The sequence below is a fragment of the Dermochelys coriacea genome, chromosome 10, assembly GCF_009764565.3.
Source record: "Dermochelys coriacea isolate rDerCor1 chromosome 10, rDerCor1.pri.v4, whole genome shotgun sequence".
NCBI classification, from domain to species: Eukaryota; Metazoa; Chordata; order Testudines; family Dermochelyidae; genus Dermochelys; species Dermochelys coriacea.
Window position 1 is genome coordinate 32,978,892 of NC_050077.1, and position 143,705 is coordinate 33,122,596.

General features: G+C 49.3%; 2 protein-coding genes across 9 annotated transcripts in view; one reads left to right on the forward strand and one right to left on the reverse strand.

Annotated features, from left to right (window-relative positions):
* Window positions 1-1,373: 1,373 nt before the first annotated feature.
* Window positions 1,374-110,255, reverse strand: MGRN1 (mahogunin ring finger 1). 6 transcript variants are annotated; one of them, XM_043493187.1, is made up of 18 exons: window positions 109,898-110,103; window positions 89,783-89,901; window positions 88,184-88,272; window positions 73,893-74,039; window positions 66,179-66,296; window positions 48,122-48,188; window positions 46,164-46,196; window positions 44,450-44,502; window positions 32,610-32,657; window positions 24,373-24,441; window positions 21,296-21,455; window positions 12,830-12,939; window positions 10,152-10,375; window positions 9,256-9,379; window positions 8,421-8,466; window positions 6,398-6,505; window positions 5,277-5,288; window positions 3,961-4,099 (listed from the first exon to the last, which is right to left on the reverse strand). In XM_043493187.1, the coding sequence occupies exons 1-17, from the start codon at window positions 109,983-109,985 to the stop codon at window positions 5,281-5,283; spliced, it is 1,611 nt and encodes a 536-aa protein (XP_043349122.1). In that variant the 5' UTR covers window positions 109,986-110,103; the 3' UTR covers window positions 3,961-4,099; window positions 5,277-5,280. The 6 variants fall into 6 exon arrangements, with proteins under 6 accessions (XP_038274558.1, XP_038274560.1, XP_043349122.1 ...); XM_038418633.2 differs by having other exon boundaries at window positions 3,968-4,099; window positions 5,277-5,395; window positions 109,898-110,104; XM_038418635.2 differs by having other exon boundaries at window positions 3,969-4,099; window positions 5,277-5,321.
* A 30,393-nt stretch (window positions 110,256-140,648) lies between these two features.
* Window positions 140,649-143,705, forward strand: part of UBALD1 (UBA like domain containing 1) — a 17,002-nt gene continuing 13,945 nt past the window's right edge. Inside the window, exons 1-2 of one of the 3 annotated variants that reach the window (XM_043493663.1) lie at window positions 140,649-140,726; window positions 141,501-141,695. In XM_043493663.1, the coding sequence (XP_043349598.1) occupies window positions 141,576-141,695 (120 nt within the window). In that variant the 5' untranslated portion in view covers window positions 140,649-140,726; window positions 141,501-141,575. Of the gene's footprint in view, window positions 140,727-140,774; window positions 141,011-141,054; window positions 141,696-143,705 lie in introns of those variants that run through there. The other 2 variants (XM_043493662.1, XM_038420311.2) reach the window with 2 other exon arrangements.

Genomic DNA, 143,705 nt, shown 5'->3' on the forward strand with positions numbered 1-143,705 from the left:
TCAACTGAGTGAGAACACCCATGCAGATGAATACAGCCTGAAAGAAGGTGTCACCTGCTCCAGTCACCTCAGTGGGTATTCTCAGCCCTCCTTCCTGTGGGCCTATACCAGGCACTGAGCAGGCTCATTCTCAGCTCCCAACTATGATCTCAGAGCTGTGCACTGTGCCACACACCAAACATGCCCATTCTTAGCTTCCCACTTTCGCCGGGGCTCCTGGACACCAGGAAGAGAGCAATAGCTTTGGAAACATCTTGAGCCTGGCCCCTGGCCCCATTTCTCAGCGTCTCAGGGCAGGCCAGGGCTGTACCTTTTAGGGGAGAGGTGGTCAGGGCCTGAGTTTTGTCTCCTTCCTCTGCAACCCAAATAGTTATAAGAATCCAAAAATGATAAAAGCAGCTCGGGCCGAACCTTCTATCTCTGAAACCCCTCATCCCACCCCCAAATGCACCCCAGGCTCTGGCAATGAACAGGGATGGCCAAGCTGTCCACCGGCTCCAGCTTCCTTGGCTCCTGGTGAACAGCAACTGGGTCTGACAGTTGGGGGCAGGGAAGCCAGGCTGAGCTCCTAGCTCCAACATGGGGTGGGAGGGAAGGGGCCCCCCCCACTGGCTGTAATTGCTGTTTTCTGCACTGAGGCATGTAGTTAACCCTTTGACTCCTGGTGTCTCAGTTATCACCACTGTTAACGGCTAGGAGCAAGCTTAGGGGAGGCACGGCAGCAGCAGGGAGTGCCAGGAGAAGCTTGATGCCAGGGAGTGAGCAGGCACCGTGTCAGAGCTGAGGGGAACACCAGGGCACCTACTCCCAGTGCACAATCATGTTGGTGGGGTGGGTGGGTGCGTGCCACCAGCCTGGCAGCAGTGAGTCCAGGTGCTAGATGGAATGAGCCCTCCTGCTTGTGCAGCAGAGACGTCTCCCCACAGCCATGGATAGCTGGCCTGAGGGTGGGGATGGCCATGGCCTGAAGAAGCAGTCATGAGCTGCAGGGCCCCAGCAGCCCCCTGGGAACTGGAGCCTGCCTGCACCCAGCCAGACCCAGGCCTGGGGCTCTGCGATAGCTGCTTGGGGAGACAGGTGCTGTGCTCAGAGGGTGGGGCTGGCAGGACGGAAGACCCCTTAACACCTCTTCAGCCACAGCCTCACCAGACCTCTCTGGGGCCCGCTGTGCACATCCTGGGGGTCTGAGTGCCGTGGGGCTTGGCCTCTGCAGAGGAGTCGTGTCCACCCGGTGTCCTGCAGGGGGTCACCCGGTGACAGGGCAAACCCAGGCCCGAGTCTGGGCTCAGGCACCTGCCCCAGAATGCTTGCTCCCTCCCCCTGCATGGGGCGGGGGATGCACACACAGACTACAATAACAGCCAAACAGAGGCTATTGCTCCATGGATTTATTACTCTAAACAGAGGAACAAGGGAGGAGGCCCCAGAAATCCCTGCCGGGGGAGACAGGCAGCTGGCCCATCTCGCTGGGGGAGCAGCAGACAATGAAGGCATGGTGGCAAACGGAAGAAGCAGACGGCAGCGCCCAGCAGCCATGCACACAAACCTGCCCCTGGGAATGCGTCCTTGGGGCAGACCTCCCAGTAGGGACGAAGACTCCCGCAGGGTCCAGGCCAGCCCCCAGGGATGGGGTGAGGGGCTTGCCACAGCACAGAAAAGCAGTAACAAGGCACACGGCAAGGTCACCGCACTGAGCAACATCAATCAAGGCGGGCACAGGGGGGACCAACAAGGTCATGGGAGCTGGGGAAAGATAGGTGCCCAAACACCTCCTGCTCCAGGTCCCCGTGTGCAGCTGTGTGCAGAGTGCAGGTCTCCCTCAGCTCTGTAGGCTGCTAGCACCCCCATGCCCCGCTAGCCCCATCATAGAACCCTGCCAGGGAGCATGCAGCTGCAGGTCAGGACGAGGGGCAGAGAGATTCACGCCCCTGGAGATAGCGGTGATAGGAGCTGCCCTGCTGCCAAAGGGATGTCACCGAAGTCAGTGGCAAGGGCCGGGAGGTGCTTTTCACGGCATCTTCCTGTGCCATGGCCGTGCCTGCTCTCCGGGGGAGGAGCCGTAGCAGGCTCATTGGGAGACTTGCCCCCTCTGCTATCCCAATGCACACCCCATCTCCTCAGCAACGGACACCCGAGCCCAGGAGAGCCCAGGGCTGATCTTCTGCCTAATGAAGGCCTTACCAAGGTGGGGGCAGCTGGCTGCAACTCAAAGGGGCGATGGGTTAGGGGGTGGTTTTCTGCCATGGAGGCCTTTCCCATGCCCCAGCATGGCAGGAATCCCGTACCAAGGGGCAGGACAACCCTTGCCTGGGCTTCACTGCTGGTGGTGCTGCATGCTGAGCATGGAGCTGCTGGCTTTGGAGAGATGCTGGGCCTAAACCCACCCAGAGCCGAGCGTTGGACTCATCGGCCCTGCCCCAGCCAGCAGGAGAAACTGCTGGGCTGATCCTCCCGCACCTTTGGGCTCTGCAGCTGTAACAGGGCCTAGCACTACCAGGGCGCTGCTCCCCACTCTCTCCAGGCCAGGCTCCCTGCCCGGGCTCAGACACATCATGGTGGTGCAGGGGCTATGGGGAGATTCCAGGGGCTAGGACTTGGGCTGGGGAAGGGTTTCCCCAGAGCTAGGAGGAGCAGGTGGCAGGGCTTCACCGCAGCAGGGAAAGTGGGCAGAGTAGTAAAGGACAAAGAAACAGGCTCTTCTCCCTAAGGGCTCCCCTGAACAGTGTCACTCAGCAAGGCCCTGCTGGCCCTGTCCCTGCAGGTAGCCATATGGGTGCTGCTGGTAGCTGCCTGGCGGGGCAAAGCCCCCCTATCCGGCAGGACGCTTGTGCTTGTGTCTAAGGAGCTCAGAAAGCAGCCCCTGGAGCCCGTGGGCACTGACAGAGCAGGCTGCCCTAGAGCCGCTGGCAGGCTTTCGCCAGTGCTGTGAGCTAGGTAAGAGCCTGCCTGCAGCCATACATGGCATGCTGAGGGCCCAGGAACCAGGGCCTGGCAGGAAGGAGCAACACAGCAGGGCTGGACAGGTGCTAGGTCCACCCCGGTGCAGCAGTGACCAACTCCCCAAAAAGGACAGGCCGGAGGGAGCAGGGTAGCAGCTGGTGGCTGAACCCAAGAGCCCCCGTGCAGGATCAGGAAGGGGAGCGGTATCCCGTGTGCCCCAGGCTGGAGATTCGGCTGGATCTTCCCTGGGAAGCACTGAGCAGGAGCAGGCTCCCCGCAGAGTGGCTGTCCCTCCTGTGAGTGCAGCTGGGGCCCTCGTCCCTCTGCAGGGGAAGGCATGAGCCCGTCCACACTGCTCCTCCCACACGACGCTGCAGGGGAGCGAGCACCAGCTGCAAAGCAATCATGGGGCCACCAGCTGGACAGGCAGCAATGCCACACCCAGGGGATCATCGCCTGGGGACAGTGGCGCCAGGAGGAGAGGGAGTGCCACGTGAGCCTGGCTAGAGAGTGCCCTGGGCTGGGTGCTCCCAGGAAAAAGCAGAGCAGACCCTGGCCGGCCTGCAAGGAGCGACTGACCCCAAGACTATTTACAGGGGAGGGGCAGCGCAACCCTACAGCTGCGAACAGTCATGTTTACAAAATATACATGGGAGTGTCCTTCATTTGCACCCCACCCCTCACCAACTCCCTCCCGCCAGCTCCTCTGTGGGGGGAGGGAAAGGGGGCGGAGGGATTAGAACGGGAAGTACTTTAAACATCTTTAAAAAACCAACCTGTGCAAAAGTTGTGCCCGTTGGTGAGGGGAGCAGCCAGTCCCAAGAGGAAAGTGGGTGCCAGGGCCCCGGAGAGCCTGGCTCGAACCAGCTGCAGGGGGCAGCGCCTGCCTTCCTCTTGACCCATTTACAGACTCATTTAACACACCCGAGCCATGTTCAGAGTGTCATCTGGGGGCCCTGCTGGGCGTGGGCGGCTCCCAGCTCGCTCTGGGAGAGGAGAGCTTGTGTGTGTGGCTTGGGACGCAGTTGAGACCCCCGCAGGCCTGGGCGGAAGAAAAGGCTGTGCGCGTCCTCTGGGCAGAGCTGGGGCTGGTCGAAGAGGAGGGGCTGAGTGGGACTGTTGGCGCCATGGCTTGGAAGGGTCTTGGAGTCGGACGACCCTGAACGAGGGGAGAAAGAGAGAGAGAGAGAAAGAGAGAGATGTCACAGCCCAGGCAGACAGCTCACTCGCCTTGCAGTCCCTCCCTCCCTCTGATCAGCCTAGGGGGGAGCAGGTGGGTACAAGATGGGCTGAGCTTGGGGGAAATCAGCCAGCATGTGCGCACTGGAGGAGCCCTGTGGGCACAGGAGCTTTCTGGGTGGGGCTAGAGGGACTCAGGCTGCAAACAGGATGCTCCCCACAGTCCAGCATATGCCAGGTATGTCCCGCTCTCCTTTGCTCGGGAAGGCAACTGCCCTGTGCTGGCTCCCAGGACCGAGGGGCTGGATGGGGACCCAACAAGGATTTCCTCTCCAGTTTCTTGGCTTTGCTGACGAGTGTACAAGCCCCATGCCCTCTGCCACAGTTCAGCAGGACATGGATCCAGCGGGCTCCGGGGCCCAGATGGGAACCCCCACAGGTTTCAGGCTCTTGGCCCCCCAGTCTTTAGGGAACCCTGCAGAAGCAGATCAGATCAGATCTCCTTGTGTGTGTGAGAGAGGGGTTTCTGGACCAGTTCTGCACCTTGGCCACTCGTGCTAACAGGGCTGAGTTACCCACATGCTTATGGGGCTCCTGCAGGAGCATTCAGCGAGGGCCTGGGGGAGGGTGCTCAGCATGGCAGGGACCAGGCTCCTCTGTTCCTGTCACAGCAGCAGTGGCTGGAGGCACCATGCACTCCTAGTCGTGAGGAGCAGTGGGCTGAACTCACCTTGCTCTCTTGGGGAGAGGGACACTGGTGGCCTGCCGGGCCTGGCTAGCGCTGGGCAGAGGGGACTCAGGAATGCTGCCAGTTGCTGGGATCAGAGCTGACAGATCAGTTTGCAGACAATTCACAAAGGAGGCACAAGCTGAGCAGTCTGGAGAGAAAAGCCCTGGGAGCAGCTGAACTCTAGGATTTCAGGCCAGTTGGCTGAAATCCCATGCCCTGCACTGGGGCCTGTTACTGCCACCCTATGATGAGGGGAAACCATTGCAGCAATGTACCATCCTGGGCCGAGCTGGAAGGGCAGGGAGGGGAGAAGGGGCCAGCCTGGTACTGACACATTCAGCTAGTCTGCCCCCACCACAGCCCCACCCTGAAAGGAGTCCTGCCGCCCCATGCAATTCCCTGCACATAAGAGAATGAGACGACGTACCAGCTTACTCCTCTATCCCAATAGAGCAGGAATCTGGACCCAGTGCTGCCCAGGGCAGGTGCAGGGAGGCAGACAGAAGGAAGGAGACATTAGAGAGATGCTCAGAACAGACCGCGACTCTATGGGAGAGAACAGGCTGCAAGGACTACAGCTGACGGAGCTGCACTGGGAGCAGCTCAGCCACGAAGCCCCCAGAAGTGCAATCCCCTGCCCGCAGCACAGTGAGTGGGCCCCTCCCTCGCACAGGGCAGGCTGGTTCCAGGATGAGCCCAGTGTGCCGCGTGTGGATTGTGGTGACAGCAGGCACAATCCCCCTGCTGCCACAGCCCTTCCTGCACAGGCATCCTGGAGGAGGATACCCCTGCTCTAAGGGCAGCAGGGCTGCAGCCTGGGTCCTCCCCTACACAGCCAGCAATGCTCACTGCTCAGTGGCCCCAGCATGGCAGGCTCTGCCTCTCCCTCCCTAGGTCAGCAGTATGGAGACAAGGAGCAATAAAGCCAGGAGCCTGCACTCTTCTCTGGGTGTGCCCGGGATCTGCTGCCAGGTGGGCTCTTCCCCTTGGTGGGAGCTCACAGCTGGAGGGCCAGGGCCAGTAATCTGATGCGGCTGTCACTAGAGGAGGGAGACCAGGGGTTTTCAGCCCCCCCACCATGTTATGCCTCTACTCATGTGTTCATGAATCTTTGGTGAAGGGGGGAAAGAGAATCTCACCAACTTGCATGGGGCGGCCACTATCACACTTGCAATTGTGTTGCCCTCTAATGGTTGCAGCCCAAAGAGCAGAAAGGAGGAAAGGGGGTGGAAGCAGCAAGACAAAAGGGTGAGGGAGGAGGGGGACGGAAAAGGGAAATATAGGGCAAGTTACCTCTCTGGAGCCCCACTCACCCATGCCCCCGGGGGCAATAGTTAGCTCCATATGATCATGGCAAGTGGGTGCTTCAGGGGAGAGTTTTGCTCTCCACTGGAGATGAGCTGCCTGATGCTCCGACCCAGGCAAGCAAGTTGCAAGCAGGGTGGCTCAGCCTGCCGTGAATAGGCACAGCACAGACCCCTTGCCAAGCCGCGGCGGCACCACCCATCGCCAATCAGTGCCGTGCCAGCACAAGGGCTGGGCTGTTACCTGGCAGGTACACATCAACTGGGGGGTCGCTCTCCGACTGCGTAAGGCTCCTGTGCTCGCTGCAGCTGCTCTCCGGCAGGATGTCTTCCATGGAGGGCAGGCGGCTACCTGGAGTCAGCAGAGAGCTGGACAGCTTAGTCCCGAAGCAGCGATCAGGAGAGAGACGGAGGGGCCTGCGCTGCCTTCCCTCCCGAGGAGAGATCAGTGCTAACAAGGGCCCCCCACTGGCATGCGCATGGGGAGAACAGGTTCCTTCCCCACTGCCCCTTGCAAACGCTGCCAGGTGACAGGGCCAGCGACTGAAAAAGGCACCTCTCTTGTCTGCAGCCGAGACACTTGAAGACACATCAGGCCTAGGGAGCCCAGTGAAGTTGTTCAGTGCCTCCTGCCATTTCTCCTGACAGCCCTGCCCTGGGCACTGATCACAGCACCAGAGGGCGAATCCTAGTAGAGCACTGAGCCAGCCCCACGCATGCAGGAAACAGCCTGAATCTTACCCACAGAGCAGCACTGGAGCGGGGAGATGGCCACCTGGCAATGGGCAGGACGGAGAACCCACCCCTGGTGCTCTCCTCCCTCCCCACGTGGAAGCCATCTCCCACAGCGGATCAACAGGCATCTTATGTTTGAGGGTTTGTCTAGGGAATGAGATCTAGCCTTTCAAGTTGCAGTGAAATTTCCCATCAAGTGTTTGGGAATGGTGGGTGATGCCTGGCACAAAGGCCAACTGAGAGCCTCTGCCTCCCACCTGGCCCTCGGGCGCAGGCTGGGGAACATGGCGACAGCAGCAAAGGGGAGGGGAATACACACAGCCAGCCTGGCACTGCATTACTGATCTGCCCTGTCAGCCCACCCTGGGCAGAGCTCAGCTCCAGGGAGAGTCAGCTGGGAAGGAACGCACGAGAAATTTCAGTCACCGTTGCTTCCCTAGTTCCCAGCTGATGCGGTTTCCCCTTCAACTTCGGCCACTGTCCAAATGCAGTTTTTAAACACTCTCTTTGGAAGATCTGAGACATGAGAAGCACTGGAAGGAGTCACAGCGCACAGAGCTCTGCAGATCTTGATACTCCTTCACACAAAGACCCCTGTTGCACAAAATTCATGTTTCAATGAAGAATCATACCTGGGGCCCAGCAGTGATGGGTCAGGCGCTGTGTCCGTGCACAAGCACTAGGGGGCGCTCAGTCTCCAAGGAAATCCCATGGACAAAGCTCAGGCTTGTCTAGAGAGCTAGTGCATGGCAAACTGGGGTGTCAATCTGCAGCACAGCAGCTTGCCCCTGCGCTATCTGGCCATGTGGACCCTTCTACCACACGCAGAGCTCCCAAGCGCTCAATGCACACAGGGGAATGTTTATGTCTTGCCTTTGAGCTGGGAGGTAAGATTCCCAGCTCAGGTTAGCGTGTTAAAAACAGTGGTGTAACTGGGGCTGCATGGATGGCTGCTCAGACCAGCCACCTGTGTATGCACCTGGGATCCAGGCAAGTACGTATTCCAGCAGCTATCCCAAGCTGCGGCCCATGCTACCCCAGCTCCACTATTTTTTAGCGTGCTAGCTCAAGCAGAGATAGTGCAGGTATGTCTGCACAGGCTCGAAATCGCATCTCCCAGATTAAACGTGCACATACCCTGAGTGCATGGTCGAAGGATCCACGTGGCCAGTTGATACGCAGCAGGCTAGCGTGCTGCAGATTTACCCCCCAGCTTGCTGCCCAGACAGGCCCTCAGACTGGGGAATTTCAGTTGATTAGCCATTGTCAGACTCATGTTTCCAAGGGGAACTGGAAACCCCAAAGCCGGTCCCTGGCAGAGGGATTCCCACATTCAACAGAGATCAGTGACCCGGGCATGTGATCCCAGGCTGAGACCACGTCCAACCCCAAGGAGCACCTTCCAGAGGGATTAGAAGGATCCCTGCCATAAACTGAGAGAGCAGGGCCAAGAGGCTAGCAGGGGGTCACTTCCAGCCCCAAAGCCTCCACCCTCTAGACTAACTTATCTCATAGGTACAGGCAGGACGTACCTTGCTGCAGGGATGAGATCCCCTCGATTTCTTCAGCCACTATGCTCTGGAAAAAGAGAGAATAGAATGACCTCTGCAGGCTGGAACCCCTCCCCTCGGACTCAGTATATTGTACCGACGCGCTCAGCAGGGCTGTGCCCAGGATGGGGGGCAGCCTGTCTGATACCCTGATACAGGGTGCCCAGCATTATCAACACACTAGTACCGTAGTGGCCTGGGGAACGAGGGTGGCCACCTGTCCAGTCACACCACCCCCTGCTGAAACCCCTCCTGGAGGTTCCCAGGTATCAGATGCTGATTGTGGGTGCACTGGGCAGGCCCAGGTTGGGGGGTTCAGAGCTAGGAAGCTGCAAAGCCAACTGCAGCGATTGGAGCCAGAATTAACCTAGATCTCTCATTAAGGATGCCACCCAGGAACCCTTCTGAACCGGCAGGAGCATCCCATGTTAACGAAGCCCTTCAGGTGCCAGCCCCAAGGGGTTAGAAACACCCTCCTGGGCTGCAATTGTAATAGTTCCCATTGTGCACAGGGGTAGGGGTTGGCAGCATGGGAAACCCAAGGCATTGGGGGTGGGGGGGTCGAGAGCTGTGGAGTTAAGGGAGATGGGGAAGTGTTTGGGGCTCCCCGGGAGCAGACTCCGGGCTCCTTCCCACACGCACTAAAGGGTTTACCCTGAGCCCTGTTACTCAGGAAGATCGTGCCCGAAATGCACCTCCCCCCAGACTGGCACCCGTAGCCAGCCACCAGGCCACAGCCCAGAGAGTGGCCCTTCACTGGTGCAGGGCTCATGGGGCAGGGAGCGACCAGGGTTGAGCGCTTGGGATGGGGACTTACTCCGGGAGAGCTGTTCTTCCTCAGCACCAGCTCGGCCCCGCTCAGTGCTGGCTGGGAGTCCGAGTACTCAGATAGCTTCTCCTCATCCTCTTCATGGATCGGAGATGAAGGAGATCGTAAAGCACTGGGGGTAGGAGAAGAGTGACATTGCAGAGAGCCACAAAACACAGCAACTTGCATTCCCATAGCACCTCCCAGCCCCGGCAGGCACAGCACAGTGGAACAGCAGAAGCCAGGAGGTGCACAAGAGTGCAGGCAGGGGAACGTGTGATCAGGAACCTCCCTCTCATAGCAAGGGCCACAAGGGCATAAGCAGCTGCTTCGAGTGCTCAGATCCCTGGTGCGCGTCATTTGAGACGCATGCCAACAGTCACCTGCACAGAACCTGCTCAGCAGAGCAAAGGGCCACTTCAGGCCTGCTAGGATCTGAACATGGCACTCCCAGGAGTTTCAGCCCCTTCTTGCAATGCTTGTCAAGGCTCTGCTTCCGGACTGGGCCTCCACGTGTCAAGGGCAGGTTCACCTGCAGTCCAGGGCTTGGGGGGCACGATACCAGAAAATGCTCAAAGGAAGTGTGGGCATGGAACTGGGGGGGGCGGGACATGTGGGGTACGAGAGCACGGCTGCAAAACCAGGCTAAAAATCCGGGGCTGCCACTTCCCAGCCTCACACGGCACTAGGACAGCAGGTCGCTCTGTGACCAGGAGCCAGGAAAGCTACTCCCCAGCTCAGTGTGTTTATGGACAGCTGATGAGAGAAAGCGGGGGACCTCCTGTGATGCAGCCTACAGAGACAGATGGGAATGGTCGGTAGCTCCAAGCTCTCTAGGGGTATTTTAGAAGGCACGTGCAGGGAAGAGGCCCAGGGGGAGGGACGTTTCCAAAATTAGGGCTGACCTGTCTGGAGATTTGCTCCGCTTGCTCTTTTGAGGGCCGCTCTCCATGGCTCTGTCAATCCCGGCTAGTGGGCGGCTGGCCGGGGACAGTCCATCCACCACTCCGGTGTAGCTGATTTCCTCGTACAAAGGAGCGGAAGGGATGGATGGGGAGATGGAGCGGAGGCCATTCAATGCTTCCAGCAGCGAAATGGGCTCATATCCTGGAGGGATGTTGTCGGAGCTCTGCAGGTGAGGAAAACAGGGGTAACATTAGGCAACCCCACCAAGCTGGACCCAGTGCGAAACCGGGATCCCTGCTTTATTCTTTGCACAGTAAATCCTCTGCTCCTTTAATGGTTAATTTAAAGGGACACCACCCGCTTAAAGTTTTGTGCATGCATCTGTTTCAAACAACAGTCAAAATTCTATAAGGGAAAGATTAGAGAGAGCAATATCTTATGTGCTTGCTATTTGTCACTTTATTTCTTTTGCGCATCCAACAGCCCTTCCTGCTGTTTCCTCCACATAGGAAGTTTCCTTTGTCGTCTGTCTGGGTCTTTCACGTGACTCGGAAATTGGGGGCTGAGGGGACATGCAGTACATATTGACGGTGTCCTGTTAAAAGCAGTTAAACCAATGTCATTTGAATCCAATTATTAATCACCATCATCAGGGCAAATTGCACCTCAATTCTGCACCACAGTGCTCGTGTTTTGGGGCAGGCTGGTAAATTCCCAAAGGGAAGTTTTTATTGCCCTGAGGAGGAGTATAAAGAATATGCCCAGCTCAGCATCTCTGCCACTGACTGAGATGTTATAACCCGTTCACTTTGTGATGCCTTTCAGTGCCAACGTCTGCTCTGACAAAGCACAAGTGCCTTGTAGAGGTTGGTGCATGCATGCCGGAGGACATGGCAGCGAGGTACAGCACGCTGTGAGTTTAGGCAACTGGAGAGGCAGTGGGGAATAGTGAGCTAAGTGAGCAATGAAATACTTAATTGCATTGACACTAAAACTGCTCCTAGGTTCCAGGATTATTGCCCCATCAAGCTGAAGGGGGCATTGTGTACAGACACCAGCTCAGAGCTCCTGTTTCAGTAGGCAGCAGATGTGAGGAGACAGTAACAGATTGGTTTATATTGGGGACGTTTTCTTCGCAGTCATGAGGGGCAAGAACCAACCTTTTTATTTTTTGTTTTCTTTTTAAGCAAAAGCTCAGGAGTTGTAGCTCAGTTCTGAGGCGGGGGGAAGGATCCTGCAGTGAAGTCCACAGCCAGGGGCCACACAGGGCCCTGCGAATCAGTCACTGAAACTTGCATCTTTAAGCAATGGGCTCCCTCTCATTGGGCACTTCCCACCCAGCTGTCCCTGCAGCCTATTGCTCTGCCTACAGCACCACTGCAGGGTGCCCTGCGTGATCCTCGGAGGGCTGCATCTGCAGCTGCGGGCTGTGTCAAGCTTGTACAACAGCATCAGACAACAGCTCTCATCTTTAATGAAGAGCTGCGACCTGCAGAGAACACAGGTCCCAGTGCACCACGCTCCACCTTGAGCCAAGCCCCCAGGCTGCTTGGAGCAAGAGGAAGCAGGAGCCTCCCTGGTGTTGAAGATGAGGGTAGCTGCAGGCCTCATTGGATAGGTCTAGGGGATAACAATGGATCACTCCTCCCTCTCTTAGGTCCATCACTTGCATTTATACTTCAGCTGTGCTTTCCCCTCCTGCTTGCCAAGGTGCGGCCCCTGCCCAGTGGTGGTGATTGATTCGTTGCGCTGTACCGCAATTATGAACAAGTTCCAGGGTGCAAACACTCAACTAGAAGAGTTTTAGGAAGGTTTTTTTTAAGCAACTTCACAACCAAAGGTGTTTACTTTACACAAGGTGTGCAGGGGCTCTTTTGCTATCAGTTCTGCTTGCATCTGAGACTTGGTTTGACTCTGCTATTGTCAACCCCAACCTCTCTGAACCAAAGTTTTACAAAGAGAGCCCAAGCACGCCCTTCAAAGAGATCAGGGGCCAGTCAAATCCAGACAACCTCCCTCAAGCAATCCCATGGGTGGAACAGGAACTCGATAGAAGCTCTTTTGCCCAGACCTAGGAGTCTGGAGCAGGAAAACAAGTAAGAAAGGGTTTTGATCTCAGGGTTCCAGTACAGGACCAGGGCCAGGAATCCCTGTGTTCTGATACTGACTTCCTCTGGACTACAGGCAAGTCTCCCAAAATGTACCCATCTGTAAAACTAGGATAATGCTGCTTTCCTCCAGCACAGTGGGTGGGGGCGAGCGAACATTTGAAGGGGGCGAGTGCTATTAGAACGAATGGGAGCAGTGTCTGGGGTGAGGGCACTTTGGGCATTAGGAGGAAGCGAAGCTCAGCGTGTTAGCAAGCCCTCGCACGTGGAAGGTCTCACATGCTAGTGAGACTCCTGGTGGATTAATGACAGGTTTCAGAGTAGCAACCGTGTTAGTCTGTATCCGTAAAAAGAAAAGGAGGACTTGTGGCACCTTAGAGACTAACAAATTTATTAGAGCATAAGCTTTCATGAGCGACAGCTCACTTCATTGAAAGCTTATGCTCTGGTGATTAATGTGACCAACTCCACTCACTGTTTCCCTTGCACATTCCCTGTTGGGTAGGGAGACAGCACTTGCTTTGGGGGAACACAGGGCCAGAAGCCATACAGGGTTGAGAGTTACTTACAGAGTGCTCATCATGGTCCATGGTCTGGGCCAGGACAGGGCTGAACGAGACGGGCGACAGAGCCCCAGGCTTCTTCCTCACGGCTCGGATCTGCAGCAAGGCGCGGAAGGCTAGGAGGGAACATTGTACAGGTGACTAGATGGCCAAAGCAGCATGTCAGACAGCCCAGCTTGTGCCACAGCAACTCCACTAGGGACACAGCTCAGACACCCCGTTAGCAGACAGAATTCACCATGGTGAGACCCTGCACCCCAGAGACCAGGAGCTCCTGGGGGGAGCTGCCTCCAGATGACTGGCACCGATTTCAGGCTAAGGTCTCGTAGCTGAACACATGGAAGCCAAGTGCTGGTGCCCAGTCTTCTTAGCTCATCCGCTAGTGCAAGAAACTGGAGGGAGGGAGCAGTCTGGCAGCGGACAGAGCCCCTGGCCCCGAGCAGCATCTGTAGTGAATGAAAAGGCAGCTCTATTTATATGGAAATACAACCCCGTGCCCTTCTAGAAGTGCCCACTCTGATAACTAACCTGGAGGGCGCTGCTGCACGTGAGCAAGGCCCTACATCTGCTGCCAGTGCCAGCTGTGTCAGCCTGCCCCCAGCCAGCGACCCGCAGGGAGGAGAGGGGCTGATGCATGGTGGGAGGCCAGGAGTTGGTACACTGTGGCAATCCCCAATGCAGGCCCAGGGCAAAGATGCAGTCGCCAGGCTCAGGTACCTTGGAGCAGCACTGCAAAGGCCCTCAGACAGGCAGGGATCCCAGCCACGGCTCAGGAAGACTCCTTGGTGCATGGGGTGCTGCACTAGTGCAGGGAGGTGTGGGGATGGGGCCAGGCCTGGGGCTACTCCCTGAGAAGTGGGAAGGAGAAAGAAAAGCAGGCCAGGCCCTAACAAATTTGCAAGCAGAGTGCCAAGAAGACCGTCAGCAGCTCTCTGTGACTGCTCTGTAAGAACCGCGCCGGGGCGGGAGACACAGCTCCCTCTGCTGTTTCTCAGCCTCAGATTTGTTGCTCCAGGCCAGGGTGGGGGTGAGGAGTTGGCTACTGTGTTAATGTGGCATTAATTTTCTGGTAACAGGGGGAGTTAAACGATGACTTGTTAACACGCTAGGGCTAGGAGGCACATCAGATACGCTGAAATCCCCCAATGAACAAGACTCTGAGGTGGTCTGAAACGGGTCCCGGCCCATCCCATACAAAGGGACAAGGTGGTTAAACTCAGGCCTCCTTGTTTCATTGCACAGAATGTTTCATTCACAGGCTCACGTTGGCCTCCATGTCACTACCCTAGAGCAGCCTCTGTCCATGGTGCAGACAAATCAATGGGTTCTTTTGGGGGGAAAAAAATAGATTTTTTTTCTTCACTAGAAATCAAGGGTTGCTATTTAAATTACAAGGTTTTCTTTTTAAAAAGAAACTTGTTTAAAATGATATCTGAATTTAACACAAAATATGTTAAGGCCTAAACTTACTATAATTTTTTAAAACGTTTAATTAAAAAATAAATATACTGAATCCATGAGCCTCTATCAAAAACTGTGAGATAAAGGCTGCTTTATTGATGTAAAGAATCCAGGGAACACATCTAACTTTTGAGGTCAAGCTTTATAAATATGGCACATGAGGTAATGCACTGTATTAAGGGCTTATTTTATTTAATAAAAAATCAATTTTATGTGCTGTTGTGTGTGTTTAATTAAATTCTAGTTACCATCCTATTGCAGCTTAACACAAATTACGAGAAAAAAAGTTAATTAGCTAGTAAATAAGCAATATATTATTCACCATTTTCTAACATACTAAAAATATACAATTAATAAGAATTTCAAAAAATATTAAGCTATATAATTGCTTAAATAAATGTTTGTAGTTATAGTGTACTGTCCTAGGTAGCAAAAAGATGTTCTAAATCTAGTGTAAAGGCTCTATTTAGTTGTAAATCAACATGTTTAAATGGTTATATCAACCAACGACAAGGCACCTTTCTGTAGAAATAACTGAAGTACAGGTGGAAAAGTTGATTCAAATTGATTATTTCAATCAAGGCTGTCCAAGTGGCGATTTACATCAATTCACCCTGCCTCCATCTCATTTCTTGCCCCAACTCACTCTCTGGAAAGCTCTAATTTTGTCACTTTGCTCAGACTTAGGTTAAAGGGAGTCTATGAATACACCAGGCTTGCAACTGATGCAGCTTGCTTGTGCTTAAAGACAACCCAGAGATTAGTCAGTTTCCCTGTTGCACTCAGCTGCTAGCTGGGCAGCATGAAGCCAGAGGTTACGGGGAGTTTGAGCTGTGTTGGCTGTAACTTGGTTTAAATTCAGTTTCAGGACTAGACAAGAGCCTCTGATCAGGATGCTGCTGTGGACTTGGATGCTTGAGGCACTGCACACTATCCAGTTGTCTAGGTAAGGGACATGCTGGATACCTAGGCAGTGCAGGCAGGCCGATACAGGCGCCAGGCCAAAGGGGAGCACCGGGTGTTGACTGCATGTATCTCAAGCTATAACGTGAAGGTGCTTTTTGTGGCCTTGATGTATTACCAGGAGTATGTGTCCTGCACATTGAGGGCAGCATACCAATCTCCACTCTCCAGGGAAGGGTAATGGAAGTGAGGGTGACCATCTGGAAATTACAGGTTTCAGAGTAGCAGCCGTGTTAGTCTGTATTCGCAAAAAGAAAAGGAGTACTTGTGGCACCTTAGAGACTAACAAATTTATTAGAGCATAAGCTTTCGTGAGTAATGCATCCGATGAAGTGAGCTGTAGCTCACGAAAGCTTATGCTCTAATAAATTTGTTAGTCTCTAAGGTGCCACAAGTACTCCTTTTCCATCTGGAAATTGATTTTCTTAATAAAGCAGTTCAACTTCCTGGAAGTTTTGGGGAATTAGGAATAGAATCCCTCTGTGATGACAATGAACCTTTTCTATCACTCCCTATTGCAGAAGAGACTGTACTTCTTAGAGTAATACAGTCTTGTGAGATGGTCCCTGAAAAGGGACCGGGAAGGTGGGCTGGGGGGAGGGAGGTGAACTGGATAACACATTCCTCTTCACATTGCTGAGCACCCACTTATCTGACGTTATTTGAGTTCCAAGCATTGTAAAAGTACAATAGGCATCTTCCAAAAGCTGGGATACATGGAGAGACTGGTATGCTGTCAAAGTGACTGTTAAGAAGCTGTTGATGTCTAGTGAGAAGGGCCTGATGGAGACAAAGCCGTCTGGTGCCATTGAGAAGGCCTAGATTGTCTCTTAAGAGTCCTGAAATCTCTGCTGGAAATGTGATCTGTGAGGGCAGAGGTCTAAACTGTTTCCTCTTTGATTGGGGTGTACACCCCTATTGATCTCAGTTGTCCAGGAGTTTTTCCAGGGTGCACGTGACAATGTCAGTCTTTTGAGAGAACAATTCAGACCGCTTAAACGGCAAATCCCAGATTGCAGCTCCTCTGGAATTCCAGACACCTGGAGCCACGGGGAACATCTCATGGCAAGGACAGTGGCCACGGACCACAAAGCTGTATCAGTTGCATCAGTAGCTGCGTGGAGGGATATTTTTGCTGTAAGGTGCCCTTCAGAGCCATAAACTGTTCCCTAGGCTTCTCTGATAGTCTGGCTAAAGCTGTAAAATTAATACAATTATATTTGGACAGGAGAACTTGACTGTTAGCCACCGTCATCTGCAGAGTAACTGTAGAGTGAGCTTTCCTGACATAAATAGCCAGTCTCTTGAGCAATCTGTCTTTAAGCTTGGCTTTGAGATGAGACAGGTGGGAATGCTCATTGGCAGCCATAACCACCAGTGAGTTGGAGACACATCAGAGAGTGTGATAACTGATAACAATCAGAATCCATTTGAGGAGCTTGGTAGCAGCTTTCCAGTCTTTTGGCTGCAGGTGGAATAGAAACTGGGGTCTGCCCAAGGATTTTCTCTGGCCTCAAGCAGGGCTTCTTCAATGGGAAGGGCCATGTTTCCCATAGCAAGTGTTTGTGCAGCATCAAGGAGACTGCAGATTTTCTTGAACCAGCTTCACCTGCACTCCTAAAGAAGAGGCCACTCTTCTCATTAGGTCCTGGATGAACTTGAAGTCCTCTGGAGGTGACAGCCTTGTCGGGAGATGATGAAGTGCGTGGAGGGACATCCAGGGGTTACTTGAGTATCTCATCCTCCTCAATAGGGGACAGTCAGAGGAGCCTGGTGAAAGGCTTCTTGGACTGGATAAGGGGACCCCGGCTGGTCTGAGATTCTGAAGGAGGTCTCAGCTCCCTTGGAATGGGCCATGACCAGTATGACCAAGTGGGGGAACTCAACAGTTGGAGCCTCCCACAGTGGAGGGCACCATCTTAGGGCTTCCTTGAAAAAAGACAAGTCATAGTCCTTAGAATCTGTGCCCGCCATGATGTCTATGAGGTGATCTGAAAGGTCAGGATGGTAACAGAGTTCCGAGTCTGAAGGGGGAATGCGTTAACTCCCCAGAGAACAGAGGGAGCATTCCTGTTGGGGCTCATGGGGTCTTGAGAGAGATGGGCCCTGCAGTCCATATATAGCATTGGATAAGGAAGTTTGAATGCTGATGAGGTAAAGGGAGTTGGTAGTTTTGAAGCTGACTGTATCAGTGATGACAAAGGCTTCAGTTTTAATTATCACTCTGGGAAAGCTGACTTCATCGGTGGTCCCGGATATGTTGAAAATACTGGCAATGTCTACCACTCCAGATGTGTCTGTGTGGATGGTGCCAGGTGCGTCAACAGTAGACAGGGCCAGTGGTGCTGATAGTGCTGAGAATGCCGAAGACCCTGTGGTGCTCAATACTAAAGCGGGGTGTTGCAGTAATGGAAAGGCTGGTAAAAGGAGATACCCAAGATCTCTTGCAGACAGGAAGGCTAAAGGAGTCAGAGGCACTGACTCTACCATTGGTGGATCCAGCATTGCCAAGGTGGTCTGGATTGTCTGTACAGGTGAACAGGGGCCCAGTAAAGATAAAGGCATGGGACTCAATGGCCCTAGAGGAACTGGAGTCTGATGGAGCTGGTGAGTGCTTATGTTTAAGATGCCTCAAACTGGTACTGAAGGACTTACTGGAAGGCTTGCTCGGTGAAGACTAAGATTTCAAGCGCTTGTCAGCATCAGAATGCTTTTGGTGTTCTGAGGAGGCCGACAGTGAGAGGAAGAACACTGTTTTTCTCTTGACTTGCACTCCGAGATGCGGGCAGCTGGAGGGGCGTTCCATGTGGATTCAGAATCCATCGTCTCATGTGCGGGTTCAGTTCCAAGGCAAACCCAACGCCACAGTGACTTTTAGGCAGAAATCCCTCTGCTTTTTTCCTCTAGTGGGGGAGGAGGTACAAACTGGATATCTGTCCCTCACAATACCTTTTCCTAGTTAGAGTAAGCAGCTTTTGTGCCTGTCTATGCCAACGAACAGAGGAGGTGGTGGCGGACATGCCCCTTTCATGGCCTTAGCTCATTGCACAAGGAAAGTAGGAGTGCATGTGCCACCTAGTGGTCTGCTGGCAAAAGCCTTTGACTTGAACGCACTGAGCAGCCGTATGCCTGCACTGGAACATACATGTGCACAATCACTTGTTTTATCTAGTAGTTATTAAAAAAAAAACCAAAACAAAACAGCACTCACACACTTCAGCCTGTCCCCCCCAGTGTGTGTCTTCCCCCCAACCCAGTTCTTATCCTTCCCCCCACTTCTGTCTACTCCTGAGTCTCTACATTCCTCTACTGTCAACAAACAGACATGCTCTGCCAGCAGGTTTCATCTCCCTCTAGTGGCCAGTTCACAAGGAAGATAATAGCCTTCTATTACTACCAATTACTCAGCTCAAGTGGCAGAGGTCCCAAACTAGCTGGTGACCCATGTGAGGGTCAACATGGTTCCACATGAGGGCATCAGTTTTTTCAGTAAGCTTTTTTTAAAAAAGAAAATGATATAAAAGATTGTGTTAAAAAGAACGTTAAGATTGTACAGTGAAGCACTCCTAAGTTAGCCTTAAATCTGGCATTTCCTGTCTGTACAACCTTAATTTGCCCCCCTCCCCCTCTAATACATATGCATTATGATATAGTCTTTAGTTACATGATCAGATGCTGTTTTTTCCCCACAGGATCTTCTGAAAACCCAGTTATCTTTTTTAATGGTGATCTGGAAACAAATGGGGGTTTTATTTGTTTGCTTTTTTATGCATAAAGATTGCCTGAAAGGGTTTCTGTGATGTCTAGAACAGAGGAGTTTGATAGTGCTCTATGGTGCACACTACATTCTAGGTCTTAGAAGACTCCAGAAACCAGCAGTATATATGAAGCCAGGCTGTGTGCGTGTGCACGTATTTAGTTAACATGGTTATTTGGGACCCAACTGTGCATTTGTGGCTTCATCACATTATTTTTGTTATGTAAAGAGCAAAAGCATAAGAGTTTTCAATTTAAAAAGAGGTTACTTTTGAGGGGGGAGGGTTCTTTTTCTTGGAGTACTCTATGGATCCCTTTGATTCCCTGCTCTGTTCATTCCCTCCGAGGCACCTGGCATTGGCCACTGTCGGAAGACAGGATACTAGGCTAGATGGATCTTTGGTCTGACCCAGTATGGTCGTTCTTATGGAGGACTAGAGAACTAGGGTGATATCACCAGTATCAAGGAAGTGAAACTCAAGGAATGACAAGAAGAAATGATGTCTAGTACAACCATTTAAAAGTCTCTGTTGAAGATTTAAATATCTCCATCCTTTCAATTAAGGACCTATAAAGCTTCCCCCCCACCCCGCACTTCTCTGGTCTTTTCCCAGCAATTATTTCCCTCTCCCTCAGCTCCTCCATTATCCCTGACTCTCCCCCAGCCTTTGCACTGCTTCTGGGGGTGTGGGAAATATGGTTCTGTATTGCAGTTTAAATGAATTATTACTCAGAGTTCTGTATTAATATGCCTAGTAAGGAACTATTTGTCAAAAAACATTTCCTGAATCTTTTTGTTGTCTGTATTGTTACAGACATATTTGCTGACAGGTATTTTGAAATAAATGACCAAAAATAATTGAAACTGGTGTGATTATATTGTGTTATTTTGGCAAATAAAATATTCAGCATTTTGCAGAATTTTTATTTTTTTGTTACAGAATTTTTAACTTTTTGGCACAGAATTCCCCCAGGAGTAGTATTTGGTGCATTTATGAGCACCAGAGAGAACACCATCTTCTGAAGCAGTCGGGGACACTTAAATATTTATATTACAGTAGCTCCCAGAGGCCCCAAGCAGGATCAGCTTCCCAGTATGGTGGGCACTCCACAAATGCACACCAAGACAGGCCTTGTCCCAAAGATCTTACAGTCCAAAACAGTGAGCGGGGGACAGACTGGAGGGGATCCAGGATGGAGCAGGGGGAGAGGAACTTAAGGCAACAGCTATAAATACATGTTTGAGGAATTTGGAGGTGAAGGGTACTGGGGATATGAGGCGGTAATTGAAGAGGTAGGTGAGTATGGGATATGTTCAATACATCTGATACCATGGTTTGATTCCTGCTGATCACATGGCTTTCAGGTGGCCAACAAACAAGCAGGGAAAGCCAGCTGCTTCAGGCCCTTACAAATCATAACACTGAGCTGTTAAGTGCAAGGTTAGCCACCCAGCCCCAGAGACACTTAAACGAGCTTGCAATCAAATGAGCTTGCGTCCACAACAGGCCCTCCTGAGGCTCAGAAAAATGATCATGCCTGGAAGAGCTCATCAGAGCCAAGGCCCAACTTGCAACCCCCCAACCTGTCTGATTAGCTCCCAGCATGGGGACATGCTTGTGACCTAATCCAATTTGCCTTCCTATTCCTGGGAACTGCTGAAATATTAACAGGGCACTGAGCTGGAGACAGGGCTGCAGTTACTCTGCTTTGCGTCAGGCATTCATTTTTTGAATGAATAGGCCCTGAATTAGGGGATATGGAAAGGATTTAACACCTCCACGTGCCAGACGAAAAGCAGGCTGGTGGTAAAAGCCGAACAGACTACTCAATCGCAAGAACTCCATTCATTTAATAGAATGCCAGTGAGTTAGCATCGACCCTCTGGAGTAACGGGAGCCAGTTTGCTTCAGGAAAAACGGTGGTGCTTACATAAAAGACACGCCCTTTTCCTCTCCCAGATGGGGCTGCTAGCTTGACACACAGGTGAGTGGACTGAAAGGAAGATGAAGGTACATACTTCTGGGACACTGGGTGGAGGAAGCTAAGCAGGCTATAGTCCATCTAGACTTTGCCTCCCATTCTGGTTCCATTGGCTGAGCAGGAGGGGAGAGAATCAGACTACAGATTACTGCCCCACCCATAATCCCAGGGCACCGACCAGTCACTTATACTGCTGGTAGGTAAAGCCAACCCTGCCCAGAGAGGTTAGGGCTTTTGTACCCAAATGGGGAGACTGCAGCTACCCAATGGATGGCAGTGAGACCTGCACCCTCTCCTGAGTGTACTCACGCAGCCTGCAGATGGGGCAGTTGTTGGCCTGGTAGCGCAGGGTGTCTGCACAGGAATTGCACAAGCACAGGTGCCTGCAGGGCAGGATGAGGGTGTCTCTCAGGTCGGATAGGCACACCACGCACTCGTTGCTGTTGTCACTGTTCTCGTCATCGGAAGGCTGTTATGAGAGGAGAGGCAGTGCCACATGAATACAGGTGCTTTGCAGGGAAGGAAAGGGACACTGCAATCCAATGAGGTCCTTGCAGCTCAAATGTGAAATATGGCTCAAAAGGTAAAGAGGCTGCAATCCATACTCAAGAAGCTCAATCTATTTAACTTAAAGAGAAGGTTAAGGGGTGACTATCACAGTATACAAGTATCTACACGGGGAATGAATATTTGATAATGGGTTCTTCAGTCTAGCAGAGAAAGGTCTAACACTATACCTTTTAACCACTGCAACAATTTACCAAGGGTCATAGTGGATCACTAGCAACTTTTAAAACCGAGACTGGATGTTTAGAAAAACATTTGCTCTAGGAAGGATTTTGAAGCAGGTCTCTGGCCTGTGTTCTACAGAAGGATCATCCTAGATGATCACAATGCTCCTGTCCTGCCTTCTTGCCCTGCAACAGAACAGGCAACCAGCAGGGGAGCTGCTGAGCAGCAGGAGAGAAGGGGCAGCGGCTGCCCACAGCTCAAATTAGAGCCGGCCCTGGCCCCAGGGCAGATCTGGGCACCAGCCTAGTAAGCAGGAGCCTGGGGCGGCAAACAGGAAAGGGCAGTACTGCGGCGGCTTTTGGCGGCATGCCGGAGGCAGCTCCTCCACTTCCCTCTTCAGCGGCATTTTCCCTCGCTGCTTGGGGCGGCCAAAGAGGTAGAGCCGGCCCTGCCTGGGGCAGCGGTGGAGGGAGGTGGTGACACCTACCGTCTCCTCCTGCTGATTCACATACGTTAATTTCAAAGTCCTGGCTGCAGCTCAGGGAACATTGTCCATTCAGAATCCAACACTTGTGAACAGTCACCCTCCAGGGCCGCACTGCAGAGCCTCAAGGGCTTCTAAGTAGACCCAGGGACACAGGCCGCAACAGGGAGTTTGTGGCCTTGTTCAAAGTGAGATACCTAGGGTGGGAGAGGGAAGATCCCTCCATCCCCCTTGGTGTAACACTGCTGCACTCTGGGCTCGATTATACGGCTTTCATTAAACAAAGCCCTGCAACTTGCAGCTGACAGTCAAATGCAGCAGTCGCTACAAAGAGGAACTTGCTCCCAGTCACAGTAGCTCCCTCTGCTGAAGCCCGGGGGCGGGGGTGGGGTGGAGGAGGAGGAGGAGAGAGGAATCCTTCCAGTGCAGTGGACCCTGCTCCCCCCCATCAGCACCCCTTGCTGAAGCTGGAGCAGTCGCAATTGTTGGGGAAGGGCCCAACGATTAGTGACCTCAGTGATGTGCACAGACATGCTCGTCCATTCATGTGAGTTCCCTATGCTGACGTACGCCGGGATGCACGCTGCACCGTGGGGCGACCTAGACGTAAACAAGACAACACAGCATCTGCGCCTGCCAGATGAGTGAGCCAACCTGCTGATCACGCTAGCGAGCAGCTAGAAGCTGCCTGCGGACATCGTGTGAGCTCTTGATCTATTTCAGGACTCCTGCGTGTTGCGCAAGGAGGTTCTTCCTCTCCCCTTTTCACACTGGTTGCTCAGTGTACTGGAACTGAACGACAAACAGCCCGAAGTCATGCACTGACTGGGCTCTGTCTGAAAGAGCTGGGTCCGAGGGCTCATCAGAAGACAGCAGGAGTGCAAAGAGAAGTCTCTAAGGGGACCAGGTAATAGGATTTGAAAAGAGTTCCCTGCCTCCCCATGGCGCTACCTGGTGGAGTAGCCACAGAGAGGGGACAGATTGTTAGCACAGGACTGGGAAAAGGCTGGGGGAGAAGGGGTGGGGCTTCCCCTGTTCTGTTCCCTTCCTAACACCACTTCCTCCTGCAAGCGCAGCACTGGGGAATAGAGTACAGCACTCACAAAAGCAGTCAAATTTGTAGAGGCCAACACCTGGAACTCACCATGCTTCTCATCTGCAGAGCACTTCACAGATGAATACTCTCAGCCTCTCCCCCCTGCCCACTGAGCTGGGAAGGTCAGCATTACAGAGGGGTAAACTGAGGCTCAGAGAAGTTAAATGACTTGCCCAAGGCCATGCAATAAATAAGAACCCAGGATCAAATCCCAGGCTTGTCTTCTCAAGAAGGAGCTGATTAGGTTTGTAGTTGAAGCGTTTTCCATATAATCCCTTTGGCACTAGTGAGATTACTCAGAGTCAACTCCTCCACTGCTGCAGAGACATGTAGAGAACAACAGTCCATTCCAACACCTGGCCACGTCCAACGGATGCACTGCAATGGCAGACCTGGCACAAGGGGAACATTAACCCTGGCAATGAGGAGCCAACCTGCCCACACTAACAGCACAGCCACAGTAGCAAACCTCAGGGATGCAGAGAGCTCTCCTCAGCCGGCCCTGTGCTAACGGACGAGTCAGTCACAAGGAGTGATCTCAGGGGTGGGGTGCGGGTGGGATCAAGGACCCATTTACGGGGGAGGAAAAGGAAGACATTTCTGGGCTGGGAAGCAGCCTGTGCATGGCACCAGAGACAGAGCGTGCAGCAGCTGAGACTGGCACGGCTCTTCTCGTGATGGACCGTTATTGGTATGGGCTATGGAGAGAGGTGTCCACTGAAACCCAACAGCAGTTAGTGCCTCACTCCCTCTAGCTCCTTTGAACATCAGGCACAGAGCCCATCCTCAGGCTGCCAAACAAAATTTAAGGGGACAAATTCACCACTGACAGTGGCAACACAACAGAAGGGCCTGGACTGCCATAATTAGCAGTAAGGCAACATGGCCTATATCAATCCTGAACTGAGTGAGGGGCAGCAGCTCTGAGGAATCTCTGATCCCCCCGCCACCTCCGGTACATAAAGTATCAGCCCATAAACAAACTCCAAGGAGAAGCCAAGCCCAGCTGGCAGCACAGCCAGGCCCTGCATGTGGCTCAGCGCACAGAAGAAGGGGGTTTCTAGGCACCAGTACCTTTGTCTCCTGGTTGTTTTTATTCTCGATGCCATAGATCTCCTGAAGCAGATAACTCACCCGATCCACCTAGGGAAGAAAGCAACATCACTTAGCCTAGGAGTCACGGCTGCTCTATTTGCATTTATTCCGTTTTAGTCACTTCACCTGCAACAAGGGAGAGAATGGGCTGCCAGACCCACGCCTAGGGCAGGGGTGAGCAAACTTTTTGGCCTGAGGGCCACACCTGGGTAAGGAAATTGTATGCAGGACCATGAATACAGGGCTGGGGCAGGGGTGCAGGAGGGGGTGCGGTGTGCAGGAAGGGGCTCAGGGCAGGAGGCTGGGATGCAGGAGGGGTGTGGCAGGGGGCTAAGGGCAAAAGTTCCGGCCTGGCACCGCTTACCTCGAGCGGATCCGGGGTGGCAGTGGTGCGCAGGGGGCTAAGGCAGGCTCCCTACCTGCCCTGGCCCTGCGCCGCTCCTGGAAGCGGCCAGCATGTCCGGCAGTGGCTCCTGGGGGTAGGGTGGGGCAGGTGGCTCCACCACATGCTGCCCTAGTCTGTGGGTACCACCCCCAAAGCTCCCATTGGCCGCAGATCCCCATTCCTGGACAATGGGAGCTGTGGGGGGCAGTGCACGGAGGCCTCTGCCCCCGGCCCCACAGGAACATGGTACTGGCTGCTTCCGGTAGTGGTGTGGAGCCAGGGCAGGCAGGGATCCTGCCTTCGACCCATTGCGCCATGGGACTGGCAATCCCATGGGCTGGATTGAAAGCCCTAATGGGCCAGATCCGGCCCACAGGCCATAGTTTGCCCTCCCCTGGCCTAGAGGGTGTAGCACTGCCCATGCAGTGCTGAAGGGGAGCTGATCTACACAAACGTAGCAAAGAAGAGAGTCTGGATGAGCCACAGCCCAGCAGAACCCCTCCCTTCACCTTCACGCTGAGGAGGGGGCTTCAGACAGGGGCACCGGAAAAGGAGGGGCCCACGGGGCCATTACTACGGTATGTGCAAGTGACGTGAAGGGGGGAAGAGGAGCAAGTGGAGGCGGGGTGAGGGCAGGGCCTTTGGGGCAGGGCCATGGTTCCGGCGCCAGTGACCCCCTCCACTTTTAGGGAGCTTCCGTTACCCCAGCTTCAGAACTGGCTGAGGGGCAGGGACAGAACAGGGGTTACATCAAACACAACTGATAATACTGCACTTGGCTCATAGCAGGCCTGCAACAGGCGCCTGCAACTTCCGCTGGCTTCAATGGGCGCTGCACGACCTGGCCCCCCTCAGATCAGGCCCTTCTTGGTGGCTTAGCTTTAATCATGGATGGCCATGCTGAACTTCAGACCCCCCTGCTCAGTTCTGTATAGGAAAGGCTGGACAAACGCAGCAGCAAAAGACCTTGCTTCTGCACTGTGGCAGCCAAGTTTCCCCAGCACTTGTTACCAGCATGTGGTGTTCTGCTTGCAGATACCCACGAGTCAATAGAGCCGGAGAAATGGTTCTGTATGAGAAAGCTACTTCAGAGGGTCAGGCTCTTGGGAGAGCACTCCGTGAGCACAGTGAACTTACCTACAAAAGTGCTCAAGCCCTTGGGGTGTCTCCACTTTAGGACAGTACATGGATAATTACTGGGATGGCACGTGCAAGTGCAAAGAGGCGCAGCTGGCAAATCGTAAATGGGTAAATGGGTAAATGGGTATGGACTGTACTGCAGCTGCTATGTACCTTTGGCCTTGCCATGTGCCCAACGTAGTGCTCCTCCACATGAAAACCCATGGAGGAGCAGGATCAGCAGGTAGTGTGGTGATGCCTTGGCCTAGAGTGTGTGTGCATGTAATAACTAGGTCACAGGTTCAGTTCCCACTGCGGGAAGGCTTCTTAAGTTATGGTTTCCCACACTGGGGAGATGTGGCAGGGCGGGAGTCTGCCACTGCATCACGAGACAGCTGGGGTAAGAGGATCTTTTCTTCTCTGTTCCAGGAAAGGGTTGAGGGGGAGACACTGAAAACTGAAGAGTGGAAGAAGTGCTCAGTGTTCAGAGCAGACCGGAGATTTGCCAGTAGGTGCTTTTACAGAGGACGGCTGGGGCAGCCATGCTGGCAGGTGCAGTGCTAATCTCACCTGAGCCTTCTACGCATGGAAGCACCAAGGTAACGGACACAACCATTTATCACTGCACTTTGTTGCAGATGCTATACAGTGAGCTCCACCAAAAAGCAAATCTCTCCTGGATCCACCCTGTGAAAAGCCCAGGGAGTGGCGAAATAGTAGGGCGACCCTCAGTACTGCCCAGAGTGACATCCTGAAGATGGGACATGGAAATCTTTTACTGCATATCCCAAAACTTACCCTTTGCCACTACACTGCAAAGCCACCTGGAATCAGATGCTCGAACTCTCCCACCAGTCGGCCAGTTGAGTTTTGCACCTCCAGCCAAAACAAGAACTTGGTTGTTTGAAGGGCTGTGTCTGTGACTAAGAGCTTCAGTGCTGCAGGAAGCAGCACACACAGACGACACGGGCCAAAAGCCTAATTATATCCATCCTGCTTGCCAGTTTAAAATGCTCTGACTCATGAACCAGCAGCTTAATTCCAGTGTCTCCCCACTGAACTCAGCATGGAGCCTACATCCATGCTAGGGCTGCATTTCAAGGCAATGAGGTCAGTGGTTGGACTCTGGAGTGAAATCCTCCGCAGTGTCTCTCAGCTACAGGCTGGGGAGTTTAGAATTATTGTGTGGGAGCAGAGCATTTATAGCTGGACTTTTCAAAGAGGGCCTTGTTCCATCCTCTTAACTCCTTGGGTAATCAAGATGTGCAGAGGGGGTCAGCTCCGAGGGTGCCGACGGATGGCAGCGTGGGCACTGGAATCAAACCAGGGTGATGTGTTCCCTTTATTGAAAGGTCTCTAAAATAGAATGTAGGATCACACGCCAGTTAGAAATATACGAGGCCCAGTCGACTGGGAAATCCACCTCTCCACCGAGGTAGAATGCAACTCCTGCTAGAGAGACCTTTAGATATTAATTAGTGCACTACACCCCATCTATCCAAGAGAAACTCAGCTCAGATCATTAGCCAAAGGGCTTACAGCACTGGGCACCCAGAAGATCTCAGGGAGTAACAGGTGGTTACAGTGGTAGGGAGGGAAGGAAAGAAGTCTAATGATGGTATGAGAAAAGTTGACATTAATATACACACACACCTCACTCCACTACTTTTCAGCTCATTCTACACACACGGGGAGCAGACTAATCCATGTTAGTTTCTGCAGAAATCTGTGTTCTTGTAGGAACAGCTTACACATCTATTTTAAAAACCTGGGAACATTATGGGAGGGACTGTTTAGTTCCTAGATTTTATGAGCTGAGGAGGAAAAGACAATTAGGAAGGCAGAGAACTGTGTCAGCAAAGAGAGACAGACAAATACACACTATTTCACAGCAGGAGTGGGCTCCCATATTGTGGTAAGCTGAGAACTGTGCTGGCAGCCAGTTAAAAGGAAACAGCTCTCCATTTCAGCAGGCTAAAGTACTAAGGGAGAGCCGTGCACATGTAATGTAAGTCCGTGCAGTAACCAGCATTTATTTGAATAGATCATTGCCATGTGGGCCAATGCTTTACCATCAGCAAACTTGGCAAGAAGAACAAGCTGTTTTTGTGAGCTTGTGAATGCAACATTTCTTTCTGCTTTAAAAACACAAACAAAACCAACCCTGAAGAGGAGACACTGCTGATTTCACTGTGCTCTGCTCCTTCACAGCCACAGGGCAGCCTCCAAGATGGCATTCTGCTCTATAGTGCTTGGGAGTTCTCAAATTCAGAACAACGACCGTTGGGGATAATCCCTTTCTGGGCCTTACTTTACACATGTCAGTTAGTTTTCTGGGCTGAATTCTCTTGCTCCATATCTTAAACCTATTAATGGGAACTCCATGACCGGAGCGGAGACTGAGTTTTAATACAGCCAAAGGCAAAGGAAGACATCTAGCAAAGAGGAATGCAGGCTAGACCTTCTGAATGGGGGACTGTACTCTGGAAAGCAGGAACACTGAAAAGGATTTAGGGGTCAGAGCGGACAAGCAATTGAACATGAACACCCAGTGCGATGCTGTAGCAAAAAGAGCTAATGTGATCCTTGGATGCGTAGACAGGGGAGCAGTGAGTACAAGCAGGTGGTGATTTTAACTCTGTCTATGGCACTGGTGAGACCAATGCTGGAATACTGTGCGCAGTTCTGGTCTCTGTATTTTAAAAAGGATGTTGAAAAACTGGCCAGGGTGTACAATGATTTGAGAACTGAAAAAAATGCCTTACAGTGAGAGGCATACTGAGCTCAATCTGTTTTGTTTATCCAAAAGGAGACAGAGATGACTTTGTTACAGGATCTAAGTACCTTCATGGGGAGAAAATACCGGGTATTGAAGGCTTTTGAATCTAGCAGAGAACGGCAGAACAAGACCCAGTGGCTCAAAGCTGAAGTCTGACATATTCAATGAGAAATAAGGTACGTTTTTAAGAATGCAGGTGATAGACCTTTCGAACAAACGACCAAGGGAAATGGTGGATTCTCCATCTCCTGATGTCTTCAGATCAATGCCGACTGCCTTGCTGGAAGATATGCTTTAGCCAAACACAAGTTATTGGGCTCAATGCAGGGGTAAGTGGGTGGTGTTGGTGGCCTATGATACACAGGATGTCAGACTAGATGATCTAATGATCCTTTCTGGCTTTAAACTCTCTGAATCCCCAGTGGCCTAGAGAAGAGTATGAGCTATGGTGAACATCAGAAATTCATCCCTCTCTGTGGCCTACTGCAGATGAATGCTTTTCCCCACTGCTTGAGTTCTTAGATGAGTACGTTTACAGCAGCTTGAGCTGGAGAGAGCAACTCTTGCTGCGTAGATGTCCCACAGCAGGAGGCTTGAGACAGTTTTCACACTGCTTTGACTGTGGAAAGCTCTTTTAAGGACTCATCTACATTTGAAACTCTGCAACTGTGCTGCTGTAGACATTACCTAGATCAACAGAAGGGGTTCTCCCATCAGCGTAGGTAATCCACCTCCCCGACAGGGGATAGTGAGGTCGATGGAAGAACTATTCTGTTGACCAAGCGCTGTCTACACCATGGGATAGGTCGGCTTAACTATATCACTCAGGGGTGTGGATTTTCACACCCTGAGGGACGTAGCTGGGTCAACCTAACTTTAGTGTAGACCAGGCCGAAGTCAAGAAGATACCACTTTCAGCCCATCTTCCCCAGCAGTAATTGTCTAAGCCACTAACTCTCTGCTGGCTGCAGCTACAGAGGCAAAACAGACCAGCTCTGATATGGACGGTAGAGGAGACTTATTTGACAATAAGTTTCCAAGATCAGTTCCAGAGTCAAAAGTTTATTGAGAACAGCTGTTTCCAAGTAGCCATAGTCTAACTGCCTTTTGTTTTTGCAAAGTTTCCTGGCGTGGAGCCTATATTTTTCTGTACCCTATTTGCGCCCCTTTGTTGGCAACCTTTGGAGAGACACCAGGATTGAAATGAGTCAGACTGAGTTCCCCTCTCCCCCATACAGGTGGCCCTTCCAGGTTATGCAGCTGCTCCCCTTGCTGTGGTTCAACAGAAGTGTCAGGTTCCATATCCCATTCCAATTCCCTGAGTAACCCAGTTTCCACAGCAAGCCTTTTCCCTCCCCCCAAGTTTCAGCCTAAAGCAAAATTTGACATGGCTAGATTAGAGAAGGGCTATGATAGATTTCATCCTTTGTGCAAGTCTTGTAGAAGCAGGTGGGAGCCAACCCAGCCCAGAGACGATGCAGTTAGTGAATAAAGACAACAGTCCAGCCAGCTGCGTCAGATGCACCACAGTAATAACAGTATTTACTGAGAACAAATGACCAGTGCAGAAATTAGATCACTAGCCAAATCACTGGCTGTAGAAACAGGCAAGCAAACTGAGTTACTGTTTGCACAGTGCTGGGAAGATGTCCCATATTAAGTATTATGATTATCACAGATCAAAGACAGAGTCCACTATTAAAGACCAACCGGAACGGCAACTTATTAATGACATTCACATCAAACCAAGGCAACACATCTCACGTTTTAGGGGCTTTATCTCTTGCTGTTTTTTTCCACCAGAAAGCACTACCTAAAAGCTACAGAGAGGCATGGTTTTTAAACTTCCCCCACCCATCGAGTTCTATCAGCCCATCAGGACAAAGCACTCTAACAGGCAATGCTCTCTCTAAAGCAGATCAGAGAAAATGCAGCTTTATTCAAAAACTGAATATCCACATTAAAAGTAAGGCATACATCTGCCAGGGAAGTGCAAGCCCCAGCACCCAAAGTCTTAGGGAGAGCTGAGTAAGGTGCAAAGAAGAGGGAGACTTGATTAAGGTGAGGGGAAAGGAAGAGATAGGTAGTTGTACTGTGGGTGGACTGGAACAGGGGAGAGGAGAGAAACGGGTGGGTGCAGAAGTCTTTGTTCAGTGCTTAACACAATGGGGTCCTGGGCCATGATCTTAGCTCCTAGGCACAACTGCAATACACATCATAAAGGCAAGGTGGTCATCGGTCAGGGTGCCACAAAATGGATGAATTTGGTAGTGGGATAGAGAGGAAGGAATGAGTTTCCAAAATGCAGAGAACACAACATCAGGATTTAGGAAGGGCCTAGATGGGAAGAGAAAATGAAATCTCAGACTTGACATCAATACTGCAAGCTTTGGCCATGGGAAGGGAAGCAAGGCTGCCAATGGAGACGCAAGGGAGAAGGGGAAGAAGATCAGGCTGGGTTTTTGCCACGCTATTAATCCTATTGCTATGCTGCAAAGGAGTCTAACTGTAAATAACCTGCTGCTCTTTTTAAACTCCACATCACTGGTGCCTCCGGTCCTCAGCATGAGATCTGCTGGACTAATTCCTCCCTACTGAGCAGATCTGTTGAGATCACCAGCTCAATGTCACGGTAAACTCAGCCAAATTCCCATGAGGGGAGGGGCCACCTGTAAAAGCATCATATAACCAGTTAATAATAATCTTCCAACAAGGGCACACTCCTGGGCATGAGTGGAAACTGCAAATGCCCAGTCTGCTTCTGGATTGAATAGCCACTGCATTCACCACAGCTCGCTCTTCAGTCTTCTGTTACCTCAGCTGAACATCTGTGTGCTGCGTCTTCTTCAAGGCCCTGCACTGCCCCCAAGCCACCTCACCTTACTCCTGGCAGAGAGATAGCGTCAAACTTCTCCTCCAAAGTCTGAATTCCTTGGGAACCTCAGTGTCTTGTGAGTCTTCCAGCTCTCAGGATATTCCCTTCAACTCTGCTTGGAATTATATGATGGCTTCAGTGTCGCTCATTCTCGCAAGGCAACATCCATGCCAGCTCTCTCAAGTCCCTCTGCGCTGGCAGGAAGATGGACCAAGTGAGTTAACAGCTCTTCTATCTCTGCTTTCTTGCAGTTGCTTGCAGATTTCCTTTTAGCCGCTGGTGGACCAAGCACCCTCTATTTAGAGCTCCTTGGACTGCTCCCGTCACCCCAGCTGCTCCTAGAATATCACCAGCAAAAGACATTCCTTTCCTCAGCGAATAAGGAGACTTGACACATTGTGCAGGGAGAAAACAAGTACAGAAATTCCTGCAATTAGCTAAGGCACGCAGATGTGCAAGGAAAAGAGCTAACAGTTGTGAGGAGGTGGCTAACACTGGGGTGGCCAAAAAATGGTCCACCCAGTTAGACTTCTAGAGCCTCTCTCACAGAACAGAGCTGAAGAGGCAAAGGGTAGATTCTGAGCAAGTGGCGTTTGTGCTACCCAACACATCCAGCAATGATGCAATTCAGACAGATCTCAAACTGATGTTGATAGAGCTTAGTGAAGACATCAGGACGGTAGATATTTCGAAGGCACTTACCATTTTGATATGCCTAAATTGGATATGGAGATTCAGAAGCACAGAATGACAGATGTTGATCTAAACACAATGCACTACTCAAGCCAATACAAAAGGTGCTGCCCGTGACATTACAAATCCCACGGCGCAATGCTGGCACCTTTTGGTTGCACAGGCTCTACCTCCACAATAAAGAAGAGGAAGGCTCCAATCTGCTCCTTAATCTAGACAAATTAGGTGCAGCCCTTGGGCTTCTGACAATCTGCCAATGCAGCTGCCCGTTGGGCACAGGTGGGCATCTCTGGGATGGCAGCAAACATCTTTATCCAGCACATTTTTTTTTCTATAAATGATATAAACAGGGACCATATACTTACAATCTGCTTCTGTTTTAAAGGCTTCACAGAGAAGCTGCCATCCACATGCTGGTGGGGGGAAAAGACAGAGAGAGGTTAAACGGACTCTATGGAAATAGCCAAAGCAACAGTGCAAAGACACTCAATGCGCACTTAAGTGTGTCCACACAGGGAATGAGTGCAGAGCTGGTAGTGCACCCCAGGTTCTGAGAGTTTCTTCCCCATGTAGACAACCCTTCAATGCTGCACCAGGACTAGAAGGATAGCTCAAGGCGGGAGGGGTAGCTCAGTGATTTGAGCATTGGCCTGCTAAACCCAGGGTTGTCAGTTCAATCCTCGAGGGGGCCATATATGGATCTGGGGCAAAAATTGGGGATTGGTCCTGCTTTGAGCAGGGGGTTGGACTAGATGACCTCCTGAGGTCCCTTCCAACCCTGATATTCTATGATTCTAGTCCTTACTTTATCTATCTGAAAGTGTCACTTGAAGCATTACAGGACTAGGGGCCTCATTCCACAACAAGGCAGAGCTGTGGTTTTCCCAACATTTGCCAGGTGCACAGAGCTTGTGGCAGAGAGTTAAAACAGACTTACAGATGGTCACCATGTGCTCCTGTGACTGCAAATTTAGTTAGTGCTACCACGCTAATGGGCCACGCTTACTTAATCGACTGTAAAAGCTAGACCAGAAGAACAGCATCTACTACAGCTGCTCAGCACAAGACTCTTCAGCCACAGCTCAGCTCAATGCTCTGCAGAGCCCTTTGATTTTGTAATTGAGGCAATGTGCGCTCCAAAATTACCATCAGCAAGGGGGAAAAGAAAAGCCACAGCTTTTGCTTTGGGGAAGCAGCCATGCTGCAGAAAGGGCTGTTTGGGAGTTTGCCATCCAAGGCTTAAGTTACATTCACTGGGAGCACAAGCCAAAGGGTTGCTGTGAATCAGGAGGGGCCTCCTGATGGGATGGGGGAGACCAGTCTTATCTAGCACCTGGGTTATTTTAAGTGCAACATCTTACAGAGTGGGAAGGGAGTAAGAACATCTCCAGAGACATAGTGACAAGAGGAATAAAAACACTTTCCCTGAAGAGTTTCACACAGCTTGTGTGGTCTCCTTACAGACCTACAGGGAAGGAAGGAATCTAAGTAAACAGAACCATTTACACTGGCACTCCCCAAAGCAGTTCTGTATTGCAGGACAATGGAAGTATGTCAAACTGACTGGTAATATGTCAAGCACCATGCAATCCTGCTTTGGGGAAGCACTGCAGATAAGAGGCTGTAATTACCAGGAGGAGACGGCTCCCTCCACTGAAAAACAGAAGCCAATGGAACAACTATTAGATTTTTTTTTTTTTTAAACTGAAGTTGTTTGTACATTGGCCTCACGAACAAACCACACAGGCTACCCAAGGGGATGTGGCGAGACTGACTTTTCCTTTCAACCAAGATCCTGAAAACAAGTTCATCTGGGCTTCCAGTAGCAGGTCCTGGGCATCACCTGCATATTGATAACAGACCCAGCCACAGGAAGCTGTGAGGACCAAAAAGTCAGAATCCCTTCAAAATGCATCTACTGCCCTGCCCCCGCTGAGTGCTACCCCAGTGTAGGAGACTGTTCTTATGCGACTCCCGCACCAAAGCCAGGCGATCTGGAGAAACATCACGCTGGTGGGACCTTATCCAAAATGGGACATTTGCCCAGTCGGTTCTCTACCAGGTGATTTCCTGATTTCTGAAGCTGCCACTACACTGCTGCAGCTGCTATTGTAACATATGGAAACTAATTAAAGACAAAGGGAGCATCTGTCCCTGGGACTAGACTCTGACCAGCAATGGGGGTCTCTTAACAGAAGGCCTGCCTGTGCCTTTGGTGTCCCTGATCTCCCTAGAGGTTTGTCACAGACAGGGTTTGCTGGGACCCAGGAAGCAGCGCGAGTGGCTCTGGCAGGTTTTCCATGTGGTGTGCGTGCAACCATGTAGCTCCACCACAGCAAGACAGCGAGGTCTGACTACCCTACAGGGATGATACTGTTGTTTTGTGTTTGTACAAACTCTTAAGGCTTTCAGCTGGTAGAAAGAAGGACCCCATTTATGTCCTGGCATGAAGAGAAAGCAGCTAGTCTCAGCTAAAAATTCCTGCAAACTCAGTGTGTCTTACTTTGTAATTCAGACATTTTACTATGGTTTCTGTCCTGCTACTTATCAACACCAGAGCACAGTAGAGGCAGGCATCAAACATTTATTTGTGAGGCTACCACAGATTTCTAGCAACATCTTTCTCAATGCTCCGTTGAGGAGGTGCTCACCTCCCATCACCCCACCTCTGTTACTACCTCAGTACCCGGGTGTGCTAGATGGAAATGCAAACCCGTTGAATGAGTTTTGAAGCTAGGAGCTTTTAAAAAACCTGTTAAACAATTAACGGCTCTACAAGTACATCTCCAGATGCAAAAATGACAAGTGAGAGAATTGACGTGGGCTAGAAAGAAGAAGAATGGATGTAAATGGGCGAATGTACAAGGGGCATGAGGGGAACTTTGCTGGTGGCAGCAGCCAGAGCTGTAATTTTGTCATAAGGTCAGCTGGACAGAGAGATCAGGTAATCAAAGGAGCAACACCTACTATAATATGCCCTCTGCAACTTCACGTAACTATCAGGTTGAAGGTGTGGCCCAGACCAATGGCTCTCAACCTTTCCAGACTACGGTACCTCTTTCAGGAGTCTGATTTGTCTTGTGTACCCCAAGTTTCACCTCACTTAAAAACTACATGCATAGAAAATCAGACAAAAATATAAGTGTCCCAGCCCACTATTGCTGAAAAATTGCTAACTTTCTCATTTTTACCATATCATTATAAAATAAATCAATTGGAATATAAATATTGCACTTACATGTCAGTGGATATTATAAATAAGTCATTGTATGAAATTTTAGTTTGTGCTGACTTCACTAGTGCTTTTTATGTAGCTTGTAAAACTAGGCAAGTATCTAGATGAGTTGTTGTACCTCCTGGAAGACCTCTGCATACCCCTGGTTGAGAACCACTGGCCTAAAGAAAAGAGAGCAGGGCAGGGCTCACAGCCAGCCAGCCACGTAAGCAGAAAGTGCCCCTCTCTTTTTGAGATTTTAAACATGAAGATGCACAGCCCAAAGCATGGTGTTTTAAGGCCCTTGCATGACTATCTTGTCACTCTCTAAGACACAGATTTTCTCCAGCAGCAACAATGACAAACTGAATCCCACTTCTTGCTTTAGAAGTGTCTGAACAAAGCAGAGATGGGCAGACAAGAGGAATTCTAACAAAGTATACAAGAGAATACAAGTTTCCTAATAAAGCTATGTCTCAGCCTGTCAGCTAATGATGCTCTCAAAAGGCAATATTCAGATACTGAATTCTGCAACATTTACTTTTCACATTTACCAGCCAGAGAGCTAGGAAAGTGACTCCAAAAAGTCCGAATTCAGTCATACACACACACACACACACACACACACGCGAAGAGCACCATGCTGTAGAATCATCATCAGGAGCATACTACAGGGCCTACACACTAACAGTAAGGCATGACATTGGAGGGAAGGATGCATGGTGAGGACACAGACCTGGGAACCAGGAGAGCTGGCGTGATGTTGCATTCCATATGCTTTATGAAAATATGCTTGGAATGTGAATATCATGTATGGAATGTTTCAGAGAAGCAGCTGTGTTAGTCTGTATCCGCAAAAAGAAAAGGAGGACTTGTAGCACCTTGGAGACTAACAAATTTATTTGAGCATAAGCTTTCATGTGCTACAGTGGCTCCTCTAGGCCAGTGATTCTCAACCAGGGATATGCAGAGGTCACCCAGGAGGTACATCAACTCATCTAGATATTTGTATGGAATATGTTTCATGCAAAAAGTCTCTTGTAACGTATCATTACAAAGCTTATAATCTACTGAGTGTGTTCATCCTATTTGTATGAATGTATCATTCTTGTATCTAAAACTAGAAATATGAAGTATTACTCTGAAGTACTATTGTAACTATGCAAAGTGTGGGCCATTAATGGTGGCTTGAAATCTTGAGGCTCCCATTAACTAGGACAATTGGTTGTAAATGGCTGTTTACTTGTAAGCCTTCCTATATACATCGGTGCCAGACAGCGAGTAATGAAGTCTCACAGGACATGTGAACATGTCACGATACTGGAATCCATCTTAAATGTGGTGCTTTTCCATTTAGAGGGAAGGGTGGAAACCTAAAGAGAGACAAAGGATTCCCACTTTGTGCCAAAGATATAAAAGGGGGTGGAAAAGAACAAAGGGGTTGCCAGTCATGATAAATCCCCTAGTTACCACCTGAGCTGGAACTAACAAGAACTGTACCAGGGGAAAAGATTTGGCCCAGACTAAGAAGGAGTCTACTCTGTGAAAGAAGCTTATTGGAACATCTCTGAGGGTGAGATTTACCTGTATTCAGTTTCTTAAATGTATTAGGCTTAGACTTGCAGGTTTTGTTTTATTTTGCTTGGTAACTTACTTTGTTCTGTCTGTTATTTCTTGAAAACACTTAAATCCTATTTTTTATATTTAAAATCACTTTGTTTATTATTAAACCCAGAGTAAGTGATTCATACCTGGGGGAGCAAACAGCTGTGCATCTCTCTCTATCAGAGTTATAGAGGGTGGACAATTTATGCGTTTACCCCGTATAAACTTTATACAGAGTAAAATAGATTTGGGGTTTGGATCCCATTGGGAGCTGGGTCTCTGGGTGCTGGAGATAGGAAACCTGCTGAGCAGTTTTGGTTAAAGTCTGCAGCTTTGCGGCGGTGGTTCATACCCTGTGTTTGTATTGTAGTGGAGTAGCGTGTCTGGCTCAACAAGACAGGGTTCTGGAGTCCAAGCTGGCAGGGAAAACAGGCTCAGAGGTAGTTTCAGCAAGTCAGGTGACAGTCCCAAGGGAGTCTCTGTGACTGAACCCATCACAGCTGGGTCCTAGTCCTGGCTTTGCCACAGATCGTGTGTGACTGTAGGCAAGACATTCTCTGCCTCAGTTTCCCCCTTCATAAAATGGAACCAATTCCCACCTGCCACCATGAGGCTATGGGATGAGTTTTTGTGAAGCGTGCTGAGGTTCGTAGATGGAAAGGACTCTAAGCATTGGGGATCACTATCAACACTCTCTAAAGAGCAGCATTTGTGTGTGCTTTTAGCACCCTTTTCCTTGAATCATTAGCAGGATCATTAGCAGCAGTTTCCCAGAACCTCAAGACCACCATGCTGGCTCATCTCTCACTCTCCCCTTTCACTGAATTTTCTCCCCAATTAAGATGCATTTCAGAAGAGCCCAAACTCACCCCCTTGACCTTGGCCTAACAAGTTCTATAGCAGGTATTTCAGCTCACTGGGGTCTGGAGAATTCCAGGACAGCGCAGAAATCAGTGCTATAAAGGGACTGGACTCTCAACACAGGAAACAGAGCATGGATCCAACTTTGCAGGAGGCTCTCACAAGAAACATGGGGGAGGGGGAGAAAAACCAGGTCTGAAGCAAGAACAGCACAGGTAATGCTCTCTTTCTAGCCAATCAAACAGCTTTATTTATCACTTTATTGCTACCTAAAGGCTTGACAGGGGACTTCTAACTATACTGGTATAATCATACTGCGATAGCTGAACTGCTGTAGTTATATTGGAATAACTCTCCCATGTGGACATACCTATTCTGGAATGTTAGTGGCTTTTGTTTCAGTTTAGTTTAAACCCCTTCCAAAGCAACAAATTAAAACAAAAAAGGCACTCCTGCCAGAATAAGAGTGTCCACATAGGGAGTTATACTGGGATAGCTATAGTGGTTTAAATTCACACTCTACCTTCTACTGGAATAACTGTCCCATGTAGGCATGCTCTAAGAGTTTCATATGCTTTTAAAAAGAGGGGGAGGAAGGAACTGAGTGATGAAGACTGAAAATCAGGGTGTTAAACTTCATTTGTTGCAGATGACATTTGGAAATGGAAGTGGAAGCCTTGCAAAGAAGTCCATTGAAAAACAATTTACAGAGCATTTCTACCCTGAAAAGGGATGTGTTAAAACAGCCCCGCCTTACTCAATAAGCGTTCTCCCTGGGGGCATTCAGAGCCAGAACTCTTAACACCCTACAAGTGATTACTCCGTTTTACTACTATGAGTGCTCCAAAGCCAGCCCAGCTTTGAGAGGGGGAGCTGGAATCTAGTCTGGCTCTTGCACCACCCAAATTGTTATCTCAGTAGCATCCAGAAGTGAAAGTAAGCGGGTCCGGTCCAGTGTACCAGCAAGAGCCAGTATGCCATACCGGACCAGACTGGCTTCCCCAGGCTGGAGCTTTAAAGGGTCCAGGGCTCTCCGCAGTGGCCGGAGCCCTGGGCCCTTTAAAGCGCTGCCAGAGCCCTGCCACCACTAACCCAGGGGCTCCAGCCGCGGGGCTCGGTGGGCGCTTTAAAGGGCCCAGGGCTCCCCGCAGTGGCCGGAACCCCTGGCCCTTTAAAGTGTTGACCAAACCCCGCTGCTGGAGCCCCTCGGGTAGTGGCAGCAGAGCTCCGGCAGTGATTTAAAGGGCCTGGAGCTCTGCTGCGGTAGTGACGGCCAGAGCCTGGGGCCCTTTAAATTGTCCCTGAGCCCCGGGGATCCCAGCCGCCTCTGCAGCTGGTAGCTCTGGGGGTGATTTAAAGGCCCCAGGGCTCCCAGCCACAGCCGGAGCCCTGGGACCTTTAAATCTTGATTTAAAGGGCCCCGGTATTTAAAGGCCCTGCCTCTTCCAATTGAGGCCAAGCCTCTTCCTATCAAGGCCACGCCCCCTGCTCAGGACTCCGGAGTACCGGTAAATCCTTAAATTACTTTCACCCCGGTAGCATCCCATTGTAGAATAGTTGCTGATGAAAAGTGAGCCAGAGAGAGCATGGGGGAGTGTGCAGGGCTGGTAAGAAAGCCATCTCTTTACTTGCCAGCTGTGTAGATTTGATCTCGAGTCAGACACAATTAACATGATCAGAGCAGAACTGTATTTAACTGATCTAGCTGGCACGTCTAGAGTTAGAACAAGTTTACATGCAAAGGATGCTAGAGATGGGACTCCGAGGCACTGGGCTATTTTCCATTTCCTCTGTGTTCCCGGAGACACTCAAGGTGCAATTAGTCAGTTACAACCCAGAAAAGAAGCGGTTGATTGAGATATTTTGGGGACGGGAGAGGAGATTTATTGCAAGACACTTAATAGCCCTGGGAACCATCTAGCATATTGATAGGTTTGCACATATGCAAGCACACATCTGTTCACTGAGGGAGTCATAAAAAGGAAAGAACTGCATCATTAATATGAAACACACAAAAAGACTCAAGAGCCCCATTTTCCAGTCACACACTGAACTGCCAAGTCTACGCCTTTGACAGAGCTGTGAGGTCAGCAGACTACACACGTACTGCCGAGGTTACATGTTTGTTTTACCAATACATAAATAGCACATTACTGAAGCCTGCTGGTATGTCCGAGTTCTGCGACCACCCTTCTCCGCTTGCTCTGGTGACTCTGGCAGTAATAGGATCCTTAACAAACAAAGCTGCTTTGGATTAATGGCCTGCACTTCAAACAGCCCCAGATCTTTCTAAGGAGAGTAAATGTGCTTTAAGCAAACAAGGTGGGGAAGGGCATGGGTGGGGTGGAGGTTGTCTGGAAGGAGCAAGGCTGCGGCTGGCAGAGCAGAAAACAAGCAGCTTCCTGGTTGCTTGAAGCCTGTATTCCTTTCATGAGCAGTGTGTGAGGCTGCAAGGGACATTTTGCTGCTATGTTCCACCTATGCTTGGATTTGCCTTCCCTAGTCTGCCAAACATGGGTGGTGGGTGAACTGTGGGCTCGGGGAGGCTAGCCCTAGGCCTGCCCCTTCTGTCCAAGGCCCTGCAGCCTCCCATCCACCCAGGCCACATAAACGCCCCCAGTCCCGGAGCACCAGGTGGGTGGTGTGAGCACTGGCTCCAGCCACCCGGAGTTCCTGGCTGCAGGCTGGCCCCCACTAGCCCCAGCCTGGGGCCCCAGCCATGGGGGAAAAGCTGTAGAGTGCAAGGAAGCAGGAGGGGACCTGGGGGCAGAGCCACAAAGGGCTGTTTGGGAAGGCTCAACCTCCCCTGGCCTCTGATATCTGCCGCCCATGGGGCCAAAGTCTCAATGGTCACCGCACTTCACAAGCTCTCTGTTCAGACTGCAGTGGGATAGCTCAGCCTTGCGAGCAGAGCTTTGGAGCCATGACAGGATCATGGCAGGATGCTCTCTCCGGTTGCAAACATGCATCACAATCCCATCAAGCAAAGTCAAGGGACCATATCCCGATTCCATGGCTCCCTTTACACTTTCCTGCATCTTCCACCAAGACTCCTGGCTGCTTAGCTCTCTGGAGAAGGGTCCTAACTGCTCCCTCCATTTGCTCAGCAGTGGGCAGCACGCTCCGGAAATTGCCACTATATTTTGTGCCCAATGCTGGGCAGGACCCGAATGGTATCAGCCAGCAACGTGAATTCCATGCAAGGCCACTGAGAGTTCTGGCCTGCTGCATGAACAGTCTGAGGGAGGCCAAGGCTGCCTCTGGGGACATACACATTGCCCAGCGAATGGACTGACAAAGAACCCCTGTCTATAAAACCCCCTAATGTTAAAATTGTTCAGCTCCCACAGTCTGCCACTCACTACCAAGCCACCTGCTGGCATGGCACAGGCAACATTGCTCCTCAGTCTTCAAACAGGTAACCAGCTACTCCTCTTTACTGCACCCCCCACCCCCTTTCCAACCCTCCGCACTGCAACACCTCACACAGGGCCACGGATCAGGCCAACCCCGCCTCCACTGTGCTCCCAAAACACCAGGCAAAGAATAACCCTCCACGCTCGCCAGCAACCCCAGACACAGGGGGCCAAACAAACAGGGCTAGAAATCAAGGAAATAAAGCAGGTAACCTAGCCCCTCATAACATGGTCAGGGCATGGGAGGTTCCCCAGAGAAGAGGGTGTCCCTCCTGACTGTCCCAGGCCCAATAGGGGAGGGCTGGTCTGCATTTAGCCTTTAAGGTGACATTCAACAAGACACAGGAAACCAAGGGCCAGCTATGGGGGCAGGACGATGGGGGCCTATGGTTTAGGAGAAGGAGCCATGGGTGTGTTCCACCCCCAGTCCAGGATCAGCTGGGCCATCAGCCCCTCCACAGCATGAGGGGAACCCCATACAGTGATCACAGACTCCTTACCGCCCCGGGACTCCAGCCTCCATTCTACACTGGCTGGGCTGCGCTAAAGGCAGGGGCTGTGGTGCAATGCTCCCTGAAGCAGTCTGGCAGCCAAGTCTGGCAGGAAGCACTCAGGACCGCCCAGGAAAATCACCAATACCTAGGAGCAGGCTGCACCAAGGGTGGTGATGCCCAACTGGTGGGGAGTGAAGAGGAATGATGGAGCACTCTCAGTCCTTGTGCTCAAACATGGGGCACTCAAGAGGTCTGGGCACTGGACTGAGCTTAGCACCACTGATGCAATGGCCCAGGCAGCTTTAGGTGCTTTTGAGTTTTGCTGAGCACTTTGCTCTGCTCTCTGAATATTAGGGAGCCACTCATCTCCACCTGGCATAAGGTGCACTTGGCATGCTTCCCCTTCAGCCAAAACCGCATGGACGTCCACATTACAATAGCTGGAAATCTCAGTGCTCTACGCATCAGGTCAAAAGCACCCAGACTCCTTGGAATTACAGCCCTTGGAGCTTCTGAAGCAGAGAAAGTTCCAGGAAGGCTCAAAACCCCAAGATCCTTTCTGCCTTGCTTGGAGAGCGAGCAGCCCGTGGGCCACTTTGTCGGGGGGAGAAGATCATTGCTAAATTTCTGCTCCTCCCCACCGTGCGGCAACATGCCGCATGGGTACCAGCTGCTGCCTCTCTCCCAGAGTGAGCTGAGTGTCGATGTCACTGTGCATCCAGAGTGTTGGACTCTCTGGGACAGAAAGTGCTACTGAAATGGAAACTATCACAGCAGCAGTAACAATTTCTAACAGAATTATCATGCATCATGGAATGTTGCACCTTCCGGTATCAGTCACAGTGAGGTGCCAATTCTCACAGCTCAGGAGACAAACCTTGCTCCATCAGCCGGAGGCCCTGGGGAACAGATTTCTATAAGAAGTGTTTATTATAAAGGCTGGCCACATGGTGCTAGAATATGATGCCAGGAATGCAGAGCAAGGATCATTTGAGGACTCCAGCTCCATAGCCACAGGAGGCTGGGCACTATGCGAGAGTGGTGAGCTCGGTCTTCTCAAGCGGATAGTGGCGAGACAAACCCCATCCCCCTAACTGTCCTGCATACAAATTACTCTGGCAGTGGATTTGGTGCTAGCTACAGCCAAGAGGGCATGAAGGCAGCAACGAGGGGAATAACTAAGGGTCTTTGGCGATCAGGGAACGGTGAATGCTCTGGCTACAGACATTAATTCACCAGGCACCATGCAACATCACTCACTTTTGTCTCACATGGAACAAGGGCCTGATCCTTCCCATAATCTCATCATAGTCCCAAAGGGTCACCTAGAGAACCTCCCACCACAGGCAACAGCCTGGCTCTGACCATTGCAGGATTCAATAACTGCCTGGCTCTCTCCTAATTCACAGTATGGGCAGGGCCAGATATACTGGGAGAGAGCAAGTTTGCTCTTCCTGCTTCCAGCAGAATTTAGGGAAGGGGCAGGAGGGAATTCCCAGAGGAAGCGAGAGCTGCCCTTTTCCTTGTTCTAACGGTTCCCTAGCTGGCAGATGGCACCCCCAGCTGTGCTCTCTCCATCCACTGGAGTGCCTCCCCACTCCCCAAAGCAGATCGAAGAGAGACTTTTTATCCACCTCCAAGGTCAGCGAACACCATGTAAAATAACTTAGTTCCCAGAGCACCTTTCCAGCCAGGGGTTTTCTCCAGCACCGACTGATTAGCCCTCCTACTCCCTTGGAAGAAGTTATCCCCATCATATTACAGCTGGGAAAACTGGGGCAGAGAGGTTGTGCAACTTGCCCAGGGTCCCAGCAAGCCCTGAGCAGAACCAGGCTTAGACCTCAGGCATTGCAGACTCCCACACTTGGGGTACTAATCCACGGCTCGGAAAAAGAAAAGCAAACACGCTGCTCCCTCCGATCGCTCTCCCAGCCTCTCTCGCCTCACCCTTAAGTGCAGCTTGTACCACTAAACTCCCTGAACAACCTCTAGGTATTCTCACTAAGATGCCTTAACAGCTGCAGCATGGAGAAGCAGTAGCTGCACTGCTATCAGAATCTGCATGCCACAGGGGGAAGACAATACAAGGACCTATCCATACAGCAGAGTTCCCTGTAATATACCATGGTTTAGATTTGCCCTCTGGGTGGGAATAAGCTACTATTACCACGTTCCCAAACACTGTGAGAGCCCTGGTCTTCACATACGACATAGCGCCAGTTTGTAACAGGATTTGATCTCAGACCAAACAGTCATATAGCAGATCTGGTCCTGCAGATGAATCTTAAGGTTCTGATCATACTACCATGACAGCCTTCTTTTGTCTAAACACCACCACATTTAAACATCCTGGATGTTGGAATCATTCCAATCCCCAGGTGGCCAGGAGATGTTGCCTACAATTGGCTGGTTGACCGCCACAACTCTATGTACTGAATACACCTGCATGAGAGCTGATGTATGTTACATATGATGGTAGCGAATTATGGTAGCACCTGGGAGCCCCAGTCACGTGCAAACAGAACAAAAGACAGACATTCTGTACCATGGACACTTCCATCCACGTGGCTATGTGGACACACAGGAAAGGAAGCAGAATGGCAGGGCTCATTTACCTTTTCAAATGCAGCCAGGAGAACATGAGCATGGCCAGTAACTTCAACCACCACTGGAAAGAGAGAACAACATTGGTTAAAACCTTGAACAAGGTCAGCACCTCCAAGCCCAACACATGCAGAGGGAATAGAACGAGGGTTATGCTTCTCCCCGCCATTTTTCGGGGAGGGGGTCGGGAAAGGGGGGGAGAGAGAATTACATGGCTATTGCTCTGTGAGGCCAATCCCCTTATGGTTTGGAGCATGTTGGGGAGAAGGGGTTCAGCGTAAAGAATGAAACAGTCCAGGTTATTATGACTGGGAATCCAGCTGCTGCATACAGGTTGAATTCTATCCCATTTCCCCCTTTAATTGGCCCATGCTGCATTTTAATCCTTGTCTGCAGTGTCAACCGATCTCCCAGTTTATACTGTCCAGGAATTCAATTAGTGGCTTCTCCACATTAGCCTCTGGAGAATGGTAAACACTTGGACCCAGAGAACAGCCCTGTAGGGCCAAATGGCACCTCCATCCTGCAGACAGCCTGTGAATCATTGCCCACTCAGATCCATTTTACCAGCTGCATCTCTCGCAGCTGTTCTATGCAATCCAACTTCTCTTTACAGACACCAAAGCAGTGAGAGCGAAAAGCCTGCTGGGTTTCTTTTACTCCCTAAGCTTGTTACCTCGCAAAGAGAGACGTCAGGCTGGTTTATCTACAGTTGGCAAATCCTCAATGTTTATTGCCTTATTTTGCTCTAGTCCTAGGGATTTCCAATGCATTTATTAATTGTACCAGCAGTTTATCAAGTACAGACACAAACATCTTGGTTTCATTCTCTGGCCCCTTCTGTCCTTTTCCCCCAAAACAGATATCATGTTTGGCCCCTTCCCAATTGGGGGTGATCTCATTCTTCTAGGAGAGCTCAAAAGCAACTGATGAAGCTTCCAGCACTATACGCGTGGCTCCATCAACACTCAGGAGCCAGGCAAAGACAGTGTGTTTTAGGAGTCAGACTCGTACATGCAGAGCCTAGGATGAGAGTCTAGAGGAGTCACAAGGCAAGACAAGGGGGACAAAGGATATAACTGCCTTTGGTCCCACTCACATGACCACATGGCGACTAGCTAGGGATGCAGGGAAGGTTTTGAGTGACCTGCAGATTCTGCTGTCAGCTCCCAGGCTAGTAAGTGCAGAAGGAAATGACTCTGCTTCCAAAGGGAAGGGAGCTCAGTAGTTCCTTTGCAGCCCCAAAGTGCATAAACGACAAGGCGACCCATTCATTTGATTCTGGCTTAAAAAAGCAACATGGGGAGGAGAAACTATGGACTCTCTTGCCAAAAGTGACTGGTGACCCTTGGGGTCACACCGAGGTCTCACAGAGAGTCTTAGCAGATAAAGTATAGTTGGCAAAGATAACAGTGTGTGTATGGAGGGCCAGGGGGGCTGATCCCCTCCCTGCTGTCAGTGAGGGGGAAACAAGTTCCAGGGGATTTTTCTGCAAACAAGCCAGTATAAATTCTAATCTGAGCAATGGAATTAACTTCAGCTCTCTCATAAACCATTTTAAAGCCAAGTTAGAGATAGGAGAACCTAAACGGAAACTATGCCTGTTCATTCAGGAAGCTTGCATAGCCAGAACTGGACGGTCACATGCTGCACAGAAATCTCCCCTCCATTAAGGATTTTAAACTTAGAGCAGTTCCAGTTCCAGCCCAGTAGCTTTATACTCACAGTTCTGCACAGAAAGCAAGCATCTCCTGGCAGCTTTCGGACAAACAAAGCATTTTGCTGATTGCTCTTTTCATTTACCGTTCAATTTTATTTAATGCACATGCCTATAACTTACCAGGCGATCAGAACACCAACTACTAGCTCTTTCATTCATTAAAAGGAAAGAAAAAGGCACATCAAATTTTCTCAGATCCCTTTGAAGGGTCATATACTGTGTGCATTGATTTTTTTCCAGGAGGGGATTTAAAAGCCATTGCTTGTCTAGGTTATTAAGACAGATTTACAGAGTTTATTAAATCAAATGAGAGTGCATTATTGACTAAGAGACACTGCAGTATGCACACAGCTGTATGCTTGCTTCCTTTTTCCCCATCTCTTCTTGTTCTATTTATCAGGCCATGATAGGCATTTTTATATGTATGCAACATTGCAGTATACAAGTAGATTGTCAAAGCACTCCCCAGAATAATGAAAGAGACACTTTTACATCTAAGAAAAACCAAACTTCTTTACCAGTGTTACCAACAGCACCTTAGATTATTACAACTGCAAACATTTTACAACTCCTTTCCTTCATACTGTATTATGCCTTATTGCTCAACTTCATGATAGTTCATATTTGGGGACTTTTCTGAACTGGTTTTGCTTGCCATCAGTTTCCGGACAGTTTCACATTTTTGGTTCCCATGCCCTAGCACAATGCTGCAATGTTTGTGCTGGAAATGGAGTTACTGTAAATAATCTGTTGGTCTCTGCTTTGGAAGACATTACAAAAAAAACAAAAATAAAACTAGGGTGAAATCCTGGCCCCATTGACTTCAGTAGGGAAAGGACTGCATTTAGGACAAAGGTAACCAAAATGTCTCTCTAACTGGCGATATTCAGAAGGAGTGGTAGCCACACAAACAGCCTGCAGAAGAACAAACCTTATGCAACATGAATGGCAGTCTAGACATTATATTTATTAGCCAGCCATGCATCAAAAAAAAGCAATGAATGTTTTTAAATGGGTGAATGTATTAAAAACCAACAAATAAAAAGCTGCTCTGGTTGATTGTCAAGTAGGGCCGAAAGAATTCAATTGCCCTTTGAACTAACCAGAGCCTTTCAACATTCAAAGTTAGTTTTCACTGTAAAAACGAGTTTGATTTAACAGTGATTTGATCAGCTTGGAAACATTGATGTTATTATAACAGCACCTAAAGATTTCACACAGATCAGGGCCTGCCTGTATTAGACACTGCACATACACATAGCCAGAGGACTTGCAGTCTGATCACACAAAGGGCAAGTATTACTATCCCTATTTTACAGATGGGAACTGAGGTGCAGCAGGGACTTGCCCCAGGTCACACCATAGTCTGTGGCACAGCCAGGAACTGAACCAAGGTCGGACCTAGCCAGTGCCTTAGCCACAAGACCACCCTTCCTCTCCAAATGAAATCTGAGTGTAAAAGGCAGATTTGACTGTTACCTGGGCCCCTTTCCCCTGGATGTTTAAGTCACATTCCTGAAACACTGGAAACACATGGAGTCATTAAGCCCCATCCTGTAGGAAGCACGAGTTTGGGGGTAGCATCCCTCTACAGCTATCTCTACATGCAAGCCAAGGGTGTGATTCCCCTGCTTATGTACATATACTCAGGCCGGAGCTAGCACAAGTATAAAGAGCAGGATAGCCGCAGAAACATGGGTACTGGCAGTGGAGGCATGGCTGAGTCGTGCTGAGTCCAACCCGCCCTGAAATTAGTGGGTACGTACTCAGCGCGGCTCAGCCATGCGGCTGTTGACGCCCCTTGTGCAACTGAGGCTACACTGCTATGTGTGCTCTCGTTAGCTTGCTGAGAGCTAGTGTATGTGTATGTGAGAGGGGGACTCAGCCACCGAGCTCACAGTGCAGACAAAGCCTCCAAGGAGCTTGGAGAAACAACCATTTAATGAAAAAGCATCTAGCTTACCATCCCCTTCATCCACTACGGCTTGGATCACCACAGGAAACACGCCACGATCCAAATCAAAGTTTAACTGAGAAGAAAGAAAATGGGGTTTCAACAATGAAAGCCAAAGCCCACATTAAGCCAACACAAAGACAGATTAAAAAGTAAGGCTCAAGACTAGTGGCTGGCTGTGGGGAGCTGTACTGGGATACAGAGTGTGGCCCACAAAAAGCAATGAGTCTTTGTTAGGCCTGGGTGGCTGAGCTCCCCTCCCAGCTTTAGGGGATGGGGCTGCCAGGATAGAGCAGAGGCACTCTGGTGAGGTAATACAGGGGGACGCCTCCCCGGCCACCTCCTGTGCTGTCACTTGTTCTGTGGAGAGAGGCCGTCATTCTGATGGGCTGTCAATCCCCACTTTCAATGAACACAATGAATCTGTACCAAACATAAGATGATGCTTATCTTCCAGAAGGAAGAAATGAACATATTTATTACGGGTACAGTGATTAAACAGGAAACATGGCTAGCAGACTAAGGAACCAGAGCAATTTGGATTTATTTGCATCCCACCAATTCACATGTCCAAAGGAGCTCCTGTGCAATTTCCAGCTGCACAAAGTATCTAGAAAATAACTAATGCCATCAGTGATGCATTGGAATGGTACGCTATAATAGCAGTATCTAAGGGTAGTGTTGCAGATTTTGCTTCCTACTTTATACAAACTACGCATCACAAACTAAATATAAGTTAATAGTGAAATACTGCTGCAAAAAAAGCAAATGTCATTCTGGGATGCGTTAGCAGTAGTGTTGCAAGCAAGGCAAGAGAAGTAATTCTTTAACTTTACTCAGCATTGATAAGGCCTCAACTGGAGCACTGGGTCCCGTTCTGGGCAGCACACTTCAAGAAAGATGTGGACAAAATTGGAGAAAATCCAGAGAAGAGCAACAAAAATGATTAAAGGGCTAGAAAACATATGCGAGGAGTGATTGAAAAAAAACTGGGTTTGTTTAGTCAGGATAAGAGAAGACTGAGGGGGGACATAACAGTCTTCAGTACATAAGTGGTAGTTATAAATAGGAGGGTGTTAAATTATTCTTCTTATCCACTGAGGACAGGACAAGCAATGGACTTAAATTGCAGCAAGGGACTTTTAGGTTGGCCATTAGGAAAAACTTCCTAACTCTCAGGATAGTTAAGCACTAGAACAAATTATCTAAAGAGGTTGTGGAATTTCAGTCAAAGGAGGTTTTTATGAGCAGGTTAGACAAACACTTGTCAGCGATGGTCTAGATAATCCTTAGTCCTGCCTCAGTGCAGGGGACTGGACTAGATAACCCACCGAGGTTCATTCCAGTTCTGCAGTTCTGTGATTCTATCACAGCAGTAATGTCCTACGTGTAGTGGTACACATTTTGCTTCCCACTTTATACCTCAGCACAATAAATAATAGGCTTCAACATTTTAAAAGCATGTTCTTCAGCTGGTAAATTAGCAACCCTGCCTATGCCACAAAAGAAACCCAGAATGCCACATACAGTCCTTGACGTTAGATCATCACATACCCCAGATCAGTAAAATTGCAATCTGGCATAAACCTATCCCCCTGAACTCAAAGCTCCCCTGAAACACAGAACACGGATTTTCCTCTCTTGACATGTTGTACACACAGTAGGTCAGGAACATGAATTTCAAAACAGCAGCAGACAGTGACAATTTAAAATCTCACTTGAGAGTGCACAGCATAGGCCCAAATGCTTCCATTGCCTGAACTTCATAAAGCACCTTAAGAACTGCAGGGAATCTTGTAAATTACAGAAAATGGAACTTTAAAGTATCGTCAGATGCTAGAAGAGGAGGTGGCTTAGGGATTCATTTCTTGAGTTTTCTTCTGGACTCCTAATGAGCAAGAAAGAAGAGTCCGTTGGATAAAGATGGGGCCTATTATTCAGAGATTTATTTTAAGCTGAACAAGTGATCATCCTAGGTTGGACTATCAGAAATGACCCTTCCAAGGCCTCTTCCTGCTCTCTGAGCCCTCCACAGTTCAGAAAATAGGAACATTTAACTACAGCACCTATCTCATAATAGTATCCAAACACTGTGTCAGACCCATCAATGTCACACACACTTATAGCACAGTTTCTGTCAGATGTGCACAGGGGATCTGAGCTACATGAGCAAGGTTGACACAGACATAGTGGAATATCACAGCCAAGTTCCAATTTGCAGACCAAGAGTTCTCCCCCTGCACTTCAGGATAATCACCATTGTTCTACAAAACAGCACACACATCACCATAGATGGGTGCCAGGGGGAATGAGAAATGGCGATCCTATGATTCTATGATCCAACTGATAATGTACTGCATTTGGTGGGAGAAAGGATACATGGTTAAGCACTAAGAAAGCCCCTGAGCCACATCTCTGAGGTATCCAATGAGTCCTCCAACACCAACAACGTAACAAAAACCCAATATTCTTACGGAAAAAAATAAGCAGACAATTCCTTTTAGGCTATCTTTACACATCATAAAGCAGCAAAATGACCTCACAGTGCTGATACTTTCCCTCTTTTATTGGGTCTCATTTATCAAAGCCACCAGGCCAACCAAATGCCTCAGGCAAGGAGACCCTATTCACGTGTATATCCCCAGGCAGATTAGAAGTTCCCTAGCAACTAATCAACTTTGCCTGCAAACAGAACCATAAAAGGCTGTTGTGGGCAATATGCTGCTTTCAAAAGCCACCTCAAGTTGTTAGTTGCCATTAATGGCCTCATCATTATAGCTGTTTACTGCATTAAAAAAGCACTGAAAGGAGCCAGCCTTCTGCTCTTGCTGGCAACTGAAAGCAGTACCTGAAGTGGCATCTTCACCATGAGCTCGGGGTGCGATTCCCTGCTCATGCTACCTGAGCATAAATAGATGTGTAGTCATGGTAGAATGGGTAGATGCAGCAGAGGGATGGCTGAGCCATGCTGAGCACATACCCACTAGTTTCAGGCAGGTTTGGCTCAGCCGTGCCTCCACAGCTGCTACCCATGATATCAAAGCTACGCTGCTATTTATATTAGTACTAACTTGATGAGAGCTGGCATGAGCATGTGTACACAAGCAGGGGAGTGACACCTCTAGCTCGTACTGCAGATGTAGCCTTACACACACACACACACACACACACACACACCATGGATGTTAAGAATGCAGATACCCCAATGTAGTGAATTAACAAAGCTGGCAGGAGGGGGGCCTGCTGATTCAAAGGAAAGAGGCTTGAAAACAAACCAGGGAAAGATGTTGCCAGGCTCATGAGGTTCAATGAACATCTGGCCTTTCCTTCCAATAGGTTAAAAATGGACTTGAATTGCTCCCCCCACCCCAAACGCAAACCCTAGAACTCCTATGCCTTCAATTTCACAGGAATAATGAGACCAGAGCATGCGTCTGTAGAGTATGAGAAGGGACCGTGGCCCTCTAAGCATCATTTCAGAAGCATAAATGCTGTACTTTATAACCTCTACACTGGAGAGTCTTCAGAAGTAGCTGATAATGCAGCCGATAACATGAAAAAAATCTCAGCCTGTCGTATGATTCTGCAGATCCCGGACCTTGTTTGCCAAGGCAGGGCTATGTCACATTCTTTAATGGTAATCTATTAACTCTAGCTAGATAGGCATCAATTGAAAATTGCTTTCTACTGCGGTTCAACAGATCTCATTCCAGGGCAGCGGGAAGGTCAAACAAGGTACAGTTATTGACATACATCGGAGTCCTAGCTTAGACAGCAGCACAACTCTTTGCTGCAGGCTGGGGGCTGTTTACATTGGCTATGCCCTACAGTAAGTTTGCTCAAGGGGAACACACACAAGTTTGTATATTAAAGAGGCGGGGAAACTGATGGGCCAAATCTTGTAGTCCTTGCTCAAGCAGAATGATCCACTGATCTTGGTTATCATCATTAGTGAGGAGATCAATAGGGAGCTGCACAGGATTTGGCCTCATCTTAAAAAAATATCTAAAATGAAGGCAAATCCCCCAAAGCACTGGAATTCTTGAGGTTGCTAAAATACCCTCAACTCTGTCCACTGCACTGCACAGTTCTACTTGCAAAGAGATCAGAAACTGGAAAAGAGATCATGTGTGCTTCGGTGTTTACATAAAAACTACTGTTTAATCTCTATAAACTGCTGCTCCATCCTATATCCTAAATTGCTTGTTTCCAGACCCTGCGAAAGGATATACTACCTCTTTAAGAAACAGGCTGGAGCACGTAACCCAACAGCCTGGCAGTAATCAAGGAGGCCTCCTGCCCTGACCTGGCACTGGGTAACTTAAACAGGACAAGGAAGCTGAGTGGGAGAGAGGGGACTAGAAGTCCTGCTGACTGCACTCTCACTGGGTTTTGTGAACCAGGCTCTGAGTGAGAGGGAAGGCAAAAATTGTATTGTAATGTTCAGTCATTAGGTGGCGCCGTGTGTCACAGACCTTGCCTGGGCTGGTAAAAACCATACCAGGCAGTGCATTAAAGCATCTTAAAGATAATATATCTTGTATGTCTCTCTGCATGATGAAAGCTCTGTCCAAATCTGGTACAAAAGCCTGACCTGCTCATGTCAGCCCTGCAGTGCATGTTCAAGGAGTACATGACATTGAGGTAAAGACCTTCTGAACTTTGTTCAGGTTCCTCCTTCCCCAGATCTTCCTAATAATCATTGGCTTCCCCTTGCTCAGGTCCTGTACAGAGCCCATGTACCCTGCAACAAGGTTGCACAATTTCTGCAGCACTGCAGGATATTTATACCAGCTTCAAGTCAGTTAAAGATGTGAGGTTTATTTAAACATGAACATAAATGAGCCAACTGGCACCTTGAGCGAGTTGTTACAAACCTCCATTCAATTTATTTTATGATCAACATCTGGCATAGGCTGCAAAACATACTGAAGACACAACTGCATTTCAAATGTTGTGGGAACGAGGGGAAGAGGAAGCATAAAATTATGCCAGATGGGGATTTTGGTACTTGGGAAACTGGGAGAAGCAGTTAGTGATTATAGATTAGAGCACTTTAGCTGAATGTTTTTGCTAAAATGATCAACAGTGAAATCATCAATGCTGATAACAGTCATCCTTATGCTTCAGAATCCACATCTTATTTAAATGCCTAGGGCAGCTCCACCACTCAGAGCTACTGTATCTGCCTGCAGACTCAGGAAGATGTCGCTGCACTGGTTGCAATGAGGTCATATGTTTAAGGTTCTCTTCATAGCATGGGCTAGAAATAGACTTTAAAAGAAAGCGTAGAGTTTAGAGCAAGGAGTGGATTGTGAGGCAAATTCCACAGCCATGGAATTGCAGAGCATCTGAAGCCCTGCTTATTTTATTTGCCTATGACATCTGGGGTCATACCCTCTCCCAAAGCAAATTGGTACTCCAAGACATGATATTTCCACGAAGTCATCTCCTGCCATACAGAAACTGGCTTCATCAATCCATTTTACACTCCCACACGCTCACTCACACCAAAAAGGAAATGTATTTCAATAAACCATCTCTTCTGGTTTAAATAAAGGATCACACACAAAGAGCTTCAGCAACGTAATCAGTTTTAGCACAGAGCTGTTTGTGAGCAGCCTGGTTAGATCTACAATACCCAGAGGCCTGCACAAAGGTGAAATTTTCTCATACAAGCCTTCAGGTCAGAATGTAATTTATCCATTCCTTGCCACACAACTGTGCCCCAGAACCTATCATTATTTTTATGCCTTGACATTGGCAAAGTAACTTTGGAAATGTGAAGAGAATGCAACTGGCTTCAGCACGGTCGTTCAGCTCCTTCCTAGCAGCTTCTTAGATGCAATTGTAACCCACGGGTCAGTGCATGTTACATGTCACCCTCCGTGCCCAAGCCAGAGGTGAGAGTCTGTTACAGTTGTCAGTGAGAGCCTGGCTCATGCTGCAGAGCCTCAGGTTTTAACTCTGGCATCCAAAGTTCACTGCCTGGGGCCTGTTATGCATTTTCAATACAAAGTGCTGTGGCACTCCCTAAGATGAAAAGGTGGGAAGAGAATAAAATAAACGGAACTGAACAAATGCACACAAATCACGGAGGCACTACTGTCACAGCTGCATTATTCGTTTCCAGCCTGCTTCCATTCAAAACTTCAAATCCGCCACCATGAATTCCCGATCTGATGCACCAGCTGAAACCATGCATCTTACCGACGGGTTCAGGTTCTGCTGGCCCAGCAGGCTGTGGTTCCACAGCGCTCCCCTCCGAGAAGGTGCTACCATCACGGCACCTCCGAGCCACTCATAGAAATGAGCAAAGTAAATGGATCCTTTGTACTATTTTACGGAGGTGTGTCAGAGTCAGAGCGACTCTGCCAAAACACTCCAGCATGTCCAGGAGGCGGTGCCAAAGCTGCAGCACAAGAACTTCACTACCGCACACAGCTCTAGGGCAAGTTACAGGGACCCAAGTGCTTTCCTGGACACACAGAAGGCCGGGTCTCAAGTTCACCCCAACTCCGCCAGATCTCATCAATCCCCATGTGGGGGGCAAGGTGCCTCTGTACAAGGAGATTCATAAGAAGAAGTGGGGTTTAAGGAGGAGAAGGGATGATGGGCACCTGGGAAGCGAAGGCGAACTCCAGAGGGCAGTGAAAGCAGGTGCAGAGCCAAGACCTGGAGATGGTTCTAGGATAGAGAGAGGCTAGGGAGCAAGAAGGGGAGAAGGGGGAAATCAAGGCAGAGATGTAGACGGGTAGGAATTAGAGCCTGAAGGGGAGAACAAGCAGTTTGAATGTCACACAGAAGAGGGAGCCAGTGAAGAGCAGGGCGGTACAGAGAGCCCATGGAGACAGCTCTTTCGGGTGCAGGTGTGGTTTGCGCACACCAGATACCAGGCTCCATTAGCTACTCATAAAGTCATATTTTCAACAGGGTTCACAGAGACAGACAGACATTCAGCTGCCCTCTGGATGGAGCCTCTACGCAAAGAAGCAGCCTGGACCCAGTGTTTTTTTGCAGCCATATAAACTCCCCAAAGTAGGGGATGATGAGCAAGCTGACAGTTCCTAACTCAAGTACAGCTATAACACTAGGCTATTCTTGGCCTTGGCTCAGGAATCAGGAGAACTTGCTGCCATGCAAGAGACAGGAGTGGGAAGGATTTGAGGAGTGTGGTCCCCGATAAGAGGGCCGGGACTGTCAGGGAACACACTCTTTTTCTTAGGGGAAAGGGGAAAATGCAACATATCCAGCATCCTCTTACATCTATTTGTGGAGTAGCAGTGCTGCTGAATACCGCGTATCCTCTTCGTCACAGGGAGAGTCAGTCAGGCATCAACAGGGGCTGGAGGAAAGTGAATGTATACAAGCAGAAAAGGACAGTCCTTCCTATTGTGACCTGCTCATATCCCAGTTCCAAACCACCAGCCGGGCATACGCCCAGGCATGCAGCAACAACAAACTAAGTCAGCGCTCATAGCAGCTGGATCTGCTGTTTAAGGAGTTCCATTTCTACAACAAAGTTCCATTTCTACAGTAAAAATACTGACCAAATGGAGCCGCTAGGCAATGAAGGAGCCACATGACCAAGGGCTCAGCAGTACGATCCTTAATTACCTCTGCTCAGCTGCAGTTCACAAAAGCTGTGCAAACATCTTCCACTCTGACACCCTCACAACCTGGTCAGCATCCTTCAGTCAAGGGGGGAGGGCCTCTCCAAATACAAACAAAATTGAGCGGCAGGCACCAGGCATGATGCACAGTTTTACCCTTTGGGAGGCTGCAGTCCTGCCCAGGGCTGAGGGCCTGAAAGTTGTTACCATCTAAGAGCTACTGTTTAATGAGTCAAGTGAAGCAAGTTCTGTTCCTAACAATCAGGGCCCACCAGTGAGGAGCCACAGACAGTGCCTCATGGAGACCAACTTCCGTTCTCGGCCTAGACCTGTCCCTCAAGTAAAGTTGCCAACATTGTATTTAAAAAATAAGGGACAAACCTCAGATGTCCTCAGTCTTGACTTTAACCTCTGGGGCCAAGTCCCTTTCTCCCCACCCCCATGCTTCCTAGGTTTCTCTCTCCCCAGCTCTGGATGCTGCAGAGAGTCCAGAGTGTCAGATGCTGGGCCAGCAGCCGCTGTGACTACTGTTCAGGGTCTGCACAGGAGCCAAGAGCCAAGTTGGAGGCTGCATGGTTGGTCTTTGCCTGCTGCCACACTGTGCGCCCTGCTGCCAGACAGCGATCCTTCCTGACCCTGGCCCTTCAGCGCAGCACCAGGGCACGCAGGCCCATCTACTCGCCCTGCCAGACAGACAGATAGCCTGTGCAGGGAAAGCAGAGGGAACTGCGCTCAACGGCTGGAGTCAGCAGGAAGCCAGTAATCATGGGTGCATCTGTCCACTCCCCTCCCAGCCCTGAGCCAGTCTGCTTTCCCTGCGCAGCACTGAAGGGCCAGAGTTGGGAGGGGAGTGGAAAGATGCACCTGTGAGTACTGGCCCCTGCTGTTGAAATACGGGATAAAAGGTGTCCCAATTTAGTAAGGGACAGGTAATTTTCCATTTAAATAAGGAATGTCCCTTGTAATACAGGACTGCTGGCACCCTACCCTCAAGCCAGGCTGAATCACAACGGCAGGAGGTAACAGAGCTGCGAGGGGATGACACTGCCCAGGCTCATTCCATGGCTACCTGACGGCTTCACTTTCCAGCTCTGCCAATCCGGCAGTAGTGACAAAGAAATCAGTGCCTGCAGGCTATGGGTCACTAGATTCCCTTAAAGCCACAGGAAGACCCGATTCCAGAAAGGGCTCATGCAGCTGCTTCACAAAAGCAAAACATTGTGAAAAAGGAAAGTGTCTGTGTTCGTTCTGAAAGGCACCAGAAGAGTTTGGACACATCCCCACATGCCAGCGTCCTGTGCGCGCACTAGAAAAGGAAGAGAATGATGAATTCCTGCAGGAGGTTACAAAAAAGTTCCAGATGCTCAAGGTAAACTCTGGAAATGGAGGAGTGAGAATGATGGTCCACAGTATGAGACAGGTTATACACCACATCTTCTCCTTGGGTCACAGACAGGCATCCAGATACACTCCTCCTGGTATCTGTACTGATGACCAGCTTTTCTGGATCCAACATCAGGTAGCTGATAAATAGACACTCTTTCTCATTGGGTTTGATCAGCAGCAAAAGGTCAGAACATTTTAATCTTTAGGTTTCGCCATTCTCAGTCAAATGGGTGCAGCTCACTCCTCTCAGAGGTATTGTTTCAGGCTGTCTGCAGCCAGAGGCAGATGGCACTGCACAGTGGTTACAGGCAGTTTGCAATTTGAAGGTTATCTTCATGGGGCTAGAGACTTAATTTCAAAGCAACACTTGTCTTATAGAGCACAAGACATCTACCAATGAAAAGGCAGTGCTCACAGAGCAGCGGTGAGCCTCTCCAATTGGACCCCTTATCTTGTTTTTTCCCCAGACTTCATCTAGGGCTGATTTTGTCACCTAGTATCTCAAAAACAGAATGCTTTATAACTGTTGACAGCTGGAATTCCAAACATCCAGAGCACTCCTTTTCAGCTGTGTAGTTTCTCAGCAGGAGACCCTGAGTACATCTGGCAAATCAGGGGCGGGGAGGAAGGGGGAGAGGAGAAACAAAAGAGAGTAAAAGCATAATACCCAAGACAGCTTCTGAGTAGGGATAACTATCTTGTACTGCACTTAAAGTTCCAGCATGTCTTTCCATCTCTAACTGCTATGAGCTTAATTTTAAACCTAGTAATTTTACCCACAGTTGTTCATGATGTTCCTTCAGGGGAGCATTTAGTATGCCAAGAATGGATTCATTTTCAAACCACGGCACAAGGGGCATTTCTATAGGAAACAGAGACCCACCATCCCATTACCTCTCTCTGTTCAGTGTGCTTCCTTCCATTAATTATAACCTAATTTTAAAAGGTTTCAGCATGGTAACCGTGTTAGTCTGTATCAGCAAAAATAAGGAGTCCTTGTTATTTTTGCTATTTTTAAAAGGTGTAACAGTGGATCTCTTAGGCCTGCGCTGCACTAAAAAGTTAGGTCGATCCTGCTACATCACTCAGAGTTGTGAAAGATCCACAACCTGAGCGATGTAGTTTAGCTGATACAGTACAGAGCGTGCTAGGTTGATGGCCTCATGGATGGTAGAACCTCTCCCACTGGTGTAGGTAGGGTCTACACTGAAGCACTATGGTAATGCAGCTGAAGCTGTGTTGCTGTAGCCCTTCAAGTGTAGACAAGCCCTCAGATATAAAGTATACTAGCACCATCCACCAAGTACAACGTGGTTTATTAAATGCATGATGCGGCCAAAACGAGTCACATGAGAGTGAGTGGGAGCATGGGGTCAACTTCCCAGTTTGCAACTGTCTCCATCCCATAATGTTATCTGTATCCCAAAATTTTCACACTTTTTTTCAAAATCCCACAAGGCCCTCTTCGCTGTCCACCACGTCTGACAGAAGCATGGCACCTGTATAGCTCTGCACTAGTGTCATGAGTGTTGCAAGCACAGGGCGACTGATCCTGAGGAATTTGCAGAGATGCAAGAACTACCGAATGAGTGAAGAACATGACATTTCTCTGGAGGATAGATTGCTGTGGGCCATAGCGAGAACCAATTCAAGTTTGTGGGCAGCAGTTGCGGAGCAGCTGCAGATGGTGGAGTGCCACTTCTGGGACTGAGAAACAAAGCACCGACTGGTGGGATCACATCGTAATGCAGGTTTGGGATGACGAGCAGTGGCTCCAGAACTTTCAGATGCGCAAGGCCATATTCCTGGATTTGTTTGTTGAGCTTGCGCCAGCCCTCCAGCGTAGGGACACCAAAATGAGAGCTGCACTGGCAGCAAAGAAGCGAATGGTGATTGCATTGTGGAAACTTGCAATGCCAAATTTATACCGGTCAGCAGGAAATCAATTTGGAGTCCGGAAATCCACTGCGGGGACTGCTGTGATGCAAGTGTGCAGGGCCATTAATCGCCTCCTGATATGCAGGGCTGTGATTCTCGGCAATGTGCAGGTCATAGTGGATGGATTTGCAGCAACGGGGTTCCTGAACTACAGTGGAGCAATAAATGGCACACATATCCCTATTGTGGCACCAGACCACCACGCCACAGAGAGTATATCAACAGAAAGGGCTCGTTTTCCACGGTTAGGCAAGCGTTGGTGGATCACTGGGAACACTTTACTGATATCAGTGTGGGCTGCTCAGGGAAGGTGCATGATGCTCTCATCGTTAAGAACACAGGACTGTTCAGAAAACTGCAAGCAGGAACTTTCTTTCAGCAATGCAGAATGACAGTTGAGTGTACTTCTGGTCATTTGAAGGGATGCAGGCGTTGTTTACTTAGTGACCTCAGTGAGAAAAACAGGCCAATAGTTATTGCTACCTGTTGTGTCCTGCATAACATCTGTGAAGCAAGGGGGGAAAAGTTTCTGGTGGGTGGAGGCAGAGCAGCTGTCTGCTGAATTTGAACAGCCAGATACAAGGGCTATTAGAAGAGTTCAGTGTGGAGCTACACAGCTCAGGGAAGCTTTGTAAGACCATTTTAACAGCGAGCCACAGAAGCATGTGTTGTTGTAGTGGGCCCTATGTCACCCTGCTCTTTAGTGGCCTGGTAGAAATCGTGTGGTGATTGCTGTACGTGTAGTAATATAACATTGTCAATGCACCGATTAATGCTGTTTCTGAATGACCTTATGAGTTGAGAGAGACTTTACAGTAACAGATAATTGGTTTCAGAAATGCTGAGCACTCAGCAGCATATGTTGTGAACTAATAAAAGTGAATGGTTACAAATAATAGAATTTTATTTTGTAACAAATTCAGTGCAAAAAGAACCCGTGCAATTTCAAAACAAATCCATTAAAAATGGAATAAAATGGAATTTATTAAGAGAACAGAAGGGGACAGAACATTCATGCTCATTTCAGCTACAAATACACCGACTGTGGCTGTCATGGGTCAGTGTATGTAAAGCTGTGATTGTTTTTCATGTGCCCCCGGGTGGAGCGGCTGGGGTACTGCAGTGACCCCTGATTACACATGGAATGTTGAGGTGGGGGCGTGTAGGGAGGTCCCAATATTGGGTTCTCAATGGGCTGCAGAGAGAGGTGAGCCTGGGATTGTTAAACCTGCACCAGAGTCTGCAGCATCTGTGTTTGCTGCTTGAGAAGCCCCATTATGTCTTGGTGCATCTCCGTCTCCTTGTCCTGCTGGGACTCCTGAGCCTTTCTCCTCCTTCTCCAGGTGTCCGCAAAGTTCATCCTCCAGGCCCTGTTCTCATGGTGCAGTGCAGTGCAGGATCTTATTAAAGATGTCATCCTGAGTTCTCCTTTTTCTCCTCCTTATCTGGCTCCGCGAGTATGGAGGGGGAGATTCTGAAGGTTGCAATGGCAGCAGCTGCAGGTATAAACATAGAGGTACCATTGTCAGCATATTCACCACAGAAAGCGAAACTTAAGATGCTGAATTCACTCCCGTTGCTCCTGTAAAGTTTTAAGCTCTGCATTCTCGCTTCTGCTTGGGATTGCTTGTGCACGGCACCAGTCACTGCACCAGCCATGGTGAGTATGATCCACTGGGGGTAGGGAAAATGAGGAGGGATTTGTTTGATTACATGATTCTAGTCGTACAAGGCAATGGCACTGAATACTGAATGGCACAGACGGTGGTGATTTTAACTGATATCTCAGCCCTGAGCGTAACAGAGGCAGAGAGAGCACAGCTGCTGCTGGCGTCCCAAAGCTGCCTGGCTCATATGCTGCTAGCCTGTGTACTGCAATGGTGCCTGCTAAAATGATCACCAAGTGGCATAGGACAGCATCCTACAATGGTAGAAGAAATAAGACAGCCCTCCCTAGCAACCTTCGGCTGACAATGGAAGAGGATTGCCATGAAAGTTTCATTGAGATCTCCATGGAGAATTCAAGGGACATCCCTGTGTACATAAACAAACCGCTCCACATGGCCCCCTTTCCTAACTCTAGAGGGGAATGAAAACCTGATAGCAACTCTACCTCTCTTGGTTGTACCACTCCCTCTTCTAGCAAGAATCAATTAATAAGACTGTCCTGCTACTTTGGGGATGCCATCCCTGTAATTGAAATATTTATACACACACACTTACCAAGGCTCTTTACCCTGGAATGGGCTTGCCCAGGATCAAAACGCAGGACTGGCTGGATTGTGGTGGAATCAAAAACAGGTCCTCACTGTGCAGCTGGATTCCCCCAGTCACCTGTCTCCCATATTCCTCCTCCTCCACGTCCTCCTTGCTGTTCATTGCAGGGACCTGTGACTCAGGCTCCTCAGAGATATCCACGATGCTGGGTGTGGTGGTGGGGTCTCCACCAAGGATGGCAAACAGATCTTTGTAAGAACAGCAGGTCTGTGGCTTGGCACTAGACCGATTGCTGGCCTTCCTGGCCTTCTGGTACATCGGCTGCAGTTCCTTGACTTTCACGCGGCACTGCTGGTGGTCCCTGGTCATGCCCTTTCTCTTGCATCCCCTAAGCAATTTGCTCATAGATGTCAAGGTTTATACTGCTGGTTCAGATCTATACCTGCACAGCCTTTTCTCCCCAGAGGCCCAGGAGATCCAATATCTCCTGCCTACTCCAGGCAGGAGTGTGCAGCCAGCATGGTCAACTGGGCAGTTTCACTCAACAAGAGAGAGCTACTAGGTGTGGTCGATAAGCCAGGCAATCAGGAAAAGGAATTTCAAAAATTTGCAGGGCTTTAAGGGGTGGAGGTGTGGGGGCAGAGGGTGGGGGGTTTCCAGTCTCCATGACCCCGGGGAAGCAGAGTTCACAATGATGACCTTAGCAGTCAGTTGGGGCATTGTGGGACAGCTGCTGGAGGACAGTTAAGGTCGACATAAGTAACACGGCGTCTACACTCTCACTGCATTCACCTAAGTACAATGGCTATGGCTCTTCGCTGCTTATTGTATCAGGGTAATGGGGCACTTACATTGGTGGGAGACAAAGTTAAGAATAGACAAATGCACAACCAGGTCCATATAAGTTATCTTGCATCGACCTAACTTTGCAGTGTAGACCAGTCTTTAGTTACTTTGTGGAGGGTGCAGGAGAATAGAAAATTGGGAATCTACCACCTTTTTGTTCCTAGCTTCAGTCTAATCATTACAGAGGCCGAATGTTCTAGGAAATGTTTAACTATGTTTAGTCTACAGGCTTCCGAGAAAAATTTTCAGTTCTCAACTATATAATGACATGACTGTGTATCAATTTAGACCAGTTGCTATTAAAAGGTCTTGTGACTGAAACCACTTCCTGTCTCAGCTCACCCTCAAACACTGTGAGATCCTCTGCAGGGGTATGCTGCGTCTCTAGCTAGCCATTTCTATACCACATTTTCAAAACTACCATGTCTCGCTCCAAACATTCGCAACTCATTAAAGATAATTGACTAAGGTGAGGCTGAAAACAGCTCTTAGGTTCCTGCTTTGCTTCCTGCTCCCAATCTATTATTGCAAGAGCACAACTACATTTTTGCACATTTGGCGGAAAAAGCATAGACCGGAACTACTTTTGCTTTGTAATCTGAATTTGTGCACTGTCTGAATGTATGGTCTCCCAAAGGCTGCACTTCATGTTCACTCTTGGATGTGTAGAGGACAGTCTTTCGACAATGAAAGCCTCTTAGTACAGTTTGCCAATGAACCAACACATTTGTAAAGACAAAATAAAACATGCACTTAGTACGGTTTATCCAGCCAACCACCCCAGGCAATACTGCTTTCCATCCTGTCATGTGGTCAAGGGCTGTGTCATATACAAGCATTGCAGCATGCAAAAGCATGAACTCCATCTTATTCTGACAAACTAATAGAGAAGCTGGCAAGCAGTCCACAGGGTTTAAGTGTATACAGCTGAACAGCAGCACACAGTTTGATGTCTGACAGGAGTGCTGCATTTCAGAGAGTAGTTGGGAAGACCTAGCCACATGCATGTTATTGGGCGTGGAGGGGGGAAGGAAAGATAGATACACACACAGAAATCCTCCTCTGAGCCATGCTGCCTGTTCTACATTTGCTCCCCAAGCAGAACTCCCAGTGAAGTCAGTTGCAGACCTGCCAGACGGCAGTGCTGATTATGTAACAGACCGGCAGAGTGGATCAGCAGAATTTGGCCCAAAGAGGAGATGAGAAGGGGGTTTACAGCTTGTTTCTATAGTACCTCTGATTCCAAAGAGCTTTGAAGACTTGACCAACAGATGTGCAATACGTAGATCACCTCCACCTCTGCTGACACACAGCTATTTAAAGATGAGCTGCAAAACTTTTCCTAAGAGTGAAAAACCTGTTTGCACAATTACAAGTGACTCTGGCTGGTGGCTCTGGTTGGTCAGAAATGCCATTAACAGAGGATTTGAACAAATTTGCTTTTCTAAGAGGCTGAGGAGAGTCTGGGCTGCCAGCATCCTGCTTCCTTCATCAGAGTAAGTGACAAAGGGAACGAAAAGCAGGGCTGAGAATGGGACAGTTCTTTCAGGCTGTCATAGGTATACTTGGGAGTACTATTGGCAGAGAAACCAGAACATCTGCAGCCCAGATTTCTCAGGATCATGGGGAAGACCCTGGTAATTGACTTGCGGTTTATTTTGAAACTATAGTTAGGGGTGTATTTTACCAATGGCTATTCGCTCTGCTGGGATTGCACAAAATATATAGGGTTTTTTTTGTTTCCATGTTTAACCATGCACTGCAGCATTACAACAGTTTGGGACAGGAAGTGAATATCATCATATCCAGTTGAGCTTGGACAGTAGGGTGAGGGTTAGAGAAGATCCCTATCTTGGTTAGAATCTGGCCAAAACACCTGGATTAATACCACTCATACTCTTATGAGAAGAGAGCATCATTAACCACAAATGGCCAAGACCTTGGTATTATAGCTCATCAACAAGGACAGCACCTCTAGCAGCACAGATTCCCGCAATTCCATGCTGGGGCACTGGTATGTTACTGACTCAAAGAACGATTGAGTCACCGCCACTTCCTCCAGCACATAGGCAAGGAAAGTACTTAGCTAAAGAAAACCGAGCCTTCCATAGCTAGTGATATGTGACAAGTTCCGAGGATAAGCTAAAGGAAATGGTATTGAGGAAGCCAGTCAAATGCGCTATTAATCTTGTCCCAAGAGACAAAAATAAAGGGAATTTAGGAACTGAAATGAGGCAAATTTAAAACCAATCAGAGAAAATGCTATTTTGTACAGAGTGTAGTTCACATGTTGATCTCAATGCCACAGATGTGACTGAGATAGACTTCAGCATGATTAAAATACCAGGTAATAACTCATTTATATGAACAGGGAACCCTTACAGCTCCCTAGCTACGTTTAGAGGCATATTCACCATCAGTATTTTAGTAATTTGACAACTATGTCGTCCAAGGGTGGTTAACATCAGTTATGGTAAACACAATATTTTAAACTGAGAAAGATCCCACCCAATATTTACTTAACTGGCAGGTGCTGGGAAAAATGGAAACAAAAGAAAAGAAATGCAGTGACTAGCTCAGTCACCTCTGATCTCACAATCCTCCTCTGCAGTAAGGTGCGCCATCATTTTGAAATTAAATCAGCAGACATAAAAGCCTCACCCTAAGGCTGATAAACCAGATGGAACAGTGAAATTAAACATACCAAAAATGCTGTTTAACATACAAAGAAACCCAGAAAAAATACCAATCTTTTTCTCACTAATCTCTCAGTTCTAGGAAGGTAGACAAGTTACTTGTAATAACCGTAACTAACATGTCACACAGTATGATTTTGGAGTTGACATATCTCTTCATGTTTTGGGCCCACATGACTTAATAGAATCCCTTTCATTTTCTTGTAAGAATCTTCTTATCTATCAGATACCAGACAAAGAGAAGCTTATGGAAGCCTATACATAAATGCTCACTTTCCCAGCCAACACAGCTCCAGTCATGGTGATCTTGAGTTCTCTGAAATCCTTGAATGAACACAGATATGCCTTATAGGTTCAATTACCTTTGTAGCATCTTTCCAAAAGGGCTGTGGTGAATTCTCCATTACTGGCAATTTTAAAATCAAGATTTGGGGGATGCTTTTCTAAAATATCTGCTCTAGGTCAAATAGGAATGATTGTGGGGCAATTCTCTGGCCTGTGTTACACAGGAGATCAGGCTACACGATTGCAGTGGTCCCTCATTCCTTCTGGCCTTGGAATCTATGAATACATATGCGCCCCCTCAATATTCTGTAACAGATGCACACTAGGAAAAAACAAACACACACTGATTCACCAGTAGGACATCATGAGAAGTGGAATACTAATACTAATTCACAGCTCAGAACGCAATTCAGAATTGTACTCTTTTCTAGAGAAGATAAGTATTTATTTTCAAAGTGATAAAATTCAACCCTGCTTGTATGATTCTGACTTCCTTTGATGGGGTTAAAAAAAAAGTGAATATTGTAACTGGAGACTCTCTTTAAAAAGAAGTTTACTTATCTATCATGTGGCTAAATACATTTGCTAAGTGGACACCAACTTTTCTGCGGGCTGTGTAACCAGACACATTATTAGGTGATAAATGCCTCTCTGAATGGGATTTGCGTTCCTGAGCTCCCACAGTGCCCTGATCAGTTGGGAGATCATCACATCAAGACTGGATGAAAAAGCAGCAGCTTCCTTTGGAGATGGCACCAGTGTCATTCACCCAGATAGCTGTAGATAAGTTCCAATCTACTCCAGGTATCTGAGCTCTCGACAGACAGTCCAACCCGCCCCATGCCATAGCCTTTTTTTTCTTTTTTTTTTTTTGGAGGGGGGAGCTTAATATACCTACCCAACAGTTGTCCTGAATGTTTCAGACCCATTTTTCCCAGGGCCCTTCACCCCACGCTGACAGATCATGCCACAGCCGCTGTGACTGGTAATTTTCCAGCTACAACTCAGGAAGTTAAACAAACAGAGCCCAGTGTTTCTGGAACAATAGGATTTTGGAGAAGAGGGAAATCTAAGGAGAGATTTACCTCATCGTCCTTCCAGTCTGAGAAATCAATCTTGAAGGAAGGCAGGGAGAATTGCTGGCTCACCCCTCTCTTGTAATGAACCGTCTCTGACTGCAGAGAAGGATTCTTTGTGCTGTATCTGGAGAGGGGCAAAAAAGAAAACTCAATGTAACAAGTGATTGCTCTGTGTTGGACTCTAAGAAAGTCATTCACGCCTGCAGCCTCCCAGGAATCACAGATGGCTGTTCTGAGAAACAGAGCTGCCAGGGGCTGGCAGCCATTCACTCTGGACACAAAAAGGAAGGGAAAGTGAGCTCAGGAGAGGGAAACAGCACAAGAACACAGCCTTGATCTGCAGTGAAGTTGATCAGTTCCATAGTGGCCTGGCTGGGAATATTAGTCAATGGGGCAGCACAAAGCACTGCAACAAGGGGCCCCAGTCTAGCAAAGGCTGACCCCAAAGGTCTGGAGTATGGGCACTGGTAGCACATATTTTAAACAGGCTCGGGTCTCCTCAATACTTTTGAAGAGGAAGCCTGGGCCCTCCCCTCACACACACAGCTGAAAGCTTGAGCAGTGATCTAACAGTGATAAATCTTTCCACATCTCCCCTGATTTGCTGACAGGCTGCCCGCGCCCCGCATGCAGGATGGCATTTGGCTCCCTCTAATGGCTGCACACAGAGAGCAGTGGCAGCTCAGCATTGGATCAGCATTTGGGCCAAGTAGCAGGAATTAAATTTGATACCCTCCTCTCACACCCATGTCTCCAAGCCCCATGCCCCTTTCTCTCCCTGCAAGAGCAGCATCCTTGATCTGAAGGCAGTACAATTCCACTATCTCAAGGGCACCCCCCACCACCACCAGATCCAGTGGTGTTGGCCAAATCTCCCTTCATACCTACAGTGGAGTGACAGTTATTCCCTTGTATAGGGTCTTACTCTGAAACCAAGGCATCACCTGGAGCAATAGGGCCAGCTGCCACCCTCCAGGCCTTCTGCACTTGTAATTGGCTGGGTTCTCTACCCTAACCCAAGTTAGAAGTTCCAGCAGGGCTGTAAGCATCCAAGGAAACTTCCGCCTGGTGCCACTATTTACTGTGTCCAGGGTGTAAGTGATATCTTACAAATCACAGGGGGAAGCAAATGTCCATGGTGCAAGCTAATGCAGAAATAATGATCTTTGAAGGGTGTTTAGCAGAGTTCAAACCAAGGATCTACAGTCCAGACCTTTATGTACTTGAGCTAAAGGAGTAACTCCATTGGTTAGCCATAGTAATAGGCTGTTATCCTCAGTATCCTCCATTGTAAGGGAGAGGAATAGCAGTGGCTCTGTAAAAACAAATGGTTTGAAAGAGGGGCTTTGTGCTTGCTCAAAGAGCAGGGGATGGAGAGAAACCAAGCAAGGGAGGTGAAGAGAATGGGAGACGCAGCTCTTGAGGTGAAAGACGATGAGAGAAGGGCAGAGGTGTGCGAAGGGCAAGACCATGACTCTGAGGAAAGTGTGCAAGGAAAGAGGAAACCAGGGACTAGAAGTATCGCTAGGAGATCTGGATTCAGCATCTTTAAAGGATCTGATTAGCCCTTTTGTGATACAGAAGCGGAGCTCACAGACTGTCAGGAACTAAAGCACCTGCTGTGGCTGGGAAGCACACTTGCAACTTCCACAAAGTACAACTTGGCCAAGGTAACTAACGCAAAGAGTGTGGAAAAGAGATGGTAAGGCACAACCCCCACGAGGGCTCCAAAGAACACAACAACAGCCACTACCACCTACTGTGCCCTGCCTCTGCTCCAGCCAGGAGCACAATGCAGCTCCCACATATTTACACAACAGCAGTCATCTCCCTCACATTTTCTGTCTTGCATTCAGAGCTTAAAGCTTCCCAGAGCTCCATAGTAATGTTTTGTTGCCATGGTTGCGTGGTACAGTTGGTTGGCTCCTTAGATGCACTTTTAACCAGCTGATCGTTCCATTTCCAGTGTGTTGGTTGGCAGTCTAAAGCAGGGAATGTTCTCTTCGGAGTTCACAGCAGGCTGCTCCAGGACAGCTACATCACTCATCCACCTAACAGCCGAGAGGTTTAATGCTGTTCTGACACACGTGATCAATAGTTAGCTATCCATGGCCTGTTTTGAGCACCACTGCACACCTACCATTAAAAAGCACCAACGCAGGGAAAGCACCTGCTCATCTGCCCTTACCCTTACACGTTCAAGCCAGTACTTTCAAACTGGGGGCCTAAAGTTAGGCTCCTAAATCCACAGTCAAGTCCTTAGGATTTAGCCACCTGATTGTCAGAGAAGCTGAGCACTTACAAATCCCACTCAAGCCAGTGGGAGCAGGAAGCTCGGAGAAAAAGAGACAACTTCTATTTTAGGAGTTTAAACGTCTGATTTTAGGTCTCCCAGTTTGGCCTCAGCTATCTTGGTGATGAGCACAGTATAAATGTCTGGAGAAAGAACTGAGGATGTCTTACCCAGTCGGCCTGAGACAAAAATTACATGCCCCCAGTTGGTATACACTGGCAGAGTTACACTGGAAATCCATTGCCACGACACTGACACCAGCTAAGAACCTGGCTGGTAGAATTGCGCCAGGCTGATTAGACAGTGGAACCACTTGCATGGGGTGCCAAAGACTGATTTTGCAAATTAACAGCTGGGCGAATTAAAAAAAAACTATCCAAGGGACTGCACTAAAACATGTTTTTTTCATTCTTGCTGGGGTAGTTTCATTTTAATAATTTATGACAATACTTCACAATGTACTAGAAAAATGTTCAAAACAGTACAGCATAAAAATAACTCAGCCGTAGTAATAGGAGATCTTGCTGCAACTCTGTTATTAAAGTGCTGTGGGGAGGTGGGAAGTGACAGCTGCTTTGCGTGTGAATTATAGGGTACACAGGTGAGTGTGGTTTTACTTACTATATAGTCAAATCAACTACAGCAAGCACATGGTGTCCCAAGTCAGGCATAGGCATCACTTCTATTCAATGAGATTTTATTGGCAGAATAAGCTAGACAAATGTTGCTAAAGGCTGAGTATGAAAAGCCAGACCCCTCAGGTCTCTGTCAGAGGCAGTTAGGACCCATGCAGGACAGGTCACACACAATGTTTGGGGTTTGATCCTGTGTCCATTTGCGTGTTCATTCCTGACCTGGTGGCAGGTTGCCACATAGTGCAATGTCAGCTCTCTCCTTTCTCCCAGGAAGAGGCACAGCTTCTCCGCACCAGTCCCAGAGAAACTGTGGCCGAGTGGGTGAAATCTGCCCTTTGGCAGGCAGGTTTCACCATCCCAAGACTGTAGAAGGTCTAGATTTGCTAGCTGGACTTGTTGTGTAGGAGGTGCTGCACTTATATTTACTCTAACTAGCATGCCCATGTTGTTCAGTTACATGCTAGTGCAGCTGCAGAGAAAGGCAAGAGGGGGCTAAACTCTTATTAAAGAAAGAGGGTTTACCTGTGGGCAGTGAAATCTCTGGAATTTAGTTTTATGGCATATGAGTTCCAAGCACTATAGCATTTCTTTGGGGGCTGCTATCTGTATGGCTCAAAGCAGGCTTTGGCCTTAAAGGTAGGAGTAGGTTTGTGCCCAGCAGTAAATACCCAGCCCTGGATTGCTTCACACACTTCTTGATTGTACAGAGAAGTCAAATTAAGCATGAGTGTCTATAGCAGAAAGGACTTTCACCGGCCATGAATAAGCATGAGACTATTAAGTGACAAGAGGATCATCTAGTACTGCTGCCTCCTTTCTGTACACACACAACTGAATGCAGCCAGTAGGCCAAGCCATAAATTTGATTAGCTGGTTCACCGCCATCAAAAGGAATTAAGTTCAAAATCCCACATTCAAACAGAATGTGTAACAGGTAAGTGACCCAGTGTCACATGTGCTGTCAGTTTAAGAGAGTCAGGGTTGGGTGGGGTGGTTTTGCAACACCTGATACCAATAGTAATGAAATGTAATAAACCATTCCAATGAAATCAGCTGTGCTTCATTGTGCCTGCAAGCAAACAGTGCAGTATAAATAATTTAGGGAAGAGCAACTCTTGTCTCTAAAGCACATGGAGAGGAAAAGCTCTGCACAAGTACTGAGCAGTATCCTCACACAGAGTTAGAAACCAAAACTATTAGATCACCTTTGGCAGCACAGAATTGTTCCTTAAAGTGCATGTCCAGCCCAAATGGCTAGTTTTAAGTGACTCCAGTCATGGGGCCGACTGCAACTCTTTCCCTTAGGGGACTACTGAACGTTCATACCTTACAGTTAGGAAATAATTTTGTGACATTCAGCAAGACACCTGCAGCTGTAAAATCCCTAGGGACCGTTTTAACGAAGAGCATGACATGCCAGTGTGGTGTGAGGCTTTGGACAGATTAGGGAAGGGAGCTCAAAGCCACTAATCATGCAATGAAACACACACACATGCTATCTTCCCCAGCCTAACAGATTCCAGAAAACTCAGCTGTCTCATGAAACAGACAGACAAGTCTCAGGCAGAGAAGAGACAAGAGACTCCTTGTGTCTTCAAGATGGATTCCTATGGTACTGATGCCATTCCTTTTCTAATTGGAGTGCTGAGCCATTCTGGGAGGAGATTTCCTTTTGTCTTTGAAATGGACCCCAGTTCTCTCAGCAAAGGGAAGGAGACCTATTAGCTCTGGATAGAGCTGCAGGATAAGCAGGCCGGGGGGGTTGTGGTCCATGGAGAATGGTCTCTGCAGAGAGAGCTGAGAGTCCCTCTTCCAAAATACAGCAAAATGACTCTAAGAGGCCCAAGCCATGCTCCAAGCCGGGGACTGAAACAAACATCATGTTAGTGTGATTAGGGATTGTGAGGTGGGTCTTTCAGCAAAGCAGCCAGGGAAGTGAGCTTCAGCCATTTAGAACTTCCAAGGAGCACACTGCAGACTGGTGGCTAAGAGGATGCGTTTGCCTTGGCACCTTTGGAGGAAGCCTCTCCTGCTTCAGAGATTGGCTTCCGCTTAAGAGGAAAAAGTGAGTTTGGTTTTCAGAGAGATCCTGTTCACCCCGTGAAGCGCTGGGCGCATCAGTCTGAAAGGGGTGGGAGGGGGCACTGATTCTAAAACATACAACAGTTGCACACACTGACCCTTCAGTTTAGATATTAGCATCAAACCAATGGAGATAAAGTACCCTCAATGATCGTGCTCTCCAATGAGTGTGCTAAAAATACAGCTCTCCACTTTGAGGTGTTCTAAAAATGCAGCCCAGAGTTGTTTTTTCCACCAGAACTTGGAGAATAAATCAAAGTAATTATAGTGTTTGCCCTTACAGAACTGCTTAGCAAAGCTAAAATCAGGGCTTTAAAGAACGAACGTTTTTAGTAGCAGCATGCTAAATCCAGAGAAGCAGAGATATCCTCTTCAGGCAGCTGCACTAGCCCCAAGATGTGCTTACAGAGCTGCCGCCACCATAACATGGGAAAATAGTCTGGGTTGAATTAAAGCAGTTTATAAAGTCTGTATTTGCTGCTCTCTTCCCCAGATCCCTATTATCTACCACATCTGCATTAAATCAGGATCTTGGCTTCAGAAGAGTCCATCGGCTTCTGTTGCAACCACAACTACCACCACCACCACACAGTCATAAGCCCTCATTATCCTCATTATATGGGTGGGGAAACTGAGGCATGGTTGATTTGCTCAAGGGTCAGTGAAAGGCAGGAACAGAACCCAGCTGTGCTCTTTCAGTCTAAGGACTTGCGCACTGGACAGTTATGCCACCCCAAAATAAAGGCATAGTCCCTAAAGATGGTCCCTTTTCAGAGCAAGGGCAAGGGATATTCTGCCTCACACAGAAGGCAGTAGGAGAGAAGCTGGCACTGCTGCCTAGCCATGTTTCATCTGTTTTAGGGACAGAGAGGACTTCAAGTGCCAAGAGTGTCAAGCCAAGACCTTCACTAGTACTAAATTCACAGGAAACTTTTTTAAAGACTTACAAAAACATAACATGGAAATAGTTAGGATTTATAGGAGCCTGCCTATATATTGCACTGCTCAGGAGAAACTGGGGCTAAAGAGCTGGGTTTTCAAAGCTTCCCAAGAGGTGCCAAAGCTCTGTAAGAGGAGCTAATTTATTACTTTTCACAAAGATTAAAGACAGCTACAGGCTTTAACAAAACTAGAGAGGAGCCTGATCAAAATCCTGACTTTGGACACCCTCCAAGTCTGGAGGAATTCACATCTGGATGGGAATGTTCAGCCTTTGGCCCCATTTCTAAAAACAACATTCATTGATCATTAGCAGGATGCTTATATTGTGCCTAAAGCAAGTCTTTTGACATCAATTCTATTTTATTTTTTTCCTGCTTTAATCATCAATAGATCACTTATCTTAGATTACACAAGTTTCCTTTAAAAGCCAGTATGATGTATAACACAATTGCATAAACCCTTAACTCTAACTGTAGAGAGATGTCAGCCATCAATTAGAGATCTACATTAAGCTTCTCCAGCCTAGAGATTTCCGTTAGCGACAAAAGATCCTGAACTATTTATAGAGGAGTCTAAAAATCATGCCATCTGAGGCCTACAGTAGTAAGTCACCAGGCCCCCATGTACTTAAATTGCATGGAAAAAAAAGGAAATTACAGGCACTCTAGTTCTTTAAACACGGAAGTGTGCCCCCTTAAGACTAAAACATCCCAAAAACATAAAACTCCGCCTTGATCGGACGCAGCCTAGATATGCTGATCTAGATTAAGCATTGCATACCAGGACTTTGAGTCTTCATGACTGAATTATATTGACGATACAAGCCACACTAAAATTCCTTTGGTCGAACTTTGACCACCCCCACCAACCATACAAATGTTAGAGTAGGCACCTGGAAGGAAACATCTAACAGGCATTATTGCCTATAAAACACAAGAGAGACCCTTCAGTATAATTAATTTTATAAGATGGTCATTTAAACCCTGAAGCCGGGGGGAGGCGGCTCAATTCCTTACACATTTTTCCCTCTCCTGATCCTTGAAGGGCGCTCATTCTCACTGCATCAGTTCTATTGACCCAGGTGTCCCAATGAAAAGGGACATCCTCTTGAAATCTAGTCAGTCAGTTTCAACAAATGAGCTTACACCTTCAGGAGCTACACCTTGCGTCTCCCTGACAAACTGTATGGCTTTAACCACAGGTTTCAGAGTAGCAGCCGTGTTAGTCTGTATTCGCAAAAAGAAAAGGAGTACGTGTGGCACCTTAGAGACTAACAAATTTATTAGAGCATAAGCTTTCGTGAGCTACAGCTCACTTCATCGGATGCATTTGGTGGAAAAAACAGAGGAGAGATTTATATACACACACACAGAGAACATGAAACTGTTTCATGTTCTCTGTGTGTGTGTATATAAATCTCTCCTCTGTTTTTTCCACCAAATGCATCCGATGAAGTGAGCTGTAGCTCACGAAAGCTTATGCTCTAATAAATTTGTTAGTCTCTAAGGTGCCACACGTACTCCTTTTCTTTGTATGGCTTTAGTTTTCTTTTCCCAAATGTGCATGGAAAAACCCACACAACTAACTAACAGGGGAAACTACTAAGACACAGAGCTGCCAAATGCACAAAGCAAGCAAACTGTAAAGGAGAAATCTCCTGCTCTCTCCTGCCTCCTTTGGTGTTACTTGTACCAGGAGAAAAATTTCAGGCAGACTTGTGACCTGTAAGTCGCCAGTGCCCCTTTAAATCTGTTTTCCCAGTACTTACACTGCCATGCCACTGATGAATTCCTCTGTAGCCTGGCAGTAGATTGTGATGGCAACACGGGCATCAGCATCAAAGGTGAATTCTAGGCTGTACAGGACTTTCTGCTTCCCATTCTCCTCAGTAGGACTGTCTAGATCATCTTTATACCTACAAGAAAAAGCCAGAGTCAGGACAAACATTACAGATGGAAGAGACTTGCTATCTCATCTACTTCATCCCCAGAGGCCAGTGCAAGAGTGTTACTAGAGTATGTTAAGTTTTGTCCAGTACAGTCTTAATGACTAAAGTGATGGGTCACTGTGTCACCGCAAAGAGTTCCACTGTTCCAGCAGAGCTAACTGTCAGGAAGGTTTTTCAGATAGTTAGCCTAAATTTCCTTGTTATCTGCCTCAGATCAAGATACCCCCCTAAACCCATCCAAGTCACCTTGTTCTTGGGAGCAACCCCAAGCAGCATAAGTCTCCCTGAGATGAGCATTTAAGCCAAGAGGAGGAGATCTGCCCTAAGCAGTAGCTGAATCTCATTCAGAGGTTATCTAACTGCAAAATGCCTGCTACTGACATGTTAGCTCAGGGGTGGCCAACCTGAGCCTGAGAAGGAGCCAGACTTTACCGATGTACATTGCCAAAGAGCCACAGTAATACGTCAGCAGCCACACATCTGTTCCCCCACCTGCCGCTCCCAGCACCTCCCACCCACTGGCAGCCCCACCAGCCAGCACCTCCCCCTCCCTCCCCACACCTCCCGATCAGCTGTTTTGTGGCATGCAGGAGGCTCTGGGAGCAAGGGGGAGGAACAAAGGCACAGCAGGCTCAGGGGAGCGGGCAGGAAGGGATGGAATGGGGGCAGAGCCTGTGGCAGAGCCGGGGGTTGATCAGTGAGCACCCTCTGGCACATTGGAAAGTTGGCACCAATATCTCCAGCCCCGCAGTCAGCGCCTATACAAAGAGCTGCATATTAAATTTCTCAAAAGCCACATGTGGCTCCGGAGCCACAGGTTGGCCACCCTTGTGTTAGCTGATCTCATAATCACTCTATTTCAGTCCCAGGGAGGAGACGGTCACAATCCTACAGAAGAGAAAGCATTATAAATGAAGTTATCCGCACAACGGACAATGCACACTACAGACTGGTTCCCGCCGACGTAAGTGCCCTAGTATACTGACATAACCACCCCATCTCCATGAGAGGCATATGGCTTATGTCAGTGTGAAACTGTTCCATACATCGGGTGCTGTACTGTTGACTGTTATTCTTGTCAATTTCGCTGGAGCCATGAAATTGACAAGAAAGCCAGCTCCCAGCTAGGCTGCTACTGGGTCTCCACCCCAAGCTGGGTGGCTACTCAGACTCCTGGCTTAGACTGCCACCCGGGCTCCCCAGAGGGAGCTCTGGAGTCTCGACTCCCTGCTAGGAACATGGCAGCTGACCAGACTCTGGGCATGGATCACCCCACCGGAGGCGAGACACACCGGGCAGCTTCCCCTCCACTCTCAGTAGAGAGGTAAGAAGCCCTGGCCAGGCAGCTGGGCTCCCAGTGGGAAGCAGTGCAGCGCTGAGAGTCCTGGATCTCAGCCCCCCATACTGCCCCTCTTCAGTCAGTGGAAGTGCTCCTGGTGAGGACACGCACCACTGACAGGAGGGTAGTGTGGACATCAGCCATCACATTAATTACTGTGGTGGCTGTAAGTCGACCTAACGTAGGTCAACTTAAGATTGTAGTGTAGACATGCCCTGAGAGAGAGATAGAAGGGACAAGATGCACTGGAAAATCAGAGGAGGATGTAATATAAAATGCTCCTCCACAGCCATCATCCCTTTCTCAGTCACAGTCCTAGGGTACAGAGGCCTGGTAGGGAGTAAGGCTCCACAGCCCTGGGGCTCACTTCTGGTTTATGCTTTATGTTCCTAGGGCCATGCTTCAGGGTTTCAGCTGGTCACCTCCAGCAATCCGGAAGGGATTCCCTCCACAACATATCTGGGGAGGGTTTGTGTTTTGTTTTTTTTTTAAATATCTCCTTCCTTCATCAGCGATGGGTATGGCTGGAGATGGGACACTGGGCTCTGAGGTGGCACCGAGCAGTCAGTCAGTCAGTCAGTCAGTCAGTCAGTCTCTCTCTCTCTCTCTCTCTCTCTCATGCTTAGACGGCTGGCTGTTGCTCAGGGTCTAACTGATCGCCATATGGGGGGGTCAAGAAAGAATATTCTCCTAGGTGAGACTGGCAGAGATTTGGGGCATTTTTCACCTTCCTATGCAGTTTGGGGTGCAGGTCACTTGCCAGGATTAGCTGGGTCTATCTCACTTAGTTCCTTGCCATTGCAGGGGCCTTGAGCGCTGGTACACCTTTGTCCTCCTGATCTCTACCTGCAGCATAAATGTGTAGACTCATTTTGGTTGTTGGGTTAGCATCTGGATGCTGGGTGCTGTTGGAGGTCTGGGATATACAAGAGGTCAGACTATATGATCTGGTGAACCCTTCTGGGCTTAAACTCTACTACTCTATGTTGTTCAGCACTTCCTGGGCAGTGGTCCACTAGTCCAGTATCTGGTCTCATGGGCTACTATCAGATGCTTCAGAGGAAGGTGGAAAATGATGAAATAATCTAGCCCCATCAGTTAGGGGTTGGTTTGTGTCCTAGAATAAGAAGGTTTATCTTTCTTATACATTTTTATCCAGCCTAATGTCACTGCTGACTCTGTCATTATCCCTGTACATTCTAATTCTTTTCGGAACCCTGTAAGCTCTCTTAGTTGCAACAACATCCTGAGGCAATGAGTGCCTGTTAGGCAGAAGAAGAGTTAAAGTAGCCTTGGAGAGACTATGCAGAACTCAATTAGAAGAGGGCTGACTGAGCTAGCCAATAGGGAGAAGGCTTAGTGGAGCAGCCAATTAGGGTCAGGCTGGCCCATATAAGAAGGGCTGCTGAGTAGAACAGAGGGAATCTCTCCCTGGAGTGCAAGGGAGAAGGACTGGCTGCCTTAGAGGAGTACCTTAGATAGAGCAGTGCTGGGTAGGGTTAGGGGAGCAATAGTGAGCTCTAGCCTGCGGATTGCCAGACTCAGGCCCTGATAAAAAGGACCAGGAAGGTGCTAGGGCTACAGGGAAGTGGCCCAGGGAAATAGGAAGTGGGAGTTGGAGGAGCGGAAGCACATGGCCACCGGCTATAGGGTCCCTGGGTCGGGGCCCGGGAGTAGCGGGCAGGTCTGTCCACCCTCTTTTCTCCCACTTGTCACAGAGGGAGTGGCCAGTATTCAGACTGTAATTTACCCCTTGAGGGGAGGGGCTAGACTGAAGGCTGCAGTAGGCCACAGCAGCAAGTGGATGGAATAAAGACAGCTGGTTCCCCGAGAAGGGGGGAGAAAGCAGAGTGGGGCACAGCTGGAGGGCCGTGCTCAGAAGAGGACGCCACAATCCGGGGAGCGATGTGGGTCTTAGAGGCAGAGCAGAAGTGACGACAGTGAGACACCACTAGAGGAATGCTCACTGGTAACCAAGAGCTAATTTTCAGCATGGCCAGCAGGAGGCACCAAGGTGGTGAGTCCTGCCCCATTACAGTGCCTTAGTTATTTAAGTGCTTGTAGAAAAAAGTTATTTCTGTGGATCAGTTTTAAACGGATTGCCTTTTAAATGCCTATAATGATACTGAGCTTGCTGCCCAAGCCCAGCCTCTAACATCCTACCAGTAGCACATCTGAGGCTCAGCTGGTTAAATTAGGTATACAAACCATTCAGGGAGGCCTAGATAACAAAGGGGCTTTTGCCTAGAATCCTTCTGGCTCTACAGCACTTGTAGATCTTCTCTCCCAAATAGTCTCATAGAGCACTCAGAATACACAGTAGATGTAGCTAGATGTTACTTTACCAGGATGTCTCCAAGAGAATCCATTTAGACCTCATTCAGTGAGATCAATAACTGCTGCTTCCTCCGGACAACACCAACATAAATTCCACCTTCAGCGGGCATTTATAGGTATGAGGTTTTAAAGCATCAATGATTTAATATAAAAGTTGCCAAATAAAGATTAAAAATAGTCAAATTAAACAAGCAATACAGGGAATGGTTACAGCCTTTTTTTTATTTCCTTAGTGCACAGCTATCTGGAAGATTCCACACAAATCAACCAAGAGACGACAGACCATTCTCCAGGGTTCACCTAGGTCAAAACAGGAACTGGCTTCTTAACCAGAGCTTTTCTAACTTGCTGGAATAAAAAGGATAAAAGCAAGGAATAGCTGCCATTCTGAAACCGTGGCTGCTATGACCTATATAAGGCAGCCAAAGTAGAATGTGACCAGGTTGCGTTTGCACAATAGATACAGTCCTGATTTCAGTGTGGTTACTGGTGTCACTCAAGAGAATAAATTCACGGTAAAGCTCAACGCTGTAAGCGTGGAAAGGCATAGCCAGATCAGCAAGCTCTCTAAGTGAGCGTGAGTGTAACTTCAGAATTTCAAGCAGACTGACAGCCTGGGAGACTGAAGGAAGGAGAAACCTCTAGACCAAAATTTTCAACAAAAACAATCCAACCTTTTCCCACTTGCAGATCTCTACAAAATTTCAAAGGGAGACGTAGACCACTTTAGAAATCTTAGTCTGTGGACCCCCAGGAGGCCGCAGACCACCAGTTGAAAACCACTGCTCTCTGTGTTGTACGTCTAGAGCAGCAGTGCAAGCTTCCCCGCACCATCCCCTGCCAGCGTGCCTGCCCCTGAGCTTGAAGAACACCCCTTAAAGGCTCAGGAGACCACTTTCTCCATGCCACCACTGACATTGGGGGAGGGGGAATCAGTACCAATTTTGAGTTGGAGGGGGGATGGTGATGGGGACACCTCCCCAGTGGGAAATGTACCAAAACCTAGACCTCATTTCACATAGGCAGCCAGACAGCCATTGGCCAGGAATACCATTGGCCTAGGCAGGGTTAAAAAAATCAGCAACATAAGCTCTATATACTATTAGCAGCCACCAAGCTAGTCAGGATGTGCATATAAACATACACTAGGCAAAAGCAGGGAAGCTACACGTAGCCATGGGAACAAATGCAGCACAGTTAGAGGTAAGAATGTTGTGTATCCTGTCATTCCGAGGGCTCTGACAGCGCGCACCCACTGATACCAGCCTGTTTCTCCATGGTGCTTGCTGTGCATGGTAGGTACAGCAGTGGCAGACACAGACAGGCTAACCCTGCTGCATGTTAAACCCTATGGGATGGGATTGTTAAGAAGCACTCAGTACTTTGTCTGGAGCCTGATGACAGTGACCTCGGAAAAGACTGTGGAAACGTACAGTAAACTCCGCTTCCTGGGACTTCAAGGGAAGTGGAATTAAGCCAACACCAAGCACTTTTGAAGGTCTCTCCCTACAGTTTCTGAGCTCAGTCGTTAGCAGGGATACAGTTAATTTCTCTTTACAAACACTAATACCCACTGCCTCTTACGAGGCATGTATGGTAAGCAGTACCCCCATTTTATGGATGGGAAAACTGCAGCAGACGATGTTAAGAAACTCCTCCAAGGTCACAGTGAAGTCAGTGTCAGAGCAGGGATTAAGACCCACAAGTTCCTGGCTCTCAGGGATGTGCTGACACCTGTCAGTGTCTTAGTGTACCTTAATGAAGATCTATGTGTGCTTCTCTGCATCACAATGCTTTTAGTAACCACTTTGCTCTCGCCTATTGGGGCCAGGTGAGGACTCTCAGACAGCAGGAGAGTTCGGGGGTGTGCTCCCACCTCCAGGACCTACAAAATCTCTTGCCATAAAGGACTCCATCTGCTTTGTGTGATACTATCTTTAAAGCATGATCTGATGAGAGATGGAGCACCCTGAGAAACCCGAGTAGTCAGGAGCACATTACACTCCACACTGGCTGTCCACTCATAGCACTGGTTACAATCGTTAACCTTTTAACTCCCAGAGAATCTTTGTGGTGTCATGAACACCGAGAGAGAACAGAGGGTTTCCTGGCTCTTAGATCACTGAAACCTGTTCAGAAAGGAGGTTGAGGGCCCCTCAGCCTGCTCTGCAGTTCTTCTCACTACAGACCACCTCTTTGTCCTCTAACCTGTCCCTCAGCTTCCTCCACTGCAGAGGGCTGGGGAGCTCTGTTGCACAGCTAGCTGGCGGTTCAGCTGAGCTGCTGCTGTGTCGAGAAGCCATGCACTCTCCTGGGTCCCCCACTCATCCCTCAAGGTTCTCTCATTGTGCCAGGTCTCCCTACCCCCATCACCTCTGGATCTGCTGCCAATGTTTGTCTCTGTCCCCATCATTCCTGCGAAAAATTCAGGAATCAAGTGTTTAAACCCTAAATGGTCTAGGACCCAGTTATGCAAGATTGCACTTCCTCTCCCTTGCATCCCATCTGAATGGTTACAGTCAGCTGGCTTACTCTCCTGGTCAGGTGCTGGAGTTGAACTTTCTGGAAGCTGCTCCTGTTGGCAGTCCAGCAGAGTTGGAGTTCTGTCTGACTGGAGCCGGGGATGGCGCATTTACGCTTTGAGCCCAACCATCACGGAGTAACACTGTTGATGTATTTAACACCAGGTGCCCTAGGCCTGGGTGTAAAGAACCTGCCAGTAAGTAGGGGTGCAGGTGGTGGAAGGTTATGCTGTGCACTATGTTGGCCTGCTGCAGGAGCCAGGAGCACTGAGGGCTATTTCAGACTGCTGTGCAGAGAGATCCTTTTCTATGGCCTAGCCTATCACATAGCTGGTGGCTTCAGCTTCAGAGAAAATTGTGTACTTAATCCTCCTGTGATCCTTGCAATGTGCAGCATCAGTAGGTGACTCTGGGGTTAGTGAGCGCTCTCCAATTCCTGAGTCTAGTTCACTTTACAGTACATTTACACAATCCTTTCTGATCGCAGGGGCGAAAGGCCCAGGGAAAGATACTGTATGCACGTACCCGGTCAATTTCAAGTTACAGTGTGAGGAAGACTTTGGGCATTTGTGTCAATGACCAGTACTATGTATACAGAGTCCTTTTACAGCCATCACTACGTATGATGTTAGAGGCACTTCTGAGAACACATATTTGTTCCAATGTTGCACCAGTATTCAAAAATGGTGACCGGGGTAACTACAGGCTTATTAGACTGACATTAATCCTGGACAAAACCATAAGAAAGCTGATACAGGATTCAATCACTAAAGAATTAAAAGGAGAGGAATATCATTAATGACAGGCAACATGGTTTTATGGAAAACAGATCTTCTCAAACAAATCTGATTTCACTCTTTGAAGGGGTTACCAGTTTGGTTGATAAAGGGAATTATGTAGATATAATAGACTTTTGTAAGGTGTTTGACTTAGTACCACATAGTGTTCTGATTGAAGAACGAGCACGATACAATAATAAAGCATACTTCAAATGGATTAGGAACTGACTGACAGATCTCAAAAAGCAGTTATCAATGGGGAATCCTCATCAAATAAGGGTGTTTCTAGTAGGGCTCTGCACAGATCGGTACAAGTTCCAAGACTATTCAACATTTTGTTGATAAATGGCATAGTCAATTGCTTGACCACACTTTGGCTCATTATAAAATATACTCAAGAGACCAAATAACCAATGTCTGTCAGGTTTAGAGTTATGAGCCAATAATCATATAGTACAGGAAAATGGTTTTCTTTGATACCAGGGTACGGGAAGCCATCCTGTGAAGCGATGTTACATTCACCTTACATAGAAAGTGTGCTCCCAAAATTACATATTCCATCTGGTGTTATTTAGATCATGATTTTACAAGTTACACATCTCTTTCTACGTTGCTCAAATCCAACCCATCAGTTTGTCCCAGTACCCTAACTTGTTTTTCTGTTCCTTCCTTATCTTTGTTTGGGATATTACCTTCCAGATACTGGCCATGAAGGTACTTTCCTACTTTGTACGAAGGCATGGAACAAATGTATCTTGATTTGACAAGTTTCCTTATGCCAAATGCTTACTTCAGCAAATGGAAGGAGTTATGAGATACTTAGCATCGTGAACAGGGTTATGGTACAGACCAGTTTAGGCTATATCACTGTTACAATACTTGTGCTTTATGTTAATGGTGCACAAGGCATACCAATATATTTATATGTTGCAGATAATATATATTAGTGTGTATACATATAAATATATATTAGTTGCAGATAATATATATTAGTGTGTACACACACACGCTAGCCAGCATATATTAGCCAACCATTTTAATCAAATTTCTGGAAGTAAATATAAATCTATTAAAGATGAACTTGCAGATGACAGACTGATATAATGCGAAATAATGATGGAGGACAGGGCAGTCATACACAGCCATTTGGGCTGCTTGTTAAGCTGTGCCCATTCAAACAAAACGTGTTCATCCAGCCAAATGCAAAAATTACATGACTGGGAACAAGGAATATAGGCCAGACCTACAGAATGGTGGGCTGTATCCTGGAAAGCAGTGATTATGAACAGGATTTAGGGATCATACTTGATGGGCAACTGAACATGAGCTCCTAGTGCAATGCTGTGGCAAAAAGGGCTAATGTTTTCCTTGGATGGATAAACGGGGAGTAGCGAGGAGTGGAGAGCGTTTTCATGGCATTAGCAGGACTGATACTAGAATACTACAACCAGTTCTGGGGTCCACATTTTAAAAAGGATGTTGAGAAAATAGGAATAGAGAGTGTGCAGAAAAGCCACAAAAATGATTCAAAGGCTGAAGAAAGTGCCCTAGAGTAAGGGACTTAGAAAGCTCAATCTGTTTAGTTTATGAGAAAGATTGAGAGATGCCTTGATTACAGTGAACAGGTATTTTCACAGGGAGAAAATATTGAAAAGGGCTCTCTAATCTAGCACAGAAAGGCAAAACAAGAACCAGTGACTCAAAGCTGAAGCAAGACAATTTCAAACTGGAAATAAGCCACAAATATTTATCAGTAACAACAATAATAAAAAGAAAAGGAGTACTTGTGGCACCTTAGAGACTAACAAATTTATTTGAGCATAAGCTTTCGTGAGCTACAGCTCACTTCATCGGATGCATTTGGTGGAAAATACAGAGGGGAGATTGATATTTTCCACCAAATGCATCCGATGAAGTGAGCTGTAGCTCCCGAAAGCTTATGCTCAGATGATTTGTTAGTCTCTAAGGTGCCACAAGTACTCCTTTTCTTTTTGCGAATACAGACTAACACGGCTGCTACTCTGAAACCTAACAATAATAAAGTATATTTCTTATAGAGCTTCTTTTATCAGCAGATCTCAATGCGTTTCACAAAACCCCTTGAGGTGGAGAAACATCATCCCCATTTTACAGATGGGAAATTGAGGCACTGAGAGGCTTGTCCCAGGCCACACAGGGAGACCGTGGCAGAGCAGGGAATTGAAGCCGGGTCCCCCACAGCCCAGTGGTTAGGGCACTGGCTAAGGATATCCTTCCTCCAGTGAGGGTAATTAACCATTGGAACAAACGACCAAAGGAAGTAGTGGGTTTATCCATCTCTTGATGTTCTCAAATCCAGACTGGCTGCCTTTCTGGAAGACGCTTTAGTCAAAAACAAGCTTTTCGGTTCAACACAGGGGAACTGGGGTGCAATGTAATATAGCCTGTGATATCTAGATGATCCACTAGTCCCTTCTGATCCCTGCCCCAAGGAGCTTACTATCTGATTCCAGAAGTGATACAAGTAAGAGCAGCAAATGTCATGCTTAATGAAGGAAGGGGAGAACAGGACTGTGTGACCCCTAAAACAACCTGGGCCATGTTAAATGAAGTCACACAGGGATGAAATAGCCCTGCAGCTCCCAGTGTTGTCAATGCAAGATGCACAGGCAGTTGATTTTTTGTTGAGCACTACAAGTTCCAGGACTGCTTTGATCTGAGCCACACCCACCACAACATGGGTTCCTCTGCTTGTCTCTCTTCCTTGAAGTTCTCTCTTGGGGACTGCAGGAGTTTTACTTTCTCTCCCTTGGCTTGTCAGTTGCCAAAGAAGCAGGAGCTGAGTTACAGTAGTAGGGTGATGCGACAAAGGTGCAGGCCTCAATTACAAACAAGCAACTATTCTCTGCTAGCAAGTGCCAGGTAAATCGCTCTGGGCAGACTCCCAAGCGACAAAGTGGTATACTGCCTGCCTCCTCAAGCATTCCCATGCAGCCTCCTTTCGTCTCAGGCAAGATGTGGACAAATAGGAGAAAGTCCAGAGAACAGCAACAAAAATGATTAAAGGACTAGAAAACGTGACCTATGAGGGAAGATTGAAAAAACTGGGTTTGTTTAGTCTGGAAAAGAGAAGACTGAGAGGGGACATAACAGTTTTCAAGTACATAAAAGGTTGTTACAAGGAGAAAGGAGGAAAATTGTTCTTCTTAACCTCTGAGAATAGGACAAGAAGCAACGGGCTTAAATTGCAGCAAGGGCGATTTAGGCTGGACGTTAGGAAAAATTTCCTAACTGTCAGAGTGATTAAGCACTGAAATAAATTACCTAGGGAGGTTGTGTAATCTCCATCATTAGGGATTTTTAAGAGCAGGTTGGACAAACACCTGTCAGGTATGGGCTAGATAATACTTAGTCCTGCCTTGAGTGCAAGGGACTGGACTAGATGACCTTTCGAGGTCCCTTCCAGTTCTATGATAAGTCCGAAGAAAGCAGCAGCGGCAGAGGGCAACAAGATCCCACCATGAGATGGCCTCTTTCCACACACATAATACATCTCAGGACTCAATCTCCCTCCAAGAACTAGAGAGGACATCCAGGTTAGGAGCTGCTGACCAAGGCTGGCTTCCTGACTTACTTTCAAACTTATTCATAGATTCATAGATACTAAGGTCAGAAGGGACCATTTTGATCATCTAGTCCGACCTCCTGCACAACGCAGGCCACAGAATCTCACCCACCCACTCCTACGAAAAACCTCACCTATGTCGGAGCTATTGAAGTCCTCAAATCATGGTTTAAAGACTTCAAGGAGCAGAGAATCCTCCCTCAGGTGACCCGTGCCCCATGCTACAGAGGAAGGTGAAAAACCTCCAGGGCCTCTCCAATCTGCCCTGGAGGAAAATTCCTTCCCGACCCCAAATATGGCAATCAGCTAAACCCTGAGCATATGGGCAAGATTCACCGGCCAGATACTACAGAAAATTCTTTCCTGGGTAACTCAGATCCCATCCATCTAATATCCCATCTCAGGGGATTAGGCCTATTTACCCTGAATATTTAAAGATCAATTAATTACCAAAATCACATTATCCCATCATACCATCTCCTCCATAAACTTATCGAGTAGAATCTTAAAGCCAGATAGATCTTTTGCCCCCACTGCTTCCCTTGGAAGGCTATTCCAAAACTTCACTCCTCTGATGGTTAGAAACCTTCGTCTAATTTCAAGTCAACTTCCTGGTGACCAGTTTATACCCATTTGTTCTTGTGTCCACATTGGTGCTGAGCTTACATAATTCCTCTCTCTCTCCTGTATTTATCCCTCTGATATATTTATAGAGAGCAATCATATCTCCCCTCAACCTTCTTTTAGTTAGGCTAAACAAGCCAAGCTCCTTAAGTCTCCTTTCATTCACAGAACCAGGAGGAGAAAAATTCCTCAGCCATTTGACTCTCACGACTTTATGTGGTGATAATTTGCTTGCAGCTGTTTTGTCTCCTGTGGGGACTCACCAGCTGGCAGAGTTCCTACCAGGAACTCACAGTCATCTTACGAAGTAGCAGGGCAGGAGGGAAGAGAGGCCATCTGACTCTGTTATATTCAATAGGAGAGCTCACCCCTGCCCCTTCTGAACTTAACACAGGGGAGTCTGGTCCAGGCAGGAAATCAGGATTTTGCACAAGTTCTCAAAGACACAGAGGTTCAGGCAGGAACATTAATGAGTGTGGAATTTCTCCCGGTGACCACCATAAATACTTCAGGTTTGGCAACACTCTGAACTTTGCTCACCAGTCACAGCATGGCCGGGAGCCAGAGTGGAAGTTTCCTCACACCCTCCCCCAAAGCTCTGAACTGCAATCTAGAAGGATCACGTAGCCCTCCAGACAGGTGAGACTCCAGCTAACAATCCGGAGCCAGGGAAAGCCAAAGAACTTGTGGGAATTTTACAGTCAAATCTCATCTTTCATCAAAAAATGAGCCAAATTCAGCCTCATTTTACAGGGACAGGAGGAAGAGAAGAGGAGAATCTCCAGAGAACTAGGAACTGGCTGTTTTTCCATGATCACAATCACAAAGAAACCCTTGCTGGAGAGGTCAGGGAGGGGCTTTTACACATTCCTAGGGAGAGGGGTTAAACTTCCACTCCGGACACGCAGCACAGTGCAAACTGAGACCTTTCCCTTGTGAAAAAGGCTGCTAATCCTTAAGTGTTAAAGGATTCCTTAAACATCTGGGTCACTAGAACTCCTAAACATACTGATCTCACGAGGAAATTAAACAGTGCAGCACTGACCGTGCTCTGGAGCTGACTCAGGACCAGAAAGACTGACTGCCATGCGAGAGGCCAACTCTTGAAAGCAGATAGTGCCTGCATCTATGTGGGTTCATCGCTGTGGTACCACTGAGCACCTTACAAACAGCAATGCAGCCTCAACTCCCCCGGAAGGCAGGTCAATTTCATTCTCCCCACTTGACAAATAGGGTAACTAAGTTGCAAAGCGGGGAGATGACTTGTCCATCAGCAGGCCAGTGACAGAGCTCAGATTAGCACTTACAAATTCCTGTACTAGCAGCAGGCCCTTTCACAGATATAAGACTCTGCATATCCGAGAGCTGGTGCATTGCTGCCGTATGCTTCCTAGAGGACTAGGACATTGTTTACATAGCGAGTCCTGGCTTCAGAGGAAGCAGGAACTAAGGTGTTATCCCAATGGAGACAGACATACCCTTTGGCTAGAAGAGCCAAGAGCTCTTCGGAACATGGACATTTACCAAGGCCCACTATCTGAGTGGGCGCTTCTTCCTTCTCCACCTGTCCAGCTCATTCTGAGACCATCACTTTGAGTTTTTGACCATTAAAAAAAAAAAACTAATCAGAGTTTTCAAAGAAAAACAAGGTTGATCAATTTCTAGTGCAGTTCTGGTTAATCTAGCCCCTTTTCTACCAAAAGAGACAAGGTGGGTGAGGTAATTTCTTTTATTGGACCAACTCCTGGTGGCGAGATAGACAAACTTTCGAGCCATACGGAGCTCTTCTTCAGGGCTGGGAAAGGGACTCCCAGCGTCACAGCAAAATGCAAGGTGGAACAGAGTGTTTAGCATAAGTAGTTAGCATACATCTTATGACCATTCAAGGTGGTCATAGGACAAAAAGAGAGGGTTAGTAGATTACAGATTGTTGTAATAAGCCATAAATCTGGTGTCTGTTCAGTCCATGATTGTTAGTGTCTAGCAAAGTAATAAATTTAAGCTTCCAGCAACTACAACTACACTGCCATACACTTTATACCAAGGCACCCAAACCTTGCCCAGCCATGACCTGAAACTGGCAACTTGCCAGGAATGCAAACATTTCCAGAAAATGACAAACTGCACAGACTCTCCAGGGGCTGTATAAAATGCACCATGCAGCTGCCAGGCTGCTCAGACTGTGTGCTGGGACCTAGATCTACCCCAAAGCTCTACACCTTTATTAAACAAGTACAGCTGCAGGCTGATTGTTAAGACACTCCACAGCTACGTTTAATCCACAGACCAAACTCTAGCTATCACTGCATTCGATTTAAGTGCAGAGCAGTGAGATATAACTCATCCAGCCTAACGGGTCTTTCTCTCTACAAGTGTGGGACATAGTCACCTAAAAGTGTGTGGCTCAAGTGGGACTACACTGTGTTTTAGCCAGCAAGAAAAATCTGAAGCAGAGTTTTATTCAAAACTAATCAGTCCTCCTGGCCTGGGCCTTGCACCAAAAACAACTTCTAACTTTGCAAACACAAAAGTTCAGAAAGAAATCTGTCTGCAAGTTTAGTGACATGACTAATATTTTCCATTTGTGTTAGTGTTCCTGAGTGAGACCCAAGTGTCACAGCTTCCTACAAGGCGGCGTTTGCTCTACTCAGCCTCTGGAGAAAGAGGTCTCCCCAATGCTGGTTGGAAATGCTGATTACCCAATTCTGGGGAAATAAATAATGGGAGTTATCTGAAAAGCCCTGGACAGCATTGATTACATGTGAACCCTGAATATTCTAAACACCCTTGGGAGTGACACTGGAATAAGGACTTGTCACTTAGTGCACTGAAGAGAAGGCCATCAAATGTAAATGTGTCCCATCCTTTGCCTTCAATACAACAAACAGTTTGGTCAGTAAAGGTACCTCACGAGACGTAGAGAGTCTTTGCGGATATTCACCAAACTTCTCAGTGTCTTCACAGGCTCGTGTGGGGCTGGTGTGACATAGGGAAACTAGAATGAGAGGCAAGAAGTTGCTCTGTTAATATATCATCTTGAGAATTAACACTTTAAGCAAGATGCAACTTAATACAAGAAACATCCATACTGTCCGAGATCATGCTCATGTCAACACTGGGCTGCAACCAACCACAGCTGGCACTAAACAGCAATCCCATTGGCAGAGAGACTCAAGCTGAATAGGCTAGAGAGACTAATCAGTCCTCTCCAGCTCAGCAGCAGTCTCCACAGCAGGGTGTACACACACTGGCAGGACTCAGTGCAGAGCCTGTCCTGAAGCTGCCCATGCTGTCCTAATGCAGCACTTATCACAACCAGACATCTATCTCTTAAATACCTCGCAGCTCATGCACATCTACTGTTAAATTGTCTGCCACAGGCAGGAGGCGGCACCTCTTCATACTTGTGCTTTCTAGTCCCCTCCTGGAAAGCTTGTTATTTGTTTAGTCTAAAATAAATCTCCACCCTTAGTTTGATAAGAAGGAATGCAACGCTTTCCTAAGTACTACAGCCTAGGCTTGGCCATCTTAGCTCTACTTCTGCTCAAAACGGCGAAGTCTGAGGAAAAGACCCACGGGGAAATCCAGGACCAAGACTACTGTCATTGTTCAAGAGAGACCAATTTACTTTCTTTCCCAGTCAGAACCAATAGCCTCAGAGGTGCACACAAAAGGGAAAAGAAAAAGGTCTTGGACAGGGTCTTTCCCAGCAGGGAGTTGGCTGAAAGCCTGCACTGAATTTATCCCCAGGTCTAAAACCTCCCTGCTGGAGAATCCAGGAGGTCATAGCAGTGCAATAGGTTTACAAGTGACTGCAAGGTAACTATACGGGAATCAGAGTGTCTCAGACCCAGTGATGACATCAGGTCAGAACTACTCAACTCAGCAGTCTGCATTAAAGGGTAAAAGAACAAATTAGGCTATTGATATCAAGCCTGGTCATAAGGCTTGGAAGCTTGTATAAAATGCAAATTTGAGAGACAAGAGCAGTCACCCATGACAAACTGAACCATGCAGTACTGTTACTTCCTGTTCATACCACAGCAATCACGAGATGGAAAAAATCTCTCTCCAAACAGCATTCTGCAATTCTGTATTGCTGTCCATGCCAGGATCTCAGAGCTCTTTACAGTCTTGTCAGACACCCGAGAGGTAGGCATGATGCCCGTATTGCAAATTGGAAAACAAAAGCAGAGACAGGCAATGTGATTTGCCCAAAATCTATGCTGCAGTGGGGCTGGATCATGGCAGGATGTTCTCAAAATGGCATCCTCCATGTGGATGGGGGCATTATACCAGATGCCCATTCACAAATATACCACTGCCCAAGATCACACAGCAAGTCACTGGCAGAGCCAGAAATGGAACATAGGGATATCCCAATCCCCTAGTACTGTGCGCCAGCTCCAAGACAATGCTTAGTCTCCTCCTGGGTAAGTATCGAAACTGGGTTTCCTACTGACAGACACATACAGATGTGAAATTAACAGCGCATGTGAACTTGCCTGAACGGGTCTGTTCCCCAGGAAGTTTAAATCCATGTTCTCCCCAAAGAGGTAACCCTCGGGATGTGGGGTATCAAACTTCTCACCTCCCATGAAAAAGTGACTTGCAAAGTAGTTTCCTGGAAAGAGAAAAAATTAACAAATTTATGTGAGATCCATTCCTGGAGCATGGCAGAAATGTTCAGTTTTTAGTTGGGGGGAAGGCGGCTGAGCGGGGGAGCATAAGACACAAACAAGAGACTTTTTTTTCAGGCAACAGCCATAAATCACAGCGCCGCATTAGACAGCTCCTGGCAACACTGAATCATGCGGAGTCAGGGCCAACAGCACTGAGCAAGAAATAGCAACCAGAACCCTACAGAAGTCAAGTCACTGGACATTTTTCATAAAATATGCCCTACTTCAAATGGGACTTCTATCAGGGACATTCCCTGGCCTGTGTCATACAGGCAGGCAGATGAAAGGATCACAGTGGGACCTCATGGCCTTGGAATCAATGTATTACAGGGTTGTTAACCCGATCGTAAATTTCTCCCCCAAGGAAGAAAGAAGGCAGATACTTCACAACACTGCTGAATTCTGGGAATTATCCCACTTTCCATCCTCATTTTCAATGTCTGCCATCTGCCTAGCCAATGAGGAACGGACACGTTGCCTTTCAGATCCCATGAACGTAGTTCCTCATACAGCCAGAGGAGTGACTGTGAAGCAATGCTTGGTTCTCCTCCCTTCCCCATGCCCCTATGGTGAAAACACATTACAGATAGGGTGCTAGAGGTAACCCACACAGATGCTAATCTTGATTAAGCAAAGACAGCTATAACTGTAAAAAAACACAGACATCTGTAAGAGATAAACCCCAAGACTGAACACAACCTTTGCTCTGCGAGAGCCTCGCCACACGTTCATCTAATTCCATTTCAAGGGGATGCACTGAGGCGGCAAACGGTGAGAGACAAACTGGATGCAAGGTCACTGGAACACCTTCCTCCAGCATAATGACAGGTTTCAGAGTAGCAGCCGTGTTAGTCTGTATTCGCAAAAAGAAAAGGAGTACTTGTGGCACCTTAGAGACTAACAAATTTATTAGAGCATAAGCTTTCGTGAGCTACAGCTCACTTCATCGGATGCATCCGATGAAGTGAGCTGTAGCTCACAAAAGCTTATGCTCTAATAAATTTGTTAGTCTCTAAGGTGCCACAAGTACTCCTTTTCTTCTTCCTCCAGCAGTCATTGAATTACTCACAATGCCACACAATCTAGTCACTTGCAGAAAAGAGCTAGCCGCTTTGGGCAACTGCTGCTCTCAAATGCAGCTGTCACATGTTCACAGTGCAGAGAAGTGAGAGATGACAGAGACCTATTAAGCCCCATCGAGCTATCTTCCTGCAGTTTTGAAATGGGGCTTTTCCATGCCCACAATGAGAAAGAAAATGGGCCAAATATAGCTTCACTGTCTTGGCTCGGTGCAATATACAGGAATTTTGGGCCCCTAAAAAAAGCACTACCTAGAGTGACTGCATCTGGAAGGTTATGGAGAGGAAGGAGAAGAATCCATCTGGCTAGCAGCACTGGTGAGTTGCTCTCTAAAAACAAGAGGGGTTTCATGAAAGGTTTCTCCTTTTTCAATTATATTTGTTCCTTTGGCTCCAAGAAAGGCTTTTTTTTTTTTTTTTTAAACTCTGCACAGCTGGTACCACTTTAATGATGAGCTCCACACTGCTCACAGGCCAAGCTCCAAGCTCACAGGCCTCCAGATGTTTGTGTTTTAAAAACAAGCCTGCTCCCTGGATACACCAATCACAAGCTTCGCCTGGGTCCAGAATCTAGCTGGTACCAAGTCCACTGCAGCAGCATGGCAGTATTGAGGTATCCCAAACCACAGACCCCCAGACAATTAGGAGCAAAAGGAAAAGCTATTCCCGTTACAAATCCAAGCCAGATTTTCTGCTCAATATAGCCACGGATACATTGTGATATTTATGCTTATGCTGTGGTTTGTGAAAGCAGGATTTAGGGATCAATTTTACATTTTATGTAGGTCACACAGGAGGATGTTTTGAGGCATTTGATCTGATTAACTCCAAGGAAAATTCCTCTGCAAGAAATCTCAGAATTGCAGTGGCTGATTATCCTGGCTCAGTGTCAGATGGCTTGCTCTTGATTCTGGTTTGATATTCTATGAATAGGACGTGTTAACGGGATTATAGCTCTTCTCAATGAACCTGGATGTATGTGCAGTTCACATTAACATTACTGTACACAAATCCCCATAAATTCAAAGGAGGTTGTATCCTTTAATAGCCTCATCAGAGCATCCATGGTACTTTTTCTCCCAGAGGAACTCAAGGGGATTTATAAACCATGGACCAACCCTGAATAGACCTACTCATGTGAGTAAGGTTTGCAGGAGCAGGCACTATCCCCACATGGATCACTTTGCCCACCACTGAAATGCAGCCCCAGCAGCTGTTTAAAAGAGCACAGCAATGCTGCGCTACGTTACAATTCAGGATGAGAAGTGAAGCAGACTATCACAGCCAACTGGAACTGCAGGAGGGATTTTAGGAAGATGGAACAGAACTGGCCAACCGTAATCTGGCCAGGACATTGCAGCTAGTATTTTCACGCTTCTGAGAAGTGGTATTAGGATCTTTAATGTCCACAAATGATTAGAATCTCTGTTTTCGTTCTCATCCAGAAAATGGCCCACCTAGCAACACAGCCACCCTCTAATTGCAAGCTAGAATATCTGTTTGGTACTCAGTCAAGAATTTCTTCTCCACTATATTACATCCTGGAGCACCCAGGATTTTACCTAGGGCAGTGGTTCTCAACTGGTGGTCCAAAGAACCCTGAGGGTCTGCAGACTGTCTAAGGGGTCCATGAAAGGTTGCTGTTACCACAGAACAGTGGTTTTCAACCTGTGGTCATTGGGCCCCTGGAGGTCTGCAGACTATGTCTAAGATTTCCAAAGGGGTCCGCACCTCCATTCAACATTTTTTAGGGGTCTGCAAACCAAAAAAGATTGAGAACCACTTCCCTAGAGGCCTCTCATTCACAAGTATTGGCCAGGCCTGATCTCACTTAGCTTGCAAGATATCTGACAATATCACAGCCCTACCTCAGATGGTTGTTGGAAGGATGATGACTGTGTGAGGCACTCAGTGCTACAGAAAAGTCTATAAATAAACCTTGCCATACTGATGGTAGGCTGTATATGCCATCCAAAGCTGGGGAGGACTTCCAGGTCAAAATGTGAATTCTTGCTCTGCGGATGGCCCTTCTGCCTTAAAGTACTAAGGGTCTGCCTTGAGCAAGAGGTGCATGGTACAGAGAACAGCCACTGTGACCTCAAACACTATTTCCTCCTCTCCTCCCCTACGGCAACTGGTAGATGTAAGGGTGAGTGCACATGCATGTAAAGTGCTCATTGAAAGGCAGACATTGCAAGCAAGAAACACAGCACTGTGCAAGTCCTAGAGAGCATAGGGCAAGGGATTTATGGGAGCTAAGAGGAAAAATGCCAGAACAGCATCAATACCCTTGGGGTACTAGTAAAGACTTGGGGAAATGTACTAAATTAGTGCTAGATGGTTACCTAACAAGTCAAAGATGGCAGTGACCTCTGGTGACAGATTCATAATACAGTGTACAATAGTTAGCAAAATATAAGCAGGTGGACACTTTTCACAAAGCAATCCCTCTATGTCTGACCTATCAGGCCTCATCTGCAAAGGAAACCAGCTCAACACTTTCAAAAGATGAGCCTGGGAGCTTAAATTCATAACTTTGCTAGACACTAACTGTGACATTGCACCCTATGATGCTTTATAAAAATATGCTTATTAGTGTAAATATGACATAACTGGAATATGTTTTATGCTAGATATGCCACGTAACATATCTCTGCAAAGGTTATAATCTATGGATATATTCATCCTATTTATATGTATGCATCATTTTTTGTATTCGAAGTTATGAATATTGGCTATGTGCTTGTTTGATTTTAAGTAGCCTCAGTGAAGCATTTGGTCAGCTTCTTGAGAAAAGACTATTCTCAGTAAGTGCCCAATCAAGAAACACTTAAGCTGACAATTAACTTTGAGAGACACCAATCCCCATCTGAGCTTTCCTGGGACTGTGGCATTGGCCTGTAAAGAACTGAGTCACGCACGGACATGTGACTTGCCCATGTGACTCCAAAACTCCATCTGGTAGCTGGACTCTGCACAGGAGAGGAGAAGGAATTTCCACCCACAAGAAATGGAGGGGTTTCCCCAGGGGCTAAATAAGTCCCTGGGGAAACCCCTCCATTTGGTCTTCAGCTGGCTCAAGAGATGGCCTCTCCACCCCAAAGAATGCCTGAAAAAAACTGGAACAAAGGACAGTAACTACAGGGATGTGAGTGACTGCTGGACCCAGACTAGGAGGAGGCTAGTCTGTCAAAGAAGCTTATTGGAACATCTCTGAGGGTGAGATTTACCTGCATTTAGTTTCCTAATGTATCAGGCTTAGACTTGCATGTTTTATTTTATTTTGTTTGGTAATTTACTTTGTTCTGTCTATTATTACTTGGAACCACTTAAATCCTACTTTCTGTATTTAATAAAATCACTTTTTACTTATTAATTAATCCAGAGTATGTATTAATACCTGGGCGGGCAAACAGTTGTGCATCTCTCTCTATCAGTGTTATAGAGGGCGAACAATTTATGAGTTTACCCTCTATAAGCTTTATACATCATAAAACTAATTTATTTGGGGTTTGGACCCCATTGGGAGCTGGGTATCTGAGTGCAGGAGAGAGGAGCAGTTCTTAAGCTGTTTTCAGTTAAGCCTGCAGCTCGTGGAGGACGTGGTTGAGACTTGGATCTGTTTGCAGCAGGCAAGCGGGTCTGACTCAAACAAGCCAAGGTACTGAAGTCCCAAGCTGGCAGGGAAAACTGGCTCAGAGGGAGTCTGAGCACATCAGGTGGCCATCCCAAAGGGGTTTCTGTGATCCAACCCATCACACTAACAATCATGGTTTTAATAAAGACACAGGATTCATGGCTTATTACAATCACCTGTAAGCCACTAACCCCCATTTTTGTCCTATGACTACAGGGGTGTTAATGGGCCACTTCACCTTTATTGGGCCCTTAGAATGTGCGCTAACTACATACGCTAAACTATCTGTTCCAATTTGTATTTAGATGTGACACACTTAGCCCTGGTCTACACTTCAGAATTACTTTGGTAGAACTGTCAATGAAGCGCTCCTTGCTGCTGTCCAGGTTTCCGGTGTAAGGCTTCATGAGCCACAGGGCTAATGGGCAATGTTCCCTCTAATTTTTTACATCCATGTGCAGAATGAATTTTGTTATGTGCACCAATATGAAGGTGATGTGTGTCGGGGGGAGGAAGCGGCGAGGGATTCAGAGTGTGTGAGGGGCTCAGATATGGGGCAGAGGGTTGGGATGCGGGGGGGGGGGTGAGGGCTCTGAGATGGGGCCAGGGATGTGGGGTTCATGATACGGGAGGGGGCTTAGGGTTGGGTGTGGGGGGTGAGGGCTCTGGTTGGAGCCAGAGGTTCAGGGTGTGGGGGGGGGCTCAGGGCTGGGACAGAGTGTTTGAGTATTGGGAGGGTGCGGGCTGCCCTGGGGCTGCGGTGGGGAGAGAGGATTCTGCCCAGCCCTCTTGCGCCATGGGAGCTCCGGGGACAGAGGAGAGGTGCCTTTCCCTGGCAGCTCCTCTCTCCTCTCCAGTCCAGGCCTCTGTGGGTGCGCACCTGCGCAGCCCTTGATAGCCTGCTGCGTGGCTTAGGGGGAACTTAGGTAAGGGGTAGGCTGGATCTCCAAAGATCACGACTGACATTTCAACATTCCCCCAATGGAATCTTCCAGTCTGGAAAGAAAGAAAGTCCCTGCATGCAGCTTTCTATACAGGTCAGTGTTCCTGAAGATGCGTCGGCCATGCACCCTCCCTGACCACCCCATGTTGATGTCAGTGAAAGGACCCTGGTGATCCTCCAGAGCCTGCAATACCATAGAAAAGTAGCCCTTTCTGTTGATGCACTCTGTCGCAAGGTGGTCTGGGGCCAAATTGGGACATGCCTTCCATCTGTCGCCCCACCGCAATTAGGGAATCCCTTTGCAGCAAAGCCATGCACTGTTTCCTGAACATTGCTCAGAGTCACAGTCCTTCGCAGCAGGAAGCAATTAATGGCCCTGCACACTTGCATAACCGCAACCCCGATGGCGGACTTCCCAACTCCAGACTGATATGTGAGTGACCGGTAGCAGTCTGGAGTTGCCAGCTTCCACACAGCGATCGCCATGTGCTTTTCCACTGTGAAGGAAGCTCTCATACTGGTGTCCTTGTGCTGCAGGGCATGGATGAGCTCCGCACAGAGTTCAAGGAAGGTGGCTTTGCGCATCCAAAAGTTCAGTCTCCATCCAGCAGATGACTGAGGCTAAAGGGTACTAGTAAAAAGAAACGAAAGGAGATCACGGGTTTTGGTCTAGTGAAGCAGTGCTTAGTGGGGTGGGTAAAACTTTTTGGCCTGAGGACCACATCTGGGTATGGAAATTGTATGGTGGGCCATGAATGCTCACAAAATTGGGGTTGTGTGCAGGAGAGGGTGAGGACTCCAGCTGCAGGTACAGACTCTAGGGTGGGGCCAGAAATGAGGAGCTCAGGGTGCAGGAGGGGGCTCTGGGCTGGGACAGGGGGTTGGGGTGCAGGGGGGAGGTGAGGGCTCCAGCTGGGGGTACGGGCTCTAGGATGGGGCTGGGAATGCGGGGTTGGGGGTGCAGGAGGGTTCTCCGGGCTGGGACCAAGGGGTTAGGAGGGGGATCAGGGCTGGAGCAGGGGGTTGGGGTGCAGGCGCCACATGGCACTTATCTCAAGCAGCTCCCGGAAGCAAGTGGCACGTCCCCCCTCTGGCTCCTACACGGGGGCATGGCCGGGCAACTCTGCATGCTGCCCTAGCTGCAGGCACCACCCTTGCAGCTCCCATTGGCCGTGGTTCCCAGACAATGGAAGCTGCGGAGGTGGCACTTGGGGAAAGGGCAGCTCGCCGAGCCCCCTGGTTGCCCCTATGTGCAGGAGCCAGAGGGGCCACATGCTGCTGCTTCCAGGAGCTTTGCGGAGCCATGGCACGTACGGAACGGGTCAAGCTCCCGACCCTGCTCACTAGCTGGAGCACCGCAGCAGTGCACGCCCCCAACCCCCCTCACCAGCGGGCGCTCGAGAGCCGGATTAAAACATCTGAAGGGCCGGATATGGGCCCCAGGCAGTACTTTTCCCATCACTGGCTTAGATGGAATCCTAACTCACTTCACCCTGCTGGGCTGGGAGCTCACAGCACCAAGGCAGAGCTCCAGGTCTTCTGCTAGCACATGGAGAAGATAGCTGAGGAGTGGGAATAGCGAACAAGGTGCTCTGCTCCAGCTCTTCGACAGCTTTAATCTACTTTTGCATGTCCCTCAACCATAGAATGACTGCAGGACTAGCAAGAGGACCTACTCTTCCTCCACAAATCCCTCAACAGGCAAGATCCTAGCTGTATCAGTGCCTGTCTTGTCAACCCTCTTTCCTATGAGGGACAATGCGGCCAGCCAAAAAACGGAGTCAACTTTCTTGCAGGAGCAGACGGTGTTTTCAGAAAAATCTTGCTGTAGAAGGGCGTATAAGCATCTCCTCTACAAAGATAGCTGGTAAAAGGCCTGGCAACACTTCTTGTAACCATCCTCCAACACGATCCATCAGAAATACAAGGGGAGGCAAAGAATATGGGCCTAGATGGATGTTGCATTAGTCCTCTGCTAACTCTCCTGCATAGCTATCATAGCAAGGGCACATCAGAAGGGCATACCTGAAAACCAAGCATTCATCACAGCCCTCATCTCCAGTGATAGTCCAAGGTGCTGTCACTCTGCATGACATCATAAGCGGTCATGTTCGTTTCAGCGTGAAGGTTGTCATCTTTCTTATCTAAAAACTGTATTATTTCATTATTCCTAACATTGTCCTTTCTGGGAGCCTTCTTTAAAGCCATTTTTGGCCTAAAAGATTTTGTCCCAAGTTGAAAACTTGCACCTTTGCAAATGATCCAGAGACTGGTTCACTCCTGATTTGAGCTGTCGCAGCAGCATGTCATGCACGCTCACAGTGAGCCTGTAGGGGCTCAAATCACAGGCCGCACCAGGTGGTAAAGAACCTGATGTGCAACAGGAGACATTTGGAGATGAATTAGCAATTAAAATAGGATGGAATTTGTGGATAAAAATGTCAGCTGAGATGTTCTGAAAGACAGCCAAAAACACAATGTATGTACTCAGGAGACTGGTCAGGCACGTGCACACATGGACACACAGCAAAACTAAAGAAAAAACAAAAGTTCCTTTTAATATCTCTATCAGTAACAGAGATAGATGTAAAGGGACAATATCAAGTTAAAAATCTTATTAAGAACAAGTTTTAACTATCACATTGTGACCCATAAATAATTAAGATATAATTGCTTTGCACAGTTTAACTTTTGTATTTTTCCCAGCTTAGACCATGAAATCAAAACTAGTCACTTGCATTTGTTTCCAGTCTATTTCATTTTCAGTTCTCAGGCCCTGGTCCTCTGGTAGCCAAACACGGAATTCCAAAAGTCAAGGGTCACAAATCAACAGTTTAGGGACAGATTTTCTGCCCTATTCTGCTCCCTTTGTGCTGCTTAGGTGGCGCAAAAAGAGCAGAATGTATCTGTGGTCCCCTGCTATGGATCTCTTTTTTTGCTGTATTCATAACTTTTTGTCTCCAAACCAGGAGGCGGCTATCCTGGTTCCTGGTGAATTATTTTTTTTCCTTCAAAGGAATCAACCTTTAATATTTATATAACACTAGGGCAGCAGCTTTTCCATAAATGCTCCAGACTCTGGATTTTCCATCTCTGCTGGACAGCCCAGAATACATGTGTTTTGGGATTATGCTTGGTCTACTGGTAGCTCTACCTAGATTTCAGCCCAGCACTGTCTTTAATCAGTCCTTTGTTCTAAGCAGTAACCACCACCAACGATGGAGTTTGTACATTCACTCCAGATTGATCCAATTCAATCTTTTTAATTTCTCCTCCAAAGAAGTCAGAGGGCTGGAGTTTACCTACTCCAGAAGTAAGGTCACTCTAAAGCCTGGTCTACACTACAAAGTTAGGTTGACATACACCGCCTTGCGTTAACCTCACTGCGCATGTGTGTCTACACTTAAATTTGCCTCCCACCGATGTAAGTGCCCCATTACAGCAGTGCAGTAGCACGACCTCCCTGAGACGTGTAGCGCCATGGTCGACATACTGAGATCGATGCAATGCAAGTGTAGACACTGCATTACCTATATCGACCTTAACAGTCCTCCAGCAGCTGTCCCGATGCGGATAGCTCTGGTCACAATTATGAACTCCATATCCCAGGGGTCACAGAGACTGGAAGCCTACCACAGACCCTGCCTTTAAAACCCTGCAGTTGTTTGAAATGCCTTTTCCTGATTGTACAGCTTGGCGAGCACACCTAGCAGTCATCCACTGTTGTGTGCAACTGCCCAGCCGATTATGCCTGCTACAAGCTCCTGACACGCTTCAGGACCGATATTAGTTATCGTAGTCTTGTGAGGAGAAGAGGCTATGTAAGCACAGCTACAGACCACAGAAACATACACATCTATGAGCAAGTTGCAGAGGAAATCAGGATAAAGGGTATGACAGGGACTAGCAGCAGTGCCTCAGGAAAACAAAAGAACTATGGCATGCATACCAGACGGCCAGAAAGACCAGCAGTCAATCCAGTGCTGAGCTGCAAGCCTGCCACCTTTAAAAAAGAGCCATACAGCTCTGCACTGAGCTCTTCTAATAGTCCTTGCATCTGGCTGCTCAAACTCAGTGGACAGCTGCTTCATCTCCACCCTGGAAGCAAGTTTTCCCCTTTGCTTGACAGATACTATGCAGGACACAGCAGGCAGCTATAACCATTGGGATATTTTTCTCAGAGATCCAATCTGGTGAGTAAACAACATCAGCATCCCTTCAATCTACCAAAAGCACATTCAGCTGGGATTCTGCACCTACTGAGCCAATGAATATCTCCCTTGGTGCTGTCCAGGTGACCGGTATACTGCTCCATGAGCCAGGGGAGTAAGAGGTAGGCTGGATCCACCAGGATCATTATTAGCATTTCAATATCACCAATGACAGGTTTCAGAGTAGCAGCCGTGTTAGTCTGTATTCGCAAAAAGAAAAGGAGTACTTGTGGCACCTTAGAGACTAACAAATTTATTAGAGCATAAGCTTTCGTGAGCTACAGCTCACTTCATCGGATGCATTTGGTGGAAAAAACAGAGGAGAGATTTATATACACACACACACAGAGAACATGAAACAATGGGTTTATCATACACACTGTAAGGAGAGTGATCACTTAAGATAAGCCATCACCCACAGCAGGGGGGGGAAAGGAGGAAAACCTTCCATGGTGACAAGCAGGTAGGCTAATTCCAGCAGTTAACAAGAATATCAGAGGAACAGTGGGGGGTGGGGTGGGGGGGAGAAATACCATGGGGAAATAGTTTTACTTTGTGTAATGACTCATCCATTCCCAGTCTCTATTCAAGCCTAAGTTAATTGTATCCAGTTTGCAAATTAATTCCAATTCAGCAGTCTCTCGTTGGAGTCTGTTTTTGAAGCTTTTTTGTTGAAGTATAGCCACTCTTAGGTCTGTGATCGAGTGACCAGAGAGATTGAAGTGTTCTCCAACTGGTTTTTGAATGTTATAATTCTTGACGTCTGATTTGTGTCCATTCATTCTTTTACGTAGAGACTGTCCAGTTTGGCCAATGTACATGGCAGAGGGGCATTGCTGGCACATGATGGCATATATCACATTGGTAGATGCGCAGGTGAACGAGCCTCTGATAGTGTGGCTGATGTGATTAGGCCCTATGATGGTATCCCCTGAATAGATATGTGGACAGAGTTGGCAACGGGCTTTGTTGCAAGGATAGGTTCCTGGGTTAGTGGTTCTGTTGTGTGGTGTGTGGTTGCTGGTGAGTATTTGCTTCAGATTGGGGGGCTGTCTGTAAGCAAGGACTGGTCTATCTCCCAAGATCTGAGAGAGCGATGGCTCGTCCTTCAGGATAGGTTGTAGATCCTTGATGATGCGTTGGAGAGGTTTTAGTTGGGGGCTGAAGGTGATGGCTAGTGGCGTTCTGTTGTTTTCTTTGTTGGGCCTGTCCTGTAGTAGGTGACTTCTGGGTACTCTTCTGGCTCTGTCAATCTGTTTCTTCACTTCAGCAGGTGGGTATTGTAGTTGTAGGAATGCATGATAGAGATCTTGTAGGTGTTTGTCTCTGTCTGAGGGGTTGGAGCAAATGCAGTTATATCGTAGCGCTTGGCTGTAGACAATGGATCGAGTGGTATGATCTGGATGAAAGCTAGAGGCATGTAGGTAGGAATAGCGGTCAGTAGGTTTCCGATATAGGGTGGTGTTTATGTGACCATCGCTTATTAGCACCGTAGTGTCCAGGAAGTGGATCTCTTGTGTGGACTGGTCCAGGCTGAGGTTGATGGTGGGATGGAAATTGTTGAAATCATGGTGGAATTCCTCAAGAGCTTCTTTTCCATGGGTCCAGATGATGAAGATGTCATCAATGACCCCCACGAACATGATACAGTTCTGTGGTGACCTAGAATCCTATTTTCGACGTCTCAGACTCAAGGAATATTTCCAACACACCTCTGACCAACATATTAACCCACAGAGACCTTCCTGCCAACACTACCAAAAGAAGGATTCTGGGTGGACTCCTCCTGAAGGTCGAAACAGCAGCCTGGATTTCTACATAGACTGCTTCCGCCGACGTGCACGAGCTGAAATTGTGGAAAAGCAGCATCGCTTACCCCATAACCTCAGCCATGCAGAACACAGTGCCATCCACAGCCTCAGAAACAACTCTGACATCATAATCAAAAAGGCTGACAAAGGAGGTGCTGTCGTCATCATGAATAGGTCGGAGTATGAACAAGAGGCTACTAGGCAGCTCTCCAACATCACTTTCTACAAGCCATTACCCTCTGATCCCACTGAGAGTTACCAAAAGAAACTACAGCATTTGCTCAAGAAACTCCCTGAAAAAGCACAAGAACAAATCCGCACAGACACACCCCTCGAGCCCCGACCTGGGGTATTCTATCTGCTACCCAAGATCCATAAACCTGGAAATCCTGGACGCCCCATCATCTCAGGCATTGGCACCCTGACAGCAGGATTGTCTGGCTATGTAGACTCCCTCCTCAGGCCCTTCGTTACCAGCACTCCCAGCTATCTTCGAGACACCACCGATTTCCTGAGGAAACTACAGTCCATTGGTGATCTTCCTAAAAACACCATCCTAGCCACTATGGATGTAGAAGCCCTCTACACCAACATTCCACACAAAGATGGACTACAAGCCGTCAGGAACAGTATCCCCGATACTGTCACGGCTAACCTGGTGGCAGAACTTTGTGACTTTGTCCTGACCCATAACTATTTCACATTTGGTGACAATGTATACCTTCAAATCAGCGGCACTGCGATGGGTACCCGCATGGCCCCACAGTATGCCAACATTTTTATGGCTGACTTAGAACAACGCTTCCTCAGCTCTCGTTCCCTAATGCCCCTACTCTACTTGCGCTACATTGATGACATCTTCATCATCTGGACCCATGGAAAAGAAGCTCTTGAGGAATTCCACCATGATTTCAACAATTTCCATCCCACCATCAACCTCAGCCTGGACCAGTCCACACAAGAGATCCACTTCCTGGACACTACGGTGCTAATAAGCGATGGTCACATAAACACCACCCTATATCGGAAACCTACTGACCGCTATTCCTACCTACATGCCTCTAGCTTTCATCCAGATCATACCACTCGATCCATTGTCTACAGCCAAGCGCTACGATATAACCGCATTTGCTCCAACCCCTCAGACAGAGACAAACACCTACAAGATCTCTATCATGCATTCCTACAACTACAGTACCCACCTGCTGAAGTGAAGAAACAGATTGACAGAGCCAGAAGAGTACCCAGAAGTCACCTACTACAGGACAGGCCCAACAAAGAAAACAACAGAACGCCACTAGCCATCACCTTCAGCCCCCAACTAAAACCCCTCCAACGCATCATCAAGGATCTACAACCTATCCTGAAGGACGAGCCATCGCTCTCTCAGATCTTGGGAGACAGACCAGTCCTTGCTTACAGACAGCCCCCCAATCTGAAGCAAATACTCACCAGCAACCACACACCACACAACAGAACCACTAACCCAGGAACCTATCCTTGCAACAAAGCCCGTTGCCAACTCTGTCCACATATCTATTCAGGGGATACCATCATAGGGCCTAATCACATCAGCCACACCATCAGAGGCTCGTTCACCTGTGCATCTACCAATGTGATATATGCCATCATGTGCCAGCAATGCCCCTCTGCCATGTACATTGGCCAAACTGGACAGTCTCTACGTAAAAGAATGAATGGACACAAATCAGACGTCAAGAATTATAACATTCAAAAACCAGTTGGAGAACACTTCAATCTCTCTGGTCACTCGATCACAGACTTAAGAGTGGCTATACTTCAACAAAAAAGCTTCAAAAACAGACTCCAAGGAGAGACTGCTGAATTGGAATTAATTTGCAAACTGGATACAATTAACTTAGGCTTGAATAGAGACTGGGAATGGATGAGTCATTACACAAAGTAAAACTATTTCCCCATGGTATTTCTCCCCCCCACCCCACCCCCCACTGTTCCTCTGATATTCTTGTTAACTGCTGGAATTAGCCTACCTGCTTGTCACCATGGAAGGTTTTCCTCCTTTCCCCCCCCTGCTGTGGGTGATGGCTTATCTTAAGTGATCACTCTCCTTACAGTGTGTATGATAAACCCATTGTTTCATGTTCTCTGTGTGTGTGTGTGTATATAAATCTCTCCTCTGTTTTTTCCACCAAATGCATCCGATGAAGTGAGCTGTAGCTCACGAAAGCTTATGCTCTAATAAATTTGTTAGTCTCTAAGGTGCCACAAATACTCCTTTTCTTTTTGCGAATATCACCAATGGTAATCCACTGGTTGGTAAAGCAAGTCCCTGCTTGCAGCTTTCTGAAAAGTCCTGCATTCCTAAAGATGTGAAGATTATGCACCTTCCTGGACCAGCCCACGTTGATGTTGGCGAAGCATCCGAAGCGATCCACCAACATTTGCATAACCATAGAGAAGTATCCCTTTCTGTAGATGTACTCTGGGGCAAGATGGGATGGGGCAAAAATCATACAGCCACTGCAGTTATTAAATCGTTTCTGTGTGCACACTTGGCTTCTCATGCCGGCAATGCGTGTCCTCCCCAGGAGCACTTGTGTTGATTGTACTATCAATGTGGGACAGATCCTGAAACCCAGTAACAGCTGACATAAGCAACGACACCGCATCAACCTAATGACATCGACCATGACTCTATGCCGCTTGAGGATGTGGTGTTACTAAATCGGCGGAGAGAGGCATGTACATCGACAGGAACCAAAGGTAAGTGAAGATGCTTTCATATCTAGGTCGACGCAAGGCAGCTTACTAACTTTGTAGTGTAGACCAGGCCTGAGTTTCAAGCCTTTTTAGGCAGGGCCAGGATTGTGCATGCCTTTAGGAAGCAGGCCCATCCCCACAGAACACAATGCTGAAGGTGGCTGTCCATCTCTGGAAATTCAGGGTCAGGAGTTCTGTACCCACTGTGGGAAATAAAGAACTGCATGGGGACCAATCAATGAACATCCCTATAATCAAACTGCTACAACTACTGAGAAATGTCTCACAAACAATGTCTTCTGTCCATACATACTCTGAGCCTCTTAAAATAAGATGAATTAGATCATCATTCCCTCTGAAGAAATGACAGTAATCTAAATGCCCGGATGACTGACAAATTACAACCATCAGGAGCCTACATCTGGAACGCACTGTGATGACCGGCCTTACATTCCAATTACACAAAGCAGCACCATAAGTCTCTTGCTTTTTCAGTTAGTAGGCTGGTTCCCCTATACATTTCAAATCACCCCAAGATCACCAACATCCGCCTTCCTTTCCCCATCGTCAGGCCATTTAGAGATTCTATTGATACACTGATTTGACCACTGCTGACATATCCCTGTGAACAGCACCTCAGGTTTTGTTGATCATAGCAGTCTCTCTCCAGAACAAGCACAAGGGCATCTGTTTAAGAAGCCCTTGGGAAAACAATGCCAGAGACATAGAGCTCTTTGACAGCCACCTCTTAAATGGTGGAACACAAACACTTCTGCCCCCACTGAAGTCTAAGTCTAATTTAACCCACATATCTACAGTCCCATGGCAACAGGTGCCCCTGATTTATTTGAATGCCAATTAATTATCCTGGAGAGGGTAAGAGACACAAAGGATAAAGAGTCACATGGCACTGGCAACACAGATGCTTGTGTGCGTTTGTCATTACTAGGAGAGCGGCTAGAAGGCCTGATAAAAATGTTTCACGTTAACAGATAAGTTATCACATCAACCTGGTTCCTATTTTCCCTTGCAAACCAATACTCAAGAGCAACGTTTACGTGAACCTAGAGTTTTGAAGGCTGTGGGGATTCAGGACTGGATGTCCCAACCTAAGTTCCCTGTAAGCTGCACCTATTAAGTACCGTACCAGCACTCAGGGAACCTGCCTGGCTGGGACCTGCCATGGCCGGGGGAGGGGCGCCCCTCCCCCAGCCCCAGACCTGCCACATTTGTGGCACCCCTCCCCCGGCCCGAACCTGCTGTGGCCGGGGAAGGGGCACCCCTCCCCGGCCCCGGCCCAGATCATGTGTGGGAAAAATTAGAGGGAAAACTCCCAATTCTCTTTAACCAATGACAGGCAATCGCCTCTTCAGTTCAGATTTGTGCAAACTTCAGGCTGGATCTTAGTAGTCACATTCTGGAGTCTCTGGAACTCCCCGTTTGAGGAATTCATGAATCAGAAGAATCAAATGACCCTGCCCTATGGACTATAGACAAAAAACCCTCCATAAGCAGAATTAATGACACTGAACAAGCCTTCCATTCATAGGGGAAAGGAAGAAAGGAAAACGATGGATGGAGCAAAACAGAAGTGGCACGCAGGGAGCCTTTGCAGCCATACAGATCCCAGGGAAGAGTCAAAGGAAAAAAAAAATCAAATAGAACCTTTTTATTGAAGCAACACATTTACACTGTCAGGCAACAAAATCCTTTCCATAGGACTTTTGGGGCTGGACAGCCTGGAAGTTACAGATTTATTGATTCAGTAAGAATCAGGTTTTCTCCCTGCTCTGTGGAGGCATGCATTTCTTGTTAAGTTCTGATTGTGCAAGGGGTTGTTTCCAACCCATGCAGTGACAGCAGAAAGCATTAAGTCTGCGGAGATGCTGTCCTCTTACTGCAAGGTGTTGCTTTCTGTGTCTTTAACCCTGAGGTCAGATACTGGCTGGAAGAATGTATTTTCCTGAAAGAGACCATTACCCCACCCAGTAATTTTTGTTGAGCACCACACACCTTATATTGTTTACACTGTACAAGAAGGAAGTTAAATGCAGAGATGGGGAAATAGAGAACAGCCCTGATGGTGTAAAAAAAGTCAAATGCTGAGTTTTAGAAGAGCAGGGCTAAGCCCCAAAAGCCCATGAAGTGCTCTTAAAACTCTACTTGCGATCCACACCCATTCTTTTTCCAGGGATCTCCTCTCTCCTGTACTATAACACAACCCAAAAGACTCCTGGCAGGCATTACAGGCCCATCATTTAAGAGTTTGATAAGCAAAGGTCTCTATAAGCTCCAAGGTGAAGAAAAGTCTTCCCATGATGTAAATTCTCCTGTTGTGTATGCAACTCAAACTCTGCACCCTTGTGCTAGGAGAGGGGCCCTGAAAGAGGGACCTGGCCAGCTGCGTGCCAGCCAAGCAGTGATAGCAGCAGTCAGCTGCACAGGTGAGGCCCTGCAAGCTCTGTCTGAAGTAATAAATTCACTGTCAATAACACAAGGGGGTGTGTGCCGGATGGGCAGTAACTGGTCAGTGTACCTTGGGACTGCGCTGATCACACCTACACAACTGCATGACACAGTGGTCTGTAACCTCCAGCCTTCCCAAGGCCCCAGGGAACGGGTGCAGGGTGAAAGCAACCTCCTGGGGGTAGAGACGGGGCCAAGCCCCAGACCTGAGCACCGCCAAGGGGGGCCAGGGCCCAGGGGAGAGCACAATGCTCAGGGGCACTGGGAAGGGTGGAGGAGGCCAAGGTCCGGGGGTAGTGACAGGGGGCTGAGAGAAGGTTGATGCGGGGGCAGGGCCCGGGGGCGCTGTGGGGGGGGTCGAAGCCCAGGGGGCGCTGTGGGGGGGGTCGAAGCCGGGGGGGGGGGTCCAGGCCCGGAGGCACTGGGGGGGAGGGGTCGAGACACGGGGGGGGGTCCAGGCCCGGAGGCACTGGGGGGGAGGGGTCGAGGCACGGGGGGAGTCCAGGCCCGGAGGCACTGGGGGGGAGGGGTCGAGGCACGGGGGGAGTCCAGGCCCGGAGGCACTGGGGGGGAGGGGTCGAGGCACGGCGGGAGTCCAGGCCCGGGGTAGCTGGGGGGGGTGTTGAGGCCCAGGTGGGGGGGTCCAGGCCCGGGGGAGCTGGGGGGGAGGGGTCGAGGCGCGGGGGGGGTCCAGGCCCGGGGGAGCTGGGGGGGAGGGGTCGAGGCGCAGGGGGGGTCCAGGCCCGGGGGAGCTGGGGGGGAGGGGTCGAGGCCCGGGGGAGCTGGGGGGGAGGGGTCGAGGCGCGGGGGGGTCCAGGCCCGGGGGCGCTGGGGGGGAGGGGTCGAGGCGCGGGGGGGGTCCAGGCCCGGGGGCGCTGGGGGGGAGGGGTCGAGGCGCGGGGGGGGGTCCAGGCCCGGGGGCGCGGGGGGGGGGGGGGTCGGGGCGCGGGGGGGGTCCAGGCCCGGGGGGGTCCAGGCCCGGGGGGGTCCAGGCCCGGGGGGGCTGGGGGGGAGGGGTCCAGGCCCGGGGGCGCTGGGGGGGAGGGGTCGAGGCGCTGGGGGGGTCCAGGCCCGGGGGCGCTGGGGGGGAGGGGTCGAGGCGCGGGGGGGGGAAGGGTCCAGGCCCGGGGGCGCTGGGGGGGAGGGGTCGAGGCGCGGGGGGGGGTCCAGGCCCGGGGGCGCTGGGGGGGGGGGATCGAGGCGCGGGGGGGGGTCCAGGCCCGGGGGCGCGGGGGGGGGAGGGGTCGAGGCGCGGGGGGGGGTCCAGGCCCGGGGGCGCTGGCGGGGAGGGGTCGAGGCGCGGGGGGGGGTCCAGGCCCGGGGGCGCTGGGGGGAGGGGTCGAGGCGCGGGGGGGGGGGGTCCAGGCCCGGGGGCGCTGGGGGGGAGGGGTCGAGGCGCGGGGGGGGGGGGTCCAGGCCCGGGGCGCTGGCGGGGAGGGGTCGAGGCGCGGGGTGGGGTCCAGGCCCGGGGGCGCTGGGGGGGGAGGGGTCGAGGGGGGGAGGGGTCCAGGCCCGGGGGCGCTGGCGGGGAGGGGTCGAGGCGCGGGGGGGGTCCAGGCCCGGGGGCGCTGGGGGGGAGGGGTCGAGGCGCGGGGGGTCCAGGCCCGGGGGCGCTGGGGGGGAGGGGTCGAGGCGCGGGGGGGGAGGGGTCGAGGCCCGGGGGCGCTGGGGGAGAGGGTTCGAGGCGCGGGGGGGGGTCCAGGCCCGGGGGCGCTGGGGGGGAGGGGTCGAGGCGCGGGGGGGGGGTCCAGGCCCGGGGGCGCTGGGGGGGAGGGGTCGAGGCGCGGGGGGGGGTCCAGGCCCGGGGGCGCTGGGGGGGAGGGGTCGAGGCGCGAGGGGGGTCGAGGCCCGGGGGCGCTGGGGGGAGGGGTCGAGGCGCGGGGGGGGGTCCAGGCCCGGGGGCGCTGGGGGGGAGGGGTCGAGGCGCGGGGGGGGAGGGGTCGAGGCCCGGGGGCGCTGGGGGGGAGGGGTCGAGGCGCGGGGGGGGTCGAGGCGCGGGGGGGGTCGAGGCCCGGGGGAGCTGGGGGGGAGGGGTCGAGGCGCGGGGGGGGTCCAGGCCCGGGGGAGCTGGGGGGGAGGGGTCGAGGCGCGGGGGGGGTCCAGGCCCGGGGGAGCTGGGGGGGAGGGGTCGAGGCGCGGGGGGCGCTGGGGGGGGGGGGGTCGAGGCGCGGGAGGGGTCCAGGCCCGGGGGCGCTGGGGGGGAGGGGTCGAGGCGCGGGGGCGCTGGGGGGGAGGGGTCGAGGCGCGGGGGGGTCCAGGCCCGGGGGCGCTGGGGGGGAGGGGTCGAGGCGCGGGGGGGTCCAGGCCCGGGGGCGCTGGGGGGGAGGGGTCGAGGCGCGGGGGGGGTCCAGGCCCGGGGGGGGTCCAGGCCCGGGGGCGCTGGGGGGGAGGGGTCGAGGCGCGGGGGGGGTCGAGGCCCGGGGGCGCTGGGGGGGGGGGTCGAGGCCCGGGGGCGCTGGGGGGGGGGTCGAGGCGCGGGGGGGGTCCAGGCCCGGGGGCGCTGGGGGGGAGGGGTCGAGGCGCGGGGGGGTCCAGGCCCGGGGGCGCTGGGGGGGAGGGGTCGAGGCGCGGGGGGGGAGGGGTCGAGGCCCGGGGGCGCTGGGGGGGAGGGGTCGAGGCGCGGGGGGGGGTCCAGGCCCGGGGGCGCTGGGGGGGAGGGGTCGAGGCGCGAGGGGGGTCCAGGCCCGGGGGTGCTGGGGGGGAGGGGTCGAGGCGCGAGGGGGGTCCAGGCCCGGGGGCGCTGGGGGGGAGGGGTCGAGGCGCGGGGGCGCTGGGGGGGAGGGGTCGAGGCGCGGGGGGGGTCCAGGCCCGGGGGCGCTGGGGGGGAGGGGTCCAGGCCCGGGGGGGAGGGGTCCAGGCCCGGGGGCGCTGGGGGGGAGGGGTCGAGGCCCGGGGGGGGTCCAGGCCCGGGGGGGGTCCAGGCCCGGGGGCGCTGGGGGGGAGGGGTCGAGGCGCGGGGGGGGGTCCAGGCCCGGGGGCGCTGGGGGGGGGGGTCGAGGCGCGGGGGCGCTGGGGGGGGGAGTCTGGCCCCGGGCCGAGCCGCCCTTACCGGACTTGGGCGGGTAGCGATAGGCCGAGTTGGCCTGGATGTCGATGTCCTCCACGCCCGCGATGCGCCGGCTCAGCAGGGAGCCCATGGCGGCACCGGCCCGGCCCGGCCGCGGACCCAGCAGCGGCGAGAGCGGCGGGCGAGCGAGCGCCCCGGACCCAGTGACTCGCACCACCAGAGCCAGCCGCGGGGCAGCCCGGGAAAGCGAGTCCGCCCGCCCCGTCTCGCAAGGCTGCCCCCGCCCCCGGAACTACAACTCCCAGCAGCCATCGCGCCCGGTCCTCCCCACCAGTGCCCGACGGCTCGGCCGGGCCGTACCAACAGCGGAGTGGGGGGTGCGAGTACTGTGCCCCTTCACCCAATGGACTCTTCCGGGAGCGTGGGAGCTGTAATGCGCACAGCCGTCAGCAGAGGGCGACGCCTCCTGTCTGGCAGCCCAGCCCAGCCGGCGAAGCCTGAGCTTGCTTCTGCCGGGTCAGCTGGAGCAGCCGTGGGCCGTGGCCAGCCCCCCTGCCCGGCCCACCCCGCCGCGCCAGGGCGATGGGGATCCCTGAGAGGGACCCCCAGCATAGCTGGGCAGGGCAACGGAGCCTCCCCGTACTGGGATCCGCCTAGCATAGCCAGAGCACCCCCGGCATGGTGGGGGAGGGTGACAGGGAGCCCCCAGGCAGAGCGTCCTAGGGCAGCCTACATAGAAAATGATTGGGGGAGGGGTAGCTCAGTGGTTTGAGCATTGACCTGCTAAACCCAGCGGTGTGAGTTCAATCCTTGAGGGGGCCATTTAGGGATCAGGGCAAAAAAAATTAGGTCCTGCTTTGAGCAAGGGGTTGGACTAGATGATCTCCTCAGGTCCCTTCCAACCCTGATAGACTAGATTAGCTGTTACTGCTCAAGAAAGAGATCTTGGAGTCATTGTGGAGAGTGCTCTGAAAACATCCACTCAATGTGCAGCAGCAGTCCAAAAACCAAAGACAATGTTGAGAATCATTAAGAAAGGGACAGAAAATATCATATTGCCTCTGTATAAGTCCATGGTATGCCCAAATCTTAAATACTGCGTGCAGATGTGGTCGCCCCGTCTCAAAAAAGATATATTGGACTTGGAAAAGGTTCAGAAAAGGGCAACAAAAATGATTAGGGGTATGGAACGGCTTCCATATGAGGAGAGTTTAATAAAACTGGGACATTTCAGCTTGGAAGAGAGATGACTAAGGGAGATATGAGTGAAGTCTATAAAATTATTACTGGTGTCGAGAAAGTAAATAAGGAAGTGTTATTTACTCCTCATAATTCAAGAAATAGGGGTCACCAAATGAAATTAATAGGCAGCAGGTTTAAAATAGGGCTGTCGATTAATCGCAGTTAACTCACATGATTAACTCAAAAAAATTAATCACGATTAAAAAAATTAATTGCACTGTTAAACAATAGAATACCAATTGAAATTTATTAAATATTTTGGATGGTTTTTCTACATTTTCATATATATTGTATTCAGTGTTGTAATTGAAATCAAAGTGTATATTATTTTTGCTTACAAATATTTGCACTGTAAAAATGATAAAAGAAATAGTATTTTTCAATTCACCTCATACAAGTACTGTAGTGCAACCTCTTTGTCATGAAAGTGCAACTTACAAATGTAGATTTTTTTTGTTACATGATTACATTCAAAAACAAAACAATGTAAAACTTCAGAGCCTACAATTCCACTCAGTCCTACTTCTTGTTCAGCCAATCGTTAAGACAAATGAGTTTGTTTACATTTAAGGGAGATAATGATGCCCTCTTCTTGTTTACAGTGTCACCAGAAAGTGAGAACAGGTATTTGCACGGCACTTTTGTGCCAGCGTTGCAAGGTATGTACATGCCAGATATGCTAAACATTTGTATGCCCCTTCTTGCTTTGGCCACCATTCCAGAGGACACGCTTCCATGCTGATGGCGCTGATTAAAAAAATAAGCATTAATTAAATTTCTTATTGAACTCCTTGGGGCAGAATTGTATGTCCCCTGCTCTGTTTTAACTGCATTCTGCCATATATTTCCTGTTCTAGCAGTCTCAGATGATGACCCAGCACATGTTCATTTTAAGAACACTTTCTCTGCCGATTTGACAAAACACAAAGAAGGTACCAATGTGAGATATCTAAAGATAGCTACGGCACTCGACCCAAGGTTTAAGAAATGGAAGTGCCTTCCAAAATCTGAGAGGGACGAGGTGTGGAGCTTGCTTTCAGAAGTCTTAAAAGAGCAACACTCTGATGCAGAAACTACAGAACCCAAACCACCAAAAAGGAAAATCAGCCTTGTGCTGGTGGCATCTGACTCAGATGATGAAAATGAACATGTGTCAGTCCACACTGCTTTGGATTCTTATCAAGCAAAACCTGTCATCAGCATGGACGCATGTCTTCTGGAATGGTGGCTGAAGCATGAAGGGACATGTGAATCTTTAGTGCATCTGGCACGTAAATATCTTGCGATGTGGGCTACCACAGTGCCATGAGAATGCCTGTTCTCACTTTCAAGTGACATTGTAAACAAGAAGTGGGAAGCATTATCTCCTGCAAATGTAAACAAACTTGATTGGCTGAACAAGAAGTAGGACTGAGTGGACATGTAGGCTTTAAAATTTTACATTGTTTTATTTTTGAATTAAGGTTTTTTGTACATAATTCTACATTTTTAAGTTCAACTTTCATGATAAAGAGATTGCACTACAGTACTTGTATTAGGTGAATTGAAAAATGCTATTTCTTTTGTTTTTTTACAGTGCAAATACTTGTAATCAAAAATAAAAATAAAGTGAGCACTGTACACTTTGTATTCTGTGTTGTAATTGAAATCAATTATATTTGAAAATGTAGAAAACATCCAAAATATTTAAATAAATGGTATTCTATTATTGTTTAACAGTGCGATTAATTACGATTAATTTTTTTAATCGTGCAATTAATTGCAATTAATTTTTTTAATCGCTTGACAGCCCTAGTTTAAAACAAACAAAAAGAAGTATTTTTTCACACAATGCATAATCAACCTATGGAACTCTTTGCCAGATGATGTTGTGAAGGCCAAAACTATAACAGGGTTCAAATAAGAACTAGATAAGTTAATATAGAAGATAGGTCCATCAATGGCTATTAGCCAGGATGGGAAGGGATGGTATCCCTAGCCTCTGTTTGCCAGAAGCTGGGAATGGGTGACAGGGGATGCATCACTTGATGATTACTTGTTCTGTTCATTCCTCTGGGGCACCTGGCATTGGCCACTGTAGGAAGACAGGATACTGGGCTAGATGGACCTTTGGTCTGACCCATTATGGCTGTTCTTATGTTCTTATAACATGATCTGCAGGCTGGGGGCATTGCAGAGACAGATAGATCTAGCTGCCAGGGCAAGGGATTGGCCTTACCCTGCAGTGCTCAACCACGGGCAGGGTGCTACCTGCAGGGATCCCACAGGCATGGGGCCATTCCCCCTAAAGGAGCTTGGCACTCTCTGTGCCCACTAGCTTTGCCTGCATCAAGGGGGACCTGTCAGGTACTAAGTGCAGACCCAGGGATGTGATGGGAGGAATGGGTGAGGTTGGAGGGAACATGCCCTGGCCAGGAGATGGCTTGGGCTGTGGAATCATCTCCCACAAATGGGCTGGGAGCCCCTTATTTGGGACAGTTAACACTAGATCAGTGAAGCACTGGCAGACATGCAATAGGGAGCAGTCCTGTCCCAGCCTGGGAATGGAAGGACAGGGCTCAAGGACGATTCCAGCTCTGACTGCTGACAGATAATGGATGTTGCTGGAAATGCTACTTCTCTGCTGTGGGGCCTGTGGAGATGACTGGCTCCAGTGAGTGAGATGCCATCACAATCCAGGCAGCTGATTAGGGTTGCAGTGTCTATCTTGGATCACAGTGGGCTTGGCCTCAGACTATGCTGGGGCAGGTAGTCTCCAGAGACCCCTGCTGTGACTTGACTGGAAATACGATGCTCCGTGTTCATGCTAACTAAAAAACCCACCCAAGGAACAGACGGGTCACACGACTTTTACTGCCTCATACGAAGTTCTCAGTGATCCACCCAGGATGGGTCCCCATAGTGCATGTCGATCTGCAATTGTCTCCTGCCTGAAACCTGTGGAGGCAGCCTCCTTCCAGCCTCGGGACTCACATCACAGCACCCATCTGTGGGCCTGATCCTGCAAAGTGCCGCAGCTCCCATATTCACAGGAAGGGGAGGATGCTCAGCACCTCCCAGGATCTGGCCCTATGTGAGGGTTGCATGAGCAGGACGTGTGAGAAGGTCAGAGGTACCTCTCGCTTCCCAAACACAGATTTGTTTAGGTACATTCACCTGGGTCGTGTTACCAGAGATGCAGCTAACCTTCAAAAGGACCAGAAATTCGCCAGTTCAGACTTCCCATCAACGGGCCAGACCAGCTCTCCAGCTGGTGTCAATCAGTGTAGCTCCATAAAATCAACGAGCTACAGTGATTTACCTCAGAAGAGGAGATGGCCCTCGATAGGAAGGGGTCCAGAGCAGGGGTGCTGGAACAGGAGGAGCCCAGCGCCATGCCCTTCACACTTTTAAAAGAGGCTGGGCTATGCCCTTCCACTTTTTATTGGCCCTAAGGACAAATGACTGTTGGGGGGGAGGGTGTGTTTTTTGGGGGAAGAGGCTGTGTGGGACCAGGGCTTCTGGGGAAGGGGCAGCATGAGGGCAGGAGCTTGGGGAGAAGGGGGGGTGTGGGGGCGTAGCCTCAGGGAAAGGGGTGATGCAAGGGCAGGGGCTCAGGGAGAAAGGACTGTGTGGGGCATCGAGGAGAAGGGGCAGGGTGGGGCCTTGAGGGAATTGGCAGGACAGAGGAGAAGGGCAGTGCAGAGTGTGGGACCGTTTTTTTGGGGGTGCAAGTTCACCAATCTGAGTATTTAAGCTTCTAGCATTTGAATACGAGCACTTATAAAATGTGTCACTATTTAGTTGTCTAAAGAAAAGGAGTACTTGTGGCACCTTAGAGACTAACAAATTTATTAGAGCATAAGCTTTCGTGAGCTACAGCTCACTTCATCGGATGCATTTGGTGGAAAAAACAGAGGAGAGATTTATATACACACACACAGAGAACATGAAACAATGGGTTTATCATACACACTGTAAGGAGAGTGATCACTTAAGATAAGCCATCACCCACAGCAGGGGGGGGAAAGGAGGAAAACCTTCCATGGTGACAAGCAGGTAGGCTAATTCCAGCAGTTAACAAGAATATCAGAGGAACAGTGGGGGGTGGGGGTGGGGGGGAGAAATACCATGGGGAAATAGTTTTACTTTGTGTAATGACTCATCCATTCCCAGTCTCTATTCAAGCCTAAGTTAATTGTATCCAGTTTGCAAATTAATTCCAATTCAGCAGTCTCTCGTTGGAGTCTGTTTTTTGAAGCTTTTTTGTTGAAGTATAGCCACTCTTAGGTCTGTGATCGAGTGACCAGAGAGATTGAAGTGTTCTCCAACTGGTTTTTGAATATTATAATTCTTGACGTCTGATTTGTGTCCATTCATTCTTTTACGTAGAGACTGTCCAGTTTGGCCAATGTACATGGCAGAGGGGCATTGCTGGCACATGATGGCATATATCACATTGGTAGATGCGCAGGTGAACGAGCCTCTGATAGTGTGGCTGATGTGATTAGGCCCTATGATGGTATCCCCTGAATAGATATGTGGACAGAGTTGGCAACGGGCTTTGTTGCAAGGATAGGTTCCTGGGTTAGTGGTTCTGTTGTGTGGTGTGTGGTTGCTGGTGAGTATTTGCTTCAGATTGGGGGGCTGTCTGTAAGCAAGGACTGGTCTATCTCCCAAGATCTGAGAGAGCGATGGCTCGTCCTTCAGGATAGGTTGTAGATCCTTGATGATGCGTTGGAGAGGTTTTAGTTGGGGGCTGAAGGTGATGGCTAGTGGCGTTCTGTTGTTTTCTTTGTTGGGCCTGTCCTGTAGTAGGTGACTTCTGGGTACTCTTCTGGCTCTGTCAATCTGTTTCTTCACTTCAGCAGGTGGGTATTGTAGTTGTAGGAATGCATGATAGAGATCTTGTAGGTGTTTGTCTCTGTCTGAGGGGTTGGAGCAAATGCGGTTATATCGTAGCGCTTGGCTGTAGACAATGGATCGAGTGGTATGATCTGGATGAAAGCTAGAGGCATGTAGGTAGGAATAGCGGTCAGTAGGTTTCCGATATAGGGTGGTGTTTATGTGACCATCGCTTATTAGCACCGTAGTGTCCAGGAAGTGGATCTCTTGTGTGGACTGGTCCAGGCTGAGGTTGATGGTGGGATGGAAATTGTTGAAATCATGGTGGAATTCCTCAAGAGCTTCTTTTCCATGGGTCCAGATGATGAAGATGTCATCAATGTAGCGCAAGTAGAGTAGGGGCATTAGGGGACGAGAGCTGAGGAAGCGTTGTTCTAAGTCAGCCATAAAAATGTTGGCATACTGTGGGGCCATGCGGGTACCCATCGCAGTGCCGCTGATTTGAAGGTATACATTGTCACCAAACAGACTCCAACGAGAGACTGCTGAATTGGAATTAATTTGCAAACTGGATACAATTAACTTAGGCTTGAATAGAGACTGGGAATGGATGAGTCATTACACAAAGTAAAACTATTTCCCCATGGTATTTCTCCCCCCCACCCCACCCCCCACTGTTCCTCTGATATTCTTGTTAACTGCTGGAATTAGCCTACCTGCTTGTCACCATGGAAGGTTTTCCTCCTTTCCCCCCCCTGCTGTGGGTGATGGCTTATCTTAAGTGATCACTCTCCTTACAGTGTGTATGATAAACCCATTGTTTCATGTTCTCTGTGTGTGTGTATATAAATCTCTCCTCTGTTTTTTCCACCAAATGCATCCGATGAAGTGAGCTGTAGCTCACGAAAGCTTATGCTCTAATAAATTTGTTAGTCTCTAAGGTGCCACAAGTACTCCTTTTCTTTTTGCGAATACAGACTAACACGGCTGCTACTCTGAAACCTATTTAGTTGTCTGCCTTCATGTGATGTAACTGAATGGGACTTTCATGCTTCATGCAGTGATGGGGCTGGAAACAGGGACCTGTAAAAGCTGGGGACGCAGGCTCTGACCATGGGGAAAGCTTATCGGGGAGAAAGACAAGGGAAACTGGTTTGATCCGTTCACAAGCCAGGTAAGCAGGAGAGTTGTGGGGGAGCTGAGTGATGGGGAGATTGGGGACCAGGCAGATGATCGGGAAAGCAGGCGTTGGGGCGGAGGGGGAGCGGTTGTTAAGGCAAGAGGCAGGGTCTGAGGCATGTGGCAGGGCAAAGGAAAGTGCAGCATTTACACTCTTTACTGAGGGGATGGCACAAGAGTCAAGGTTTCTGGCTCCCTGTGCCCAGTAGTGGCTGAACTCTGAGTGGAGGGAAGTCCCAGGTCTGGACTTTTTGCTCCTAGTGTGTGTGCACTCCCAGAGCAGGGAGTGGAGATGAAGGGCATGCCTTCGTCACTAGAGGAAGGCCTGGCTTGGCTTTCCCCTGAGCTGCTTTGCATCTGCTTCTGTGACCTGCTGGGCAAAGCATCTCATCAGCACCGCCCTGGGCACCAGCTGCTGCCCTCTCACCTCTCCCCCACCCTCACATATGTCCTCTGCTCCCCCTCCCTCCATCAGCCAGCCATTCTCGGAGCCCTCACCTCTCTACTTCCCAAGCATTCCACCATCATAAGAGCACTCTACGGCTGTGTATGCTCTGGTCTACACTAGGACTTGAGATCGAATTTAGCAGTGTTAAATCGATTTAACCCTGCACCCGTCCACATGATGAAGCCCTTTTTTTCGACTTAAAGGGCTCTTAAAATCGATTTCCTTACTCCACCCCCGACGAGGGGATTAACACTGAAATTGGCCTTGCCGGGTCGAATTTGGGGTACTGTGGATGCAATTCGACGGTATTGGGCTCTGGGAGCTATCCCAGAGTGCTCCATTGTGACTGCTCTGGAAAGCACTCTCAACTCAGATTCATTGGCCACGTACACAGGAAAAGGCCCGCAAACTTTTGAATTTCATTTCCTGTTTGGCCAGCGTGGCGAGCTGCAGGTGAGCGCAGAGCTCATTAGCAGAGGTGACCATGCAGAGCTCATCAGCAGATGTGTCCATCAGCAGATGGAGTCCCAGAATCGCAAAAGAGCTCCAGCATGGACTGAATGGGAGGTACGGGATCTGATCTGTATGGGGAGATGAATCCTTGCTATCAGAACTCTGTTCCAGTTTTTGAAATGCCAAAACATTTGTCAAAATCTCCCAGGGCACAAAGGGCAGAGGCCATAACAGGGACCCGAAGCACTGTAGGGTGAAACTTAAGGAGCTGAGGCAAGCCTACCACAAAACCAGAGAGGCAAACGGCCACTCCGGGTCAAAGCCCAAAACATGCCGCTTCTATGATGAGCTGCATGCCATTTTAGGGGGTTCAGCCACCACTACCCCAACCGTGTGTTTGACTCCTTCAATGGAGATGGAGGCAACACCGAAGTAGGTTTTGGGGACGAGGAAGGTGATGATGATGAGGATGTAGGTAGCTCACAGCAAGCAAGCGGAGAAACTGGTTTTCTCAACAGCCAGTAACTGTTTCTCACCCTGGACCTGGAGACAGTACCTCTTGAACCCACCCAAGGCTGCCTCCCGGACCCGCCAGGCGGAGAAGGGACCTCTGGTGACTGTATCTTTTTAAATAGTATACATGGTTTAAAAGCAAGCGTGTTTAATGATTAATTTGCCCTGGCATTCGCAGCCAGTACAGCTACTGGAAAAGTCTGTTCATGTGTCTGGGGATGGAGCGGAAATCTTCCAGGGACATCTCCATAAAGCTCTCCTGGATGTATTCCCAAAGCCTTTGCAAAAGGTTTCTTGGGAGGGCAGCTTTATTCTGTCCACCATGGTAGGACACTTTACCACGCTAGGCCAGTAGCACTTAGTTGGGAATCATTGCAGAACAAAGCATTGCAGTGTATGTTTGCTGGGGTTCAAACAACATCTGTTCTTTATCTCTCTGTGTTATCCTCAGGAGAGAGATATCATTCATGGTCACCTGGTTGAAATAGGGTGCTTTTCTTAAGGGGACATTCAGAGGTGCCCATTCCTCCTGGGCTGTTTGCCTGTGGCTGAACAGAAATGTTCCCCGCTGTTAGCCATAGGGAGAGGGGAGGGGCTAGCCATGTTGTGGGGGAGGCAAAATGCGATCTTGTAATGAAAGCACATGTGCTATGTATGTAATGTTAACAGCAAGGTTTACCGTGAAAGAGTGTACCCATTGTTCTATAAAATGTGTCTTTTTAAATAACACTGTCCCTTTTTTTTTTCCTCCATCAGCTGCATGTATTTCAATGATCACAGGATCTTCTCCTTTGCAGAGGCCAGCGAAGATTAGAAGGTGAAAAAAAAGCACTTGTGATGAAATGTTCTCTGAGCTCATGCTGTCCTCCCACACTGACAGAGCACAGACAAATGTGTGGAGGCAGACAATGTCAGAGTGCAGGAAAGGACAAAATGACCGGGAGGAGAGGTGGCGGGGTAAGAGAGTAAGTGGGGGGCTGAAGAGAGGGCTGAAGCTGAAAGGTGGTGGCAGCGTGATGAAAGGAGGCAGGATTCAATGCTAGGCTGCTGGAGGATCAAACTAATATTCTCCAGCGTATGGTTGAGCTGCAGGAAAGGCAGCAGGAGCACAGACCACCGCTACAGCCCCCATGTAACCAACCCGCCCTCCTCCCCAAGTTCCATAGCCTCCTCACCTAGACGCCCAAGAACGTGGTGGGAGGGCCTCCGGCCACCCAGCCACTCCACCCCAGAGGATTGCCCAAGCAACAGAAGGCTGGCATTCAATAAGTTTTAAAGTGCTGTGTGGCCTTGTCCTTCCCTCCTCCACCACCCCTCCTGGTGCTTCCCTCCTCCACCACCCCTCCTAGACTACCTTGACAGTTATCCCCCTGTTTATGTGATGAATTAATAAAGAATGCATGAATGTGAAGCAACAATGACTTTATTGCCTCTGCAAGCGGTGATCGAAGGGAGGAGGGGAGGGTGGTTAGCTTACAGGGAAGTAGAGTGAACCAAGGGTGGGCGGGGGTTACATCAAGGAGAAACAAACAGAACTTTCACACTGTAGCCTGGCCAGTCATGAAAGTGGTTTTCAAAGCTTCTCTGATGCGCACCATGACTTCCTGTGTTCTTCTAACCATCCTGGAGTCTGGCTGCGCGTAACCAGTGGCTAGTCGATTTGCCTCAACCTCCCACCCCACCATAAACGTCTCCCCCTTACTCTCACAGATACTGTGGAGAGCACAGCAAGCAGTAATAACAATGGGAATATTGGTTTCCCTGAGGTCTAACCGAGTCAGTAAACTGCGCCAGCGCACTTTTAACCATCCAAATGCACATTCTAGCACCATTCTGCACTTGCTCAGCCTGTAGCTGAACAGCTCCTGACTACTGTCCAGGCTGCCTGTGTATGGCTTCATGAGCCATAGCATTAAGGGGTAGGCTGGGTCCCCAAGAATAACTATAGGCATTTCAACATCCCCAACGGTTATTTTCTGGTCAGGGAAGAAAGTCCCTTCCTGCAGCTTTTGAAACAGACCAGAGTTCCTGAAGATGCGAGCGTCATGTACCTTTCCCAGCCATCCCACATTGATGTTGGTGAAACGTCCCTTGTGATCCACCAGTGCTTGCAGCACTATTGAAAAGTATCCCTTGCGGTTTATGTACTCGCTGGCTTGGTGCTCCGGTGCCAAGATAGTGATATGGGTTCCGTCTATGACCCCACCACAGTTAGGGAATCCCATTGCAGCAAAGCCATCCACCATGACCTGCACATTTCCCAGGGTCGCTACCCTTGATATCAGCAGATCTTTGATTGTGTTGGCTACTTGCATCACAGCAGCCCCCATAGTGGATTTGCCCACTCCAAATTGATTCCCGACTGACCGGTAGCTATCTGGCGTTGCAAGCTTCCACGAGCTATTGCCACTCGCTTCTCAACTGTGAGGGCTGCTCTCATCTTGGTATTCTTGCACCTCAGGGCAGGGGAAAGCAAGTCACAAAGTTCCATGAAAGTGCCCTTACGCATGCGAAAGTTTCGCAGCCACTGGGAATCGTTCCAGACCTGCAACACTATGCGGTCTCACCAGTCTGTGCTTGTTTCCCGGGCCCAGAATCGGCATTCTACGGCATGAACCTGCCCCATTAGCACCATGATGCCCACATTGCCAGGGCCCGTGCTTTGAGAGAAGTCTGTGTCCATGTCCTCATCACTCTCATCACCACGCTGACATTGCCTACTCGCCCGGTTTTGCTTTGCCAGGTTCTGGTGCTGCATATACTACTGGATAATATGCATGGTGTTTAATGTGCTGCTAATTGCCAAAGTGATCTGAGCGGGCTCCATGCTTGCCGTGGTATGGCGTCTGCACAGAAAAAAGGTGCGGAACGATTGTCTGCCGTTGCTCTGATGGAGGGAGGGGGGACTGATGACATGGCTTACTGGGTTGGCTTACAGGGAATTAAAATCAACAAAGGGGGTGGCTTTACATCAAGGAGAAACAAAAACAACTGTCACACAGAATGGCCCCCTCAAGGATTGAACTCAAAACCCTGGGTTTAGCAGGCCAGTGCTCAACCTTATGCTCAACCCACTGAGCTATCCCTCCCCCTGCTATTTCAGGCAGGACTGAATCTCCATTAAACTTTTCAAGGTGCCCCTAATAGACCTCACCGAAACGATTGTCGGCCATTGATTTCACAGAGGGAGGGAGGCGGGAGCAAATGAATACAAAACAAATCTGGTCTATTTCTTGTTTTGATCCACTCCATCTATCTTTTACATCTTTGGCTGGCAGCAGACAGTGCAGTAGGATTTCTAGCCATCCTCATCTCCTGGCTGCTTGGCAGAAGACGGTACAATTGGACTGCCTGCAGGACTAAAGAAAATGACCTGGTCGAGTCACTCCTATTTTAGTCCCTGCACCCATGTCTGCCCAGGCGCTCCTGACCGACCTTACCGAGGCGGCCAGGAGCACCTCGGACATGACAACAATGGCTATCAGGCCTATTGCACCATCTGCTGCCACAAGGCAATGGGTTGCTGCTGTGTAGCAATGCAGTACCACATCTACCAGCACCCAGGAGACATATGGTGACAGTGAGCTGAGCGGGCTCTATGCTTGACATGGTATGGCATCTGCACAGGTAATTCAGGAAAAAAGGCACGAAACGATTGTCTGCGTTGCTTTCACGGAGGGAGGGAGGGAGGGCCTGATGACATGTATCCAGCACCACCCGCGACAATGTTTTTGCCCCATTAGGCATTGGGATCTCAACCCAGAATTCCAATGGGCGGCGGAGACCGCGGGAACTGTGGGATAGCTACCCACAGTGCAATGCTCTGGAAGTCAACGCTAGCCTTGGTACTGTGGAAGCACTCTGCTGAGTTAATGCACTTAATGCACTTAGAGCATTTTGTGTGCGGACACAATTGACAATATAAAAACGATTTCTAAAAAACCAACTTCTATAAATTCAACCTCATTTCGTAGTGTAGACATACCCTATATGTAGACAGCTAGCTAGCTAACAGATCAGGTGCCAGTAGATGGCGCTCAAGAACAGAGGCCCTGGGTTTGGCCTGACAGAGCTGTGCCAGCAAGTGGGTCCATGCAGTTATACCAGTATAGTATACGGCAAGGGTATAGCTAACATATAGGATACTGGTATAGCTATACCAGCAAAGCGCTCCCCCGATGTAAACAGTGCTAGAATGGTGGAAGAATTCTTCCGTCAACCTAGCTACCGCCTCTCAGGCAACAGCAAGGGGAGAACAACAGCAAGGGAGAACCTCTCCCATTGCTGCAGGTACTGCCTATGTTGCGGGGCTGATGCCACAGTGCAGGTGCGTTGTGATAGCATTTTAAGTATAGGCACACCCCTAGTCTCACCATTGCTGGTGCAAGAGCCTTCTTCTCTGCAGCATCCATTTGTCTCTGCAGCCTCTGATGATATCAGACTGGACCACCAGGAACTTGCCCCGTGGGCCTGTCACTTTCTTGGTTTAGGGCCAACCTGCCCCTCTCCTCACAGACTGATATCTTTGTCCACAGGCTGCTGCATGAATGAACAACAGAGAAGAGGCAGGAGCCCTGGGGCTGGTAGGTGTTTGGCTGTAGGAGATGGTGGATCAGAGAGGGTGGGAGAGAGTGTTTTTGGACGCAGATTCTGTGTGCGAGTGGGATGTTTTTATGTGGGTGAAAATATATAAGTGGGTGTGTATGTGGAGGAATGGGGGAGAATTGTAAATGGTCCAGGCCAGACCAAGATGAGGAAGCAGATGACATCCCAATCTCCATGGCTGGGTCATGAGCAGCTACTTAGCTGGGAAGGAAGTAGCCAGCCAGAAGAAATCTACGCAGAGTACATCACTTGCTGTGACCATCACTGGGCAGCGTGAGAAGCCAAAAGCAGCCTGATCACAGTAGAAAAAACTACAACCCACAGATGGGCCCAAAGGGACATAAGAGCAACCTAATCAGTGTCAGGAGCAAAGCAAGGGGCTTGCTGGACCGTTTGCTGAGTCTGTAATTGTCCAGCAACTGAGCTGGGAATGTCAGAGACTGAAGCTGCATTTCCCTGGCTCTTGCTCTCTCTTCCCCTTTGTACACTTTTGTTTGGCTTCTCTTAAGAAGAAAGAAGGGTTAGACCTTAAGAGCAGAAGTTCAGAGCTACCTCACATATTTGGGAGGCAGTGAGTTCTAGTGGACAGAGCACTGGACACAGGAGACAAACAAGAGGAACTGGAATTGCTCATTGGTTAGCATATATTTCATGTAGTTGCTGTTATTGAAACCTAGTGGGATGATTCCCATTATTCGAATGTTACAAATCAATGATCATAATAAAAAGGATCAAGTGGGCAAAAGGGAAGAGGGAATGACACCATGGGTGGTCAGTGACCTGGCCCTTGGGGGAGGCTAGCCCCCGGCTCTGCCCCTTGTGTCTGATACCCCGCCCTTTTCCCTCCTCTTATGCCACCCCTCCCCCGCAGGCACCCAGAGCACCCCACCGCAGTCCCCAACCTACGGCCAGGTGCTGCGGTCGCAGCGCCCCCAGCCCTGGTGTGCTGGGCAGCCAGCCCCGGAGTGCCGGGCAGCAGCGCCCTCAGCCCCAATACGCCGGGTGGCTGGGCAACGTGGTCGCAGAGCCCCCAGCCCTAGTGCACCAGGCAGCCAGCCTCGGAGTGCCAAGTGGCAGTGCCCCCAGCCCCAGTGTGCTGGGCAGCCAGGCAGCTGGGTGGTGCGGCCACAGCACTCCCAGCCCTGGTGCGCCCAGAGGCCAGGCAGCGTGGTCACAGCACCCCCAGCTCCGGTGTGCTGGGATGCTGCCCCCAGCCTTGGTGTGCTGGGTGGCCAGGCAGCATGGTCTGAGCGCCAGGCAGGAGGCAGGCCGACCAGCCCCTGCCAGCCTGGGCCAGGGCAGAGCACCGGAAACTGCAGGAGAGGGCCTGGGGACAAAGCGTGGGTGGGGCCACACTAGGCTGTTTGGGAAGGCACAGCCTCCCCCAGCCTATGATACCTGCCGCCCATTAATGACACTCTGTCAAAAATGTTATTACCTGTTTCCAGGTCTCGGATAACTCATAAGAAAATGATCTTGAATGCTTATGGGTCAATGTCCTACCAGATACAGCACAACTGGGGTAGTAACTGGTGTCTGCTATAGATTGTCAAATCATACTAGGGGACAGGAACACACTGGAATTTCTAAACTTTATAGATGACAATTTCCTAACTCAACGTGTTGCATCCCACATGGGGGAATTCTATCGTAGCCCTCCTCTTGAGAAATAAAGAGGAACTGATCACAGAACTAAAAATTAATGGTAACTTAGGTACAAGTGATCATGACTTGATCACATTTATAATGTGTGAACAGAATAAAGTCCTGACCAGTGATATACATAGCTGGTGCTTTAAAAGGGCCAAGTTCACAAAGATTAAAACAATTATGAGCCAAACCAGCTGCAAGGAAGAATTTAATCAGAAAAATGTGAATGATAATTGGGAATTGTTTAAGAACACCTGACTAGATGCCACCAAAAAACCCTCACAATCCTCTAATTGAGGAAGAAGTCTATATTGGTTAAAAAACTGATTTAGAGGGGAAGTAAGGCAGCTATAGAAAAAATAAAACAAATGGAAGAAAGATGACATTGACAATAATGAATATAAATCAGAAGCTTGGAATTGTAGAAAATACATAAGGGAGACAAAGGGACACAAGGACAAACCTGTGGCCAGCAGAGTTACAGACAGTAAGAAGGAGTTTTTTTAAGTATATTAGTAACAAAAAGGATCCTAACAGTGGTATTGGTCCATTACTAGGTGGAGATGGTAGAATTATCAATAATAATGCAGAAAAGGCAGAAGTATTCAATGAATATTTCTGTTCTGTATTTGGGAAAAGAACAGGTGATGTAGTCATATCATATGATAACACTCTTTCCATCCCACTAGTATCTCAGGAGGATGTTAAAAAGCAGAACTTGCATCCAAGAGTTTTAAAAGAGCTGGATGAGGGCCTTACCGGACCAATAATGTTGATTTTGAATAATTCTTGGAACACTGGGGAAATTCCAGAAAACTGGAAGAAAGCTAATATTGTGCTAATATTTAAAAAGGGTAAATGGGACAACTTGAGTATAGGCCTGTTATTGATCCTGGGCAAGATTCATAGATTCATAGATACTAAGGTCAGAAGGGACCATTCTGATCATCTAGTCCGACCTCCTGCACAACGCAGGCCACAGAATCTCACCCACCCACTCACCGATGTTGGAGCTATTGAAGTCCTCAAATCGTGATTTAAAGACTCACCGATGTCGGAGCTATTGAAGTCTTCAAATCGTGATTTAAAGACTTCAAGGAGCAGAGAATCCTCCCTCAAGTGACCCGTGCCCCATGCTACAGAGGAAGGTGAAAAACCTCCAATCTGCCCTGGAGGAAAATTCCTTCCCGACCCCAAATATGATCAGCTAAACCCTGAGCATATGGGCAAGATTCACCAGCCAGATACTACAGAAAATTCTTTCCTGGGTAACTCAGATCCCATCCATCTAATATCCCATCTCAGGGGATTAGGCCTATTTACCCTGAATATTTAAAGATCAATTAATTACCAAAATCACATTATCCCATCATACCATCTCCTCCATAAACTTATCGAGTAGAATCTTAAAGCCAGATAGATCTTTTGCCCCCACTGCTTCCCTTGGAAGGCTATTCCAAAACTTCATTCCTCTGATGGTTAGAAACCTTCGTCTAATTTCAAGTCTAAACTTCCTGGTGGCCAGTTTATACCCATTTGTTCTTGTGTCCATATTGGTGCTGAGCTTAAATAATTCCTCTCCCTCTCCTGTATTTATCCCTCTGATATATTTATAGAGAGCAATCATATCTCCCCTCAACCTTAAAGAAGCAGGCTGGGCCCTGGAGACGGGCACATGGGAGAAAGGGCAGCAGGGGGGTTTAGCACTGCTCGGGGACAAGAGGTAGAGCATCAGGGGCAGCGAGGCGGGAGCAGCAGAGAGAAAGCTCCCTAGGCCAGGTTTTTAAAGATATTCACATACTGAAATACCTCAGAAAATCTGCCCCCTGCTCTTCCAGCATCTCTGCCTAGCATCTCTGGTAGCTCACTGCCACGCTATCCACATCACCTGTCCGAAAGCGGAGTCTCCAGAACCGGCCTTGGTACCGAGGGCTCTGTGCAGACCCTGACCGGCTGGACCGGCCTAGCATGGGCCCTGGGATGCGGATATCTTGGAGACTTGCACCCTGACTCCAGGGAGTCCTGGGAAGCGACTGGCAGGCAAGAAAGCCCATTTCTACTCACTCCCCCCTCGCCAGAAGGAGCCATCTCAGACTGCTGACAACCGTCATTCCCATGCATGCTCTAGCTGGGATTGAGCGAGCACACTCGAAGCAGCAGTGCAGCTGCTGGGGCACAGGCGGTGTGAAAGGCTTGCTGCCTGAGTGCTGTCCTGTCTGAGACCCTAGCTACATGTGCGGGGGGGCAGCAGCAGCAGCAGGAGAAACTGCCAGTTATGGCCCGTACCTCCCAGGCTGCACCATCTCCCGGCTGCTCACTGCCCCAGGAAGTCATTAAGGCTGAGAACGGACCAAGCTTATCCAGAGTGATTGCTCAGGCCTGAGCCGAGCTCTACCCATTATGTCTCCCTGAGCTCTGTGTGGGAGCCAGATTATGCCACCGCGGCTATTGTGGGTCTGACACCTGCCTCTGAACCATCTAGTTCTGGCCCCTGCTTGCAACGACATCCTGGACGAGCTGGCCCATTGGTCTGATCCCAGGAGGCCATTCCTATGCTCCCACGGCCAAAGGCACCAGCAATGGGACGTCCAAAGCAGAGCAAACGGGCCAGGCCGCTAAGGGCACAGATGTGTTAGAGAGTCACTGGAAGAAGGTTACCAGGCGGCAGCAGCCCAGCAGGTGCAAGGGGCAGTGGGATGGGAGGGGTTAAGCTAAAGCTCCCAGCCCTTCACTGAGAAAGTGACATGATCAGGGTTGTGTTTGTCAGGGGTCCCTGGGGCCATCTCAAGCCTTTCCCTGGCAGAGTTCATTGGATTGATCATGGCTCAGCTGTTCCATGCGGCTTGCTCTGGAGAGGGTTTTAAATGTGTGGCTAATTGATTAAACCGGATTTGGATTATTAATGGGGCTCCATCCAGCACTTCCGTCTTAAACTCAAGAGCCAGTGGATAACTTCTCCCATTTGTAAGGCCCTCTGATAGCACTGCAAAGGGAACAGTATAAAAACGTAGACACCTCTCTTACATGGCATCATGCTTGCAATTGCCATGTTCTGCCTTTGGCTTGCCAGCTGAGAGAGTGCCGTGCACATATCAGGGTTTGCCCTGAGTTATGCTGGGTTTCCAGAACCTGTCTCTGCACAACAGCAGCATCAGCAGAAATGGGAAAACCTTTGTCCCACCTCCGGAGCACTTACAGGGACAGCACCTCCAGGTGCCTTAGCCACCGGGGGTGGCCAGGTCTCTGAGCAGAGATGGAAACACAGAGCAGAGGAGAGTGCTGTGTGTGTGTCTGGGGGAGAGGGACAGAGGCAGAGATGGTCTAGCATTCCAATCCAGCTCCCCGGGATCAGGTCCCCTGCCTGATGGAGCACTCCCCTGGGACGCCCCATATATACATGCCAGGACCATGGCAGACAGGAAAGATGGCCTAGGGGTTAGAGAGCTAGCCTGGGACTCCAGAGACCTGGGTCCAGTTCCCTGCTGTGCCTCAGCTTCCTTTGTGACCCTGGACAAGTCCCTTAGGCTCACTGTGGCTCAGTGCCCATATAGGACAGCTCACGGATAAAACGGAGGACTGAGGTGCCCAGATAGTGCAGTTCTGGGGGCCACTGAAGCACCAGACAGAGCTACAACTTCTTGCTGTTGTATTAGACCAGAGCAAGCCAGGGACCTCAGCCCCTGGACAAGAACTAGGTGGCAGGCACATGGCCAGCAGAGTCAAAGGCAGCCAGTTTCCTATCTTATCAGCCGATGGGTGCTGGCCGGTGCATTTGTCTCTTGCATCTCTCATGGCTCTGCCTGGCCTAGGATCTCTAGGCATGGTGCTCCAACCAGTTAGCAGCGTGGACTTTAACAGAGGTGACAGTGGCCAGGTAAAAGCAAGGGGGACCCTCCCAGCTGAGCACATGATAGATAACGCCTAGTTGTTCCACAGCACTTTTCATCCTGAGATCACCAAGCACTCTAGAGCGGCGGTCAGTATCGTTGTCCCCATTCCACAGGTGGGTAAACTGAGGCACAGAGAGGTGACACAATTTGTCCAAGATCATCCAGCTGGTCTAGGGTAAAGTTGGGAACAGAACCAGGGGTCTGAAGTCCCAGTCTAGTGCTCTATCAGTCCAGGCCACCTCCTCTCCACTAGACCTTTAGAAGGTGTTTGATTAGGTAACACACTTCCAAGTCCTAGCCTAGCCCACACCCAGGAGCGGGGAGGATCTGACTGGAGACACAACCCCCCTCCACACACCAAGCTACAGCCCCAGGCTCAGAGTCATGCAGCCCTGGGATGCCCCAAAAGAAATCAGAGCCGCTTGCACCAGCCTAGCGCTGCAGAAGGGACTCCTGAGTGCGTATTCTGACTGTGCCAAGTATAACGATCCTGTCAAAAGCTGCCATCCAAAGGCGGTTTAATGCCAGGGAAGGTCTGTGGTGGCTCTGGAAGGCCCTGGTGCAGGAAGTGCCCAGGACACACAGACCGCAGCAGCGCTCAGTCCCCCTCACTCTCCAAACAGCTGCCCTGATTTTGCAGGTTAAAGCAAAGGGGATCTTGCAGCTGAGTGAATGATTAGTACAAGGGCTTGAGGTAATTGTCTGTGGGGGGAGGGAAGAGACAGTTCCCTCCTGCCCCCGAAATGAGACAGTAGTGCCTCTCCACCTGGCTTTAATTGCCACTGGCTGGGGTTCAGTCACAGAGCTGCCATGCCCGGGCCAGCTGTCAAAGCAGCACTTGCGGGGCTCGGGAAACACACTACAAAAGCCATCGTAAAACCTCCATTAAAGCCAATAAAAGGGATGAGATGGCGCTCCTGCGGCTGGGAAGGTGGAGATGCATTTCTCAGAGCGCAAAGGGGGAGCAGCCTCTCGCCAAGCCAGGAGAACACACTCACATCTTCCATTCCTAAGGGACAGCTCTTGATAAGACTATCCATTGCAGCAGGGAAAGGTTTAATGGAACATCAATCTGGAGCCCTTCTTCCTCTCCTCTCTGCTTCCCCACAGCTCCAGGCCAGGAGAGAATGTTTCCACAGGACCCATATCTGCCCCCCATCCCCGAAGAGGGAAAAGAGCCAGACACTCCACGAAGTGGAGTGGCTGATACAGGACTCAATTAATAAAAAATTAAAGGAGGGTAATGTAATTAATGCCAATCAACATGGGTGTACAGAAAATAGATCCTGTCAAACTAACTTGATATCTTTTTTTAATGAGATTACAAGTTTTGTTGATAAAGGTGACAGCAATATATTTAGACTTCTACGAGGTATTTGACTTGGTACCACATGACATTTTGATTAGAAAACTAGAAACATATAAAATTAACATGGCACATGTCATGTGGTACCAAGTCAAATGCCTTAAAAGCTAGGTAACGGATAGGTCTCAAAATGTAAATGGGAAATCATCATCAAATGGGTGTGTTTCTAGTGGGGTCCCACAGCGATTAGTTCTTGGCCCTACACTATCTAACATTTCTATTTGTGACCGGGAAGAAAAACACAAAATCATCACTGATAAAGTTTGCAGATGACGCAAAAATTAAGGGAATGGTAAATAATGAAGAGGGCAGGTCACTGATACCGAGCGATCTGGATTGCTCAGTAAATTGGGCACAAGCAAACAGTATGTATTTTAATATGGCTAAATGTAAAAATATACATCTAATAACAAAAAATGTAGGCCATACTTGAATGATGGGAGACTGTATCCTGGGAAGCAGTGACTCTGAAAAGCTTTGGAGGTGGAGATGGATAATCTGCTGAACATGAGATCTGAGTGCAATGCTGTGGTCAAAAGTGCTTATGTGATTGTAGATTATATAAATGGGAATCTCGAGTAGGAGCAGAAAGGTTGTTTTACCTCCGTATCTGGCACCAATATGACCACTGCTGGAATACTGCATCCAGTTCTGGTGCCCACAACTCAAAAAGGATGTTAAGTTGGAGAGCATTCATGGAGAGCCACAAGATGATTAAAGGACTGGAAAACCTGCCTTATAGTGATAGACTCAAAAAGAGCTCAATCTATTGAGGTAGCCGGAAAGTGGAAGGCAGCTTGGGTGAAAGTGATCATGAAATGAAATGATAGAGTTCATGATTCTAAGGAATGATAGGAGGGAAAATAGCAGAATAAAGACAATGAACTTCAAGAAGGCAGACTTTAGCAAGTTCAGAGAAATGGTGGGTAAGAGTCTAAGGGAAAAAAGTTCAGTTGGCAGTTTTTTAAAGAGTTATTATTAAGGACACAAGAGCAAACTATCCCAATATATAGGAAAGATCAGAAGTATGGTAAGACACCACCCTGGCTTAACCAAGAGATCTTCAATGACTTGAAACTCAAAAAAAAAGAGTCCTACAAAAAGTGGAAACGAGGTCAAATGACAAAGGATGACTTTAAAAAAAACAACACAAGCATGTAGGGACAAAATGACAAAGGCCAAGGCACAAAATAAGATTAAACTAGCTAGGGGCATAAAGGGAAACAAGAAGACATTTTAAAAATACATGAGAAGCAAGAAGAAGATCCAGGACAGGGTAGGCCCATTACTCAATGAGGAGGAAAAGCCAAGAACAGAAAACATAGAAACTGTTGAAATGTTAGGTTTCAGAGTAGCAGCCGTGTTAGTCTGTATTCGCAAAAAGAAAAGGAGTACTTGTGGTACCATAGAGACTGAAGTGAGCTGTAGCTCATGAAAGCTTATGCTCTAATAAATTTGTTAGTCTCTAAGGTGCCACAAGTACTCCTTTTCTTTTTGTTGAAATGTTAAATGCCTTTTTTGTTTAAGTTTTCACCAAAAAGGTTACCAATGATCCAATGACTAACATAGTGAACATCAGTATAAATGGGGTAGGATTTGAGGCTAAAATAGGGACAGAACAAGGTAAGAATTACTTAGGTTAGATGTCTTCAAGTTGCAGGGCCTAACAAACTACATCCTAGAATACTTAAGGAACTGTCTGAAGAGATCTCTGAGCCATTAACGATTATCTTTGAGAACTCGTGGAGGACGGGAGAGATCCCAGAAGACTGGAAATATAATATGTATCTATAAAAGGGAATAAGGACAACCCAGGGAATTATAAACCAGTCAGCTTATCTTTGGTACCCAGAAAGATAATGGAGAAAATAATCAAGAAATCAATTTGTAAGCACCTAGAAGGTAACAAGGTGATAAGTAACAATCAACATGGATTTGTCAAAAACAAATCATGTCAAATCAACCTAAGAACCTTCTTTGAAAGGGTAACACACGTTGTGGATAAGGGGAAGCAGTAGATGCAGTGGTATATCTTGACTTTAGTACTTTTGATACTGTCTCACATAAACAAACTAGGAAAATATAGCCTAGATCAGTGGTTTTCAAACTGTGGGTCCCAACCGAGTACTGGGTTGTGGAATGTAAGGCACTGGGTCATGGCGGCTCTGGTCAGCATCGCTGACCAGGCTGTTAAAAATCCTATCAGCGGCTAAGGCAGGCTAGTCCCTACCTATTCTGACACTGCGCTGTGGCCCAGAAGAGGCCAGCAGCAGGTCTGGATCCTGGGGGGAGGGGGCCCACAGGGCTCCGCACACTGCCCCCACCCCGGGCACTGACTCTGCACTCCATTGGCCTTAGTAACCCCACTGCACTGCTGACCGGGAGCCTCCTGAGGTAAGCCCATACCCCAACCCTGTGCCCCAATCCCCTCTCCCAGCCCTCAACCCCGCCCCAAACCCAAAGCCCCTTCCTGCTTCCCAAACCCCTCATCCATGGCCCCCCCCAGAGCCTGCACCCCTAGCCCAGACCCCTGACCCCCTCCCACACCGCAACCCTTTGCCCCAGCCCAGAGCCCCCTCCCATACCCTGAACCCCTCATTCCTGGCCCCAGCCTGCAGTCCTCACCCCTGCCCCAGCTCTGTTGTGTCGCGGGCATCAACAATTTTCTTCAACTGGATGTCCAGAAAAAAAGTTTGAAAACCACTGGCCTAGATGATCCTAATAGAAGATGAGTGCCCAACTGGTTGGAAAACCCTATGCTGAGAGTAATTATCAGTGGTTCACAGTCAAGCTGGAAGGACATATCAAGTGGGGTCCTGCAGGGCATATCAAGTGGGGTCCTGGATCCAATTCTATTCAATATCTTCAAAAATGATCTGGATAATGGCATACAGACTACACTTATAAAGTTTTGCAAAAAGAAAAGGAGTACTTGTGGCACCTTAGAGACTAACAAATTTATTTGAGCATAAGCTTTCGTGAGCTACCTATTGAGGTCCCTTCCCGTCCCGTCCTATAGTTCTGTGATTCAACTTAATGACGAGAAGGTTAAGGTGCGACTTGATCACAGTCTCTAAGTACCTACTTGGGGACTAATGGTATCTTTAATCGGGCAGAAAAAAGTATAACACGGATCCAATGGCTGGAAGTTGAAGTTAGACAAATTCAGACTATAGATAAGGTTTAAATTTTTAAGTGAGGGTAACTAGATATTGGAACAATTTACTAAGAGTCGTGGTGGATTCTCCAGCACTGACAATTTTTAGATCAAGACTGGATGCTTTTCTAAAAGCTCTGCTCTAGGAATTATTGTGGGACAGTTCTCTAGCCTGTGTTACACAGGAGGTCAGACGATGATCACAGTGGTTCCTTCTGGCCTTGGAATTTCTGAATCTTTTCTCCCCTGAATTCCTAGGGCAGGGGTGGGCAAACTTTTTGGCTTGAGGGCCACATCTGGATATGGAAATTGTATGGCGGGCCATGAATGCTCATGAAATTGGGGTTGGGGTACAGGCTCCGGGGTGGGGCCAGAAATGAGGAGTTCAGGGCGGGTGGGGTGTGGGGGAGGGATTGAGGGCTCCAGCTGGGGGTGCGGGCTCTGGGGTGGGGTTGAGGATGAGGGGTTTGGGGTGCAGAAGTAAGCTCCAGGCTGGGGCTGAGGGGTTCGGAGTGCAGGAGGGGATTCTGGGCTGATGCAAAGGGATGGGATGGGGGGGCGGTGAGGGCTCTGGCTCAGGGTGCAGACTCTGGGATGGGGCTGGGGATGAGGGGTTTGGGGTGTAGGAGGGTGCTCCAGGCTGGGACCAAGGGGTTTGGAGGGCAGGAGGGGGATTAGGGCTGGGGTACAGGGTTGGGGCGCCTGGGGGTGGCTCAGGGGCTGGCTCCGGGTGGCACTTACCTCAAGCAGCTCCCAGAAGAAGTGGCATGTCCCCTTTCTGACTCCTATGTGGAGGTGTGGCCAGGTGGTTCTGCTGCGTGCCACCCCATCCACAGGCCCCGCCCCTACAGCTCCTATTGGCCACAGTCCCCAGCCAATGGTAGCTGGGGGGGTGACACTTGGGGCGGGGGTAGCATGTGGAGCAGAGCCCCCTGGCTGCCCCTATGCATAGGAGCCGGAGGGGGGACTTGCCGCTGTTTTCAGGAGCTGTGTAGAGTGGTCTCCGACCCTGCTCCCTGGCTTGAGTGCTGGAACGGGGCAAGCCCCAGAACCCACTTCCAAGTGGGAGCTCAAGGGCCAGATTAAAACAGCTGGTGGGCTAGATGTGGCCTGTGGGCCACAGTTTGCCCATCCCTGTCCTAGGGGCTGCTTGCAGAGTAAGGTGCAACCATCCAAGCCAGAAGGGGGGGGGTGTCATACCTTGTGCTACTGAGCTTTGCCATTCTAGTAGGTAACTATGCAAAGCACTTGGGAACAGTGCTTCAAGGATAGTCACGGCTATGCTGCTCTCTGAAGCACTGCTGGGGAGCCCAGCACTGATTGGGGAGAGTTAACTGCAAAAAAGCAAAGGAGAATGATTTTTCCTAGAAGGCTGGACCCCTTCAGGGGTATCTCAGCCAACTCTGTCCACATATCTGTTCAAGGGACACCATCATAGGACCTAATCACATCAGCCACACCATCAGGGACTTGTTCACCTGCATATCTACCAATGTGATATGTGCCAGCAATGCCCCTCTGCCATGTACATTGGCCAAACCGTACAGTCTCTACACAAAAGAATAAATGGACACAAATCAGATGACAAAAATTAGAACATTCCAAAACCAGTCGGAGAACACTTCAACCTCCCTGGTCACTCAATTACACATCTAAAAGTTGCAATTCTTCAACAAAAAGAGTCAAAACCAGACTCCGATGAAAAACTGCAGAACTGGAATTAATTTGCAAACTGGACACCATTAAATTAGGCTTGAATAAAGACTGGGAGTGGATGGGTATTACACAAACTAAAAACTATTTCCCCATGCTAATTCCCCCCCTATTGTTACTCACACCTTCTTGTCAATTGTTTGAAATGGGCCATCCTGATTATCACTACAAACGTTTTTTTCTCCTGCTGATAATAGCCCACCTTAATTGATTAGTCTCATTAGAGTTGGTATGGCAACCCGCATTTTTTCATGTTCTCTGTATATATATATTTATATCTATATCTATCTATCTATCTTCCTACTGTATTTTCCACTCCATGCATCTGATGAAGTGGGTTTTAGCCCACGAAAGCTTATGCCCAAATAAATTTGTTAGTCTCTAAGGTGCCATTAATGCTCCTCATTCTTTCAGCACAGAAGGGAACTGATGTGGCCAGGGGAGAAGCACCAAGGAGCAATCATATCGATAGTCTTTTGCTTAGTTCACAGAATCTCCAGCCAGCAGGTGCGTTCTTTCAGGGAGCATTAAGGCAATGACTATGCCATTCTGGAGGGTTTATTTCTCATCGTGGAGGCCAGGGGCCTGGGTTATAGAATAGCTCCATATGGGTCCTGCTGTACAGAAGCCATGTGCTAGAGACAACAGAGAATTGCTCCATTAATCACATGCGGGAGCTGGGATTGGACGCTGCCCTTCTGCTACAAAACCCATAGGCCCAGAATTGCTTGAGCTAAAGGGCACCACCCTCAGCTGACAGCAGTAGCAGGTCCTTTATCCTCTGTGGGCCCAGGGGATGTCACATACTCACACACACAAAGCCAGGATATTACATCGAGTGGCATGTTGAAAGCAGCAGGAACAATTCGAGGCCAAAACAGCAGCAACACACAGTCCACATAGAGATCTGAGCCAGATCCCGCCTCCCTGGGAATGCTGAATGGGGGTTGGCTCAGCTGTTGGGAAGGAAAGGGGAGTGCTTGTGACCAGTAGCACGACAGCATGGCAAGAGAAGAGTAATCAGGTCTTGTGCTTTTGTGGGCAGCACGGTCAAAGAGGCTAGGAAGAAACCTTCTGTACTGCAGTGCGCTGCTGGCCAGGTGAATTGGGGGCAAGAGGTCCTTTCTTCAGAAGCACCATAGAGCAAAGGCAGGATGTGCACTTGATGCAGCAATAGCCTGCTCCAGGCCCATGAATCTGAAGCTTGGGTTATAGTTTGACCAAAGTAAGCAAGCAGGCTGTCATTGCTCAGAGGCTGTAGGGATGAGCCTGGCACAAACAACAATCCCCAGCTCTTATCCTCAGGGGATTTCAAAGCACTTTACAAAGGGGCCAGCGTAATTATTCCCATTTCTCTGAAGTAGAGGGAGGGGACGTGATATGCCCATGGTCGCCGACCAGCAGAGCTGAGACTGGAATCTGAACTCGTGAGTCCCAGTCCAGTGCTCTATCCACTCAGCCAGTGGTTTTCAACTTGTGGGGGTCCGCAGACTACATCTAAGATTTCCAAAGGGGTCCACCCTTGAAATTTTTTAGGTGTCACCAATGAGAAAACGTTGAAAACCACTGTGCTAGGCCACACTTCCTCATTAAGAGACTGTCTACACTGCAACTGGAAGGGGTTATTGCAGCCCGTGTAGACATTCCCAAGCTAGCTGTGATCTATCTAGCCAGATCCCAGCTAGCTTCAGTAACAATAGCAGCGAAGCCCTCTCAATCTTTCTGCTGAAAGGAGCTGCAGCTGGACAGGTGAGTGAGCCCTCATTTGCACACTCATAGAACACCAAACGGTGCCTGTGACCATTTTCCACTTGCCCCCATTCTCTGACAAGATCACACCTGGCATGTAAAAGTTGACCTAAAGTGAGTTCAGAAATCTGACTTCAGTTACCCCAGTGTAAATTGGGAGTGACCCCAATTAAGTATATGGAGTTAAGTGGTGTAAATCACGACAAGTCCAGTGACATTTAGGCAGTTAACTGGTGTAACTCCAGTGAAGTCTACCAGCTGTGAATCAGGAGCAACTCCGGTAAGGCATATGGAGTTTCACCAGGATAAAGTGGAGTAAGAGGTAGATCAGGCCCTCGGTCTTTATTAACACTGCTAAAATATTTCTCCAGCTAAAAAGAATTGCCCTTCAGCTGCCTCCTGGGCTATGAGGGAGGCGTGCTTGTTTGAATAAGGAAATGTATTTGCCTTCAGACCCTAGAACAACAAGGTGGCTCATCCAAAGTCCAGTGCTTCAGGATTTTATTACCCACTAAAACAATCTGGTTTGTCTTTCCTGCTAGGCATCTGTTTCCCCCTCACTGCCATTGGTGTTCCAGCTGTAAAATCCAACGTTCACCACCTATTCCTAGAATAACAAATACAGTCCTGGAGATTCAAGACAATTTATGTGTGACCTAGGAGCGGTGCCTGTGACTTCTGCCTCTATAAATACCACCCTGCACCCAAGGGCTTTGAACACTCCTCTGTTGGCTTGGGGCCCAAAGCCTCCCCCCTCTAAAAAACCAAACACTAGTTTCTAAAAATATTGATTTTTCTTTAATTAAACCAGCTTTTGGGGGAAATTTGTTTTCCCTGCCGTGTTTACACCTTGTCAGCTAAAGATCCCTCTGGGCTGTTCTGTGGGGGCTGGCTTGACCTTATAAAAACACTAGTCACATCCTGGAACATGGGGTACTTCTCCAAACTCTGTGATGGGCCCGGATGGTAACTGGCCCACAGAGTGCACTGCTGTTATTCTATGGTCACCCACCATTGTAAATGCAGACCAATGGGATCAAGTAGCTGTAAGGCCTGCCCTGCTTTGCACGGTGACTGCAGCACACCCTCGTACTAGTAATGGACAATACTGTGGCATGTTTGTACAAAAGCAATGGAAACCACTGCAAATCACACAGGTTAAATAAGGGACCTGCTAGAGCGCTTTCCATGAACCCTTCTGGCCCTGACGTATGTGCGACTGCACCCAAAATACAGCCAAGGAATGGAGGAGTTAGAGAGCAATGTGCTCGGATGGCTCTTAGACTAGCACTCTACACCCACCATATCACCACAAAATGCAGCAAGGCCAGAACTAATCAGCCATTGCTGGGGGCCTGCGTGTTCATTGCTAAGCACAGGGAGCATTGTGGACTTGGGAATGTTTTTTTCCCCTTTCAGCTCCACTTGCCATTTTTCCTTTGCTTTATTATCTCCCAGCCCTTCACACTGAATGTCCATGCCTGCTTATCATTCCCTGGTACTTAGCAACGCCATTATTTCTTTGTCTGCTTTGCTGATAGTGCGGAGCAGTCCAGCAGTGCCTGCCTGGCTGTGTGCTTTCTTCTGCTATGGTAATGCTGGGTTCTCAAAGGAGCCTTTTATGTCACCAGGAGCCCCCGGCTGCTTTCCAGAGCATTCAGCCACTATGGACTCTTGTTTTACAACTTGACAACTATGTAAATGGAATGGGAACATGGTTCAGCGAAGCTAGAGATGTGAGAATGGGCCTGCAGGCTGCACAATTCACTATCTTGCATTACTTATTTATTAGTAGTATTTATTATAATTTATCATTTGTGCTGTGGTCACATCTAGGAGCCCCAGTCACGATCCAGGACCCCGTTGCGCTAGGTGCTGTGCAAATAGGAGAAACAGCCATTGTAACTGGATGGCTTGCCCTTCTGGGCTGGAGACCTGGGGCTAAGCCAACCCTGGCTTTGAAACAAGCCCCACCTGAGGGGAATCAGGTACTTCCCTAAGAGAACCAAAAAATGAGAGAAGACTCTAGTAGCGGGAGCTTGGAGGGAAAAGCCCAGTGAGCAGGAGGCAGTGGGCGAGGGGACCCCTGACTGTGTTTGGGACTGGTTGTCAGAGCCCCAGGGAGGGAGAGCTGGGAGGACTGGCCAAGAGCTCAGAGTTGAAAGAAAAGCCCTGGGACTGAGAAAAAATGCCAGTGCTATGTATGGACTTCAGTTTGGGACTCTGGGTTGTTCTGAACTGGTTCTGATATTAAACTAGCCCCAGATAAGGGTATTGTTAAGTAATCAAAGAAAGCCTCTGTGAGTTTTTAAAGGGCCCCGAAGAGAGGAAACAAATAGAGGTGGGGAGTCTGCAGAGACACTCCTGCCCAGAAGGGGGTGCTCAGTAAGGGGCCACCCCACTATAGACAGTCCCTGCCCCAAAGCGCTTACCATCCACAGCTGCTTTAGTTCTGCTTGGGTAGTGATGGGAGAAAGACACACAATTTGGATCTAAATCACACATGCTGAAGTCCAGGGATATGGGACTGCAAGGAGGGGATGTTTTCAGCCTGGAGCAGCTTGCATTCTTTCTACACTTACTAGTTTGGTGCCAGTTGTGTGCCGAGAAATGCACATAACACAACACACAGACAGTCCCTGGCCCAAATGCTTTCATATAGAACATCACATTTGAGGATTTGGAGTTCAGTTTGGCCTATTATGCACCTGGAGCTCATTTGAAGAATTGGGATCCAGATAAGGATTTGGCTTCCCAAAGCTCAGAAACATTTCAATTTGGCCATTGTGAGACCATTGTGATCATCTAGTCTGACCTTGTGTATAACACAGGCCAGAGAACTGCCCTACTGAACTCAAGCCTGTTTACCTGAGGAGTTGGATTCCTGACCCCTGGTGAATGTAGCATACAGATCATTACTGTGTGTACAAGCACCATAAAGGATAATGTACATTGAGAACACATCCATGATCCTCCTAATGGATAATGCAGCTTCTCGTAATAATGAACTCACTGCTGTCGCTTTCCCCGATTAAACATTAACCTGGTTTAGCCAGAACAACATACTGATTGCCCCTGCAGGTTTTCATGTGGCAGGAGAACCTGGGGAAGGCTACAGTGTATACTCCCCAGCCCTGCCCTGCAGCCTGCTAGAATCCAGGAACCTATAAAACGTCCTTGTGAGTCTCATTATCAGTGTTTCAGAGTAGCAGCCGTGTTAGTCTGTATTCGCAAAAAGAAAAGGGGTACTTGTGGCACCTTAGAGACTAACAAATGTATTAGAGCATAAGCTTTCGTGAGCTACAGCTCACTTCATCGGATGCAGTGTGGAAGTCTGATCAGAGGTGACAACGTCCAGCCTGCGGTGCTTCCTCCTTGAATGCATACAACACTGTATCCTGGAACCTGTCACCTCCGTTGTCAGTGTGTATGGGGAGCACCAATCCATTCCCTTTCACATCGTCTAGCTCCGGGCTAATCAGCCCTGAGCTGGGCAGCACCTGGGCACGGGCTGTACGACAGGGACATCCCATAGGGCGTATGGCAAGGAAACCTCCATACCGTGCCGTTCACCCAGCTTTGGCCTGGTTTCAGACAAGGGTTTACACGCACTATGCCTTAAGCCAGATCCTGGTGCCGAGAGCCCCTTTGTGCTAGTGCATTAGCGGCTGCCTGAACCTCCCTGCACACAAACAGGAAGCCGCATGCGGCTGATTGTAAACAGTGCGAGCCTCCTTCCCATGCTACTGCCATGCTGGCAACGGGCCCAGGCGCAGCAAAGCCAGCCTCGCTACAGCCCTGGCGGCTCCCAGCCCCGCCCCGCCCCGCGCCCACCTCGCTCGCGTGCTCATTGGGGGCGCCAGATTTGATTACCTTATATGGTCAGGTACTAACACAGCGTCGCCGATGACTGGCTGTCCTGACACGTCACTCAGCGGACGTCGGCCTCCCCCGTCAAAGTAGGCAAACAAACCACGGGCTCCTGGGAAACGTAGTGCTGGGTACCCTGCCTCCCGGGGAGCGGGGTGCCTGCTGGCCGCTCAGCCTCATGCGGGGTGGGGACTGACTGCCGGGCAGTGCCGGTGCTGGCCCATGGGGGGCCTCGCTCACCCAATATATACTCATGAATAGGGGGCTCCTGGAGCTGCTCCAGGTCTGAGGCCATGGATCAGGCGGGTTATGCAGAGCCCTGGCGCCACTCGCCTGGCGTGTGACCTGAGCCCCGCTGCTGGGTGGCAGAGCGGCTGGCAGGGCAGCGGTGGGACGGACGCGATCTTCGCCAGACAGGGCGGCTCCGTGCCCGTCCTGGCTCCCAGGCCCAGCTTCACACGCTCTACGCCACATCCTATGTCCCAACGTCCGCAGGGTGAGTCCCCGCGGTGGGGACGGAGGGGAGCCTCCGGAGCAGGCCAAGGAGGCGCGCTAGGGAGCAAGGGCGCCCTGGCCTGTGTACCAGCGGTGGGGCCGTCCCACCTCCCCGGCCCACGCGAACACCTGCGGCCTTGAGGCAGCCGACGCCAGCCTTGCCTAGGCCCGGCGGGCGCATCAGCCCATGGCAGCGGCACGTGGAGTCACGTCCTGCCAAGGACCCGTTGCTCTGTGGCGGGCGCGGGGACTTGCTCTGCCAGCCTGCCTGTGTGCACGGGTGGGTCCGCTCCACAGCTCGTCTCTCTCACCAACAGAGGCTGCTCCAATGCCAGCTGTTACCCCCCCCCGGCCTGGCACCGCAGCTAGCCAGCCCAGCCTCTGGACTACAGCTCCCAGCCTGCCCGCCCGGCCCCGCCCTGGCTGTGCCGTCAGGGAGGCCAGGCTGGGTGAGTCAGTCCCCTGCCTCCGGTAAATATTTGTATGAGCAGGAGCCGGCTCTGTAATGGTGGCTGCGCTGTGAGCGGCGCAGACCCAGGGACCCCAGGGCACGAGCGGCCGGCGGCATGTCGGTGAACATGGACGAGCTGAAGCACCAGGTCATGATTAACCAGTTCGTGCTGACCGCGGGCTGCGCCGCCGACCAGGCGAAGCAGCTGCTGCAGGCGGCGCACTGGCAGTTCGAGGTGAGCCCCCGGGGCGAGGCAGAGCTGGCTGGGCGGGGGGGGCCGCGATCGCTGCCCATTTGCAGCACCGGCGAGGTCACGGCTGGCCTGACCCTGCAGCCTGGGGCGCCGCGGAAGCGGGCGGGGGGGCGAGCAGACCCCCGCCGAGCTGGAGGGCGCGGGTGGGGCCGCGGGGCAGGAGGGGTTTCCTGGCGCTCTGCTACAGCCCGCGCCGGGGGGGGGGGGGGGGGGGGAGCTGAGCGCGGCCAGCCCCGATCGGTGTCTCTGGCGCCCCAGCCTGGCACCTTGGGCTGGCCGGGGGCTTGAGCCTGAGGGGGCGGTGGGGGCAGGAGCTTCCCGGGCGTGGAGCTCCAGGGCGTGGGCTGTGCCCCTGCGGAGAGGAGCCCCAGTGCTGGGCTGGGGGGGGCCAGTCCGGAGCAAGCCTTGTGCCCAGGGTGTGAGCCAAGCCATCTGATCTGCCCACTTGGCTGCTGTGTCCAGAGCAAGCCCCAGGGCACTCACAGCGGCCCCCAGTGGACTGACATGGAGTGAATGTGGGGAGAGGGGTGCCTGAGAGGCTCCAGTGCCATGTGCCCCCGTCCTGCCCCTCAGAAGGCTAATCCCAGGCACCTCCAACGTGCCTTAGCTGCCGCCAATTACTGCGGGTGCCCCAGGGCCTGGCGGAATGGAAGGTGCCACAGCTGGGGCTACTGCCACCATTCAGGGAGCGGGTGGTGGGACCGGGAGTTGTTTGAGATACGACCGCCTGTGCCAGCATCTCTGCGCTGCCCTGACAGACATTCGTGTGTGTGTGCCGTGTGCATGTGTTCAGCACACCCGCTTCTGGGGAACGCTCCATGCTGTCATGGTACTGCTGTTTGTCAGGCCCACACAGGTCAGCCTCCCTAGGCTAGGGGTGGCTTTTCTGTCTCTGACCCTTCTTGGGAAAGAAGACCGCCATCGGTACTGTCACTCCGGCCCTGTTTTAGTGTTGGTGTGAATTGTGGATGTGGATGGGGTATATGTGTATGGCCCTGTGTGTATTAGATGTGTGTGTACGAGTGTATATATGTCTAGTGTGTGTTTGGATGGATAGCTGTCCATGCATGTGAGTAGTATATAGCAGGGGTGTATGTCTGTGTATGGGGTATGCTTGTCTTCTGCCTGTGTTATTAAAGTGGGACTGTGTTTCATTGCTCCCAGATGGTCAGGGTTTCCCGAGGCTGGCTGTAGCAGATCCGCAGGGGCCACCCACCCCTTTCTGGGCCCCACTCAGCAGTGGATTTGCTTTTAGAGGGAGATAGAAAGAACACACACAGAGCATACGTGCAGTGTTGGGGCGAGCTCTGGCACTGCTGGGGCAGTCTTTCCGAGCTCGCTTATGCTTGGGGGGAGCATAGCAATAACTGACCTTACGTGCACTCCTGCAACACCTCCCCCTGTTCCCTGCAGGCAGAATGATGCCCCTTAGTGGCTGTGGGTTGAAGAACCCTAGTCTGTCCTTTCCTGTGTTCCTGTCCCCTGGGGTTTGATTCCTAAGGCAGCACCAGGAGTAGAGGTTTTGCTGGTTAAAACTTCATTGGCTCCAACTGCTTCATTGGCTCCAACTCTGGCCTGGAGTCAGGATCCTCTGTGACATCGACAGTGATTGCTGGGGAAGTGACTGTGATGTCACTTTCAGGATTGCAGCTTCAGGTGGGGAACATGCAGGCGGACTGTGCGAGCGCAGTAGTCCCAGAAAGCTCCCTGCTGGTAAAGAATGGGAGTGTGTGCATGCTCAGGGGATGTAGCAGGCAGGGCTGTGTCCAAACAGAATGTTTTCCATGCGGCACCAGCAGCTCTTTGCAGCTCAGTGTGACGGTTTTGTCACTAATGGCAGTGTTGTAATTAGCGTGTCTGTTCTGTGACACAGAAGGAGGTTTGAGTCAGTGTAGAGAGCAAGAGGTTTCTATTGCACACATTTGCATGGCTGGGACATCCCTTGTTCTATAGGCACTGTAAAAGAAGCAATTCTGGGTGCATTTTATAGCA

Excerpts from the sequence above, each read along its gene's own strand:
- MGRN1 (XM_038418630.2), bottom strand. The coding sequence starts at position 109,985 with ATGGGCTCCCTGCTGAGCCGGCGCATCGCGGGCGTGGAGGACATCGAC. Across the intron at positions 88,273-89,782 it reads TGGGGAACAGACCCGTTCAG|TTTCCCTATGTCACACCAGC; the intron begins GCAAGTTCACAT and ends CTCTCATTCTAG. Across the intron at positions 66,297-73,892 it reads TTCATCAGTGGCATGGCAGT|ATACAGCACAAAGAATCCTT; the intron begins GTAAGTACTGGG and ends GCCCCTCTCCAG.